We start from the raw sequence: 143702 nt of genomic DNA on the forward strand, positions 1-143702 counted from the left end.
ACGACCGAGCTATCAAGCAATTGATACATAAAAGCATCACCTATTTACACATACTAAAGCCTCTTTTTCAGAAAGTAAGTTGCAACTCAAATTTTATTACAGAAGCAGCAGAAGGGTGAGAAATGGGCAATCTACAACCTCCAAATTGTCCCTCTGCATATTGCGTTCTTTTTACTCATGTCCAGCTATTGTTTTCTTCTGTATCTTGACCAAAATCCACAACATATTAAAAAAGCTTGAGATGCATAACAATAATATCAAACAATTAAGACTCGTTTTCCCTGCAACAATTTGCCAGTCTACTTTCTAAATGCATCAATTGATCATCTAATTTTGTTTGTAAGAACAAATCAACCTTGAAAAAAAGAAGCAGGTGGCTGGAAGCCTGAAACTAGCTAGCTATTTGGGCAAGAAAAGTATTTAGATAGAAGACTGATCTCCACTGCAAGAAGTTTCAAACTGAAGAGATGGGTCATCAATTCATTGGAGAATTTGACATAACACTATTGAAGTTAATTTGTTGGGAGGTCCTGATCAAACCCACCAAACAGATAGCAAAATTTTGGCTCTGGAAAAGTACACCAACAACAGAGAAATGGCAGGGGCAGAAAGCAAATAAAGTACACAAAAAATTGAGCAAGAATCTTGGCAACCACACAAGCACCATGGTTTAACTCCAATTGGGGTTTGAATATCATCATCTGGCTGTTGCAAATTTCCTGGTTGTATGATATTAGAATTTGGTGGTAATGGTTTGTGTCCAAGGGGAAAGGTCCACTCATGTCTATGGGGTATAAAAGGTTAAAAAGACCTTACTTCTACCTGCAGCTCTAAACTACTAAATATTGTTTTCATCCCCTTCTTCACCACTACAATCACAGAGTCTCTATTATTCCACAACCACGTTTAACTCCGTCATGACCATTTCCACCTTAATTCAATGACAAGTAAATAATAAATATAAAAATAAAGACATTCTAATAAGAGCCTAAAATGGTTGACTCTCTTTGAGAAACAGAAATCCAATTCACAAACTTCATCTGCTATTGAAAGTAAAATTTTGAGATGGAGTGGAGCTCCTGTGTTCCAGAAAGATGTCTCCACCTGCTGAAGTGAACCAAAATTAATGTTCTTGTGCATTTTTTTGAATCACCAAACAAACGTTTTACAGGTAAAAATTTGCAAATTGTACAACTTCCCTGTTTTTTTTTTGGAAAATTTCTTTGGGGAAGATCTTTGGTACCACATTATTCATTGTGCACTTGATAGAACGCTTCTGTAGTGCAGGACCACATCACAAATAAAAAAATTTGAATGAGATGGGGCATAAGATTAAAAGCTAAATATAGCAATGCTTCAAACATTTTGAGGAAATAACTTAGGGAAATTGTCTGATGTTTGGACAGCTTGATTTTATTTCAAGTCAATTGGCTCAGGTTGAGTTCCAATCAGTCATAGCCACAATCAGGACAGTAAAGACTCCACAAGAAATCCCAGTACAAATCATTCCGATGCTATTACTTTGGGTTGGTGAAGAAGCCATTGATTGCTGGCATGATTTCAGGTGATTTATTGCGAACAAACTTCCTCAGACTGTGCTCCGCATATTTCTCCCCCTCAGCAAAGTTCTCCAACACTCCTGCTGCTCTGTTTTCCTTGTTCACCCTAGTTTGGTGTAAATAAAAATTAGAGATCCATGATCAGGCCTAGAACATTTCAAACAGAGTAATAATTCACAAGCTCAACATGAAGTAGAATACAGAGTGCTTTCAGACATCCAGAAAGAAACCTTTTTCTAGAAGATCAAGGAAATAACTTGGAATCCGATAAATTCCCATCCGTTATCAGAATAGATAAGAGATATCCTACAGCTCCCGAAAGGTGTTTCATTTCCAAAGTACATCATAAGAAATGAAATTTAGCTAACAACTCTAACGTACGGCAAAGACATCTCATCTTCTTACTACTGTCAAAAGAAGCAAGTAAACAGTATGCTATTGTATGAAAAAGGCTAAAAGGGGAAAAAGTAACTAAGAAGAAGAGTATCTATAAAATTATCAAAGCATGATGCTTTCCATTTCCACAAGTATCCTGACTTCACGTAGAAGTTCAGATGCAGGCTTGCTTCTCAAATACAGACTTCACGTAGAAGTTCAGATACAGGTTTGCTTCTCAAATACAGACTTCACGTGGAAGTTCAGATACAGGTATGCTTCTCAAATACAGGATTGTTTAGGTTATTTATCATCTAGTTTACTTTGGCAAAGGAAAAATAATAACAATAAAATAAAAAATCACTTTTTTCCAAAACAAAACTGAAGTAGTTCATTCAACAAAGTACTACATGGGTGCAAGTTGCCTATCAAATGAAAATGAATATATAACAAAATTCATCATGAATTCAAGAAAATAAGAGAAGTACAGTAAGCATGAAGGTAAAACAGCAAGAAGCATTTGCACCAAGGAACTACAAGCATAATCTACAATGGTAGAACCATGAATCAGTGAATTAAGCTAGAGCACTTTCTAGTGGTACTTTGATGTCCTTCTACTGGTACTTCAACAAACATAATTGAATGCCTTTTTCCATTCTATTATAGAAAACAAAGAAGTTCCCCTTGTGGATTGAATTTGTCCAAATCAAATGCCAAAAGTATAGATTCCAATTTTGCTACCTATAGAAGATTAAACAGAGCAAAAAATTAGTAGAAGAAAAACGCAAATCAACAATGAAACTTCAAGCAAAATGGGTCTTGCACATGTTCTCAAATCCACAGCAAGGAATGCCTAAGCACAAGTTACTGGTACAAGACACTCATCAGAGATGAGATAGAGTTGGAGGGGTAGGAATTGTTGATAAAGAAAACCCATAATCTCAACCACTTAAAAACATTATATGACAGATTGACCAAATTGGCAGAAACAAGAGGTATAAGAGGTCATAGACGAAAGAATAACAAGATCCTATAACAATTCTGCTGAACCTGGTTTGAACACAGAACAGATGAAAAAAAGAAAGTTTTTTTCACATTCAAACTAGTGCTTTGACAGAAATATGGAAAAAATTAACTGCAGTAGAGCTTAAAAGTATAAAGAAGTTCAAACAGGTGGAAAACAAATAAACTATTTACTGTGTCGACAGGGAAAACATCAAACTGAATAAAAAATAATTTCACAATTCAGATAGACGTAATCATCAAAGACACTATCCATGTGATGTTGATTAAGCCAAATTCAGGCAGCTCGAGGCTTCGAATCATCCCAAGAGCAGCAAAAGCATCCATCTTAGGACTCATCACCAAGACATACATATTTAAAATCAACAATAATTCCTGATCTAGAAAAAACAAAAATCTACGACGATAGAAGAACGTACTTGTTTGTTGTACTCAGAACTTAAAACATACATGGATCACACAATCCATTGACATTTTTCACTTCTTTAGTATCTATAGCTCACCGCATAAAAGTAAAAAGACAGAAACGATCAGGTAAGAAGATAATAGCACTCAGAGTACGAACTTGTTACAGTCTCCATTTTCAATGATATTAACGATGAGTTGTCACAAATAGTTCATGAAATAGCCAATAAAAGATTTGACATGCACCCAGATCACAGTACAGAAAGTTTTTAGTTTTAATACACACTGGGGTTCTCCGTATTGCATATTGAATAAGAACAAGCCGGAAGCAAGCCAACTATGTATTGTCATCACTTTTACGTTGGCAACGACGGATCTGAACGATCCGAACCAAAATATTCCAAGTCGTAAGCAAAAAGAAAAACCCTATATATATTTATCAAACAAATATCGACAAAAGAAACTAGAAGTTAACCTGACTTCAGGATTGATGCAGATATTCCGAACCAACTGGAAGCCGCAGATCCCAATTGCTACGCCGACGGCCGCAAACAGTGGAATAACCTAAGCAGGAAAAAGGAACCCTAAATAAACAGATCCTCCGGATATTTTTAGCAATAAAAATCTAAAATTTCAGAAGGATGAAATCTGAAGCAGAGTTACTACCTCAGGCCGGACCCATCGACTAAAGGTAGAAGACGAAGCCATCCACGCTCACAGAGGGTAAGGAAAGAGGAGGGTGCGAGCAGCGAAGCGAGAGGGCAACGGTGAGGGAGGTAGCAGGGAGCAGTCTTTATTGTGAAAGAGGGAAGAGGTGATTGAATGCCCCTAATTTTGGCAAAAATGACGGAATCTCACCAACCTTGTGTCCAATGAGATGTTTTTCAAGTTCTCTGTTTATGAGAAATTCACAATTCCACGCGACTGAAGAGCGATCAAAGACAGGGTAGTAGTATAATAATAAGACTGCATACGGTGGAGATTGAAACTCTCCTTAAATGGAGCAAGGAGAACTCATTCTCCTCGTCTGTAACTCCATGCAGTTCCTATAGATATCTCTCCTTCTCTCTCATTCATCTGAATCTTTGTTATCAAGCTCTCTTTTATTCTTCTTTCCTCTCTCTTAATTCAAAATTATTTCATGGTATTTAATTAGACCGGGTGAATCAATAACCGATTTTTTTTTTTAAATTAACTCACATTATCAATGAGTCAAAAATCTTACGAGTGGAAATGTAATGAATTTTATAATATTTAAATCTTTGTTATAGAATTTATGATTTATTTTAAATCGCAAATCCATTCTCAAGAAATCCAAACAATGAATTCATTCTTCGAATGAGAACTCTTTTCTACCATCAAGTGTAGAAAATGTAGGGCTTCTCTTTGATCTCCCCATATCTTCTAAGAGCCTCAAAACAAGATCATGAAGGTAAAAAAAATGACAGTTTGCATTCATTCAGAAAACAATTTAAAAATGAATGGTGGTAACAAGGTTAGAGGAGATTCCTGCTTCCTTTCGTCGGCAACTGCAACTCTCGCTGGCTTAATTTTCCCCAAAGCTTCGCAGTAAATACGGGGGTGAAACGCGAGTGGTCACAGGGAAGAGTCAGATTCGAGTTAAAATAAAAAGGACCAATTCCTTCCGGCAATTAAAAACACAGAAACAGGGGACGACCGAAGACTCTCCGAGGTCGGCTGCGTTCTGGGGATGGGGAAGCGAGGAGACGGAGGGTTGAGATAATAGGGGGTGTTGGGGCCTGTTCTAAGAGGGGACAAAAGAGAGGAGAGACGCGGAGCGAGGGCGTCAGGACGATGGGCCATAAGGGGGTAAAGAGGATGATGGCGTTGGCGTGCGCGGAGAGGAAGCCGCCAGCGCGCGAGGAGACATTTTCTCCTGTTATCTCGGGCTTCGCGCTTTGCAAGTCAGTCGCCGCGCTGTCTCGTTGGTGAGCGCCCCCTCGCACCCCTGCAACAGGGCGAGGCTGGTGTGGAGAGTGAGAGTCGAGAGCGACCCTGCGCAGACAAATAAATACGACTCTTTAAGATATATATGGATTTTTTTATAACCTAGCGAGCGAGAGGGAGAGATGCCTCCTTTAAAGGGGGGGGGGGGGTAGTCTGGCCTTTAGGCTCAGAGAGAGAAGCTGAGATACCAACGAGGGCAAAGCTTGGAGAGAGAAAGTGTGCGAGAGAAGGCCACGGGAGCACGCTCTCTCTCTCTCTCTCTCTCTCTCTCCCTCTCTCCGTTTTCTTTCCTTTCTTTATACACCAAGGTTTGTTTTGGCTTTTGTCGTTGCCCCCACCCCCCGGCCCCTTCTTATTCTCTCCTCTCATTCATCCTCATTCCCATCTCCAATATCCCATTCCTTTTCAGATGACCAAACCCTCCGACCACCTCCCCCCGCCGCCTCTCCGCCGCTACCGATTAGGTCTCTCTCTTCTCTGACTTCGATCGATCTGCGCATCCTTAGCCCGATTTCGGTCTTTTTTTTTTATATATATATATATCTCAGGTACCTTTTTTCTTCCTTCCTCACTTTATCGATCCGTGCATCTCATCTTGGGGTTACTTGACGCGGTTTCTTTCTACGATGACTTATTTTTCTCTTATTTGATAATTCCGTTGCCGATCTTCTTCTGTTGATTTTTTTTCCTCTCTTTGTTCTTCCGTTTTACGGTTGCGGCTTTGCTCGTTATTTCCGTAAAGTTCCGACTGTCGTTTGGCTGGTTGTCCGATTAGGTTATGAGAACGCCTCTTTACACGATCGTTTTGAATTTTTTTATTTTATTTTATTAATATTTCATTTCTAGGTTTTTTTTTTTTCGATCCGTTTCTTTCCGTGCATGCATGTAATTATGCTTTGGTTATTTTTGGGTTTTTTTTTGGATGAAGTCACGAGTTTCTATTTGCTTGGATGGCGTTTTGGTTGGTGGATGCCGATGATGCCGGTTCTTGGGAGGGTTTGACCACCGTGATTTTGTTCGTCAAGCTATAGTGTCGCATCCCTGAAATTTTATTGAACGCTAGGACTAAAATTTGTAGACTCCTAGTTTCGTTAAAGCTGCAAATTTGAGTTTTTATGTGAAATAGTTAGCTCGTCTCGTGATCCATCTCTCACTTGTGACTTTAGTCATACTCTTGCTTCAGATGTTCTTTTGGTTCTCAACTTGGCTCTGTGTATGTACATTGTTTTAGATTGCAATAACTATTTTCCAGCGGAAGATGTCCTCGATGTTGTGAAGAGTCCACCTTAGTATCTTGTGTTCTGAAGAGAGATGGATGGTTTCAATCTATAAAATCAGCTCAGGGACTTTCAGTTTTATCGGAAAAAAGACTCCTTTCGAAAATTAAATTCACCTTTTCAAAATTGAACTTTTCTCTAGGCTTCTAACAAACTAAGAAGTCATGGGTGACACCTCCTCAGAGAATGCCTTAGAAGTTGCTGCTTTGACAAATTGAATTAGAAATATCGGGTGAAAGGCAAGGAGGTAGTGATTGACGGAACACGTATGGTGTTATAATTTCTTCAAAGAACTCTGAGAAGACTAACAAATTTGGCATCATATTTCATAGTTTTTTTTGTTGTTGTCATTGTCTTTCTGTTGATTATCAATCTGAAACTGTTGTTTTATAACTGGTTGCATCAATGAAAATTCTGAATTGCCATAACCAGGAGAATAGGTGACTTGAGTTATTAACATTTTCGTGACCCATGGCATCTGCTCTGAGGAGCAGTTTGGACTTGGTTCTCCAATTATTAACCAGATTTGGCAAACCATTTTATGTTTGGAGTGCCTGTGGTATTGTATTTGGCTATTAGTTTTAGTTTCACTTGTCTTTCTTTCTATATGAGGTGGCCAACAAACTTCCTTGTTGTGATGAAATCGTTTGTTCAAAAGCCAATTTGTGCCAATTAGCAGGACTCTGCAAGTGGACAATGGACATCCTTCAAAGCTTATTACTCTTTATGCCCTTCTACATTAGGTGACACTACATCTTATACGAGTTAAAAATCTTATAGGATTTTACAAGGCTTCTTTTTGGTAGACCAGAGGGAACCTGTTTGCAACTTTAGACTCCTTTCATGTCTGGTCAGGACAGTATTTTTGGAAGTTTTCAGGAAAATTTCAAAAGGAGCCTCCATTTTTGTTTCCATGCATTTGTGCTATAATGGTGATGTTATTTGAATGCCAGAGTTTTTAATTTATTTCTCTTGGTATTTTTTAAAAGGAGAAAAAATTCTTTATTTGTAGGAGGTTGGAGAAACCACTTAATTTTTTTTTTCTTTAACTATTATGTTTTTGGATAGCTTCAACATCTTTAAAAGAAGTGATGTGGAGATGGCACAGAAGGTATAGAAAGCTTAGGGAGACCATCTCTCTTTGGAAAATAATGTTATGCTGATTACTCGGGAAAATAGAGTATGGATTACTGAATATAAGTAGCTTATCGAGTTTGATGGTTAGCAAAATTGTTTGAGAGCGAAATTGGCTAATAAAAAGTATTTGCTGAAGATAACTTGAGTTCTTATTTTAACTTTTGTGTGTTGTGGTAGATATGTTGATGAACAAAGTTTAGTTTCTACTTCTACATATGGTATAACTAGTGGAATGAACTGTATAGTTTGTGGAGTACCAACAGGAATTTGTAAGTGTTGCTGTATTTGTAGTATTTCGTAAGTCTAGCACTAATTACACTCATTATTATTGTGAGTCTGTCACTTTCACTGACATTAGATATTTTAAAAAAGGAAAATTCAAGAACTTAGAGGATATGACTCGAAAAGCATTACGGTCATGAAGCTTAAGGTGTTTACTTCGTAAAAGTCCTACATGAGAAGGATCGTACATGTTTTATTATGTTGTTTGGGCAAAGTGTGTTTCACTTGAATGCTTCAAATGATATTAATAAAAATCAATATGTTATTGCAGATGATCATAATTGCCGTAGGTATCTTGTCAGCAAAAGTTAAGATTGGACCTTGAGAAATGCTGAACTCACAAGTATCTGGCTTATGTGTTTCCTGAATTTACCAGTAAGTCATGTCCGGTTCTGGTTGAAACATTATTTTTGTGAAAATTTCTTTCCAAATGTTTTAATGTTCTCCCTGCTTTCTCTCGAAAGTGTTTTTATGGTTTCTCTGAAATATAACATTCCTTCATTTTGCAGCAATATTATGCTCACGAGGTTTCTTTTTGTGTTGTAGACACAATCTCAGATCTGTAGCTGAGGTCTTTTTTTTGACATATACTTCCTTTTACACATCTGAAAAAGAAGAAAGCACGCACCAGAAATGCAAAGTCAGAGGAGTACCGTGAAGTCCTTACCCGACACATTTGAGTTTGATCATGGATCTAGCTCTAATAACTCTGGTGTGGATCAATCACATTATTGGAACAATGTGCTTAATCCTGTAGACTCACGGAATTTGCCAGATTTTCTATTGCCCCCCACTGACACAAATGTTGCATACACGAATTCAATTGGTCACAGTAGTGGTAGCTTGCCAAGCTGGAATCTTGGAGGCCCCACCTCTACTGATCAGACAAGACCTCATTCCAGCCATGAAGAAGCCAAAGCAGAGCAATCATGGCCTGATTCATTCACCAGTTGTCCAGGACCCAGTTTGAGTTTAGAAGAAAGAAGATTTGAACCAAGCAATGTTCTTTCTTTGGAAAGTGTCAATATAAACCTTAATAGCAATCAGGTCGCTGGAGGATCATGGTTTTCACAAGGTTCTACTTCTAGTGATTTGCTTCAAAACACGAACCTAAATGCAGGATTTGTTGGAAATGGTGGTCAGGTCATGGAGCCCCATCCTTATAAGCCAGGTGGCTCTGAAGCTGAGCAGATGCTGCACTCCACTGGTGCCCTTGATCCATGTGCATCTGCATCTGGAACTACTGTTGACTACCTTGCAGAAGCTGGAGAAGGTAGGCAAGCTGGTTCCTTGGATGGTCGACGTTTGTCCTGTAAACGTAAGGCCCTTGAGGGTGTTTCTGGGCAGTCTTCTTTAGGTGCAAGCTCAAGTTTCCTCCAAAGAGCTGAGGGTAGTGCATGGCATCCTGTTCCTGCTCGACATAATGCTGGAAGTAGTTTAAGTATATCCAGTGGTCCTGTGGGCCAGAGCTCTAGTGTGAATCCTCATGAAGAATTGCTGAACCAAAGATTGGCCGGTGGTGTGAGGACTCTTGTGACCCCCGATAACCATCCTGCTTTTACTGTAGGTGAAAATTCACAGAGAAATTTTCGTGTGAGAATCAACCCTGGGCAGCAACAAGATTCTACTGCGCCTAATAGTTTGTGGATTACAGGTGGTAATGTCAATCCAAGACGAGCTCCCGTTTGGTCATCTCATCAGACTTCTAGAGTTCCTCCATTTAATCACTGGGTGGAATCAAGAGCTGCAGGGACAGCAGTGCCCAGTACTAGTGCCTCTTCAGCCCCACCTCTTCCTAATTATCCAAGAAGCTTGAACCCTTACTCTGTGCATGGTGCCAGCAGTTCAAGAGTTGGTTCTTCATCAAATTTTCCTGGCATTTCAGGAGAGAGACCAGCAACTCTTAGAGAAGAGGTGAACTCACGAAATATTCCTAGAAGCATCCCAGAGCATCCAATGTTTGTGCCTGTAACTGACGTTAGATCTCTCTCAAATGGGAATATGAATGCTCCTGCAAATGTTGCATCATCATCTCGAGCCAGTTCAAGTGCTGGTGGAATACATCCAGTTTCTGGTGTGACCTGGATAGCTCATCATAGCCCCCCACCACATCATCCACGTAGGCTCTCTGAGATTGTGAGGCGGTCTTTGTTTCCTACTAGTGACTCTGGAGGTCAGAGTGGTTTTCCTCCTGTTGGTCCTCCAGGTCAAACTTCACAGGAGATGTTGATGTCATCAGGGTCCTCTCACCATGGAAGTAATCAGCACTCGTATCTCAGGTCAGCTTTGTGGATGGACAGACAAGGTGATGGTGTACCAGGGGCTCCCCTGTCACTTCGGACTCTTGCAGCTGCCCCTGAAGGAAGAAGTAGACTGGCAACTGAGGTTTGTTCCTAAATACTATTTTATATTTATTACTTTTTAGGTACATACAATTGATACAATTGTTTGAAACCATGAATATGGAATTCGTAACTATTTGTTTTTTCATTTGACTCCCATGGAACCTTGTGTGGGTCCTGGTCAGAACTCTGTACTCAGTCATAGTGACATAACTCTTTTCTTAATTACTGTATCGTGTGGATAAAATAACAAGTGCTATGACATGGAGTAATGAAAAACAACCAGAACGTGTGACTAATACTGTACCAGAGAAAATCAAAAGCATTGGGAAAAACAATAGTGCAATGTCTCTTTATTATTATTCTTTTGTTCCTCGTAGACTTGGTCAAGTGTCAGCTATCAAAGTTTCCTCTCAACTTTTTAACAAGGGTAAATTTTATCGGTTGTTTGTAAAATAGAATGTACTGAGTGTCATTACCAGGCCTTGGGTTTCGAGGCATTTTTGAACTGCATGATGCAGGAATTACATTTTGAAATAATAATTGAAAGTCAGTTTATCAAATTTAAGTTATTGGTTGCTTTTTTCATTTTTGTGCTAGGTGCTTTGAAAAAAATGTGTCTTTTAATTACTTTTTAATTTTAACTGAAATCTTTAATGTTTATGTTGGAGTGTAAAAAGTCCCCCAATCTATATTTGTATGTGCTCCACAGTAAGGTTAGTTTGTCTGAAGTGTGAGTTATATTCTGTAGGAGAAAAGTCCTACATTAGTTTGGGTTTTAACATATCCTAAGCTTATTAGTTGTGAAGGATCTCTCAACTCTTGTTAATCATTTTGGAAGGAATCGGCCCACTTTAACAATGGTAATAGAGTGAACCTAAGCCCGTGTGTGGGTTATTGTGGCCTCTATATGTATTCTCTATGGGCCAAATGTGTTATCATCCACGTTTTGAACTAGGTTCTGTCTAGGCCTGGACATGAGGTGTGTTGGTGGGTAAAAGGTTCCTCTGGCTATTGTTGTATGTGATCTAAGCTCAGGTTAGTTGTCTGAAATTTTTAGGTCTCGGGTTGGTTGTCTGAATGAGAGTTGTTCTGTGTCAGAGAATAATTCTAGATCAGTCTTCATTTACTTGGGAAGAGACTTCGTAACTTTATTTAGTCATTTAGTGAGGAACTAAACCAGCTTTAATAGTCTTTAAGGTCAAATTTGTAAATAGATCTTTGGAATGTGGTAGCTTGTCGATAGGAGCATGGGTATAAGGCTCTCTCTGTTGGATAGAGAGAAGAGTGGGATTTGTCTTCCTTGAGTCAAGAGGATCAGTAGGTTGTTATTTAAACTAGTCATAATATATCTAATAGTTGGTGCATAGCAGGAGACAGGGACATATGTTCTGTGATATGTATGGGAATGACATGATAGAGCAATGAATGCTGCATTTTCTAAACATCCTGAACGAACTTGTTGTTTGTCCATTGATGTGTATTTTGATTTTATTGCTCAGATACGGAATGTGTTGGATCTTGTGCGTCGGGGAGAAAGCATAAGATTTGAGGTAAGTTACTTGTCTCTGTGGACTGTTTTTGTGATCTGAATGAGTATTTGATCTCTTTCATGCTTATAAAGATCTTGGCTCATTTATTGAAGTTCGAAATTGTACTTATGGTTATGAATTCTTCCAGGATGTTGTGATCCTTGACCAGTCTGTATTTTATGGAGTTGCTGACTTGCATGATCGCCACAGGGACATGCGGCTTGATGTAGATAATATGTCTTACGAGGTTGAAAACACCTAATGTGATACTCGTGTTTTTTTTTTTTTTCTTTTTCAAAATGCAATCTTTGTTGTCTTTTCTAAATCTGGTTGGTGTTCATCTTCAGGAATTGCTGGCATTGGAAGAACGTATAGGAAATGTGAACACTGGATTGAGTGAGGAGACTGTTCTGAAATGTCTAAAGCAGCGGATATATGTATTAGTTACAGCGAGAGAGACTCAAGACGTTGAACCTTGCTGTGTTTGTCAAGTAAGTTGAGCTCGATATACCAGACTCTGGATGACTGGCCGTGGATGTATGACACATGTACTGATATATCTGAATCATTTGTGCTGATGGTTTGTTGGACAGGAGGAATACGTTGAAGGGGAGCAGCTCGGCACATTGGAATGTGGGCATGATTTTCACACTGCCTGCATAAAGCAATGGCTAATGCTCAAGAATATCTGCCCCATTTGCAAAACGACTGCATTAGTTACGTGAGAGTATTCGTTCGTATTGAGAAGGCCTTGCCAGTGGAGGGGGTAGGCGGAGAGGAGTTAAATGATGGCCTCAAGTGACTGTTAGAAAGAGAGCTGTGAATAGTCTGAGTCCATATCCGCAGGAGAGACTCATTGACCCATGTTCTTTATTGAACCCAATACCATGGTGAATCATATTAAGTGGGGAATTTATTTTTGTTTTTTTTTTATTATTATTTTTTTAGAATGTTGGCATGTGGAAGGCGAGAGGAGGCGTGAGAGCAATTCCGGTCCGCCCTCATGGTATCCTTACATTTCTGCGCAGAATTCTGTTTGGGCTTGAGGAGTGAGACCCCATTAGCTGGCAGTGGTTCACTTGTGGGCGACATGCTCCGTAGTGATAAATATTTAGTCAAATTATTTTTTCAAGTTCATGTGGTTCCAATTAAGCGCGCGTCAAGATCAGTGCGCAAGTCATTGCCCCCATAATTCGTTCAGTATGGCTAAAGTCAATGATGGAAGCTGCACCTACCTCGATGTCATCTGTTTAGTGGATCACTGATAGAAAACTATCATCTTAAACTGTACCGACTTCGTAAGCATCGTCTTGTTAGGTGATTTTCTAGCGGCTTTTCCTGTGAAGATCATTTTGGCGCAGGTGCGGAGAGAAATTATATCCCAAGAGCGTTGGTGCGTTTCTAGTAGATCATTTTGGGAATTCAGAACACTCGCCTTTTCGGCAACTCCATAAGTGCAAACGTATTTACCATTAACTGCGTGGATTTTTCACTGGGTGTTGAAGGTAGCGTTTGGTTTGGTATGATTCTTTGAAACCGAACAACTCTTTTAATCAGAGTTACTTTTAGTATTTAAAGTGTGTTTGGTTTGCATCGTTTCTGGAAGAACTCAATTCTCCAAAGAGGAAAAACTGATTTGTTGAAATTACAAAATAAAGTTTCTTAAAACAGGATTTTTTTTTTTACAGATAGAAGAAGAAAATGTTTTATAGTAAAAGCTCAGTCAAGATGTTTAAGAATTAAGTTGCCAATCAAAATTAAAAGTTAGAACAAGACAAGGAGTGGAATAGTTGAAGAGTTAAAGATTAATAGTCCTTTTACATACCGCAATATTACTAAATGGTGTACATGCCTGGAGAAAACGGAATGAAACTCTTGATATTTAAGACTTTATTAATAAACTATTAACAGAGATGACGAGCTGGCCAAAGTGCTGTGTGATAGTAGCGTTATAATTAAGTTCTGGGTCTATAAAACCAAAATTATTTGAATGCACGCAATTCAAACCAAAAACACTCAAGATGCACTATAATCCATGTAACGCTTTGATCGAAACAAAGCAACAGTCGAATCAATATGATATGATCCGGTTAGGCTTTTTAAAATGCCTCTAGCCTGTTTTAAATTTTCTTTGACAAACTCCCTCCATAATATAATATTTTAACTAGAATGGACGATCTTACAAAAGCCACAACTAATGACACATTATAATGAAGCTATAAACTCGTTACTGTATTCACGTATCTAATAGGAAAACCCACTCTCAACATCTTGAAAAGGAAAAAAAGAAAGGCTTATCGTAGCAAAAACAGCCAACTGAATGCGATCTAGTGCCGTGGATTCCGTTTACTTTCACCCCTTCTCCCCCCGGCTGTGGAGCTTGATCTTGAAGTCTTCTAAAAAGAAAAACAGAGTTGAGAGTTAAACGAACAGTACATTATTCTTACAACTATCTGAGAGAACCGCCTAAAAGTACATTATTCTTACAATTATTGAAGTGAACTATAACCATACCGGTTTTGATTTCATTGTCTTTCCTCTGATTCTATTCTTTGGAGTTTTCAATTTGTATATACGGACCATCCAATGATGTGTTGAAAATACCTGTGACCATCATAAGCTTAAAAAAATAAATATATTAATGAAATAGAAGAATTTCAACATGGTATTATTATCAACTCATGCACCTCTGCATGAAGGCTTGAATGCAAAAAATGCAGAGAAATACTACCAAGAGGATACGAGTATGAACTTATGCTAGTATGCCTCTGATGACAAACAGTACCCGAGTGATTATCTCCATTGAACATGACTAAACAGTTTCTAACAAAGGCATATATAGGAAGGACTATGCCACGTTTCCAGAAAAGAAGACAGCAAATTTGGAGAATCAATTAACTACCGCCAATTTCTGTTATTAGAAAAACCACAAAAGTATCATTAGTCAAAATTATCTTCTGGACAATACCTCCTCAAAGTAAGTCAGTTTGAAGTATTTCTTCCCAATTTCTGTCCTCCTTACTCTGTCAAAACCCTTTCCATCTGTTTCCACAAATCTTAGGCAAGAGAAAAGAATGACAAATTATCAAGATTCCCTTTTACTATAAAAATAAAAATGCTGAAATCAGCTACCATGAGATACCTGTAATAAGAGAGTTTGTACATGAGACTGTTCAGCATAGTTGGGGTGGCCTCGGAATCAATTCGATATTGACCATCCCTCTAATAGTAATGGTAAAAATGAATAAAAAACATTAGCAACTGATTCCAATCAATATAATGTTCGAGTACAAGTATATAGTTTTGACTTGTGAGTTGTTGGCTGTAATCCATAAAACCAGGTTTACCATAGAAATACATTTGCTTTTGCCGGAAAATTTCATTTAATAATGGTTCATAGGAAATATTAGTGCAGTATAACCAACACAAATTAATTGACAAAATAAACGTAAAAATTCAAAATAAATAATAATAATAACAACCGCAACATCAACAACAACAACCTAGCCTTAGTTTTTTGTTTCTAGTCCTTGAACCCTTGCCGAACCTTCTCCCTCCTTAACCTAGCCTTAGTTTTTTTTTATGTAGATAACCTAGCCTTGATTGACAACTCCTTTAGTAAACACTAGCACTACACCTACGCTAGAACCTAGTGTGTCCACAATCAAATACTTGGAAGCCCACCCAATGTCCCTCTTCATTCCTTAGCTCAATCAAGACCATAAACCCTAATTCTCTCCTCTCGCAGCCAACTTTTCTCAACCATAAACCTAAGTAAAATGTAATCCATTCCCCACATGTAGGGGTGGCACCAAGCCAAACTGACTGGTAAATCGTTCGAGCTTGGCTCAGTTCAATTTTTATTTGAGCTCAGCTCGAGCTCAAACTTGAAATAAGGCTTGTTAAGTATAAAAAATCAAACTTGAGATTTTCCCAACTTGGCTTGTTAGCTTGTGAGCCGACTCATTAACATATTTTTTTTACGAAAATACCCTTTACTTAAATCGCTCTCGCCAATTTCCTCCTTAGTTGGTTGATAATTGCTCTTATTTACCTCAAACCTCAAACCTCAAAGATGAACGATTGTTCAACTCTTTTGAGTCCCTCAACATCTAATGTTATTGTTAGCCAATGGAATAAACATTATTGATGGAGGTATTTTCTCTTTCTTTTAGGTCTATTAAGCTGGTTATTATATATTAGTATGCTTCATTGCAAAGTCTTAGACTCCTCTATGATAACTTGTAGTTCAATGGTACTAAATTCATCACAATATTCTCTTTATTTATTTTTATAATAGTTTTATTTTTGTAGTTTTAAATGTAGGTTGGAGCTCGAGTTCAAACTCGGTTAAAATTTTTGGGCTTGAGCTCGACTCCAATTTTAGGCTCGAGGATGAGCTTGAGCTGGAGTTCGAAGTATTCAAATCAAGTCAAGTTTGAACATATGTAGGTTCAAACTTGGCTCAGCTCGATGCCACCCCATCCACATGCATTACATCCGTTAGGTCCCCAAACCCCTAAGCTAAGTCCTCATGCTTTTACATGAGACCGAGAACAGAATAGAGTAACTGGGACTTGAGTAGTTTACCTTAAGTCCGATCCTAATTGTAATGGGTATTATAAATAGAATGCTTGAGAGAGCCAACGTGAGCTTCTCTCCTCTTCGTCAGTTCTTGTTCTTCCTATTCTTCTAGCAGTGTCGTTCTCAAAATCTAACATAATATTAGAGTGGCTACGTTCCTAACATTGAGAAAGAAAAAGAAAAGAAGATAAAGAGGAAGGAGAACAAGAATCGGAAGAAGAAGAAGAAGAAGAAGAAAAAAAAAAAAAAAAAAAGCAGAAGTTAAGCTTTTATGATCTTTGTATTGTCACTTCCTATTTTTCGTTGTTTTAGATTTCCCATTAGTTGTTTTTATTTCTCCTTTCATTAATTATCTTTTTTTCTGTAGGTTGAGTTTTCATAACATCTACGTCTATTTGCCTGCTGAAATATTTTGCATACAACTCAAACCTAGGATAGATTACCTCTCTTGGGATATAATAATTCGAGTAGTCCAAATTGTTTTAGAAGTTTCACAACTCATAACCTGGTCATTACTTGATTGTCTTCTGTCTCCCACTCCTCAGTCATAGGTTTAGGAGAATCATCTCTAAGATACTTAGCCTTCATCATGGCTTTCAATACATACGGACAGATCTAAGACCAAATCAAGCAATTCTTCCCGTTTTAGTTTCACTTAGGTAACTTGAATAGAGTGAGATTCTTTACTCTCAAAACCTTCAAAAGGATTAGTTGGAGTAATAAGCTCTCAAAAATCAGCCATTCCCACCACCATTTAATAGGACAGAAACCAATTAACAAGAAAGAATGGTGCAAAACAGTGAAAAATCAACTCTCTTTTCCATAAACGCAACCTGTGCAAGTACTACATGGGTCACGCAACCACAAATTTGATCATGTATATACCACAATCCCTAGAAATCCATTCAGTAATCCAGCCACAACATGAACAAGTTTCAGACCTAAAAAACCAACTAATGCTTCAAAAACTTATACTATGCAGCCACAAGTCTGGTCTAGGCCAGAGAAACAGCACTAGGAATCCCTCTAGGGGCATAACAAAGCATACCTACCGCTCACCAGTAAGTCATTAACCAAGTAGTTCCCGCATAAAGAGAAAGGAAAGATCTGCCCTTTTAACTCTGCAGAATAGATCTATAGATCCTCTAAGTAGATGACCATGGCTTTTAAAAAGAGGCTGAAGAATGGTGAAAAGCCTCCCAAGCTTGAACTTTTTTACTCTGATACCATGTAGAATTGTATAAGAAGAAGAAGAAGAAGAAGAAGAAGAAGAAGAAGAAGATGAGAAGAGAAGAGAGAAAGCAAAGCAGCTGCATTAGGACAGCAGCAATCACTTAAATCAAACAAAAAATGGAACAACCAGCCCTTAGTACATATGTCAGCTATACACAGCAATATAGAGCTTAAAAACAAACTAGAAAAGGCCAGACTGATAGACAACTATCCTGTGACACTTCCTGACCAATAGCATGCATGGGTACAAAGGTAAAATGACCAAAAATACCCTTGATTCCCTGATAGTTTATCCATCACATGGGGAAGAGTTCTATTTCTAATTAAAAAATGAAATTGTGAAATTGAATCTCAAGAGAATGCACTATTCTGAGAATCATATATCTAGTGTGGATTTGCATGGCACTAGAAGCACTTATGATGATAAGATTCTTATTTCAAGGAAAATGCAATTCCAAGTAAAAAAGCAGAAATTAACAATCAACAACCAGAATAGCATTAGCTGATATGTAAAAATATCTCTTAGAATGGTCAGATATGCAAAAGTTGGTCTTACAAGGTAATCGGGTTCTCTGATATGAGGAAATACACCCCCACCAATACGAACCATCCAGAGAAACTTGTTGATATCATCACTGGGGTAGCCAACCAGTCCTGAACACCAATAACCACAGATTCATGCAATCAGACAATACTACCAATATCGAAATCACATGAATACTCTAAAAGTGAGAGGAAATCAACCTCCAAAAACTACTAGAACATATTTTACATCTAAAAGAGTTGAAAATTTCCCATGCCGCCTTCTCTGGAGAAGACATAGCTGTTCCAACAGTAGCAATATGTGTATTATTCCATGTATTATTATCCACAATAACAGTACGATTAGCCATAGCGGTTGTTTGATAACCATAATCCCACCAAGATGCAACCTGGAAAAATATCTTTCTTGAGTACCAAGATGAATAAAATTGGATCTCTATTAAAGATATTGCAGAATTTTACTTTGATATTAATAATGAGGAAGAAATTGTATTGTTTCAAGAAGGTAGCTCAGATATTTCAGTTTCTACTCTACTGCCAGCAAAAGCTACAAAAGTATGTAAGTCCTTAGGGTAAACCATATGGTAGATGGTACACTGTCAGTCAGTCATGAGACATGAAGCTAGTTTAAACACTGCCAAAAGGGCTGCTGCTCCAACATAGAAATTTTCGTTCCAGGCATTCACATTGCGGCCAGAACCCAAGCATATAAAAAAATGCAAGGGAGGCATGCTGAAATTGAGAGCAAAGCAACAAAAGGGGAAATTTCACCTTGTCGTCCACCTCAGTATTATGACGCAACCATGCATAAGCTTCTCGAAAATCATCAAAAACACGCAATCCATCATGTGATTGAGATGTCAGAACAATAGACGGTGCTGAATAAGCTTCTGCTGCCGCCCACACACAATGAATCTACAAAGAAGAATGATTTAATAGCACATATGGTAGTGAAAAGGGCCTAAAAAAGGAACTAAACAATTATTATGTCACATGAGCACAATCAAGTACTGTCTTCCAAGCAATCATATAAATTCAACCAAATAAAAAGACCATTCCTAGTCCATTTTATGACAGTTCTCTGTTCTACTAGAATCTTTCTGGCATTGTGCATTTCCATATGCTAAATAGCATTCAAATCAAAAGTACACTCCCAAAACACATACAAGGAGAAATCACATATCGACAAAATGCAGCCTGAAGGATGAATCCACATACTAGTATTTAATTCCAAACAAACACATAAAAGAATACAAACTGATCCTGCACAAACAAACAACAAGATAATGCAAACCCAAACATTGCACATGGTTGAGAAATCAGATAACGAAACTAACCCATTTCATTATTTGACAATTTAAAAATAAAAACAGCTTTCATTTGATATTTTCAATATAAAAGCTTCCTAGTAAATTTATTAAACAACTTAAGTATTCTTTCTTTAATCCACGTATAATAAAAACAGTTTTCATTTGATATTTTCAATATAAAAGTTTCCTACTAAATTTATAAAACAACTTAAGTATTCTTTCTTTAATCCACGTATAACTCAGTGCAGACTTTAATACAAAACTCAGTTCCAGGTCTTCTGGTGTTTCAAGTTTCACCTTAAAAGTAACGAAGGAGACTAGGTATATTTCATGAGAAACACCTACTATAATGCAAACCTTGTACCTCAGTTTTTCAAGTACTTACAAATCCATACCTAAAAATGAAATGTATCTGAAGGGGATTTGTGCAAAGTATGCCTTTTGAGCCATGTTGCATGTATTTTCAATTCACGTTGGATGTTAAGGTGGGCAACACAATGCCAGTACAGTTACATATCAAATTTTTAATATTTTTTAATCATCTGTTTTACCTGGTATGGCACAGATACCATATATATATCGGTGTATTGTATCTGATTTTAAGGCTCCCGATACAATATCTAAATCAATATAGACACGCTTATTTTGAGACTTCAAACAAGCTCAGAGGCAGAAAGAGCACCAGACTGGAAACACCTAAGGTTGGCAGGTTATATATGGATATAAGGATTTGCTCAGTTGCAGACAGCTTCCATATTCATATGTAGTATGAAGATAATAAGCTAGCAGATTCTTTGGTCCACTCAAGGTTGATGTTCACATAACTCAGCCCATCTTCCACAAGTTCAGATTTGCTAATACATATACTAGCCGTTTTACTAGTCCCCTCCAATCATATAGAGAGAATGAACTGGACCTATTTAAATGAGAAATGGATCCCCTTCATTCTCTCCATGTGATCGGAGGGGACCAGCCAAATGCTAGTACTTGTGTACTATCAGATCTGACGTCGTCTTCCACGGAGAGTTTAATCCATAATAAATAATCATAAAGTATAAAGGAAATAAGGAAACAGGTGAATCAGTGTCACTCAATCATAAGGTGGATGTGACTATCCAAGCCAATGAGACTTGTGCTAATGTAATATGTCAGAGAGAAAAAGAAGGTCCAGCGTACCACATAGAAGCTACCCATGATTATTAGCAACAGGATAGCAATGAAAGATGTCTCCAAAGGCAAAACCAAAAGCTTCTTCTTGGTCCTAGTAAGAGGAACCTTTTCAACTTTTTCCTTTTCTTTTTTCCTGCTTTTTTTGGAAGGCCGTTCCTTTGGATTATCCTCAGCCTTTACACTGGTTGACTTCTCAGCTTTTGCTATATCAATTTGAGGCCCAGTGTTCTCCCAAGTTGCATCCCCTGCCTTAAAAAAGCCAAGACCAATACATGAAATGTTAACCATGACACAGGATGACTTCTTCTTTTTTTTTTTTGAAATGAGGATGACCAGTAATAATAATTATTAACCTTTACAGTGACAGTTCATTCTCCATTATTTGGTAACCTAAAACCATTAGAAAAATCAAACTTCTACACTTAAACTTTTCCCCCAGGTTCCCCCCAGGAATTAGATGAATATCAGAAATGATTAGGAATAGCACAAAGGCTTACATCAAGAAGAGGACTACCCAGCAAAGTGGGTAGCTGAAACTTCACAGATCGAGTGAAAACATCAAAGGCTTCAGAAAGAGCAATTCCAGACAAAATGCATGCAGCTGGAGCCAATACAAGCATAAGGCGTACCTGGAATATAAGCAGGGATTATAATGAAAAAAAAAATCATTAAGAGAAACAATTGTAGCAGTGAAAAGAAAAAGAAATAAATCACTTAACGAGTGGCTCACCATAACTCCAGAAAAATAAACTGATGTGACAATGTACAGGACCACAAAGGAGCTTGCATCTGATAGAGGTAAAAAGCATGCCTGCACAATGATGTTTAATAATACTCCTTTTACTCCCCACAATGATGGAAAATTAAATAACAAAAGACAATTCAACAAAAACTGCACAACCATCACAAAAGCATCACAAAGATCAAATCAAGGAGCACAAACAAACAAACAAAGCTTCCACTTACTTATAACAGGACAAATACACAAATAAAACTTCCACTTACTTATAACAGGACATATATCTAAGTTATCATGCGCAGATAAGATTTACGTACCCTACAAATAAAAAACAAATCCAGTCAGATGGGCGATCAGCTATTCCAAGGAGATTCCAGCTTCCTGCACGAAAGTGCAATCCCCCATAGCAATGACATATTTGTTGGAACACTGATTGGTTATTGGATCAAATATGGCTGTAAGCCATATCTGCAGCCAACAGAATTTCAACTGTTCCAGTAGTCTTATTCTTACATGTGGAAGAGAGAGAGAGAGAGAGAGAGACTACTCACAAGGTTAGGGCATTTATGATTTTCCCCTTCTCTCATGATCACATTTTTTTGAACCATCTGAAGTTGAAGCCATATGCTTTCTATCATGGTTGTATTTGTGCCTCCTATAATGCTGACATGACTAGATAGTTTTATTAGGCATACATGATTCTTTTCTTATTATTTAGCTCCGTCTGTTTTTTTAAATGTTCCATCTATTTGTTACATTGTTTTCTGCACTCTTTATTTTTTACATTTGTTATGACAAAATGTGCTTACGCCTTTCCTTTATAAAACCAACATTTTCCCAATTCATCCTAGGTAACAACATCGAGTGTTTCATGGCCAAAAGACTGATACAAGTTACTAATGTGGATTAGCATTGGTGGAATCATCTGAGATCACTCCAGCAAAATCCTATGCACAGTATTGGATCAGTAAATTCCCCATCTTTCAGACCCAAACTAGTCGGTGTTTCACATTCATTAGGGAAATGCGTTGCTTATGTCGATCCAATTAGGAGTAGAATTGCTCCTTGGGACGCTCCTCAGGGAGGCTGGTTTAAATTAAATTTTAATGGCAGCTCCACTGTAATCTTGGTCCAGCAGGAGGTGGGCGAGTATTCTGTGAATCCTTGGGATAGGTTATTCGAGTATTTTTCCACCATTTGGAACCCATGATTCTACTAAAGCTGAGCACCGTGCTTTACTGAGCAGCTTGTAGATTTTAAGGCAATCTTTTTGAGTCTCTGTTGGTCATTGGAGGGGATTCTCAAGTAGTTGTGAGCAGGTACTCTTCCACAATAATTCCTCCTTGGCATGTTTGGAATCTCTATGGTGAAGGTTTAACTCTTTGTGATGGCCTTCAGCTTTCGTGATCTCACATAGTTCAGAGTCGGAATGGTTTGGCAGATTCTTTGGCCTAAATGGGTGCCACTTTGCCAGCATTTGTGCAAAGTGATGCTTACCCTTTTGACCCAGACTGATTTGCTATGATTGTACTTTGATTGTTACTTTTTATTTTTATTTTATATCCTTTAATTTTTTTTCCTTGTGTTTGTACGATGTCCAAGCTGACTTATTGCTGGCTTTCTTGTAATCTTATACTCTTTTTTTTTCTCTCTTTAATGCAATTCTTACTAAAACAAATCCTACAAACCAAAGATTCAACTCTACAATGACATTAGATGGGGATCAGGCAGCTGTCATAAGTTGTATGCCAAGAAAACCTCCAATACCTAGATGATTTGCATGTTGATGAAATTACAGACCTGTGTTGCCACCTTAATGTTCACTGACAGTAAAACCTCAGGGCTGCCTATAATATTTCAGATGGCTTTGCCAAAGAGAGAGTATCGTGTCAATCTTTAAATGTTGGGACTTCCCAATTGTTGAATTTGGCTTGTGGAAAATCCTCTCCCTTGTAGTTTGCATGATGATTCTTTTAAGCAATAAAAGTTCAAGAAAACAACATTTAAAAAAAAAAAAATCCACAAAAATAGCTAGATGATAAGTTGGATTTGGGATCCATGTGATGTGACAACTATTGCTGTCTTTTTTCTATGAATTCAATTATCACACATAATCATCCAGGTTTCCAGACTCCATAAAAAAACAATCTGCACATATGCATGAATAATCATAAGTGGTCTCACAATCATTAACACACACACCACCTACCAGCCCTCATTTAAACCGTCAAACAATGTCCACAGGAGAATTTTTAGCCTAACTTGGAGAGAATTTAAATTAAGAAAATTGGTAGAGGATGGAGGGAGAATTTAAATTTGAGAAAAAGGAATAAATATGCCTAACTTATTCATTAAAAAAAAGCCTAACTTACACAAATTTTGTATCCCCGTGCAAAAAAAATATATATATACATCTAACAGCAAAAAGAAAATAATTTATACATAACCAACACTTTCGAGAACCAAGTACTGACGAATTTATAGCCAGCTAAACATACAGCCCATGCCACCAGTTCAAAAATCATTTTTAACTGTCATAAACGCTAACATATTACATGTCACAGGATTCATCAAACATGTCTGTATCACTCCACAAATAATCATATATGCCATGCATAATTTCTGAAGCATTAAACTTGTCTACCCAGCAGCAGAAATCCCTAAACCAATACAGAAAATACTATTTTTTTGAAAGATAGAATCAGAAATACTTTTATAGCTAGGAGAATATTCGTTAAGTAGTGACATTTATGCTAAACATATAAAAACTTCTACAAATCAAAGGTTGATACTCACAATTATGCCAGCTGGGACCAAGAAAGCCAGCATATTGATGTCCATGAAATATGACGGCCACGTTGGTGGTTGATGCTCACTGACACTTGCAATTATAGGTATATACTTGCTCGCATAAGTTCTATCACAATTGCAAGAACAAGCAGAATGTTTAATTCCATCTAAACTTGGCAAGATATACAAATAAAAAATGTAGAGAAAGAACACAACATAAAAATCAAATCAAATAGACATAGTTTACTTACACTTACAATTAATATCCAAGAAGCTGTGTTTTAACTCATGAAGAGATTAAACCAGTTCTATGGACAATGATGGCATGACATATCTTTTCTATTGAATGGAATTCTAGAAATAGAAAAGGAAGAGAACAAGTCCAATGCCAACAAAGAAGGAATCTATCAATGCAAATATAATGAGAAACACAAGGAGATAACAAGGAAAGGTTGCTGCCCTTGACAAGTAATTGAAAGCTAGCATCTATAATAGAAGTGTTCTGAGCATGGTTAGCAATCCTGAAATATTAAGCCCATGTGGAAAGAAGGTTGCTTATGTCTTGAATTTCCATAGAATTTGAGCCTCTAGCCACCATTTGTCTTTGACGCAACTAATCACCAGAGCCAAGTTGCCATCAATGAGTAAGCCAGAATGTACCTTTGAAGAAACTCAGAAATGAGGATATATAAAATTATTACTGAGAAGGGTCAGGAATCCCTAACAGACCTAATTAGAGTCAATAATATTCTCTTGACCATCCCAAGTTGGTAGTATAGAGCCTAATGGAGCCTTAGATATCTACTCACTCTGGTATCACAGAGTGCAAAACAACATTCAGGTAGGAAACCAACAGGAAAATATTTAAATTCCTTCACATGAGAGACCAGCAATAACCTTCCAAGTTTTTGAGTTACACCATCAGTTATCTCTTTGAAGCTAACCAAAAATATAATATAGTTAATTACCTTTGTTGAAGAGCAGGTATGGGAGAATCTTACATGACTCTCACAGAAAGAAGTCTCACAGAGCAGTAATTAATATGGTAGAATCTTACAGGAGTTTCAGTGGAAAATGTCTCACAGAAGTGTTTCAAGTTAAAGGCATTTTTATTTCAATCTTCTATTTATGTTCAATTGTTTAATTACGTTAAGACTTATCTTTAAGTGTTAGACTTTGTAACTAGGACAAGGGATGGTTTAATGTAATTGGATTCTACTTGTTTCCTCCGTTATAAATAGAGGTTCATTGTAGTCAAATTACATCAAGTCAATGAATTATTTATCTTTTCCAAAAATTCAATATGGCACCAGATAGGGTTCTGTGAGTTAGTCAACCCACAAAGATAAAGTGATCCTTTTCTGATTTATCATCTCTAGTATTTTAGGTTCATATTCTACCTTTTTCATCCTTTCCCCTCCCAATACCTGATAGTTCCTTGGCATTCGCACCTCCAAACTGAAGTTTTCATATTGCAAATTACATATTGAAAGACAATTTTTTTAGTCTACTGTCCAACTACATAAGAATTTTGTCAATTGGTGTTTTCTACAAAGAAAAATCAATATTTAAAACAACGAAGGTCAGATAGCATGAGATGTTCAAGCAGCAACACAAAGCTTTAATAAAGTTTATCAATGAATTATTGCCTTGAAAGTTTTTTTATTTTATAAAATTGATAATATATTAAACAAGAGAAGAAATTAAAGTAAAAGGGAGCCTCCCGATATAACTAGAGAAGGGAGGGAGGTCCTATTGGCCAAACTGTCAACAAAAGAGTTGGCTAAACAGGGAACATGAGACCAAGTACAAGTAAGGTTGGCGGTGAAGTAAGAAACACAGTGATAAATATGCCAATGCCTCCAGGGGGGGTAGCAATTGTAGAGCACCAATGGATGACAACGCTGGAATCACCTTCAACGATGAGGGGGCCTTGAAGATGCTAACGGAAAATAGCCAGCCCACGGTATAAGGTGAGGAGCTCAAAGTAGTAGAATCTGACTCCCCCATTGGACCCGCATAAGAGAGCAAAATGGAACCAAAAGCATCCCGAATAACACCATCAAACCCAGTCAGCCCCAGGTTTCCCCGAGCACTTCTGTCAAAATTTAGCTTAGAAACCCCATGGGGAGAGGGGAGGGGGGGACAAGGAGACATAGGCTTGGGGGCAATGACTACCCGCCATTTGGGCGATGCATCGTCAATTAGATCTTATAGAGGTACCATTGAAGGTCTTGAAGTCTTTCTTCGAGTGGAGCCAAGAAGATGTGTGTCCGACAGTCATCTCAACAACTTCGTCAATGGAGCGAGACTTCAGGTTGAAACACCTGTTGTTCCTCTCCTGCCAAAGCATCCAAGGGACGTGGCCAAGACAGGCAGAGGCCAGCAAACAACCCAGCTTGGGCAGGGGTATATGCAAGAGAAACTAGCAGGTGCCGGATAAGTGCTCAGGCATACAATAGGTAAGGCCAATGCACTACAAAATGCAGGTCCAAAGACTCCAAGAGAAATAACTGTGTAAGAAGAGATGGGTTATGGTCTCATCGGCCTGGGAGAAAAGGGGGCAGAGACTGCAGGGGATTTTGCGTCAAAAGTCATTCAGATTCTATCTTTCCACATGGACCATGAAATAGTAGAGGCTAATCCAGGAAATACATCAAGAAAAGCAAAGGTATATGCTGAACTTAATGAGAAAGTGTGATGTGCAGCAGGTGTGCAAATTCTGACCCTCAACATGGTCAATCATCTCCTCAATAGAGGATAGATACCTTCTTATGTGGCACTCGATCAAAATTTCTCTTCTATGATGCCCTAAATGATGAATTAAAAACAATGTGGATCTTACTTAACACATGCCTAAATAGCATGTTAAAAATATTGTAACCTAACTTGGCAACATCAAAATGTCAACAATTAATCAAACAAGTTTTTTTAATATATTCAATAAATAATCTCAGGAGATAGTAAGTTCTACTACAGGTTAATCTCACGACACAAATTTACAGTAAGTTCAACCAGAGGTAAATCTCAGGAGACAAATTTACAGTCCGTTCTACAACAGATTAACCTCAGGAGACAAATTTATAGTAAGTCTACTATAGGTTCATCTCAGGAGACAAATTTATAGCAAGTTCTAATACAGGTTAATCTCAGGAGACAAATTTACAGTAAGTTCCACTACAGGCTTTCCTGTGATAATACTAGGTAGCCCGTTCAATATGCCCCAAACCTTCATCATAGGCCACACCAGAATCTTACTCTCTATGAGACTCGCATGCTCAGCATACCATGTAGTGGTTTTTGCATCCTTCTCCTAGTGTCTAAATCTCCCCATTCAATAAAGAAAGAAAATAAAAGAAAATAAACAGAGAATTTACAACATGAAAAGAAAACAGAAAAGGCACTTACGGATCAAGAAGACTCAAACTTCAGCCACTCCATCCCTTTGTTGGACTGGAAGCAACTAATGCTACAAGTATTGCTACCACTGCACAACAGACTGCCCTGAGAAGAAATTTATACGACGTATCAACAACAATTCATTCAAAGAATGAAACTGCATGATCTAGGAGCTTAAAAAGCAAGAAGAGCATTGTTACAGCCCTTCAAACTAATTTTACAAGATAACTTAGTAATCAACTCACTATTGAACTTTTTTGGTTTGCAGACACTTTGTTCAACTTTTGACAACCCCTATATTGACATAGTATCAATAGCACTTGATGCAAGTTTACTGAATTGTAAGTTCCAAAATTGCTATGCAGCTTGCGAATTTATTAGTAGGCAAAAGATCTGTTAGGCTTACATGCCAATTGAGAGAACAAGTGTCATAGCTACTTTGAACATTTTTGGAGTAAGAATTCCTCTTATGTAATGGACAAATGTCACCACATGAATAATGATGAAAACCTGCAAGCATAAAAAAACTAAGCTTAGCTAACGAATATTGTAGGAACATGCTGCTAGCAGATTAAGCATAAATAATGTGAGTGAAAAGATAACTAGTGAAAAGTGAGGTCTCAAACACCAAAAATTTAGTTGTCTTGTGAAGAAAGTCAGCAGACAGAAACCTACCAAAAAAGAAGCAAAATGTTCTGATGTCATCACTGCATTAAAGCCCACAACAGGCACCAAAGCAGCCAACAAGGTCTCCAGCACAACCTACATGAAAAAAGTAAAATGTTGTAGAAATCTCCAAGGTAAGCAAATGCTAGGTAGCTAGCCAACACATCAAAAGCTCCAAAGTTAATAACTCACGAAAAAGAAAGACCATTAAACATATCGCATACAAGGTTGGCCCAACTCGATGCCCATGCTGCAGGTTGGGTCCCGTAGGACCAAAATCCACCATGCTTTTGTGTCGATGTCCAAGGTGAACCACTCTATGATGGCTTTCACTCAAGATTAGGTAGCCTTTTACATATTGATGAAGGCTATTACTCCAGCACCAGGTAACCCTTTTCATAGGTAGTATCCTCTAGGATTCGAACACGGTGTCTGTTATGATAACAATTTTAGGTACCTAGCCTATGTGTCAAAAGCTCCAAAGTTGATGGAACAAGGAAAGCTAGAACATTAAACCTATCATATACTAGGCTGGCTTAACCCTGCACCCATCCCCAGGTTGGGCCCGAAGGCCATAACAACAAAGCTTCCAGAAAAGCCTACAATTAAAAGGATGTCTCATAGAAAAGCATGATACACATCTTAAAATTATTAATTCTACAAATTTTTAGGACCAATAACACAAACTTACTAGAGGAGCATACACAATATATAATCGAGATGAGTAATGACCAGTCACAATGCACAAAAGCACATGCATTGGAATCAGATTAATAATAAATGTATAGCCTCCCCATGAGCAAACCTACAGAAGTCCATCCAAAAGGTCTGAATGTTAGTGCTTCTTCTTTTCCATAGACAATAAAAAAAAAAAAAAGGAGAACAAGATAGCACAAAAGGCTTACCATATAAAAGTAGACAAGAGCATTCAAAGAAGCATAAAAGAGGGAGCCTGTGTTTAGAGTCTGCAGTTAAGACAATAAAAGCAAATGTATATACAAATTAAACAATTCAGCATACATGTGGAACATGAATGTCCAAATAAGTAACTGATATTGTTTTCATCCACAAACTGGGATTGTAGTTTACTAGTGGACCAAGCAAGCCAAAAATGAGAAGGACGTTCAGTAATGAAGACTGACCTTTATATATAGGTAAAATGTAAAGATCAAAGCAAAAATTGCCACAGCTTCATTGTCGTAGCTACCAGCGACAGATCGAGATATATAGGATGGAACCTGTAGAAAAAATAATGAGAAACAGGACCTAAAATTGGACCTGGTGCTACATAAGCATGGACATCTCTAGAGAGAAAATAAAAGAAACTACACCTAACCAAAAATAAATACACAGAAAACATGAAAGAATTGTAGCAAAAATTAAAGATAAAATTGAATCAGCACAAGGGGACAGTATACAATTGTAACACAATTTTTAGATAAAGATTATTAAATTAGATAGGGAATAAAAATCCAGTTAATGAGCCCAGTGGAAAGAAATGTTAAAGAGAAACCTGAATAAAATTCTCCACTTCCAAATCAATCCAAAGCATTTACCATTATAAATATTAAATGTGAACACTAGAAAATGAGAATATAACCTACCATTCCCAAAAGTGCTGCTGCAGTCAATCCTGCTCCGACTCCTTTGACTTCCTATAAAAAAAAGTTTTATATAAAGAAGATAACAACATCCAAAATAAGGGTCAGCTACCCCAAAAAAAATTTCAAGAAAAACAAAAATCAACAAAAGACATAAAATGATTGCCCCCTTTGCTCCCAAACCAAACAATCCAGAAAACTGCTCCCACTTACCCCGCTCCTGACCTGGCAGACCCCCTGGCCCAGAAATCAGTTCCGATTCCTACTCCCCTCTTTTCATCCCCAACTCCACAAATCTCAAACCCTCCCCCCCTGGAACAAAACCATGACACCATTTCAATCCCTCCAAACCTGATTCGCCATGGTTTTGACCACTTCCTCTGTGCTGCCTTGGTCTCCTCCAGCACGCCACCAGCTGAAAGTCAGCTCATATCAGAGGTTCTAATGCCACCTGTGCCTGGACTACAGCCCCTGGCATCATATCTCTGCCCGGACGAGTGGATAGTCACCTTCAGCTCAATTGATGACCACTTGATGGCAACTCGGCTTGTAGTCTCTACCCCCATTGCTTCAGTCCATGACTAGAGCCCCTCCTTGCATCACCGTGGCCTCGGTCAGTGGATTCAGATTACAGGCCTTCCACCTGAACTCTGGGAGAGCGGTGTATTCTGTCTCATTGCCAGCCGCTTTGGTACTTTGATCAGATTGGACAGTAGCATGGCTGAACGCTGGCGACTTGATTGAGTCAGGCTCTTCATCAGCCCCAGCCGCGTTCATTCTGGAACGACTTTCTTGTGTCTTGACGCTGATCAGTCCCACCTCTGGCTTGGTATCACATTTGAAGGACTAGTGGGAGATAGTTTATCTCACTGGCACCAGCAGCAACAACACTGTACTTGGTCATCAGGCACCCCCACCCTCCCTGCCACCGCCACACCCCCAGACAGCCTTCTACCCCCCTATGCCTTAGACTACCTACCTCACATTTCCCATCAGCACTTGACCCCCACGGAGGGAGACTCCAAGATTGTCATTGAATGGTGCTCCACCTCATCTTCCCCCCCCCCATGAGGTCATTGGCAGATTTTTCTTGATATTTTGGACATTGTATCCACCATTTCTAGTACTTGATCTCATGTACTTAGATCAGCCAATTCGGCTGCTAATTTGTGCACTAAATTACCCCCCCCCCCCCCCCCCCCTCTTCAATCTCTTGTTGTTAGGGGACGTCTCCCTTTATGTATCTTTTTTTTCTTCGAAATAAAATTATCAACATTTCAAAAAAAAAAAAAAAAAAAAAATTGACCTTAGTAAGAGGATATGTTGCCCAAGCAGCATTGGCTGAGAAAATTGGAGCAGTAAATACACATACAGTTTCCACTGAAAGAGGAATGTTCAGGGGATTTAGTAACCTGGAAGAAGTAAATAGGTTCATCAAAACACAAAGGAAGTATGGGCATGCATGACAAGCATAATCATGGATGGATATTGGCCTGAAACTCAAACATGTACTGTAGAACATGCAAACACACACTCATTTAGCCAAAGCACTTGTAGCTACAACAAATAAGCATGACCATGTGTCCCAAGCAACACAGAATGATAGTTATCAAGATGTAAATTATCTCCATCAATCTAAAATACCTACCACCATATTGAGCCTGCTGTCAATGTCAATCCAGGGTAAACAGTTCCACCAATGACACGACCAAGATGATACCTTGTGGCAAATGAATCACATTCTTTAGTGCATAATGTATAATTTAATATCATAAAAAATAGTTTCTTCTGATATCACAGAGACAAATTTGGTCAGTAATATTACCAAGTACAGTCATCGAACCAATTCCAGAAATCATATATTCCATTTTTTGAAAGAAACTGAAAAAAGAAGAAAGTCAACAGACTAATGGTAAACAAAGAAATAGCTCAGTGCCAGTAAAGATCTCGTAAATGCAGAGCTAGAATAACACCTCTTCTTAAATTTTCACTATATCATACCTTGATCAAAGAACAAACTCATGAATTGTTTGAGATCCTAAGATAAGTTTCAAATTCAAAGAATGAATAGCATTTTGTTTTTCTTGGGCAACTAGAAATAATCTTCATAAAACACACTTTGCAAAGCATGGTTTATTCCATACTGGGTTTTTGTAGCACCAGAAATCAACCGCGAGACTACATCTGTCATTAGTCAACAATGACCAGAAAAGAGTAAACAAGTTACTACAACTTTCTATCTGCAAACTAAGATGCACTATTCTATAACCCCGAAAACTACTTAGCTACATTGATATTGGTTCCTTCACTCAAGCCATAGTCAAACAATGAACGGTTTATGGCTAACACACAGTTTTTAAGTCGTTTAGTCAAACAATGAAAGGTTTATGGCTAACTCACGGTTTTTAAGTCGTCGAAGTCCTTCAACTGTATAAAGATAATCATCTATGCCGTTGACAGAATTAGCTCAAATTAAATGAAGAAACTTTTAGTTAGGAAAAGGAAAGGATCAAAAGATCACAGCCTGCATTGTGAACCGGCTTTGCACAACGTGCGGTTATGATTTTATGAAGTACTTTTTTTTGAGAGAGACAAATGATAAGTGCAACAACGAGGTAAATTTCAGACATCAACTTGTGCAGTCAACTTGAATGGACAGTTTTTCTTTCCAAAGCAAAACAAAGGACAGAAGAAAACAAACCTGAGTAACTCTGTAATTAAAATAAGGATCAAATTCGTGAATAACGCTCTCGTACTTTATGACCTGCGAGAAAATGGCAATATTTATCCGAATTCACAGCATTCAACCAAATGTAAAACAAAATGCCATCACAAAAAAGAAAAGACAAAATGCATAAATACGAAGTTTTCACACATGGACGACTAGTGACTTACAGAAAAGAGTCGGATCGAGAAGGCAAGGAGGCCGATCAGAAGGAGAAAGAAAAGTGCAAAAACATTACCCAAGCATTTCTGAGGGAGACTTTCTTGGTCTCCAGCTGGTCTGCCATTACGGTTAGAAGTGGAGCACTCAGACGAGGACGAGAAGCCAAAGCTAGAGTCTTTGTCTAGATCTTGGAGGCGACTCTCAGAAGACTTGTGTGACCGGTGCCCGTGGTGTTCCACTAGGAGAACGTCGAAGACGACGCCCTGAAGGCCAATTTCGGTCTGAGTCGACAGGATTCGCGACTCGACCAGGTCCTGGTCGAATCTCTGGTCGAATCGCGTTTTTGATTGTAAATTCTTGGGTGCCCGGCTATACCTATCGTATCGGCTGGATTTTGGCCTCAACACACCTGACACCCGAATCAGGTTTTTCTTTCTTGTTTGGCCCATAAAAAATGGAGAGATAAAGATGAAAGAAAAATATAATTATTCTTATTTGGATATATGTAAAAAATAAATAAATAAATAAATAAAAATAGTAATGTTTTAAAATTTTGATGATTATAATTTTCTTTAAAGTTTTTATTTATGTTTTTCTTCTCAAACTAGATTTTAAGATCTTAATATGCCATCACTCGTTACAATCGATACATTGGAACACATAAAATAGAGAAAAAAGAAAATGAGTTTATTTTCTCTTGTTTGAATGTCCATAAAAAAATGAGAGAGAAAATGAAAAAAAAAATATAATTCTTCTTGGATCCAGAAATGCTAATTTGCGAAATTCATTGGTAGAGTGTTTTCCTATATTAGCGAATTACCCATTTTCGCGAGGGAGTCAAGCCTCTACCAAGCAAATTTCTCACTTGGTTTGTAGAGGGCTAACACATGCAGCATTGTGAGAGGTACCTCCCCCTACAAATTTCGTATTTTGGTTTGGAATTGTGAAATTTGCTAGTAAAGTGCTTACACATACAGGTCAATGTAGAGGGCCTCCCCCAACCAATTGCCTATTTCGTTGGGAACTCTACCAAGGATAGTGATTCAACCCAAATAGTTGAGTGCTTAAAAGAGTTAAGATTCTCCTTTCGATTAATTTTCCATGTAGTAATGTTTGAAAGTGTGTTAATCAGGTGTGCACTTTGCACATGAATGAGCTAATTAATTTTTATCATGAGTTTTGGCACTCTGTGCAAGAACTGAACCACAAAGGAACCCGATAGAACAAGATGTTAATGGATTAAATGACAGCCGTAGTGGCCACAAAGGAAAGGTTCAATCCAGTCTAACCCAACAAGCAAGTCTTTTGCAAGGAAATGAAGAAATGAAACTGCAATTCCATGGATTGCCATGGGTTAAATGAAGTAAAACAATCCATGCAAGAATAAACCCACCCCCACCTTCATCTGCTCCTATGTATCTTTTGTCAGGCCCGGGGCAGGAAAGCAGTGTTCCAACGCCTAGGAATGGTACAAAATGGTGGCAGAAAAGAATGTTTGCTAACTGGGACTGAGACTACAAGGACCCATATCAGTTAATCATTCAAGGTTCTTTGCTGACCCGTGGAAGTAGGTACATGTTCATGCAAGTTTCTTTGCCCGACCTGTAGAAGTAGGTAGATCATCCTTCTTAACGCCAGGTGCTTCAGGCTTCTTTGCCCAAGCTGGTGCACGGTCTGGCTCATAGCGATAATCATAAAAGAGCTCCTCCCCAGAATTTATCTTTTCTTTTGCAAATATTCCAACTCTATGGTCACCAGCTACCATAATCACCTGACATCCATTAGGAGTGAAATTTATAACCGTTCCACATGAGTCAATGCCCAAAATGAAAGAAGATCTTGCAAGTTTATTATGGAATTTTCTATTTAGAGAAGAGAAGTGAACCAGAGACCTCAGAACAGTGCCAGTGGTTCAAAACCAAATTTTGAGGCAACAAAATAGGCTTGACCAAGTTGACAAACCGACTGACTGAAATAGTTGCTTCTTTTCCATTTTATTGGCACATGGTAACTAGAGAGAGAGAGAGAGAGAGAGAGAGAGAACCTTGGCATAACAGTTAGGATCAGGTGAATGATTAGCAAACTTCAGCTTGTCACCCTTCCTATAAGCATCAAGGACAAACTGCATGCACATCACTGTCAGAATAATTCTACCATTCTATCAGTTGCACAGACCGCACTAAAGATATAAAAAGTACCTGATCATTTAGATTAAAAAGAAATGATGAATTCTCCCGATCATAAATCTTTCCGCGCTTGTCAGCTTCTCTGTGTGAGATTAATTCACCAGTATATTCTCCCAGGTATTCATGTTTGTTAACACTATTCTGGAGATTCATTGACAATTGCTTAGCAAGTGAAAATAAAGCACAAGTTACCAGTATTAGTAAACTACCTTTAAGAAAGCTCCCCAGCCAGAAACATCTGATTTTCCTAATAAGACCTGCACAGTGTAAATATATAATTAACCCTTGTTGACGTATAAATAATTTTCCTTTTCATTTTATCTCCAAGAGTTACCTCCAAAACGTGGCAAGACTGTTACCCAAGACCTTGAATTAAGAAAAGCCCCCACAATTGACTTAACAGTGTCATTGAGATGGATACATGATGCAGCACTTTCTAATGTAAAAGATGTAGCTGAAGAATATCTAAAGACGAGATCACCCAAAATCTCTCAAGTTTATGAAAGAAGAAGAAAAAGAAAACTCAATTTAAAGATGCTTGAACTTCTTATTTTAGACACAGTTTCAAGAAAATAAAATCCTACATCAGAAAAGCTCTCTAGATTGTCTGTTTGAAGCTTTGATGAAATTAGAAGTTCTATTAGAAAGTAACTTGTTGTTTATATTTTAAGGGAATTATCAATCCGTAATTTGCCATTTTGGCTAAAAGTTTCAATTAGAAAATCTTCTTTTAAAAGTAGTATCCTGTTAAAGGTGGGTCATTGTTTCTAAAATAGAGCAGCCTAAAGACGACAAATCTATATATTAGTACTTTCCTGCTTTGGATTTCCTTTCCAGCAAGTAGATGTAGATTTAGAAAGTTATAATTTGACTTTATTTCTTATTGTGAACAGCATAGGAGTTTACTATTTTGTTGGTTGTATGCCCATAAAAGGACCTCATGTGTATCACAGAAATTACTCTTTTGCTATTGAATGAAGTTCAGGTTTTTGTTCTCTCATGGACAAACTTATCAATAGCATTTTTTTCGTTATTTGCTATTTTTTGAATAGCTGTATAAACCCTACTTTTGTCCTTTAAGTTTTACCGAGTTAAAACATGAATCATATTTGTACTTTTCTCATTTGTTAAAATCAAGGTTACCATACTCTCGAGAAAGCATTCAACTTAGTTATTCCTTAATCTAAACTATCATGCTGCATCAATAAAGTTATACTTTTTTCTTGATGTCATTTTAAGAAGGATCTACAAATTCATCAAATCAAAGGGACTGGACTGCACTCCTAAGTATCAATCTAACCCCATAAACTGCAAGAATATTTAGTTATAAAGCTTTCAAAACATGCTATGCTGCAGGGTAAATACATCTCTCCGTTTCATTACAACCTGACTGGGATTTTGAATGTCCAATACAGTAGCTATTATGAGTTGGTGTTAAATAATAAAAATAATTTTAATCTGTAACTTATCTTACTTGGTGCAATAACCTTTGGCACCATAATTTCCAGGGAGTATCAAAATTAGATGGGAGATTTTTAATATTATTTTCAGAAAGGACTGACATGGCTATAACTAACTTTTTCAAGCCGACTATCTCCCGGATTTCGGTGATTTTACGGGAAAATATAAGCCAGATAAACATACATCAGTTTTTCTCGAAAAAGTATTCTTGTAAGTTTTATATGTGATTAAGCATCATCTTGAAATGTAATCAAACCATTAATCTCCAACCACTGCTCCACATGTTTTCATAGGATATAAAGCTTTAAAACTACTTGCCAAATGATGAAGAGAGGCTACTTCTCAAGGTGTATCTCTTAAGTTTACTAAAGAACATCAAACTCTCTCCAGTCACACTAGTACTTTTTCGACAATATCTCAGTATAAGGTATAAATTGAACAAGTACAAACAAGATAAACTGAAACAGACGTCAGAAAAGAAATTTACCCTCTGTTGTTGTTTAAGAAGAAGCTTCATGTTTCTGCATTCATAGTTATCACCTCTTTGAGAAGGTCCACCTAGAGAACCATCACCACACCTACATGATGAACAAAGTTTTGTATTAAAAGACAAGACCCACTTTCAACGTCTAGTTGGTATAGTAATGGACAGAAATATCATTGGTCATTTGTACTTAGGGATAGTTTGGTAATATGCCATCTCTCATATCTAGGGCACTCATGCTTCTTCTCATATTGTTAGTTTACAGTTTATGTTCTTAGAAATAAGATAAATCTGATTTAATAAACAGACGAGCATTCTGTAGTAGAATTTTTACTTAAGTAAGTCAGATGTGAGAGAGGGGGATTGAGCATTACCCACAACTCTCTTTTAATCTGAGAAAACTCTTCTTCCGTTCCCTCAATCTTCTCAATTCCTCTCTACTTCAAACCATAATCTAAAATTCTTTTTTTTTTAAATGACATAATCTTAAATTCTACATGAGCACAATTGCCATTATACACATCAGGAAAATCTTATAGAGGAGGACTTCCTGTAGATTTGTTCTTTTTGCTCCTTACCAACTTAATCAACATTCATTTAAAAAACGAGGCCTTTTCAATATTTAAAATAAAGCGTGAAAGTTTGAATTATTATGGCAGCATTAATAGATGAAAAAAACGCAGGTCCATTATGTTTTTATTGTTTTCTAAATACAAAAGAAATAAAGAGGGACAGACTAAAAAATAAAATAAAATATATCAAAAAGAACAAAGAAAGAAAAAAATCTAAAACACGTTGATTTTCTTTTGTGTTATTTTTGTCTATAGCCCTTTTGGATCTCTCTGCAGGGAAGTGTCATTTTTCAAAAACAAAGTTCAAAAAATTCTATGAAGTTTTTTTTATCTTTTTATCTTTTTATGTTTCATTTTGGAGTCAAATGACAAAAAGAAACAGAAGAAAACACAATACTAAAGGGATGGGCATGGGATTGGTTTCTCAACCCCTCCATGAAGTAGACTGGGAATGTTTTCCCAACCTAGTGTGGGACAGGGTAATTTTCACTACCATATAGTGAAGGCAGCAGAGATGTATGTGGGCAAGATCGTGTTTTTAAAACACACTCCTCCCCCCCAACCACGTAGCTGCAATCCCAACATACTCCTTAAAAATGTGCTAGACAGAAAAGTCTATGATCTTGATTTCCATTTCTGCAAGTTAACTTACTGGAGATCAGATAACCGCCTATAAAACATTTTTATAATACCTCAAGATTCTGCTAAGGGTAGCACATCTGATATAGGACCCACCCAAAAGGCCCGGCCATTGACAGCAGTCACACAATCCATATTCAAGAAAGACAAAATACCTATTTGTTAAGGTATAATGTCTATTTTGTAATAAAATCACTCTTGCTTTTCAAAAAAAAAGGTATAACATCTATTTGTATGCCACTAGAAAAAAAATCTAATTATACATCCTGGCAAATTTTGTTGAAGAAAATTGATGCTAAGAGCATGAGTGTAATTTTCTTGATTTTTCAGAACGATTATGTGTAAATACCTATTTCATTGATTGTCAATATGCCACTGCACTTGAATGATCATAAGCAAAACATAAATGAATTGGCAATCAGAACCTTACCCAACCCAGCAGTTTCTACACACATCTGGATCACATTCTCTATCAGCAGCAAAGCAGGGGCACTGACGACTTCGACATTGACTCTTAGCACAATGACAGCCTCTGAAACGATTCTTACAACTCTTTGGGCACCTGTTTGGAAGAAACTAAAAAGATTACTAGTTGTCTTATTGAGAACTAACATGCAAGAAGAAAATACACAAATTAGCATGAAAAATTAAAGAATAAATGATTAAAATAGACAATAAAAGACATTAATTAGACGAGTTATAGAAAAACTGTATCACAAAGAACCATCAGATAAAGAGCTTTGGACAAGAAACTCCTTCAATGACCAGAGCACCAGCCTAGGCATTTGCCCATGAGAAATGTGCAATCAAAAAACAACCAATGGATAACACCACCATTTTCTCATCGAAGGATTTTGTCACATCTAGGGCCGGCATGACATTCTCTCCCATCATATGCATTTTTTTTTTGTTCAGCCCTACATGTGCATTAGTAGCATGATGAGCTCTATGACACTGCTAAGGAACAAAGTTAAAAGGCTTACCCACAGTATTTCTCGCAGCAAGTGCCATTTAAGAGACAAGTGCACTGCTTCCCACAAGCAGACTGACAGCCACAAGGTGTATACTGCCGACATGGTTGATCCTTCCTCTCAGTAATTCGTTTCCTAATGGAATGATAGCCAGCAGATTTCCAAGTGTACTTCAACCTACGCACTCTTCCCCTCCTACGTACAAACCTTGATCTTGTGCGTAATTCAGTACCCTGAAATTTATTCCCCAAAGGAGAGTCATTTCTTGACTACCAAGTTAGCTAAATCAGGTAACAAAGTAAGATGTTCAGAAAACTACCAACCATGGTATGAGTACACTCAACCTGAGAACTGCCATCAATATGGGAATTTGCACCATCACCAGTTTGACATGATAATGTACTTTCACTGTAACGCATATATTGTGAAACCTCCAGGCATGTTTTCATACCATTCAATAGGTTTCTAGCAATTAAACAGCTGCTCAGACAGCAAAGTTAGGTTAAGAATTAAAATGCTCCAACTGATATTCAACTACTGGAATTTAAGAGCCGAAACTGTATTTCAATGGGAATTCCAATCTAATTCAGATTTTTTGAGATACTCTGTTGAGAATTTCGTTAGAGATGTCATTAATAAAACATAGGAAAAAATTTAGAAATTGATGCAAATCAAACTTAAAAAGCTGACTAAATGCAAGAAAAAGATAAGCACTAATGCATCTCATAGAATAAATGATTGGCAAAACAATAAAAACATGCAGCAGAAAAGGGAAAAAAAACTTCATATACAATCTAAAAGGTGCAATGCAATTTAAAAGTCATTTTATTTAGTATTAAAATTTCTTAATATTGACATAAACATATGAAATTGATGCTAACCTGAAATACTATGGGTTTTCTCCTTCTCAAGTGTCAAAACTATGTTAGAAACTCAAATTTTCAGATCAGACAATTTTGGTCACAGAATGCCCTGTTCTTAAAGTTCAACATGTTCATTAAGAGCTTCAAAAAGTTAACAACAAACTGTTCGACTGCTTTACATGTACACAGTGGTTGGAATTTGACATAAGAAACTAGTTTTACGAGTAAATATGAATACTGTATCTAAGCAATTGAGATCAAATTCGGAATTTCAAAATCTGTCCTCAGTTAGGTTCCCCTTAAAACTTACCAACTCCTTTACATAGTTGCTTGAAGTACAAAGCAACCCATGATGAAATCTATTTAGTATGATAATGAATCCTGGATACATGCTAACTATTTTATATAATTTCTAGTTAAACAATACTTTCGACAAACTAATCATGTGGCCCTATCTGTATGATAGAAGACTTGCTTAAGAAGAAAAACATGATACCACAATATAAAAAGATGCATTCTGTATTTAACTTTTGTTTACTTATTCAATGTGATGGCTAGCAGGAGAGTGAGTGAGAGAGCGAAGGCAGGAGGGACAAGCGAGAGGGAGAGAGAGACGTAGCGAACAACAGCGATTGGGAAACAAAAGGAAGGAACGAAAGAATGGGCACCAGCCACGACTAAGTGCTCCTTCGGGCAATGGGTCTCCATCTGTGGCCTGCTTGGAGCCATCAGACAATGGAAAACATTGTCAACATCTCAAGAAAAATGGAAAAACTGGAAAATATCACTGCCCAAATGACCAACTCCACTACGACAGAATTTTCATCACCCAGATCAGCATTTGGACCAGAAACAAATTTCTAAAACTTGTTACTGGCAACCCAATTTTTTGGATCAAGATCCTCTTTGAAGAGCTCAGCACTAGATGGAGCCTGACCAACTAGAGCACCACTTCAGGACGACAATACCAAGCCTACACTCCTGCTGGTAACTCGGCCACTCAGTACCGCATCGACTCCACCTGTTGCCTGCTGCCCAACCTGGGCAATGATGATTGTGACTCATTTACGTCACTCCCTCCATCTGACACAGCCTCAACCTTAATTTCAAAATTCAAAAACCTGCTCCAACCACTCCAACTGCCAGCTTGACTGTGCAGCCACCAACACCTACACCTGGTACAAGTGTCCCCCACCCACTCCCCCTCAGCAACACATGAACCAAGAAACCTTTTGCCAAGAGCAAAAAGCAATCCCAGCCCTATTAACCAGTCTGATTCACATCCTAATTGCACAACTGCCAGCATACCTTACACAAACTGCAACAGACTTTTTTCTAGTCAACAAAACAACTTTTGTCGGCTGCCGACCACCCATGAAGATGATTCCCCAACCACCAAACAGCATGGCAAGGACCATTCTAATGTGCCATTCACCTATCACCTCACCAACCACTGGACGGGTCACGAGAGAAGCCTCTCTCAATGCCTGGCATCAACCTCATCCATAACTGACAAGTCAAACCCCCTAAACCCATCAGCCAGTTTCCTTTCACATATAAACACCACATGCAATCCAAAAAAGCATCCCCCTTGCCTTACCAATTCTAGAATGAATGCGCCCCCCCCCCCCCCCCCCCCAACCCCCCCAACCCACCTTCCTCCCCACTACATCAATCTGACAATGAATCCTCCACCCCACAACCAATTGTCTCCCAACTAAGCTTCATCTACCAATCCTCACTATGACTACCCGGACAATTCCTCCCCTCCCCTGCTGGCTACTTACCAAAGAAAGGAAGAGGTCAACCCAGGAGAATCCTCCACAGAAAATCCAGTAAACCATAGCAATACCCTGTCAATCCCACCACTGGTTGGATTTCCGTTCCCCTGTCGGGAAAGAGATTCCATAGACTTGTTGCTGAACTTCAATCAGAGGAACATAAATATGATGAAAATAATAGGTAATAAATGATGGAGCTAGCCAAAATCATGGGAGTTGTGTACAAAGGAAAACTTTCAGGGGTTGACAAAGATGAGGGAATCCCAAAATCCAAGAAAAAATGATCATTACTACTTGGAATGTCGAAGGAATCGGCACCCAAAGTACCCGAACCACATAAGAAATATCCTTTCCACTAGTAACACCTCCATTGTCATCCGCCAAGAGACAAAGGCACAAGTCATGGACCATTCGACCGCGCAAGATCTGAGCAGCTGCCAACCTCAAGCAAACTGTTGTCAGTCAATGCAACTGGCACTCAAGGGGTATCCATATCCTCTGGGATTCCAACTCCATTGACATTGTCAACGCTTGCTTTGGCATCCACTCCATTGGTCTCCATCTCCAGGAAAAATACTCTGGCATTCTTTGGTACCTTGCTGGTGTAAATAGCCCCACACAATACAGAGACCATCCGGGATTCTGGGACAAGCTTCTTGGCCTCTTTCAACTCTGGCAGCACCCTTGGCTACTGGCTAGATACTTTAATATCATTCGCTTTAGCAATGAAAAGTCCCCCCCCCCCCCCAAACAAAAAATCATCCTCAATGAGGGCATTTGCTTACTTCATTGGCAATTGCAAGCTAGAAGAAATCAACCTCATTGGGAAAGCATTCCCCTGGTTAAACGGACAGTAGCGGCATGTCTTTTCCAAGCTTGACAGATTCCTTACAAATGGTGACTAACTTAGGCTCTACGACAACGCTAGTGGGATGGATCTCAAATTATGTTGGATGCAACCACTGGCCAATCCAGCTGGACACAAAATTTGGATGTTGGGGTGCCAAGCCATTTCGATTTGAAAATTATTGGCTACTTGAGAAAGATTTTATTCCTCTTCTCATGGGCTGGTGGAACAACCTCAATCATGAGCAACCCCCAACTAGAACTTCCCTTACAAACTGAATCTCCTAAAAAGTCCAACCTCAAGGTTTGGTCCTCGGTGTTAGGAATTAAACGCTCTAATTCCAAACTATCGAGAACAATAATAATAATTGCGGAAGAAAGGAAAAGCAAGCACGAAAACAAATAACAAGATTTATACAGGTTCGCCTCAAGCTGAGACTACGTCCTATCTTCCGCCACAACAGTAATCCACTATGAAGATAAAATAGTTTACAAGAGAAATCGCACACTTACAGGTGTTTCTCTCTAACCTCTCGGGTTGCAACTCAAGATGTTCTTCGGATTAAGATGATTAAAACCCTAATGGCAACGCCCCTCAATTATAAAGAGAAAATTAGGGCAACAACGATACAAGAGTAAAATTTCGAAACTGCCCTTAATGAAACAACAACTACTAGTCGAGCAGAGAAAGTATCTCTCATGTCCCAAATTGCCAACCTCGACGGTGTTGAGAACTAAGGTTCCTCACTCCCACTGAATTTTCTACTCGCATTTCTCTCTAAACCAAATTTCAATTTTCCCTTAGGACCTATTTGGAACCCACAGAAAAGAAAAGAAAAGAAAAGGGCAGAGAGTTATCGAAACAAGAGAAACTATATTTCTCTTTCATTTTCTCTCACATTTTCCATGGGCACCCAAATAAGATAAAAGAAATCTCTTTTTTTTCTTCTCTTTCTCTTTCTCTTTCTTTTCTTTTCTCTTCACTTTTTGTGTTCCAAACACAGCTTTAGTGACAGATCCAATGGGAACAGCATGCTCACTTCAAGTGGCTAACTAAGGGCAACAAAAATACTAAGTTTTTTCACTCTGTTGCATCAGCCAGTAGAAGGACTAACCGAGTTACTTCTCTATGCATTAACAATGAAGTAACTTCGAATAGAGACTTCATTATTGTTGCTCTCATAAGACTCGTCACAAATTTAGACTCTTCACAGATTTATACTCGGAGGAGTGCACCAACCAGCCCAAGCTACAACATATCCAGCTCTCCAGAATCTCCCCCTGCGTTGCTGGACTATTGGAGCTACCCTTCTCCCCCAAAGAAATTGAAGTTGCTGCCCTTGATTGTGCCCCTGGTCCCACAGCTTCAACGAAAATTTTATAGAAGTTGTTTGTCAATCATCAAGGATGATCTTATCGCCATGATCCACAACTTCCACTAAAACAGTATCACTTATCAGGCCATGGAGACCTCCTACATCGCCCTCATCCCCAGAAAAGCCAGCATGGAGCATCCCCAAGGCTTCAGACCAATCAACCTCATTCCCAACTCCTATAAAATCATTGCTTGGCTTCTTGCCCAAAGATTCAAGTGAATCCTCCCAATGATTGTCCACCAGGGTCAAAGCGCACGTGCGAAAGGACGAAGCATCTTGGATTCATCCATGGGAGCGCACAAAATCCTAGACCACTTCAAATGATCTAGCTTGCCCAAATTTGCCCCCAAGCTTGACCTTGAGAAGGCTTTTGATCGCTTCAATTGGCAACTATTTGATAACATTCTTGAGTGCATGGGATTCAGCATCCATTGGCAGTTTTGGATCATAAGTTGCATCCGTTCAGCTTTCTACTCCCTCCTCAACAAAACTTCTTGTGTTTTCTTCCATGGCTCCCGAGGAACTCGGCAAGGAGATTCCCTCTCCACTTTCTTCTTTAACCTAATAGCTGAATACCTATCATCCATGATATACTCGGTTAACAGAGCAAGATGATTACAACCCATCTCCAACCAAGCTAAACTTGACATTGCATTGCTCCAATTTGCTAATGACACCTTATACTTTGGGGAAGGCACCTTCAAGCAAGTCAGACGAATGAAAACTCTCCTCAGCCTCTTTGAGCTATCTTCGGGTCAAAAGATAAATTGGCAGAAAACCACTCGTATGGGGTACTCCATTGACATTGGTGAGCTCAACTATATGGCTGCCTACCTGGGCTGCTCACTCAGCTCTGCACCTAGCACCTATCTGGGTCTTCCTCTAGTTGATGGCCGGAAAGCATTTGGACTCCCGTGATCGCAAAATTAGAAAAGTGGGTGGCTACATGGAGAGGAAGACAACCGTCTAAAGTTGGCAGGCTCGTGTTGTTGAAGTCCTACCTCGACGGAATTCCGAACTATTTCTTATCCCTCCTCCCATGCTCTGCCTTGATCTACCACCAAATTGAAGTTATGAAGAGGCAATTTCTTTGGAGAGCTAGTGGTGAATTCAAATACCACCTCGTTGGTTGGACTGACATCTGCAAGCCCAAATCCATGAGAAGTCTTGGCATTCAGCTCACAAAGGATATGAATTCTAGCCTCCTCATCGGCAGCGGGTTGAAGACCAAATTTTGAACAGATAGGTGGAGAGGAATTGGCCCCTTGCAGCTTCCTATCACTCATTGTTGAGCATCACTACGCAATGTACGGCAATGTTGCTGAAGTTTGGGGCCCCAATGGACGCAGGAATCTCTACTTCTGTCATGGGCTTGACGATTACGAGGCTCTTGATGCTTGCAACCTCATTGAGGACCTAGGCTCACTCAAAATCTGTGCACGTTCCTGATAGGATGATCTGGATACCAAACACCAATGGTGTGTTCTCGGTCTCCTCAGCACTGGTGTGTTCTCGGTCTCCTCGGCATACACCTATCTCAAAGGGTGGAATGCAGCCCCCAACCTCATTGACGCTGCAATTATTTGGAGACTATTTGCCCCACCAAAAGTCAAATTCTTCCTCTGAATAACGTGCCTCAACAAAATCTTAACGACGAACAACCTTCAAAAGCATGGCAACCTTACCTCCTTGTGCCCTCTACCTGTTTTGCAAAGCCGAAGAGGAATGCGTCCTTTGTCCGTTTTGCAAAACTAAAGGAAAATGCGTCGACCACTTGCTCCACCAGTGCCCATTTGCATGGAAGGTCTGGTCCCATCAACTCAACCGAATTGGTATCCACTTCTGCCTCCCTAAGACCTCACTTATACTTGTCTCAAGGTGTTGAAAGCAAACATCCCAAAGTTGGGTAAAAATCTCCTCTCTTGCTGTCTAGCTCACATTCCTTAGTGCCTTTGGAAAGAAGAAACAATTGTCGCTTCAATTGCAAATTCCGAAGTATGGTGGAGGTCTTAAACACGATTTTTGGCCAAATATCCTCTTCGCTCTACACTAGAAAAGAAACGCTCAGAAACGCTCCCCTCCGCTTCAACTAGCATGTTGTGGCCCAAATGTTCGTTCTAACCCTGTTGGTGTTCCCAAACTCAACTTGGACGGAAGTGCCATTGGCAACCCCGGATTGGTCGATTTTGGTGGAATCATTTGGAATTCATAATGACAACTAATGATTTTATTGTTCTTGGTCTTCTTAATAAATACTTATTCATTGTGATCGTCTATTTGTGTAGAACTTTGCTTCAATGTAAATAGTTCACTTTCTAGTCCCACACATCCATTGTCAAGTTGCCAATCTACTTCACAAAGATAAAACAACAATGCAAAGAAACTAAAAGAACAAACAGAACAATATTTGTAGACTGAAATTGCAGTTGAGAAGAATTACAGATCTTCAGTTCAAGGCTCCGAATCTAATAGTATTCAGAAAGAAAAACCACTGTTAACTTCATCAACTCCACATTCGACTTCATGTGTCGACTTACAAATACCAGAAACAAAGGCATTGATGAAGATAATTCATTTATTTTTGGTGTTTAAAATTAATAATAATTCATTTGTTTCAATAATAACTAAAGAATGTTTCCATGTGTTTTAAAGATCATTGATTGGATTATTACAGGAATAATTCTTTAGTTCACTACAAGTCAAATCCTACTTCTGACACTGTCCAACAACACAGCAAAGACAAGTTAATCTTTGCATTCCAGTCACTATGATTTACAAGTCTCAAATAATGAATACCATATAATGGCAGCAAGAGATCATGCAAATGACGTTGTTTAATATTTATACACACTAAATTCCTTGATGATCCACATGCACGCATTTAAACACCGTCCCTTTCTTCTGTTTGAATTTTGCGGCCATAACACATTAAAGGGGCTGAAAATTTCATACATAACAAGGATTGGGACAAAAAAAAATCAAAGAAGTCTAAAGCATTAATTTTGTACATGAAACACAGATCTATGGTTCTCAGTTGTCCTCAATCCCAGTCAAAGATTTGCACAGGTCTAGACTCTAAGAAATAGGCTAACTAATAGCATTCAGAGCAACAACTTGACATCTACATAAACATCTGTATCTTGGAAGAGTTTAACCAGAAAACAGAAGAGTAAAATCAATGTGAACAAGCTCATAGAAAAACTCCTAACAGATTCATGAGAAACTGACCTGTTCCGTCCAAAAATTTCTATTCCTTTTCCAAGTAGGCCCTTCTCAATAGTTTTCCACTGTGTATCACAAGAGAGTAGTTTGTGTTTACACAAGTTTTCATCAACATATTCGTCTTTTCTTGTGATTCCTTTACAACTAGGAGGAGAAGGATCTTCAGTTACTACATCAACTAGTTCATTCTCTACGCCAACAGAACTAGAACTTTTATCATGATGAACAGCAAAATCCTTCCTTCTAGTTTTTCTAGCAACAGGAGATTTTGGTAGCTTCTTCTGTGAAGACATGATAGCATCTTTGCATGCCTTATGTGAATTAGACCTCAGTTTCATGTCTCTTCGCCAAGCATGGGACCTACTAACAATTGAATCAGAGTCAGAAGCCACCATTTTCTTTTGTCTCTTCCGCATGCAGACAAGAACCCTCTCTGCGTCTCTTTTGTTGTTTTTCTTGTGGAGCCCAAACTTCCCAGCTTTCGAGGGAGATAAGGAGTGGTGTGGTCTTATTTCTGATCCACTGCTTTCAGATACAGCTTTCACATTTGAAACACTACTCTCACTCTGATGAAACTTTGGCTTTCTTCCAAGAGAGGGACCAGCATTCTTTTTTCTAGGAGGTATCCGATCGCCACCGCTACCAGATGCAAGGAATAGCTTATGCTCAGAACAGTCAGCTGCTGGAAAGCTGATCACGGCAGTGTTTTCAGACTTCAAGACCTAACAGAATATTTATCTTGATAATATATGAGGAAATAAACACAAATGATGGAAGTCGTGTAGAAAAATTGAATTTGTCTCAGAACGGTTAGATACAAACCATTCGATAGCATTGAACACCACAAGGCATGCCTTTTTCCTCATCTCCGGAGTTCCATGGAAGTTGTTTCTCTGCCTGAAACAAGCAAACAAATATATTTAAGAAGCATATGCATTAAGATAATGCTCCACTTAAGAGTTATAACTTACTGGAAACACTAGATCCTGAGAACATCCATGTAACCTACAATCAAATACCTGCGGAACAAAAATAGAACAATAAGGTTATTATGGATGAGGAAAAAACTATTCAGTTTCACGTTAATAAAGCCCTTATAATATCTGGAACTAACCAGACATCTTCGACAAAATAGATTGTCGAAAGAATCCAACGCTGCATCCAAATCTTTATCGGCAAATGCATCTTCTGTTGGAGCATCTGCATTCCCCTCTGGCTCACTTTTTTCTCTCTTGAGAAGACTCTCATATCTTGCCTGTATAAGATGTTTGATGTTGATTCATTCCTCTGTAAAGCCAGCACAAAATGAATGGGCAAACGGCCAAACCCAAGTTTACACTAACTTTGCAAGCTGACATGTTAGGGAAAAGTAAAAAGGGAAAAAACTCCTATGTGTTCCTTCCATATATATTACAACTGACAAACCAAAGTGAGCATGACAAGATCAATGGAACATACCTTAACATCACAAGGTTTTCTATCAAAAGATTTTGCAAGTGAATCCAATGCTTCCTCAGATAGTCCTAATTTTTGGAGGGTCATCCTGATATTGCAGAAAATAAAATAATAAACTACAAAATAAAATAAAAAAATATGTTGGTGTATTATAGAAAATGTCTGATATGTAAATTGGTAAATTGGGTGTAAGGGGGATACACATACAAGGTTGAAGTAATTGAGGGTAGAATAGTCTTAGTTGAATCAAGTTTTTTTTTACTGTTGCGGAATTAAAGTAAAAAATATGTAAAAAACAGTCAGAACAAAATTAAAATACAAAAATTAACATAAAAACAAAGAAATCTGTCTTAAAGACAACTAAGACAGAATTCCCACGGTAACCAAAATTGGACATCTTTTAATAAAGGCACTCTGATGACAGCTTATGAAACTACCAATAGCCTTCTCGAAACATGAAGCCAGCACCTTAGTATTATTTTGTAAGCACTACATAGGAGCTAAATAGGTCAAAAATCTGTTGAAGGCGAAGCCCCATCAATTTTTGGGAACAGTGCAATAAAAGCAGAACACTACTTTACAACACTACCCACTATCAAGGAAAATTTCAAACATTTTCATAATATTCTGTCATATAATCCCAGCTCATCTCGTAAAATTCAGCCCCAAATCTATCTGAGCCCAGAGCCTTATCATTGTGCAAAGTTTTGATCACAGAGTAGATTTCCTTTTCAGTGAACCTATCCCCTAGTTTGCCTGCAGCAGTAGCATCTAAGAGAAATAAGAACTAGATTTGAAGCTTGTGGACATATTAATAGCTCTTTGGTGTAAAACTCTTTATAAAACGTCATGAATTCTTCTTCAATCTGCTTTGAGCCAACAATTTGCTGTCCTTCAATCTGAAGTAGCTTCATAAAATTAGTTATCCATGAGAAGAGGGCTATCTTATGAAATAAACAAGTATTTCCATCTCCTTCCTTGAGCCTCTTGTATCATGAACGTTGCTTCTAATATGCATGTTAAGGAATAGTCCCATATAGATTAGTGAGTACAAAGATCTTGAGTTTATTAGTTGGAAAAGAGGTTTCCTAAGTTGGCTAGTCATTTTGGGATGGGCATTGGACCCAACTTAACATTGTATCAGAGCAGGTACTCATATGTGGGCCTACACTTAAACTATCCACTTATAGAGCCACAAAAGAGGGCTTACACCTAAACTATCCACTTGTAGAACCACAAAAGAGGGCCTACACCTAAAATTATCCACTTGTAGAGTCACAAAAGAGGGCCTACACGTGAGGGGGAGTGTTAAAGAATAGTCCCACATGGATTAGTGAGTACAAAGATCTTGAGTTTATTAGTTGGGAAAGAGGTTTCCTAAGTTGGCTAGTCATTTTGGGATGGGCCTTTGACCCAACTTAACAATGCCTAATCTTGAGTAACAACGTTCTCATTTCCCTCCGTCTATCCCCAATATGGAAATCCATTTATAAGCTGCTTTCAACCTTCAAGGTTGCAACCTCCTTCTACCCTGGAAAAGGGAGGACTCTTCTTTTCTGGGCCGATGAGTGGTGCGGTTCCCAACCCCTTTCAGAGGAGTACCTCAAGGCTCTCCAGGATTGCTATGGACTTATCGTGCTCGTTAGCGGAATCATGGAGTAATCAATCTTGGAGTCTTCTCTTCTGTCGGAGCCTGAACGACGATGAAGCTATAGCCTTTTGCTCACTTCTATCCAGCCTCAGTAGTACCACCATTTCGCGAGCAAGTGCAAGATAAATTGACTTGGAAGCCTAGCATCAATGGTATCTTCACAATCGCCTCAGCCTATTCCCACATCAGGGAGGATGACCCCAGTCTGCATGAGCACAAGGCGAATCTCGCCTGGAAATTCTCAACACCTAGCAAGATGAAATTCTTTATTTGGACAGCCATCAGGGAGCAAATCCTCTCTGCAAACAACCTTCACAAGAGAGGCTTTACCACCCCTGATAATACCTACCTTCTCTATAGCATATGTAAGGAATTAGTTCAACACGTTCTACTGTATTGTGGATTTTCATGGAGAATTTTGATGACAATCTTCCAGAAAATTGGCATTCAAGTAGGCCTTCATCAAGATCTATTTGGCTCTTTTGAGATGTTGTTGGGGACTCGTCTGCCTAAAATTGGCAAAGTTCTTCTCTCTGCAGGCCTTGCTCACATCCCATGGTGTCTTTGACTAGAGCGAAATAACCAGAGATTCAATTCCAAGTTCAGCAACCTGGATAGTACGGTCTTTTGAGTTGTGCGTATGATCTCTAGCTGGCTCCACACCAGAAAAGAATTTTCCCTCGGGCCAGTGTTTCCCTTTGATGGAATTAGTGTTTTCTGGCCCATAGGGCAGGCCCTCAGAAGATTCCGATCATAGCAGAGTGGGGGCCTCCCCCTGCATTAACTTGAACTTCGACGGAAGTGCTTTGGATTGCCCCGAACAGGCCGCGGAGGAGGGGAGGCGGATCTTTAGAAATCATAGAGAAGAGATTGTTCTTTCCTATGTTGGGCCAGTTGGTATTGTTGATTCCAGCACTGCAGAGGTGACTGCCCTACATTTTGGATTGAAGATTTTCAAGGAGCGTCTTCAAGGGAAGTCGCTGATTGAGGGGGGCTCTAAAGTTGTCATCAGTTGGTGCTCTAGTTCAGCCTCCCCCCCTTGGTGGCATTGGCCTATTATTTCCTCTACTGCAGATATTGTAACCTCAGTTACTTGTACATGGAATCACATTCCTAGATCAGCCAATTCCTTAGCTGATAGGTTAGCTAAATTTGGAACTTCCCAGCAATCTCTCATTGTTTGGGACAATTCTCCCTCCTTGTAATCTTGCTTTTTTGAACCTTTTAATATAACTCAGCACTAATTCAAAAAAAAAAAAAAAAAAACATTCTCATATTCCTGCTTGAGATCAGCACAAAGGTCAATTTCATGTGAGGATAAAGGATAAATCTCTTCCAGTGTATCTAGAACTACTATTTGCTGCAGCAGATTATCTTGCTTAACTTTGAATGTCGTGAAATTCAATGTAGTCCAAACTTTAATTTTCTGCTTTAAAAGTTTGAGTCTCATGGTAAAACTTTTTATGCATAACCAATACTTAAATGTCTTTCCACCATGCTTCAAGGAATCCATAAAATGATTTACAGGCCATCTCTAACTGAAAGGGTGATGGTCCCAAGATAATTCAGTAAGATCTAGCACAAGAAGAAAATGACAAAAGAAGGGTGTGATAGAGATCTGCAAATCAATGTTGGAAACTTTGATAGATAGTCACCATTAGCTAAGAATTGGTCAAGTTTAAAAAGAATTGGAAGTGATTATCCATTAGACCACGTAAATTGAGTATAATAAAAGTGATTACGGCAAGGCCAGTCTTTAATCAACTCATAAATCACCGCATTGCTGTAATATTATTTGACAGTGGTTGCTTCTCATATTAGAACCTATTGCATTAAAGTCTCCTCCCAAAGCCAAAGCCCATCCTAACTATGAATCATGAATTTAAGTTCATCTCAAAATGACAATATTAGAATGCATCAAACCATAGACCATGCAAAAAGCCAAAAATCTGAATTATCCAATGGATTTATTCTCATAGATTATGAGTAAGAACCTTTTAATAACATCAGAAATTGGCATCAAGCATATATCCCAGGCCAAAAACATACCCGCCTTAGAGCCCACTGATATAATATATCCCAGCCATACTCCATTTGGTAGATCAGCACTGACGAAGATATAAATCAGGAAGTAAGCTCCATCTCTTGCAAGAAAGTAAATATGTAATGGGTTTTTTATTTACCATCTAGTGTCATTCTTTTAGCCAGATTTTCCAATGCCCTAAATTCCAACTAATAACTGTCATAAACCATTATTTCAGTACTTGAAATTCTTTTTCCAGCCTGCAAAACTCGCTCACAATACCATACTCCACAACACCTATCACAGATGCAAAATTTAAAATTTTCCCACATAATATCATCTACATCTAATTGCTGACTATTGGCTTCCAGTCAGTTAGCTTGCATCCCAGCATCACACTATTCAATTTTTGTGCATCGAATGTTAGTGAAACCAACTTCATTGAACCGTTATCTACGGAAGTATGTCCTGGTAATCATAGGACAATCAACTGTATGGTTATTATCCACAGTCACCCCTAAACGTTACTCCTGTTTCATTGGCTGAATTTTTGCCGTGGTAAACAGTGCTGATATCTTGATCTGCTTGAATCATTCTGTCTTCGCCATTTGCATTCAGGATTACAGTGCTATCTTCTGGTTGTCTGACTACTCCTGATTGTCCGGCCCTAGAGAGTAGCCACGAATTTAAAGGTGATGGCTGAAAAAGGTTTGTGGCTTATGTGATGGACCAACCCAATCTGGGAAATGAGGTATAGCCATTTGCGCTTGTGATACAGAGTCTATGTGATTGTTTAAATAGGCACATGTGATGTCTGCTAGACAAGGCCATAATTAAAAAGTTGAAGTGGCTCATAATTGAAGACATTTATCAAATCATGGCACACAGTGACGTAGGGTTCAAGACAGACAAATGTGTGGTCAAAATCATGGAAAAGACACAAGTTGAATGACACAGGCTGAGTCACTTCCCCTACAAACTCACTGGACTGAATCAACTCATTCGTGATTCAGGCGTATTCTACATCTGGCTGTTTGGTTTGCTTCACATTGAAAGAGACTTAGCAAATATGGCTCAATATGTGGACAAGCATGACTTTTTTTGTTTTTGAAATGATGCACACTTAAGATATTAGCCTCCTTATTGGTCATCCAAATTATCCCCAATCCAGCTCAATCATGTCAACTCCCTTCCATGGCTTCACAATCAATAGCTATAACCTCTCCAATTACCCCCACAGTAAGCTGTAGAGAATGTGTATACATAACTCCATAAGTAAGCCCTTCAATTCATATCAGCACCCATTTCAATTCTCGATTGACCCCACTTCTCCCCTAATGACAAAACATTTAGGGCAGCATTCTCCATTTCAGATTTTGATTGCAAAAAAATAAATAGGTAAATGACTTGATAAAACACACAAAAGCTTTTTGTTGAGATTCCATTGTATTTTTGCCTAAGTAAAGAGGCTAATACCGTTTTAGAGTCACACAAATTAGAAAATTCCAAATAATTTCAATCTTTTTTGCACAAAAGAAGGGTCAAGAGATACTCGATATTGGCATTCACTATATGGTTGTTCAGTACTACATACTAGTTTGTTTTGGCTTCTGTTGCTAGCGGAAATTGTTGTCAAGTAATCAGAGGCGTAAGATTGTTTAAGTTAACTACCTTCAGTTTGAAAAATCCTTCAATTTAGAGAGATAAGACACTAATTTCGACCAATCTAACCCCATTGAGTCAACTTCTAGAACAATTAGAAAAGCGACTACGATTTCCTCTCTCATCTCCATGAGTTCCCTAGACATCATCGAATTTTGAAGCAAAAAAACTCATTGTTCCAGCATCTTCATTCGTCCACGAGTGTGAAATGCCTTCAAAACTTGTTTCATTGTGTCTGGCAATAATGGAACAAGTATTCTCAAAAACTTCGTCAAGTTGTAGATTTGAATGAGATTTTAACTATGAAGGAATCTCCCCAACATATTGGCCAATCTAACCCCATTGAGTCAACTTCTAGAACAATTAGACAAGCAATTACAATTTCCTCTCTCGTCTCTATTCCCTAGACGCCATCGAATTTTGAAGCAAAAAACTGATTGTTCCCACATCTTCATTCATCCACGAGTGAGAAAAGCCTTCAAAACTTGTTTGATTGTGTCTGGCAATATTTAAACAAGTATTCTCAAAAAACTTTGTCAATTTGTAGATTGGGATGAGATTTTAACTGTGAAGGAATCTCCCCAACATATTGGCACAATGTAAACCCTACACTCCTTAACAATAGAAAAATTGCAGCACAAATTCATGATTGAGAGAGAAAGGCTAATCTCACATTGCATTACACAATAATCCCTTCAACGATCATCTCCCAATGCTCTGACTCATCCGTCTCTCAAAGCAAATTGACACAAGAAAAGAGGGGGAATTCAACCTCTCTCCATAGGAAGTTGTTGAGTTGAAGTAGAAGTCTAAGCCTTTTTAGGAAAAGTTTCAATTTCATAATCCTAGGAGTAATACAATTATTTAATGAGAACTAAAGAAGGCAAGTAGAGTTCCAAAACCTTCACTCCTTTCTCTTTTCCATATGTCACCTTGTAAACAATCAAGCACATACTCTAACTAGTCTCTTCTTGTTAGGTATCTAACCAATACGCAAAAAGCTCTAGACCTAATAGAAAGCAGAAAATTAGGCCCTTAAACCAATCTCATACAAGACTGGCCCAACCCGACATCAATTCTACAAGTTGGGTCCCACAGGACCATAACACTTCTCTACCTCGTACAAGTACATCTTAATCCCATTCATTGATCAAACTCCCAATTCTCTCTCACGATGAAGAGGATATTAACAATTGGAATCAAAGTAATTCTTCCCACAAGATAATGAAGAGATCTAGTTATCATGCAAGTTCTCCAGTGAATGGAAACACTATTTGAGAGTCAAAAGAGGAGTTTCTACATGGATTTCCAAATTTTGAACATTGTGCACAAGGTTCAATTGTAGGGTCGTAGAATGACAGAACTATTTTAGACGTAAATTGGTGGGTTGGCTGTGAGAGAGATATGGGTAAAATGTACAAGTAATTGAAGGTAGAATAGTCTTGATTGAAGCAAGTTGACATAGGAAAAGATCAAAGAATCCAACCTCTCTCAATAGGAAGTACTCAAGTTGAAGTCATAAGTCTTTGCAGAGAAAAATTACAGATTCATAATCTTAAGTGTAATACAACAACTCAATGAAAACTAGGGGATCAAGTCAGGTATCCAAAACCCAAAGTTATTCTTATTTTTTGTCTCTTCTTGCAAGCACTTAAGCATGAGCTCCAACAAGTCTATTCCCTTCCTCATACGAACACATCCTAAGCCGACTTGTTGATCAGCTTTCTCACTTCTCTCTCAAGTCATTCAAGGTCTTAATGTAATATGCTCAAATTACTGTTATACAACCCATCCAATCATGAGCTAGGTGACTAGGTCCAAATAAATCCAGTTCAACCAGATTTGCCCCTCAGTTGACCTAGAAAGATGTCGTATGATGTCATCTATTTAAAAAAATAAACATAAAAATAAAGAAAGATTAGAGGTAAACTCCTGCAAACTCAATGCTAGAAAAAGGAAGCAGAATCCCACCCCTTCCCCTTCCTTTTCCCAATGAAGGAGAGTCAGGGCCCTCCCCCACTAGCAAAGAGATGAGGGAAGGCAGGGTGGATCTCCCCCTCCTCCTTTGCCTCTTTGTTAAAAACAGAGAGATCGAGTAGCCCCTTCCCTTCCCCCTCTTCTTTTCATTGCAGAAGGGTCTCACAATCCTGCTTCAAACAAAAAAGAGGCATGAAGCCCCATCTATGCAATCAAAGAGAGTGAGGGGATAATGGTTTTATGTAGTTCATTGATTGAACCGCTAAAAACCAACCAAATCCACTGGCTTTTCCCCTCCCCCAAGTTTGTACAGTCACAGGCTTAGACAATGGGGGAAGGTCCAATTGAACCTAGTTCAACCAACTCGTCTGGTTCAGGTTTAATAATATTTGACTTAATGCAACATCAATGAGATAACCAGCCCAAATACCAAGGTAAAAATGTTTCTTTCTAATGCTTCATAACAAAGTATTTTCGAAATGGTTCCTCACTATAAAAAAGGGAAGAAAAAGGAGATAAAATTCTTAACTAATAACAGAGAATAAACAATACTAAAAGCCAAATATCATGCCCTAAAATGCATTGAAGAAAATTACTAAAGATATTCACGTAAGTAGTATAAATGTGCAGGACAACTTCTACACTTTTAACACTAATACCAACCAAAGAATATAATCCTCAGTCTCCCCAAACTCTTTCTTTTCCTCTTCCTCCTCAATTATTTCTTCCTCACTGTCACTGCAAATTAAAGCCTCTCCACTATCATAGTAAATTCTCCTGCGACCAACAACAGACTGATCTTCAGTCATTCTTTGATTCCTGCACCAATTTTTTTACAAACAACATTTTAGCATACCAATTGAGAAGAGAAAGAAAGAATACATCTCACTAAAGTAAAGAGCTGAAAACAAAGATAGGAGTAGAAAGATTTTTATCCATATAAGCCCACATCCACCAACTACACGCAAAATTAATCATCAGGAAAATATCATCGCCTACCATACAGAACCCTTTTTTTAATTCATGCCATAATAAGGTAAAACAGATTTATTAATTTTTTGACAAAAGCTCATATCGATCGCACTATACGCAAGACTAATCATCAAAAATATATCATCGCTTACCACATAGAGACCCCCTTTTTATTCATCCTCCAAATAAAGCAAAACAGAAAACTCTAATAAAGAAAAATTTGATCCATACACTAGTTAATTCATCAAAAGTCACTAGTCAACAACAACTAAATCAGCAAAAAAGGGCAAGGATTGTAACAAGAGGGAAAATAAATCGTGACATCTAAAAGGAAAGAAGAGAAAAGGGGTGCCTCCTTCCTTCTCTTCTGCCTCCTCTCCTCTCGCTGCTCTTGCCAATTTTCACAATGAAAATGGTGAAAACTCCCTCATAGCGTTGTTCAATTAAAAGATCAATGATTCTTGTCCATCACCCAAAAGGTTCACTTGGAATGGAGTCTTCCCACTCCATTATAGATCAACATAGAATAGGGGAATTAGAGCACCATGAGTCTAATAACCATTATGGATTGTCCTTCCCAATTAGGCAGAAAAGCCACCAGCTACCACATAGGAATGAGACGATTGGCTTGTATGAGAATTCCCAGAAGGTCAAAATCCAATGACCTAGTTCATGTAACTTGTTTAAATTCCACCTGATGATGACAATGATGCTATTCGGAGAAGCAACACGACCTTCCAATAGAAGCTTATAGGGTAAATGAACATAAGAGTCAAATTTCTCAAGCCCATGCATTTCGGACTACGAGTGGTTCAACCAAAGTGGTCAATTGCATGGCTACTCTACATCAGAACAACTATGATTAACCTTGTCTACGAAATAAAGCTTCAACGTATTAAGGAACACTAACAAACCAAAGCCGTTAGACAAGTGCTTGGGAATGTACAGTCTAGACAAAGCCTTATTGTCATTGAAATGGACAATCTTGCATTATGTTCTCCTATAGTGGAATGATGAAATCATGAACTGTGAGTTCTCCACCCAGATCTCCTTCTTGCAAACTCTTTCGTCATCACTAAGGAGAACAACATAAAGCTATGTGAAGAACATGCATCTAACTACTACTATAACCTTGATGAAAGACTGTTTCTCCTCATTAGCAACTACAATCTTGATTGCATTTCTGTCTGTTACCATATTTTGGAATTTGTATTAATGTTATTTGTTTAGATATTTACATGTATATATGTTAATAAGTTATATGGGTTAGATTGTAATTAAACCCATGGACAGTTGTAACCTAAAACTAATATTATGTATAAATAGAAAGAGAAGGGAAGAGGAGGAACGCTCTCCTGTTTCTAAGAGTATCATTCTTGGTTGTTCCATCAGCCATCGGTGGTGATCTTTGTTGCACTCTCTATCAACATGTTTGACATGGTATCAGAGCCAGCGTGTTGTTCTTCCACAGTTTTCTTTCCTCTGCTGTGAGGGTGAGTTTTTTTTCCGCCAAGAGTTCTGCCGAGCACGACTTTTTCCGTCAAGATTTTTTTTTCGCCATGGGGAAGAGGACGACAACATCCCGAGTTGATTCGCGTCGTTTCTGGGGACGTTTTCGAATCTTTTGGCACTGTTTCCGGAGAAGAAGGAGAGCGGCTGCTAGGGAAGAGACTCTGTTGTCTTCTGAGTCGTTCGGCGCAACGAGGATGACAGATCCCGACGTCTTTAGCACCGTTTTCTGAGTGGTTGTCTTCCGAGTCGTTCGGCACGACAAGGACGATGGATCCCGACGTCTTTAGCACCATTTTCTGAGTGTTTGGTGCCGTTTCCAGTGAAGAAGGAGCTTCCACAGTTGCCGAGTGTTTTAGCGTCGTTGCCGGGGATGAAGGCGTTTCGGCACTACATAAAAATTTGATTTTCCTAAGTTAGGAAAATCAAATCAAGCGCCGCCTGGTCAACCGGACCGGCCAGGCCAACCCAAACCGACCAGCAAAAAAAAAAAAAAACTCGGGATTGGAGTTCTGAGTTTGGACTCTGAATTGGCATTTTCAGCAAGGTTTGCCCTCAGATTGCTGCATCTCTGCGTGGATTGTTGTATTTCATCATGTCGTCTGACAAGTTAGATGTTTTACCTATTCGGTTCACGGGTAAGGACTACTCTACTGTAAAACAAAGTAAGCTCAACACAGGAACATCTTAACAGCAATCAAGAAAAAAGCCAAAGCTGAACCTTATTTCAATACAAAACTAATTTTGTCCCACCACACGCTCTTAGAAGAGCTTCAATGGCTTCTGGACTTACAGAAGAAGAAACTAAAAAAACAGGACAACGAACAGGGAATAGGTATTACTCTGGATGCCCATTGCTGCTGAAGAATACCTTTATTTATAGGTGATTTGCAGCACTGAATCGAGGAAGACAGCTGGGAGACAGCTGCGGAAATGAGAGATAGGAAGCTTCCTATCTCTTCCGGCGCCGATGGCGGCCTCTGACCGCTGCGACGGTCAGTATAAATTTCGTCTCTGTTTCCCGTTGCTTCCATTAATTCCCTTTCACACTTGAGTCTTTTAATTTTCGTTCATTTTTGGGTCTCCCATTCGTGACTAAGGGTCTATCAACACGTTTGACACTGTCAAGCTCATCAATCCTCATGATTGTACCTTCATATTTGAAGATTTTAGAATTTGCTCACAAGAGAGCCACCCTTTCCTGCATTTTCTGCGTGCCACAACCATTCATCCTTTCTCTTGATCTTCCTCGTCCACCAGCTTGAACTTCCCTTGCCCTCAAGATGTTGCCTTGGATCGACATCACCAATCCTCCCTTCTTCTTCACCCTCAATCTTGCTCCCCATTCGCCCTCTCTCCTCTCACTATCTCACTGTACCTTACAAAAGGGGTTTAATGTACCATGAACCATGGTGTTCCAACCCAAACTAGAGCACTTGAAAACCCGAGTTAGGTTGCCTAAGTTAAGCTAGGGCCTGCACGTCAACTAGCTGCCTCAAGGCAAGTCCAACCCCTCAACCTGGCCGGGTCGACTTGGCAGGTTGGAAGGTTGGAACACCATACAGTGAACCAAAAATTTTATTTTTTTTTTTGGATCAAATGAACCAAAAGTATTATCTAGCATTACCTTTAGCAATGCATTCTTTTCACTATAATTATGTACATTGATTATATAAGTATCAATAGGAATAGAAGATATCCAAAACTAACACAAATGACCAGATACAACTAAGACAAACCTTCATGCGTTGTTAGATTAATGTAAGAACCGATACTCTATTCTACCGGTATGTATTGATCAATATTTCAACATATAGCCCGACATGAGCCCCACTAGGGCTAAGGGGGGGAGGGGAGGGGAGGTTTGTCAACAAACTTTGCACATGAACTTCAAATATGTACTGGAAAACAGTTTCCAGTGTAAGTGCCCCAAAATGAGAAAAATATCAAAAGCAAGAGAATGAGTAACTTGTAATAATATACTTAATTAAAACATAATACCAAATTAGGTAAATCAAACTTGATTACTACACTAATAAGTAATTTATATGTATAATTAAAATATATTAATATAATAATTAATTAATTAGATATTGTATTATTTAATGATTGCAGTTTATTGTACATTAATACAGTAATTACGTGAGCCAATTAATTGTGCACATGATTAATTATAAAAAATAAATAAAGTTAAAAATAAAATAAATGAATATAATAAATTAAGTTATTAATTTATTAATAACATAAGATATACTTTAACATAAAAAGGAATGATTAAACAAAAAGAATTGATCAAATGCTAACTTTAACACACTATATATTTTTACGTATAATTAATTAATAATATTTTTCCGTTAAATTTAAAACCATTGTTTTATTAATTATAAAAATGGGTTAATTAAACCATAATAATTGATCAAATTCTTGATTTAATAATATTTTAATTACCACTATTAAATCACTAATATAATACAGTAATTAAAAATAAATATAATGAATACATAAAAATACTATTGATCAAACGCTTGCAATATCCCTTTTTTTTAAACCAAGTTGACCTGGAGTAACTCGGCTGAACTCGGGCAAGTCCGGTCCGAGACTCGGGCAGAACCAGGCTGGTTTAATTTTTCCAAACTTAGGAAAAATTAAATCGGCACAATGCGTGTTCTTCCTCACGACGTTGTGATGGAGGCGGCCCTAGGGGGGGCGCTGCTGCGACGAAGGTTCTACAACAAAGGCGGCCCTGCTATGGAGACGATGCTACGCCAAAGGTGCTACAACAGAGGGAGAACAAGAGAGAAGAGTGCAGGAGAGATAGAAAAAAAAAAATCTGCCTCACGGGACGACATGTCCCGACGCTTCATCCGGATGATTTCCAAAAAACTACGGAATCCTAAATCTAGAAATTAAACCTTGGGCATCATCTTCGTATTTATCTAGTTCATCAACATGAATCGGGTGTTGGTGCAACACTAACGACGTCAGGAGATGAACTAAGTAATGTGGCTGAATTTCATCTCCTGATACAAGTTGACTAACCCCCCTAGGTGGACAATGGAGTTTACTGTGAGTTTACTGTCACAACCACAAAATTAAATTATCTCAGTTGTTATTTGCTAACAAAATTGTAACAGCTGACAGTTAGTTGATTCTTATCTCTAAACAGTTGTATTCAATCTTACCTAGAAACATTGTTCTTGAACGAAAATGCAATATTCCTGCTTCAACTGGATGCGTACATTCCAAAAACAAATCATATCCGTAAGAGAACCATAATTTGCTATAAAATGTAGTTCAATGAACTTATATTTGATTAATTAATGAACTATGAAGCATAAAAGTCAATGTCTATTGAACTCATTTGCACCATGCTTTTCCATACACCAACTACTAAAGCCTAACAACGGGCTTGGATTTCACCTAGATCTAGGTGCCCCAACTCAACAAAATCTGGAAAGGAACATGACTTCAAAATCTAAAAGGGGCTCAATCCGTTACAACCTACTGAAAATAACAGTTATGAGACCCCAGGAGATCTGGTACACATCCCGCCAATGGCCAGATGTTGGCTTGAAATTGTGGATATTTGTGATTTGGTATGCTTAAAATTAGCAATATTTCTATAAACAACAAAAGATCCTTTTTTTGTCTTAGTTTGCTCACTTTTTTACCATAAAGATTAAATGATGAAACTTTTAAGCATTACTGTCCAAATAAAATGGTTAATCCATATTTGATTCAAATCCCATCAGATCGATTGTTGGACTTCAATACAACAACATCCTAAAGAGGTCTGAACATAACCACGCTGGCAAAATAAATACGACCATGACCCAGTTCTTTGGTATCTAGCCTGTTGTCAAGCCCACTTTATATCCATCAAGTAGATAGAGAGCAGCAACAATAACAAAAGATATACAAAATGAGATAAAATACCAAGTAGTGCATTCATTTTCCCAAGAAAGTTAGCACCGACAGAGTTTTCAATCATTACATATCCCACCTAAACTAAGACCCAACCAAATTCTTGAATAACAAACTAGACAGCAATAAGAACAACCAACAATTAACAAAAGGGCCTAAATACTAAATAACTTTGTTCTTCCCAAATCATTGTGGGTGGGTGATTGAGAATGGCTACCAGTACAAGAACAACCAAACAAAAAACATAAAATACCAAGCACGATTGCTCTTCCCCAATCACCATAGATGGGGTGATTGAGAGCACTTTCAACTACACCCTCTTCTAGGCCAGCAAACTAACTACTTAACCTTCTCACTAGCTCAATCATTAGAAACAATTGGAAGTTCATGGCAGATCATGCCGCCAAACAAAGTATCGAGCCAACTGTGTGGTCTCCACCCAACTCGGGCAAACTCAAACTCAATTTTGATGGTAGCTCCAAGGGTGGGTAACCCTAGCCCGGCCTTTGGAGGCAGTGTGCTCCACAATCACATGGGGAAGATCATCCTTGTACTTTCTGCTTCATTTAGAATTTTGGACTTCAACAAAGAGGAGATTCACCCCTTCTTTGAAAAGACAAGCTTTAACTTGATTCCTTAGCACCCCACTCATTGCTGAGGGTGTATGGGCTAGATCTCTCGCCATTCTCAGCCCCCACAGCTTCTGCACAGACATTTTGATAAGATCCTGAACTTTACATCACATCTTGACGTCACATGGACTCATGTACAGCACAAGGCCATTCACCTCACTAATGTGCTTGCAAAATCAAAGGGCTCTCCAACAACATGTTGTCGTGGAGGCACCATTCCAATATATATGAATTAAGAACTTCTCTTTGTTGTAGTTACGGTGTCTTCTGCATGGTAGCCATTTTATTTTTCTATTTTTATTACTTCTAATTTTATTTCATCGTTACGTTACATCCCTCTTTGGACCCCTCTTGTACTCTCCTTGTATCAAATACATTCTCACCCTTATCAAAAAATATTGATCTCTCCTAATAAGCTCCCAAACAGCCAATACAGATTTAGAGCGATAAAGATTCGCTCATGGGCTCGAAGCCTCCGTGTTGCTGCTGCATTTGGGAAAGATTCTGTCCGATACCGCATTTCTGAGCTTGATCTCCTCGAAGAGCAAAGGTCACTCTCGTCCCCTGAACATCTACTCCGAAATCATTTAAAATTTGATCTTTCAAATCTTCTAAATAATGAAACCACTCACTGGAAACAGGGGGCCAAATTCCGCTGGCTGACTGACAGGGATGGAAATACCAAATTCTTCCATGTCGTTGCCTCAGCCCGTAAGAGAGCTAATCGTATCTCCTCTCTTCACAATGAAGACGAGGAGATCACAGATAGCATCTCCATTGCTAATGTTCTTGTGAAGTTTTTTTCAGATCTTCACACAGAGGAGTCATTCAACCGTTCTATTCTTCATCAGCTCAAGTTTAAGCATATCTCTGCCTCAGAAACTGAATTACTGGAGTGCCCTTTCTCTCTTGAGGAAATTGATGTGGCTGCTCTTGGCCTGCCAAAGGACCGAGTCCCTGGCCTAGACAGGTTCAATGGTGAATTTTATCAAAAATCTTGGGGGACAATCAGGAGTGATGTCCATGTCTTTGTTAGTAACTTCCATCAAGTTGGCATCACCCACAAATCCATCAGGGCTTCCATCATTGCCCTAATCCCAAAAAATACCAACTCAGCCCTCCCCCAAGATTTCAATCCTTTCAGTCTTACCACCAGCGCATACAAAATCTTAAGCCGAATTTTTTCCAATCGCCTAAGATTCATCCTTCCCTGTGTTATTAACCCATGTCAAAGTGCCTTTATCCGCAGCCACAATTTCCTGAACTTAGCAATGGCAGCCCACATATTACTTGACTCTTTCAAAAAATCAAGTCAACCAAGAGTTGTTCTCAAACTTGATTTCAAAAAAGCCTTTGACTGGGTTAACTGGAAGCTGATTGACCACCTTTTTGGTAAAATGGGTTTTGGCACCCGGTGGAGATTCTGGATGAGACATTTCCACTGCATCTTATTTTGTTCTTGTCAAAGGTAGGCCATGTGGGTACTTTAATTGAACTAGGGGAATTAGGCGGGGAGACCTGTTGTCACCTTTCATCTTCACCCTTATTGGCGAACATTTGTCGGCCATAGTTCGACTAGCTAAAAGATCGGGATGGCTCAGCCTCATATCCCCAGATCCTGCTCTGGACATTGCCCTCCTAAAATATGCAGATGACACCATCTTCTTCTGTAAAGGCTCTTTGAAACAAATTCATCACATTAAAGACTTGCTCAATCTATTTGAAATCTCATCCGGTCAGAAAGTCAGTTGGTCAAAGTCATCTATTACTGGTTTTAACATTGAACCCCACCTATTGAACTCCATGGCCATCTACCTTGGATGTAAAATTGAGATGCTCGATGCACTAATTTGGGCCTTCCCCTGACCCCTGGATTACCCTCCAAGTGCTCCGGGCACCCTGTAATTGAGCGCCTGAAGGGTCGCTTGGCTTCATGGAGAGGAAAATTCTTCTCTAAAGTTGGTAAGTTGGTTCTCATAAAATCATGCCTTCATGGAATCTATGGTTACTTTCTGTCTATGTTCCACCTCTATTAGAAACAGAATTGAGCTCATAAAAATAAGATTAGTGTGTAGAAGTTCAAATGGTGAAAAAAATATCACTTGGTAAAATGGGAAGAGGTCTGCAAACCAAAATTCCTAGGCAAACTAGATATCCGAGATATTGCCACTACAAATTCTGCTCTTCTCCTAAAATGGATCTGGAAACTCAATCTTTTCCCTGATCTAATTTGGAGAGCTTTAGTAGCTGCCAAAGTCAACAAACATTTAGTTTGGTGGACTGAGGGGGGAAGACGCTACCATCTGTCCCCAACCTATAAAAAAATAATCTTGCTACTCCCAGACTTCAAGAAAGTTGTTAAGTGCTACATTGGCAATGGAACCTCCACAAAATTTTGGTCCAATTGGTGGACAGGCCAATCCAGCCTCAACATTAGCTATGAGTCTATCTCAATCTTGGCAAGCAAAAATGATGCCTCTATCTCAGATCTTTGGTTTGAAACAGGGGGCTAGAATTTGAACCTAATAAGAGTTCTCTCGGATTCTGAAGCAATTTGGCATTTAATCTCCTTTTGAGCATCTCCCCAGCCAAACCCAGAATTAACCTTGATACATTGATCTGGACACCTTGTACAAAAGGTACTTTCTCAACTGCTTCAGCCTACAATTTCCTCAATAATCCCATTTCAAATCAGTCTAATCACCCCACGGCCTCTGCCTGGAACCTCCATGCCCCGCCTCGCGCAAAAAACATTATCTGGAGCGCTTGCAAAAATAAAATCCTCACCTCAAACTCTTTAATTTGGCAGGGAACCTCCATCCTAGATCCCTATTGTCCTTTTTTGCCAAAATGCCCCAGAAACAGCCAATCACATACTTTTATCTTGCCATTATGCCCATACTATCTAGACCAACCTTTTAAATAAAATCGGGTTCCAGTACTACGCTACACAAAATCTCTCATCCATCCACTATCCTCTCAATCACGGGTACTAGTCTCCCAAAGCTTGGAAAGATGCTTCTCTCATGTTGCATTGGGTATATAATATGGGGATTATAGAAAGAAATAAACAAGAGAAAATTCGAATTTATCTTCCCCCACTAAAATTTTGGTTGATAACATTACGGGCCAAGTAACTATCTGGCTCCTAACCCGAAGAGAATTCAGAAATTTCAGCAGTTCCAATCTTAGAAGAAATTGGCAGTTGGTTGCTAGGTTGTCTCAGCCTTCTCGCCCCCTGATCATAGTTATCTGAGCTCCCCCACCAACGGACCATTGCAAGCTAAATTTCGATGGAAGCGCTCTTGGCTGCCCTAGTCCTACAGGCTATGGAGGATTTATTCACGATGCAAACGGTTATCTTCTCTTCTCCTTCATGGGGCCACTTGGAGTCTCCGACTCCACAACAGCATAACTCTCTAGATTGCTTAACGGAATTAAAGTATTTATTAGCCGGCTCACAGACCCCCTCTACATTGAAGGAGACTCAAAGACTGTCATTGACTGGTGTGCAAAATCAATCAAACCTCCATGGCGTCATTGGGGTATGTATTCAGAAATCTGTAATTTAATTTCTTCTTTAAATTGTAATTGGAAGCACATTCCTCGCTCTGCCAATCATTTGGCCAACATTCAAGCTAAGACGGGTATTTTACTCCAACACCTTGTTGTGGAGGAAGGCCCTCTTAGCTAGGTTTATTTGTACTCTTCACTTTCTTTAATAGTTTATACACCTCATTTCAAAAAAAAAAAAAAATGGGAATGTGCAATAGATAAAATTGATTATCAAAAGTATTTGCCATGTTACCTGTCCAAAAAAATCCAAGTAGTGTAAGGAGGTAGCCTCTGCACTTCTGGAAGCTTGATGGGTCGAACTACATTCTTTCCTCCAAAATTGTTCCCTAAAAGAACTGCTGATGAAGACTGAAGATTATCGTCATGGCAACTATTGTTATCCTTCTTCCCATTGGTTACATTGAGACCTTTTAGCATGTTTATTGCATCTTCTTGCCTCTTTGCCAATAAATCTACTTTCTTGTCTGTAATTCTTCCTACAGAGTCTGCTCTAAGTTTTGTCAGAGTATACATATTGTTTGTGACACCAAGCAGCTTTTCTTTGTTTACTTCCATTTTTTTCTGAAACAAGAAACCAATAGCACCCATAAGTGAGTAGCACAATAAGGTCTGTAGATTTGACCCATAAAATGACACCAGAAACAAAATACAATAGCTAAACCCCAAACCTTTATAAGAATGCACCGTTCAACTGCAACTTGTTTCTTCAGTGAATCAATGACCAACTCCACAGAACCTTGGCTTGCATCCTGCGCTCTAATCATCTGAGAAAAATTAAAAACGGAGAAAGATTCACTAGGAAGATAAAGAAGAAATTTGGTAATTCAATTTGAAAATATAGACATGAGATTAGATAGATACAATAACCAGACAAACAGAAAGTTATTAGAGAATTAGATCTATTTCGTGCAAGTGGTATTCTATGTAAACATGCATAAATGCATCACTATATTTTTCATATAAGGAGAAACTGATAAGTCGTCCTTTTCCATGGAGAAGAAAGGAGCATAGGTTTCATTGTAACCATCTAAATTGATTCCTGTCCAGGTATCCCTCCTCTAAAGGTCTCTCCTATAAGAACAGCAAGTTCTAACATAACAGTAAAAATGCACGACAAATCACAGATTAAAACTAGTGAGCTTGCACATTAAATGGTATTGCAAAAACTGACACCTTAGACCATGAATCAAAACCCAATGCAGCAACATATATCTCGTCTGATACCCAACACCATTACACGATGAGACAAAACCCCAAGCAGCAACAAATATCTCGTCGATGAAACAAATCCAATTCAGCAAAATATATCTCGTCTAATAACCATAAAAACACACTTTGTCAATCCACATTATAGTAAAAACTAAATTTTTCCCTCCCACCACCTTCACTAGCATCAAAGGCACAAACATCAATAATCCCTTTAGCAGATCAAGCCAGAAAATAGAAGAAAATCGATAAATGAGATATATAAATAACACCGAATACAAACAAATCAAGAAGGAAAGAAAACGACAAAAGAATAAGCCTTTTGCAGATAAAGAGCAAAATATAAAATAAAACAAGATACCTCAGCTTCCTCATTGGAGGAGTCTGATCTGCTCGTGGGTGCAACAGGCGCCGCCTTTATTGTCATTGGGACGGAGCAATTCAATGTCTTACTCTCCTACCTCGGCCTACAAAAGATTTGGTGGCAATGCTGAGGCAATTCGAGGAGAGAGAAGAGGCGTTGGGTGTTCGGAAACCCTACGAGTGAAGAGAGGAGCCGTGGCGACACACAATGCCGCCGTCCGCCATCTTGGACCGTGAAACGTAACTAGAGGAACGCGTTGGTGGGAAGCCCTTTTTGAAATCTATGTAGCATTTGTAATTTTCCTTATCCTACTTTATTGTTTTTGTAGCGTACTCCTATCTTTATAATTTTATAAAAGGGTTGGCACACGTCGGCTTTTGCTGCTTTATATTTCACCCCATGGTTTTGGATCCAATAAGGGTTTTCCTTAAACGGACCAACGGGGTTTTATACCCGTAATGCCTTTTAGAAAATATTCTTTTTTAATAATATAACAATATAATTTATAAGTTTCTTAGATATAATTATGAAATAAATAAATATTTTAAAGCATTTTGTACTTGGACAAAATACCCAATGGCTTAAATAAAAATAATTTTATTTTATGGAATTTTTATGGAGTATTGGAATTTTAATCATTTTAAAACAAATTACAATTTTTACATGTTTAAAGATTTTTAATTGACTATTATCTTATAAACGGGCAAATGGTCTTTGTCACCAATTGGGATGCTAAATCAATTATTTTCTTTATCGGTTGAGATGGCAGAGCACACTTTTACGCTATATTTTCCAATAAATATGCTAATATTTGTGATTGGTGATACTTCTCTCAAGTGTTAACCTATATGGTATTCTAGGAAGCGATAGATTCCCGTTTTTATCAATGTTTTCGTGAGTGCCAATTCACATCTTCAACCAGACATCACAATGCCCTCCTCTAAATCTTCAAGCATTTTCCCTCCTCGATTAGTTGATCAATTTTTAATTTTTTAATAAGACTCATTAGTTTTAATACTTGGGTCTTACAAATATAAACCTACGAGGATGGGAAGAATAGGTTTATCAAAGTTAATGGTTAATCTTCAAAATTAGCTATAAAACTATACTAGTCACATGAGCATATATATAATTAAATACATAAACAAGCAATCACTTATACCATAACCCAAACTCAAACTGTTATATCCACTTGTTTACGTTGCAAAGTCAAATTCACTATGTCAACAATTTGATGACACCTACAACAACATACCGAAATGTCTAAATTACAAAACTTACGCTAGGTACAAATACTTAGACGCAAAAGCATTTTCAATAACCAGGGATCAACTTATCGAAGTTCAATTGATTGGTTTACGTTTTGCTAAGATTACTTATTTTAAAAGTTAGCATGAAAGCCTCTAATATATGTAGATATTGTAGTAACTAAATCGAAAAATAGAACACTCGATCCTAGGTGATTCTACCATCACAATAGCAGCTCAATTTGTTCTCAAATGAATGATTTAAAAATATGAACACAGTTGAGATTTGTAAAGTTAACAATTAGAGTTTTAAAACATTGTGGGAAGGGTTCAATTAAAGGTTTAATTTGATAGACTAACAACCAAACTCAACTAAACTTAGTTCATATGACTTCAAAATATGATTAAACAACTTAAGCACAAAAACACTAAGCACAATGAATACAATTTAAAATCAAAAGCACCGAATACTTAACTTTAGAAAACCTCATTTTTTGTTATTTTCTCTTGAATTTGAAAAATCTTAGATCTCTTAAAAGGTTGGGAAAGTTGGAATTTGCTTTTGGTTCTTGAAATAAAATAACCAGCTCTCCCAACCTTCCAAGAGAACATGGTTAAAAGTAGAGTATGGCCACGTTGTCTTGGTTAAGAGAGGTAGGCTAAAGTAGGTAATTGGTTGCTCTTTTTGCATCAATAAAAACCATGATTCTGGTTCTAGGAGTAATAGACTCAATAATAGGAGTGCTAGAGAAGTTGGGTAATGCAAGAACATGATTAATATACATTTAGTCAGTTTTTCAAAAGCTTTTGTAGCATCTGTATTCTATATTAGAGACTAGTTACAAAAGCATAATTTGTTACAACTCTCGTATTTTACCTTGTAAGCTCCAAGAAGCCTCTTAATTGCTTCAAGGTGGATGTATGAGGCCAATTTCTCAATCCTGGAATCTTGTCGTGTTCGACAGACACTCCTTCCTCATAAACCGCTTTGTCCTAAATAGTGAACTTTTGGTGAGGCAAAAATACAATTGGATAACTTGACTTGGAGGTGGTGGTCTTGGAGTACTCAAAATTTCATGCAAGCATCAAAAAAGTTTCCTCCAAAGACTCGGCCCTCTTCAAAACTCTTACTATATATGAGAATATCATCAACAAAGACAAGTAAAATTTTCTTTAAGAAAAGTCGAAATACATCATTCATCAAGCATCGAAAGGAAGTAAAACCTCCAAAATCTATGTTTTTTCTTGACCAACAAAATAGGGGAAGAGTAGGGACCATTGTTTGGCCTTATGATTCTTCTTGCAACATCTCCTTAACTAATCTATCTATTATAATTTTCTACGTGTGAAGATACAAGTAGGGCCTTGTCGTGGTAAGGAGGCGTTAGGTTGGATTGGAATATGGTGGTCATGGAGTCACCTTAAAGGTAAGTCATTAGAAAATATCATGGAAGGTAGTTAACAAATGTTGTAATTGAGGGGGGAGGCTATGTTCACCTTGTGTCTCTATGTGTTTGACTATTTGAGAGAATTGCTTTATCTTATGAAGACGCCATACACAATCTAAAATGACCTACTACTCATTTGACTATCTTTGATAAAGAATTCTATGGTAATTTTCTTAAAGTTTCATATAACTTATCTTAAAGAGTGTAACCATTGCATGGCTAATACCACATCCATTACTTTTATGAAAAGAACAAAAAAGTCAATACGAGTGCGAGATCATTGGATTATGATAGAGACATTCACCACTTTGGATGAATAATAAATATTAGTGTTCGACACATGACCATTTAAATAGCTAGACATTGTATTTGCTACTAGTACTAATGTTTTATTTAATTTTGTCACTTTTTATATAATTCTCCCTTCTTATTTAAGTCCAACCCCACATTATCTTAGTTTGATTTAGCTACTTTTCGCATTTGGTGAATAGGTCCGGTTTGGGTAAGTTGATTCTACTTTTAGCCTATACTCTCAAACCACTACTATTGTAAATCATTATATAAAGAATATATCCAATAATAATCAAGGTGCAACATGGCCCAATTCATCCCCCCCTCCCCTGCCAAAAAAAAAAAAAACAAAAAAATAAAGCTAAGTGAGGGTAAAAAAAAGTTTTAAAGGTAATCGAGGTTTGCTATCGATTTTGGAGTAGCAATTATAGAAGGCATTGATCAAAATTTTTAAAAAATCCTCAATATATGGTGTTGTAGATGTAAAAATCATGTTTTCCTTTGTCGATAGTAGATGTAAGTCGATAAAGTATTTAATTTGAATGAAACTACATCTAAGTCATTTTTATAACATTATTTTTTACCTTTACTAAAGGGCATGAACATTAGATATGGTTAGGTTAAATTCAAACCTAATTATTAATGGGTCACCTCCTTTAACCCATTCCCAATTTGTTTTGTGCTTTCATGGTTCGGTGGAGCTTGGATTCATGGGTCAAGGCTTTTTAAAAGGGGAAAAAGATCAGAGTAATCCATCTAAGATCGAGGACAGGGGTACACGTGCAAATATGCAATTTAGAAGGGCTACGTTGTGAATAATCTCAGTGATAAAGGACAAAATATCGGACTTTATAAGAAGATGTTTGCTTGCGCTGATCACAGATTCACGGCCCTCTGTTTCTTCGGATGTCTGCTAGATTAAGCCCCTCTTCAAGTTGAGACTGATTTCACTTCCCAATACTCATTCTCTCTCTCATTTGCAAAACCCCTTGGTCTTTTCTTTTCCATTGTTGGCTAAATCGCCGTGGCATAGAGGTATAGCTTCCGTTTTCACGATTTTTTTTTCATTAGTTTTCCTTTCGATTTTTTATTTTGGTCATTGTTGGATCTCAATACCTCGTTGATGGTGCGGATATCTTTGATGGAAAATATGATTTCCATCTTTAATTTGATGTGTTTCATGTGGTTTTTGTGCATCATTCGTATCCTGTTTTTTTTTTTTTTTTTTTTCCTTGTTGCATCTTGTAGAGGAGTGAACATTGATGATGAATAGTATGAGGAATTGAGTGTATTTGTTTGACCTTGTTATTTCCTTGGTGTTTTATATCTGTTCCTCCTGGAGTTAAATTTGGAACGTCCATTTGATTATTTAATCTGTTTCAAGTTAACAACTTCATTGTCCGTCCTTTGAATTGAACCGCTACAAAAATTTTCTTCTGAATAATCATGTTTCTTCGGTTTAAGCTGTAAAACGTGTTTTAGTCAGTGTATCGTTTGGTGTGTGACAGGACGGGCGGAGTGTATTTGAAATATTGCAACAATTTGGACAGGTATGCATTGTGCTATTTTTGCATCTGTAAACTTTTTTGTTGCTGACAATCTCTTGGGTTAACCATAACATATAATCAAGGAAAGCCTTAACGTTGTTGGGGCAATGCTCCGATGATGACTACTTATTTTGGTTGCTAGTATTCGTCTTTAATACCCTTTCTCAGTTGTCCACTTGTCATGAGACTCTCTATCTGTTGTAGTTTGCAATTTTATGTCTACCTGCTCGTACCGGAACGGGCAAGTTAGTAAGTATGTCTTCAAACCTACAAAGTAGTGTAATGGAGTTAAAGCTGTATTTTTTTTATCCTTTCCCTAGTAATCTAACCAATACCTGTTTAGTCTCTTGTTATTCCATATCCATAGGCCTGAGTAGATTATAAATTTGTTCGGATTCTGAATTTGGTGACTTGCATCTCTTGTCTGTGCTCTTCTGCCCAATCAATTTATGTATCGTTGAACTTCATGCTCTTGAGGTATGGGCCAAGTCTCTGGCCACAAAATTTATCTCTTAAAATTCAAAACAAACTCTCGTCCCTTGCATATTAACCTGATTCAAGAAGAATAAATTTTAATATTGTAAAGTCTAAGACTTAAGAGCCCTTTGCTTAAAGTTCTCAAAGAGTTATCCAATCCAAATTTTGATTTCTTTAATTTCTACTCAATAGCTTATTATAATTTTTTTGAATGTTACTAATTGTAAATTTCTTGACATTCCTCTATTTTCTCAAGAGGGAGCTATTTCTTTCCTTTTTCCTTAAGATAGAAAAATCACCAATATATAACTTGTGTGCAGCAAAAGATATTTCACTCAAATAATTGTGCAAACACCTAGTGCACTGCCAAAAAGTAAATGGAGAAAATAGAGTAAACTAACAAGTGCAAAACACATTAGTCACAAGACAAGATTTTATGTGTAAGACCTCCATTATTGAGGGAAAAAACCATGGAACAATTCTGGAAGAAAAAATTCCCTATGCAATAGTGAGTTTACAATTTTTATCCTTCTCAAGTTTTGCCTGAAGCTTGAGGATTTAGAAGACAAATAAAGAAGTACCATTAAATTTGAAAAGATAAGAGAAATGCCACAGCTCAAACCCCAAAACCATTCTCAAACAACATATGAAACACCCAAATAATGTCTTTCCAAGAACTTGGAGATCACCAAGTTGCTGATTGGAGCTGTGGTGGATGTAGTGGTACTTCGCATACACAAGAGTACTGTCACCCTTCGTCTCTCTGAAATCTGAAATCTTGAATAAAAGTTCACGTCCTATTCTCTCTCTTTTTCTTTTCCTCTTTATCCCTTTTTCCTTCTATTCCCCATAGAGTTTTTTTTTTGTTCGTTTAGTTTTTATTTTATCTCCTTCTCATGTGAGAGAATGAGAGAGAGAATTGGTATGGCTCACAGTATGGGCTGGACCCCAATTTACTACACACAACACTTTATTTCATACATATGCATTTTTTTCTAAAACATTGTCTTCCTATCAGTCCACGAAGAGGTTTTTTATTGTCCTGGGTGAAAATGCCTCTTGTAAATTAGTTGTTATAGTGGTTGGATTATAAAGACGCAGGGGGAGATTAAGTAATATAATTTATAGAATAATTAAGAGGTGGATTTGTAGTACTATGTGACAGGTGGATGCTGCAAATAAAATCTGACAAGACTGTCAGAAACCATGCTTTTTATTGCAGATTTTTTTATTTTGTATATTTATATTTGTAGTGCATAATGTTGGCAGTTAATAGGTGTCAGTACAGAAGATTAAGCTGAAGGTATTAGAAATGAGAATTTTAATTTGGATGTGTGGTAAAATCAGCAAAGACAAAGCTTAAGCTGATCTAAGGTAAATCTGTTGACTTCATTTTAGTGAACCAATTCAAGAGAATATGAATCTTGTGCAAATTGAGGGCTCAATGTATCCCTATGATAAATATGGATTATACAAGTGGAAAGGTGAGTATGGAGGATTTAATTCTAAATGTGGAAGGGTGTGTATGTGGATTACATCCTCCATACTTATCCTTCCACTTGTATAATCTAGACTAGATTATACAAGTGGAGGGATGAGTAAGGAGGATGTAACTTGTTGAATAAATATGGATTGCTGTTCAGAACATTATGCGATATGTGTGCTGAAACAATGAAAGCAAATATTATGGGATGACCGTTAGATATTGGTCATCTTTATTGCAGAATGTTGGCCATCAATAAGCTGCAATTACATTAGATTAAGGTGGTCAACAAGAGAAAGTTGAGGTGGACATGTGGCAAACGAGTGAAGAAAAATCTTAAATCAGTATTTTGAGAGAAAATTTTTTGGTGGCTCAAATAGATGAGCATCAAAGAGAGAGGCAGTTGAGATAGTTTAGGCACGTTTAAATTTGATTAATAGTGCACAACAAGGAGATTCACATTATTATTGGTTGAATGAGTGGAAAAAGGCTGACGTGACCTCGATGAGAGTAGTAAGGAAAGAGTGAAGAAGAGTAACATAGCGATGGATTTAACAAAGAGTAGAATGGAGGAGAGATTATTTTGCTGCAAATATGGTTGAGATAGGGATTGATTATGTAATTTCTGTAAATTGACTTAATGCTATTGGTTATTTGACCAAATTGATGAGTTTTACTAATCTCTGTTTCCTTGTAAATTAATAAATAAGTAAAAAAAATAATGTTCTCAATAGTTAAGTGGTTCATGTATGGTTTGTGATTTCTCAAATTTTTATAAGAAAGAGATTTTCATTCAGAACTTATCAAGTATTTTTGGAATTTCAAAATTTTGAAATGTGATTTTCACTTTATTCTAGAAGTTGTAGCTTTCGGTACATGACCACATAATAGTCGCTTGTAAGTGTTCAGTAGAATTCTTTTACGGCATGCTAGAAACAACTGGAGTACCTTGTAAGTGTATAACAGCCTTCTTTTACAACGTGGTGGAGAGAGCATCTTCTTTCTGCCAGCCTTGTTTCTATGTCAGATACAAAATGCACATCCTTTCACAACATATTCAAAACAACAAGAGAAACAGCTCTCTTATGTCTCTCTCTCATCCTTCCCTCTTTCTCAAGGCATTGTATTTTCTCATTTGTGACTTTCTTTCCCTAATAGGAGACTACTATGTGAATTGGACTGTCAGCTCAATGGCCACATAGGGTCCGAGGTTCATGTCTTTCCTGGGGTCCTGGGTATGGTTTGCACGTACACATGGTATACATTTGAAAAAAGAGAGTATCTATTGCTATTCCCAATTGAGTCTTTATTCTTTGGTATTTTGAGCACCATGTGCCAAGTGCTCGGAGGTTCTCCTGTTTGCCACCAACTTCTTAGGGAGAGCAACCTAAGTTGCATGCCCTGAAGCTTCCACATATGCTGATTTGTTTCTTTTCATTTTTTGTTTGGATACTGCAATCTCAAACAAATGCACTCTTCATTGCCGAACATAGGATTGACTTCCAAGAATTAAGTTTTCTAAATATGAGTAATGAAAGTCATGTTATTGTCTTCTTTACAGAATCAATTTGCTTTGCTGGTCTTAAAAGTATGATTAAGGGAGTGTTTCTCTGCCCATGGAAAATTTCTTACAGGGTTTTATACGATAGCAAAAGAAATTTATTTTCATTATCTTAAAATTATACCAGTGTCGACTGTACTGCTGATATGCGTTGCGTTTCTGGTGACATGTAAGATTTTGAGGCGGGGCACAGTATCCTATGCAGTTATGTATCGAGGTTTTATCATTATTTTCTTACCTGTTTTATCAGACCTGCACCTTATAGGGCATTGCTGTGCATTATGTATTGGTCTATTGTATCCGGTTTTAGATGGTCCTGATATGATGCCAGAAACCTATATGGTACCCCTGGGTTTTACTACTCTGCTAATCCTAAAATTGATGAAGAATTAGTTGGTTTGTTCTGTTATCTTGAAGTGGAAAATGGTAAAGTTTGTAAATTCAGGAGTAAAGATAATTAGAAAAGTTTGAAATCTTTAAAGCTAAAATTATGGCACACATGTGTTGAAGGAGAAGCAGCTTTAACCCATCTTTGGTGAAAGTGGTGAGGATACTGTGTTTTTTTGTTAACTTGGGTCCAAAGCCCATCCCAAAATGGACTAGCCAACTTAGGAAACCTCTTTCCCAACTAATAAACTCAAGATTTTTGTACTCACTAATCCATGTGGGACTATTCATTAACACTCCCTCTCACGTGTAGACCATATTTTGTGGCTCTACAAGTGGATAATTTAGGAGTAGGCAGTTTAGGTGTGGGCCATTTTTTGTGGCTCTACAAGTGGATAGTTTTAGGTGTAGGCCCTCTTTTGTGGCTCTACAAGTATATAGTTTTTAGGTGCAAACCCACATATGAGTACTTGCTCTGATACCATGTTAAGTTGGGTCTAAGGCCCATCCCAAAATGACTAGCCACCTTAGGAAATCTCTTTCCCAACTAATAAACTCAAGATCTTTGTACTCACTAATCCATGTGGGACTATTTCTTAACATTTTTATTAGTTGAACTCATGTTATCCATCTTTTAGAAAATTGATGGACTGTTTTTTTTTAAACAAAAAATTGATGGACTGTACTGATATGTTGCCTTAAATATGAAAATAAAAACAGAATGCCTATGACTCATGTTTGATTATGTCAAAACATTGATAAAGATATATTATTTTCAGTGAATTTCTTGAGATTTGGGGAGATTTAGGAGACCCACTGACGACATTGCTGACAAGAAAATTGATTCTATCTCCTTAGGGATGATTTTTTTTTTTTTTTGGAAAAGATGTATTAATAAAACAGGAGAAATTACAAAGTTTGGGGGAGCATTTCCCTTACAACCAGCGATTGTAGGGTAGCTCCCTGTCTGGCAAGTACATCTGCTGCCGAATTTGCGGATCTCGGAATGTGGATCCAACAACAAGAAACAATTGAGGTAATATCTAAAATTTCCTTAAAAGTATCCCAGTGTCTCCATGGAGGAGAAGACACGTTCTCACACCATCCAATCACCACTTTTGAGTCCCCTTCAACTTGGAGGGGCCCACTGCATCTATCCGTAGGAATGAAAATTAAGCTTATATTATCAGTCATCATGCTGCCCAACCAAACTAATTGGTGATTGAATAGTTATTGAGGAGCAACAAACATATTGACACATTTTTTTGGTTCTAAGCAAAAGGGAATAGTTTCTCTTGTCCCATTTCTATCGTAGATCTGTGCTACAGTGTGAGAATCGAGCTGAATTAGAGAATTTTTTTGAAGGATAGGCATAAATTTGAATTTAAGTAGGCAGTAGCATAATATGGCAATAATGCTGTTTCTTAGAGTCTTCTTAAAAAAAAGGCTGTTTCTTAGAGTAAATTTCTTTCTTTTTTTGCCACTAAGTGTACCTCATTGGTTCATGTTTTCAAAATTTTGAAATGTGTGTGATGCTATTTTTTCAATTTTAAAAGTGTGGGAGGTTATAATTTTTAAAGAAAAAAAGTGTGGTAGATTTTTTTAGATATTCTTTTTATTTTTATTCAAATATTACATTGAGAGCAATTTAGGAATAGTCAATGGTTGTCTTTGAAATTTCAAAACACTGAATGGGTGACAGTTATAGGCTTCAATACATGACACTATCCGAATGGAAAGATTAGATTCTGTTGAAGCCTATACATGGCTGCTTTTAGATCAGTAAAACCACGAACAGAAACAGTAATATTCACTTTCTCCTCTGTCTTTCTGCAAAACTCAGGACTCTCCTCTCATTTAAAACTAATTCTTCCAATTTTCTGCTGTTTCTTGACTGAGTTTTCAATCTTTAACATTACCTAACAACATAAGGTTTTAGGATTTAAACCGGAGAACGAAAATAGGTGAGGGGAAATATTCCTCATTTTGTTAATGGTCTACAAACTCAAAGCTTTCAAAGCTTCCACAACTGTTACCCATTCAAATAGAAGTCATGAAAGTGTCTTTGATATCTCTGAAATGACAGAAATGTTGCCTGTGTTTCCTGGGTCTATCTACTCTCAACAGGCTAGGATTGAAGGCACTGAATTGATGTGGCCGAGTCCTGTTCTGGTTTGAATTTTCTGGTTGAGTTTTATTTAATCCAAGATCTCATCTAATTCCAAAGCAAGGTGGTAATTGGGAAGAATGACAAACATTTTCTTTTAGGGGGGGGGTTAGTGCACTTTGTAAGTGCTGGGGAAAGTAAGAGGGAAAGTGAAAGTACTTTCCCTAGTGAAAGTTGAAGTGAAAGTGAATCACTTGTTTGTGTTAATGTGTGCAATGGAAAGTGTAGTGTAAAGTACTTGTTTGTGTTAGTGTGCACTATGTAAAGTGCAGTGTAAAATACTTGTTTGTGTTAGTGTGCACAATGGAAAGTGTAGAGAGATTATTTATTAATAAAATATTTTGATATATCTGACTTTTAGAAAATTAAATTAATATTAGTTAATAAATAAAATATATTAAATATAATGATTAAACAAATGCTTACTTTTCTACTATTAAAATTGTAATCAAATTGTAATTTTATAATATCTAAATATGAAATAGTTATATAAAAAGGATATTATAAAATATTTATTAACTTAATATCTATTAGTAATATCAAAATAATATTAATTTATTAACTTAATTTATAGAAAGTAAAATATCCACAACCTTCTTGCTTTTAGTTCACTCTCCATTTCACATATTCGCTCTTCTTCAGGCACTTCTCATAACCCCTGCCTCCCTCGCTTTCTTCTTAGCTTCCTAGCACCAGAGACCAAGAGCTCTCCTTCTCTGGGAGAAGAAGCAAGAACGAGGTAGTTTTTTTTCCCTTTTTTTGAAGAGAGGACCAAAGGAAGAATAACAAGATGCTCACAGTCAAGCCCTTGCAGTTTCCCCTCCTCTCTCGCTTTTCAAAACCCTTCAAAACTCTAATCTCGCATTTCCTCTATCTGCCGCTAAAACCTCTAGAATGAAGTCCTCTCTTCCTGTCATGACGCCACCGACTACCGCCGATACCCAAACACCTTGCTAGACACGGGTCGATATCCTCTTGGAGTCCCTCCCCTTCATCCAGAGGTTTTGAGCGAAGACCATCGTCGTCAAATACGATGGTGCCGCCATGAAGTCAAGAACATTGCCGGGGAAGGTTGCAGAGGAGGGAGTGACATCGCCAAAGGTCGCGAGTGGTTGCAAATTTTTTTTCTTTCTCCAGCTTCCTTTCGACAGCCCTATAGCCCGATGTAATTCAACGAGTGAAAGTGAATTCACACGTCGAATGGTGTGAATTCATTTTCACTCGTTTTATGAGTAAATGGAGTGAAAGTGAATACCCTAGTGAATTCACTTTCACTCGGAACTTATAGAGGGCACTAACGAAATTTTGTGCACTTTACCTAGTGTAAGTGAAATACATTTCACTTACAGAGTGCACTAACAGGGTTTAGGGAGGGGTATCTTTTCACATTAGACCATAATAGGGAAGAAGAATGAGGAGAATTTGTGTTCTAACAAGAATAAAATACCGGAGCTGTTGATTTCAAGGGCCAACACATAAACACAGGAGATCTCAAGAGAAGGAGAGAAGAGAGGAACTCAAGTTCTTGGGAGAGAGGAGAGAAGAAAACATGGGAAAGAGAAGAGGAAAAGAGAGAGATGTAAGGACGAATTTGAACCAAGATGAAGATGTTTGAATGCTCTATGCTATGCCTTGATGCTGTATTTATAGTTGTGGGGAGATGTTTACAACGACTATAATGCCCTTAGGGATACATGTTTCAAGAGGAAAAAAGACAAAAGAGGACATGCACCAACTTGCATAATTACAATTCTATGTCTTCTCTATGGAAGTTCTCCTTTTTTACTAGCCATGTTTGTAACACTCTCCCTCAAGCTGGTGATTGTAACTTTACTTTGCAAATAATCTTGGTCAAGAAACTTGTGTGTTTGAAAAGAAATTTTAATTACCTCGCTTTGATTCATCTTGTTTTTGTTCACATCATGTTTGTAGTGTTCATCTTGTTCTCATATTGTTTTCCCCTAACTTGATTATTGTAGTCACAAAAAAATTATAACACAATACATGGAATTCTTCATTGTAGATTATACTTCTTCTCAAATGATAACAACCCTCATATTTCAATTTGGAAGGAGGCGTGACCACTGCAACACTATACTTCCAATCTCATCCATACTTTTCCTTCTATTCCCCCCCCTCTTCCCAAGCTGGGAGGTAATGGCAATGATCCCAACTTGAAAAAAAGGTTGTAGTAATATCTCCTCTATCAAGGTGTCCTAAGGATAAGTACTCAATCGAATTCAAACTCTCAAAAAGTAAAAAAAATGGGCAATAAAGCAGGAGTCGAAACCAACCTCAAAGGATTTCAAACAAAATATTGATAATAATCACTAAACAGGGGGCCTATCACTAGAAGGACGACGATAAAAAACCCAAAGGGTACCAATAAAAAAAATCTCAATGGACTTAAAAACACCCATATATAAAAAAAAGAGCAACCAAAAAAACGCACCAAGGGGTTGGCCTAAGAGGGTAAACGAGAGTAAAAAATGATGGTAGGAGAAAGATGAGTAAAAGGGGTAATGGGGGATTGAAGAAAGAAAAAATAACTAATACCGTAATAAGAAGGAGACTGTAATGGTAGAACTAAATTAACTTAGCAAATTTGACCAAGTATGACTTTTGGATGGTGACCAAGTTTGATGCAAGAGGGATATAAAAAATAATTCCTCTATGAACATGAAGATTGAGAAAACTTAAAAAAAAATTCCAATAAGAAAGTTTTGAGATGAAACATAATAATGAAAACTTTCCGAACATAGACTTCTCATGTAAGGCAATTACATTTTTACACAATTTGACCAATTTGGAAACAAAATATTCAAGAGATAAATTCTGGAATAAGGGAGATTTAGGATACTAATATTTGGAATTTAGAATGAGGAAACTAAAGTTTCCAATTCAAAAATTTCAGACTTTGTCAAAAAGGAAACTAAACTCATATAGGAAAAACCTTCTCTTAAGGAAACTAATGTGATGTGTGATAAAAAAAAAAGAAAACTTTTAATGAAGGAAATATACTCAAGTTAGTAAAATCTTGAAAAGAGTTTTAAAACAAATAGGAAACTTAATCAACATTAGCAACTCAGAAAGTGAAACAAAAAATTGAGCTTAAATTCGGATTTTTCGCATCCAACACAAACTGTTCAGAAAGTTGAGGCTTTCTATTGTTACCCGAAATTTTTCTGTTGCTTCGGATGTCGATTTCTCTTTGTAGGAAAATCTGTTTCAATCAATTCTTTTTGAGTTGAAAACTAGAGTCAAAGATCTTTTCAACTGTATATAATTTGCTGTATAAAATGTATGGTCAAAGAGGTAAGAAAACCAATAAAAACAGGAATTGGGAAAGAAACTAATAGGAACGAGAATTTTTTTTTTTTTCTTCCCTTTCTTCTCCATCTTCTTCTCCTTTTCCATGTCAGATCATCACCCACTCTGATACTATGTTGATTTCTAGGGCCAACACATGAACACGAGATCTCAAGGGAAGGAGAGAAGAGAGGAACTCTAGCTTTTGGGAGAAAGGAGAGAAGAAACCATAGGAAAGAGAAGAGAAAAAGAGAGAGGTGTAAGGACGAATTTGAGCCAAGAGGAAGAGTCTTAAATGCTCTACCCTATGCCTTGAGGCTGTATTTATAGTTGTGGGAATATGTTTACAATGACTACAATACCCTTAGGGCTACATACTTCAAAAGAAGGCATAAGAGGACATACACTAAATTGCATAATTATAATTTTATACCATTTCTATGGAAGTTGTCCTTATATATTAGTCATGCCACTCTTACATACGTGTGTGTCTTTTAACATATATCTTAAAAAATAATTCTGGAGTATTACAGTTGAAGTCCCTAAGGGCTTGAGAGTCCTCTCTCCTGTTTCCTATTGTGATTCTCTTCTCTAAAGAAATCTTTGCCATAAAAAAAAGGAGCTTAAATAGTGTTTAAATTTTAGGCGAAAAATAAATTCATTGGGTGATTGGAAACTAAGTACATTGGTGCTTTATTTATATTAGAGAAAATATAGAATTAGAGTAAACTTAAACTGCCCATTTGATAATTACACCTAAATATGATTCTTAAAGATAAGTCCTAAAACAATTAAACAACTAATGCATAAATAGAGAACCGATAAAATTACAAGACCTCTTTTGTGAGACTCTTTTCTGTAAGACTACCATATTAATTCTTGATTGTAAGACTCTTTTACCATGAGAATCACATAAGACTTCTTGTTTACTTCTGCAACAAATAGCATTAGCAATTTATCTGTGGTGAAGATGGATGATGTTGATGCATTGTAGGAGATGCTAGATCCGTTTGTCTTAAGAGGTAAAGAAACAATGAATGAGAGGCTGGTCTTGAAATTTACCCTGATTGTTGAACCTTCTTTAGGAAGTACCTGTGCTTCATTCACATGAGATCCTTGGGTGGTGAGGATCCTGCTCAGCAGCAGAAGCCTTTCTCACTGATCTAATTATTTAGAATGACATTGTCTTGAAAAATTGAGGTTGTCTTGCATATAATAAGTTTGCTGTAGTATTATGCATTACTGCTTATTGCATTTGAGAAACATTGCTATTTTACATTTAAATTTTGGTTAATGCTGTTGTAACTGTATTAAAAAAGTGCAGGTTATCTGATCATTACGAGCAAACATGGAGCTCAACACAATTAAAGATGCTTTTGATCGTGTTTCCAAGAAGCAGAGGTTGTCTACTTCCAAGTTGCAAGAAGTGGTTGACCAGGTTGAGCGTGAAATGGAGACTGCCCTGGCAAAAATGCATGCATCTGAGGATTTAGCCTTTGCCCTCGATCAGAAAGCATTTCTTAAAGAACTCAGTAATAAACTGAAAGAGATTGGGCCCATCAATCAGCTGGAAGGATCACAGAAGGAACTTAACATGGCACTAATCAAGTATGCAAAACTCCTTGAGAAATCATTCATTCCAGATATATCGAAAGCTTATCGGAATGTTGAGTTTGATAGCCACATAGTGAACCGAATAATTGCTAGTCATTTCTACCGGCAGGGCCTCTTTGATCTTGGAGATTGTTTTATAAATGAGGCCAATGAACCAGAGGCAACCACATTGAAATTCCCCTTTTTGGAAATGTATCAAATACTTGAAGCCATGCAATCTAGAAATCTTGGACCTGCTCTTACTTGGTCAGCTACCAATAGGGACCACCTCCTGCAGAATGGTTCCAACCTTGAATTGAAACTTCACCGGCTACAGTTTGTAGAAATACTCCAAAAAGGTAGCAGAAGTGATGCACTAAACTATGCCAAGTCTCACTTAGCTCCATTTGCTTTGACCCATATGGCCGAGTTTCAGAAACTCATGTGTGGTCTTTTGTGGGCGGGTCGGCTTGACCAATCACCTTATGCCGAGCTCTTGTCTCCAACACACTGGGAAATGCTCGCAGAGGAAGTGACCCAGCAGTTCTGCAGGCTTTTGGGGCAGTCTTATGAGAGCCCGCTAAGTGTTGCTATAGCTGCAGGGATTCAAGGGTTGCCTACTCTACTTAAGCTAATGAATGTCATGGCAGCAAAGAAGCAGGAATGGCAGGTAATGAAGCAGTTACCAGTGCCAGTTGATTTGGGGAGAGAGTTCCAGTTCCACTCCATATTTGTATGTCCAGTTTCACGAGATCAGGGAAGTGAAGAAAATCCGCCTATGCTAATGCCTTGTGGGCACGTTTTGTGCAAGCAGTCTATTATAAAAATGTCAAAGAGTAGCACTCGCACTTTCAAATGCCCATATTGCCCACTGGAGGCTACCGTGGCTCAGTGTAGGCAGCTCTATTTCTGATAGATCTGTGTTTTGTGAATGAAAAGACAAATCCCAAATGGCCGTCATGTGTAATTGTACAATTCTGTAACATGTGGTGGTGTTGGTTTTAATGTATGTTATGGATCTTTTGTAAATAGATAATTCTTTCGAGCATACATGTGAGAGAAGCTTCAATCCAAAATGAGCTACGATCAGTTTAAACGATTGATTTGTCCGTGCAGACAGGAAATACAAAGAGGGAAAAATATGGAGTTTGGTGAAGGATGGATTTCTGATTGCAGCGGCTCCCGTCGTAGGCAAGTAGGATGTGTAGACTGCTGGCTAAAGTTCTCGCTGATGATGACGACGAACCTGGACATTCCATGAGTAATATGAACCTGACTCAGAGGAAGGCTAATGAAAGGTCCGGCGGAAAACAGTGCTTCCCGAAGTCTGGATGATCAAAAGGCCATAAACAGGTAGGCGAGACCTGTAAATCCGATAGGAATACGATGTGACAGGGAATGGACTTGCTGCTCAACTCATTTTTTCTTCTTGTCCCTCTTAAGGCTTCATCTTGTTGAGGTTAGATATTTCTCACTTTCATCCACTTCGGTGATGTATCTTCTTCTTCTGCCAACATTGTTTAGTGTAATGCAAGAGTTCTCTATACCTCAAAAAACCCATCTACTTCTCCCCTTATGATTGTTGAATCCCTCTCATTAGATGATTTTCTTTTGTTAGCTCAAACTTCCTCTCAGAACCCAATGAAGTAATGATAAATACTATTAATCTCCTTTAATGATTCATCAAACCTCAAAACAACCTTGTTATATGAACGATCAAATTCCATTAAACCTTAAAACAACCTTGTTGTATGATATATCGTCTAATACCTACCTACTCCTGAATCACCCACAACTCACCAATCCACACACATAAGCACCCCAGCCAAAAGGATTAAACAAAAACAAAAACGAGTAAACTAACCTGAGCCAAACAGATCGGCAATTTCTTTGGATTCTCTTACTAGGTTTAGGGATACTTAAGAATAAAAAATGAGCATGAAAACTTGTAACAATTCCCTTGGATTGGACGTGTTCTAATACCAAGGAGAATAAGAAAGAATTAAAGAACAAACAATGGATTCAGGAACCGAGAGAGAGAGAGAGAGAGAGAGTAAAGGTGTTTCTCTCTCACCTTCTTCTTTTAAGGATAATAAAATCCCTAATCCTTTTTTAGTTCAAAAGATTAAAATACCCTTTTAGGGATACCAACTTTTGCATAACCTAAACATGATTCTTGATTAAGCCACGAAACGCATCTGAAGACGCCTTCTTTCCTGGTTTTCTTGAAATATTGATTCCTCAAGACGAGTTCGAAATTAATCTTTGTCGTGTTCAAGAGAAACCTCTGCAGTATAGTTGCTGCACCTAACTCCCCTCGTACTCTTTTTCTCCTGATAAGCGATCCAAAGAAGAAGACGAAGACAGTTTGGCTCCACTGGTTTACAAAACTTCCCAAACAAATCTGATTCTTTTTCTTCCAGAAAATCAAGAAACGTCCAGGAGATGATGAACGTAGACAGAAAGACCTAAAATTAGTCCCAGCCTTGCTCGTATATATTTCCCTCGTTTGTAGTCTAGTAATCAAGCATGTAAAGAGGATTCTGATGTCCATTCAAGAATCAAGAGTGGGTTACAGTGAAGACAAACCACAGCTCTTTTTGTTTTTCACTGTGCAACTTTGTACCTACCTGAAAAGAAAAATCCATGAAGCACAGAATTCCCATAGAATTTGGCAGTGGATATGACGCCCCAGTGGGAAGTGACACGGCATGAATACTCTTTCTCCTTATTGACATCCAAACCTATCAGCATTTTCTATACTCAAATTGGAATATCTGATGTCATGGTTGAAATAATTTCCTAATCTGCTACTGTCTTTCTTGTAATGCTTATCCATTATTAATTATAAACCTAACCATAAGATAATCTTTTTTTTGTTCTAATGGGTATCCTACTTTTCATAGGTGAGGCATCTCCAATTCTCTCAGCTACCAGAGGGAGCAGAAGTGATGTTCTTCACATGCTTTGTTGCTTTGGCGATAACAGACTCTATCGACATTATTGCTTCGTTAATGCCTGGAATCATTCCTCTAAATGAAACCAAAAAGAATCAAATCAGCTTCTTTTCTGTCTTCCTTCCTTTCTTTCATGTTAAACATTCTTTCCATTGTTTGGCTTGTAAATAATGGGATTTCTATATCCAAAACCATCGTACCTAACCAGGTGTGTCCATCCTTCTATGTTCCAGACTCTTTTCTCAGCATGTTCCCTTTCCTTTCACTTGAAAGAAGGTTAAGAAATGGTTAACTTTCCAAAACACATCCTGTCATGTTTGCATCTCCAACGCTTTCACTAACCTCAACTCCATATAACCTCACATGAAGGAAAAGAGAGAAGGATTTTGAGGAAAACATAGTAGAAGAGAATTTTGGTGTTTAATCTCTTACAAGCTGTTTTACCTTAACGCTATGAAGTAATATTATTGATCTTTGTTTGGGGTGAAACATGCAAAATGGCTATCTGATCTGAATGATCGAGACTGCTGAGAAAGCGGTTGATCGTGACCAGACAACTGAGATAACAGTTGCACGTAAATAACTTTTTCAGTTTTCCAGTACCCTCACGCAGTAAAACTAAATCGAACATTCGTTTTCACTGTCCATTGTTTATCTGTCTGTGAAAGAACAGTTTCAACAGGGTACCAAAAAATGTACTCTCTACTGCATGTCAGGATTTGTTTTGGTGCCATCAAAGAGAGCTGTCCTCTGCCATGTGAATTGAATTCTGATGTGAAGAGATGAAAGAGATGTACCAAATTGGAAGCATCTTCAGAGATGGCCGCTTCATGATTGATGCAGTTGATGGTCTGTCGTACAATAATCTAACTGTAACAGGTCCCCTCTCCCCGCAAAATGTCAAAATCTGTAAAGCTCTGAGAGACTACTTTGCATTGCTCAATTACTTTGTGTCCACATTTCAGGGCTCCAGTAATGTCATTTGATGTTATAAAACCTCGCCTTTGGCCCTGATAATGGTGGATTGATGACATTTGGGTTTCACTGATGTCGCCCATTGCTTTCAAACCTGACCTTTGACATCCCTGGAGTTCCAATAATGCGTTCGTTTCAGCCTTTTTTATAAACCCAACTGGCCAACTGGAGTGAGTGACAGAAAGGGTTTCGATGAACGTAGTCGAAATTTTCTCCTGAAAAAGTTTCAGGCTCTTAGCATTTGTTTTGAGGGGACCCCAGCTGTTTTTAGCGTATTTGGAGACTTCGCTTTTCTGGATAAGAAACCCAGAAAGAAGGGGTGAGACGTTGCTTCCAATTCCATTATAATTTGGGTCAGGGAATTCCGTATCTGCACGCACCAGCGACAGCTACTGAACCTTTTATCTTCCAATCACCGTTAATTTTCGTTTAAAGAGAGAACCCCTGAGCAAGGTCCTCTGAATCAATTAATGAAAATGAAAACAGTTTTGTTCTAAGCTGAAAAAACCCCAGAATGCATTTGAAGCTTACAGCACTTGGGGTTCAAATCAGAAGCATTTATTCTTTTAATTGATGAGTCCAGAGTCCATACAGAAAAGCATTAATTCGAAATTCGAAAGATTAAGTACTTGGGGGAAGTATAATTTCATGGCCCGGGCAGAGATTTGGAGCTATCTCTATCCTTGAGTCGTACATCACAGCCTTCTCAACGTGTATAACTCTATCAAGCATTTTAATGGACTTGGCCTTTGATCCAGCGCTCCCTACGCTGAAAATCGTTCCTTCAAACCTCATGGGAAGAAATGCTCACAATGCTTTTCACTAATCGTTTAAAAATGAAAAAAAATTCTTGACTAATCGAATGCTCGCCAGTGTAGATATATTTAATCCATTCCTTGAACCTAATCATTCCCTCTCTGTAGTCTTTTTCAAAGCTATAGAATCTAAACTTGGTTGGATTCATTAGACTGTAAAGTTGAGGGAAAGATGGGAGAGAAGAAAAGGCAAAAACACAGCCATCACCACCCTTCTGCTCCATGCATTTACAACATCTCAATCAAAAGAAGAAGGCGTAAAAGTAAAATGACAAAAACAATATCTTACACATACCAACCATTAATGGAGTTGTTACCCTTTTTCTTCTTGTTATCCTAGAGCACTTTCATGAAAAAATATTTCAAATTAATGGGGACGAAGACATCAAATTCAAAGCCCCGATCGGTAGTTCTCTTTCTCAACTTTTGTTTTTTTCCTTCTTTTCCTCCCCTCTCGTCTCTGTTTCTGGGAAGCATTGAATGCTATGCCCACGGCCGAAGGTTCGAATCAGAATCACCCTTTGTGCAGATCTCTCGTTCGCTCTCTTCCCGCTGGTTAAAATCTGGCATTTTCGAACCCATGCAAATCGCTGACTCGATTCATCGATTTTCTCATTATGGCTACCTTGGCCAGCTGCTCCGCCGCCCGCCAGGCAGACGTCGGCGTCAGGGGCTCCCCATTGTCGTCTAACAATGGATGGTCGCTTCTTCGTCGTTGGCTGTACTGTTGCCGCTGCTGCCGGCGTGTTTGTAACTCCGCCATTTCGGCTTCCAAGCCGCGGAGATTGGAGTCGGCTGATATCGAGCTGGACTGCAGAAGTAACGAACGAGCAGATGCAAGGAGCTGGTGGGCCCCGGAGAGGTCATTGTGATCCGTCATCCTCCTAGCCTCCGCGATGGCCCGGGTCGTGACGAAGAAGTTCCTCAGCCGTTCGATTTTCGGGTCAGAGGATCTGACGGCGTGAGGTCGAGGTACCAGGAGAGCCTGCTCCTTGCAATGCACCACCTCCTGCGACGTTGGTTCCCTGTATGAGAATCCGACGGACATCACGTGGTGGGCCCCGATGGCAGCTGCTGGGACCCGCAGCTCCAGTAACAGCTCCCTCTCCTCTTCTGCGTACAAATCTCCCAGCCGAATCGACGACGACCCCAGTAACGTCGGCCGCCCCATGCACGAATACGCGCCAGCGATCTCGCCGGAGGAAAACCCCACGTGGAGGCGTAGGTCCTGGACCACCACGCTCAGGAGACCTCCGATGCATTTCGCGAACGCGTCGTGGCTGTGGGCGCCCGAGCTCGCACCGAACCCGAACGAGTGGACCGGTATCTCCAAATGAGAGAAGCGGGTCGACTGAGCGGATGAGGACGACGGGCGGCGACGGGAGGCAGAATCATGGGGCGCGCTGCGTTCGTCCTGGCCGTCGGAGAGCAGCATTATGCTTGCAACCGGGTTGCGCTCGCGGCGATCCTCTAGAACCTTCGTAGCCTTCCTCAGGGCCTCCCCCACGCACGTGCCATTCCCGCAAGCCAGACGGTCCACGATACGACGCGCTGCGCGCTGCCCGTGCGGCGTCATGCGCCGGAGTGGCAGCAACCGCTTCGCGCTGCCGGAGAAGGCCACGATCGAGAGTCGATCGGCGGGGCCGAGAGAAGCGACGACCAATCTCATTGCACGCTTGAGCATGTACAGCTTCGCCCCGGTCATGCTCCCGCTAATGTCCAGTACGGTCACCAGGTCGACTGGCGCACGGCGGTTCGGGTCGGCACCATTGCGAGCCGGTGAAGGCGCTGGGGCTTTCACTCGCAGTGCCACCGCGTAGCTCTCGTGGGAGCGACCAACAGACACGACGGCGGCCTCAGGTAGTAACCTCGCTTCCACGACACGGGCTGAGTCTTCGACGTCGACGGCTTCGGATTTCGTGGAGGATGGGTTTGTGAAGAATCCCTGAAATTCCCCGATCTCTTTTTCCTCCCCGTCGTCCTCATCGGCTTCCGGGATTGGATTGAATCGGGGAGAGATGAGCGGCTCATCGTCGTCGTAGAGACGAGATTCGGAAGGCGTCTTCGGCTTTTCAGGCTTCTCATCCTCGACGGCTTCGTTGTGGGTTTCCGGCTGCTGTTTGTGAATGGCAAGTAACGGCACTTCGCGCCAGGTGGAATTGCAGACGGGGCAGACGAGGCAACCCTGCTTTCTAACGTGGGCAGCGATGCACGGAAAGTGGAACGCGTGAGAGCATTCTGCTGAGAAGATTGCAGTGCCCTGCCCCGTCTTCACACTCTGCAAGCAAATCCCACAGCTGCTCTGCAAAAGAAATAAAAGCAACAAAAAAGAGACGACATCCCAAGTCAAATTTCTGCATCATTTATCGAATCCAACCCGCACGAACACTAGCCTATGCTCCAGTGCGTACGACGTGAAAAGAGAGAAAAAGGAAGAACTGAAAAAAGAAGATGACAGAATTCCTTATTTCGCATTTCAAAAATAAATCTATAATTCGAAAATTTGCAGACCTTGCAGAGACGAAGGCGAGGACTTCTGAAAAGAGCAAATCGAGAAGGGGATTTGGGAGATGATGGGCTGGAGCCCTGAAAAAGAGGTGGGCTTTTGCTTGTCGGGATAGTCTTGCATAGAAGCTGTGGGCTGTCCTGAACGGTCGGGGAAGTGACGGAGATCGGCCACCGGAGCCTGGGGCTGGCCATGGACTGCGATTGCAGCCGCGGCGTCGAAGGATTGCTGAAGAAGCTCAATTTCGCGCAGCTCCTCGGACTAGGACTAGGACTCGGATTCTGCTGCTTTTCCGGTTCTGGGTCTCGAGGAATCGACGTACAGAACGCCCTCCGCCAGCCAGTACCCATTTTACTGCCTCTCAATCCAAAATCAGAAACTCGACGCTCGGATCAAAGACGGAAACGAATCAACGCTCTCTCTTCTTTTACCACCCCACACTCTCACTCTGTGTCTATGGGTTTTAGAGAAGAGCAACCAGCGGATTGGATTTTGTTGCTTTGCGAGAGTAACAGAAGACAAAAGGATAGAATGGATTTTTGGGATTTTTCACAAAGGAAGAGACAAGAAGAGATTAGATGAAGAATCACTTTCTCTCTCCGACCCTTTTTCCCTCTTTTGTTGTTCTTCTCTTTTCCTCTTTCCTCTGTTTTTTCCTCCGCTAACTATTGAAAGCCCCAAAAAGATCTCTGCAACCTAAAAAGGCCTGCCAAAATATTTAAAAGATCCTCTTCCATTCTCTCTCTCTCTCTCTCTCTCTCTCTCTCTTTCCTCCCGAGTCACTATTTATTTATTGTTTCGCCTTTAAAACCTTCCCCTTCCCTATCGAGAACCTGGATCTCGATCATCTATCAAGCGATACGGAAAGAGAGAGAGAAAGCGTCAAGGACAAGCCGGTGACGGTTTGCTAGCTTATCACGTATTCAGGTCAACGGTCTCCCACGTTATGGCACCGACCAATCGCTTCTCGCTCTCTCTCCTTCATCCATCCAACGGTGAGATACGTCCATTCTGGGCCCACTCATGGGTGTATCTCGCGATCTGCGTCGGGTACTACTCGGTACTCTCGTCCTCTGGGCCGCGTCTGTTGCAAGGAACCTGTGGCTGAGATTTCCGCAAACGACCCCATCGACGGCGGAAGTACCGATAAATCGGAGCCGTTGAATTGCTGCGAGAGAAGTGGGACCCATAGTACCTTCCAGAAGAGCTTCACGGAGGAGCGCAGTGATTTGACTGTGAGAACAGTGTGCACAGTCAATTATTCTGGCAACTCACGTGGCTACCTACACCGTCTAACGGCTTTAGCGCCTGCTGACGTACCGGTACCATCCATTCCTCGGTAGCCGAGTCCGTCGGAACGGCGTCCGCCCGGCCTCCTGAACTGTTGTCGTTAAATTATTAGCACTAATAATTCGTTAATCATGTTGTTTTCGAAATAGAGGGCCCACGTCTTCTGGTAGGCGCTGCTGTCGCTTCATTTTCTATCATCCAAGGAAACGGCTACCTTCGATCTTCGGCCGTTCATCTTAAGTGGGGACAGTTTTAGAGCTGGACCCACGACGATTTTGATCAACTGCAGGATTTTCTTTGGAGCCACGTCAGGGGTCCCGTCCTCAAATCATTGATCTCGAGTTCTCTCACGAGTCTTACCCAATTGATTAGATTCAAGCACATGCCCTTCAATTATGGAAGGTGGAGACTGGATTGGTGTTTTCTTCTGTAGAATAGCTGTGGAGACGAGGTGTCTTCAAGATCCCAAGGATGAAAAGGAAAAAACACAACAGGTCTGAGTCCTGATCATGGGAGCTTAAAATTCTGCCTGGTTAATGGCTGCACCAATTAAAATATGGGGTTTCGCCGTTTTCACACCAGAAGCTCCATTACTAAATCTGTGTAAGATGGGGCAGCTTGCAGCAGAAACGGTAGGTTAAGATGGGGTATCGTTCATGTTTGGCTCGACTTTCAAGTTTTAGCACGTCTCTTATTACACTAGATTTTCAACTTTCGATAAATGTATTTCCAAACAAAAGAAAAAAAAAGTTTTCTGGATTATATATAGATATATTTAAAAATCTATTTTTTTTAAATCTATCATTTAAGATATTATTCATACCTTCTAGAAAATTTATTTGAAAGTAGAGAGGGAGCAAGTGTGGCATTGAGCTGAGCCAAACCCGAACCTACCTATATTCAAGTTAAGTTTGATTTAAATATTTTGAACTCGAGCCTAGCTTCGAACCTAAAATTGTTATTGAGCTCGAGCCTAATAATTTTAACTGAGTTCGAGCTAAGCTCGAGCTTCAACATTTATTTAAAATTTTTCAAAAAATACATGTCTCGAGTTCGAGTTCCAACATACATTTTAAACTTTTCAAAAAATATATGTTAAATAAATTGTATATAAAATTATGCATACATTTTACATAAAACCGGGTATACATTTTACATAAAATTGGGCATGACCTCTACTTAAAATTCGGCATAAGGGTAGCATTGAATTGAGCTAAGCCTATGTTCGAGCCGAGTTTGATTTAAATATTTCGAACTCGAGCTCGAGCCGACCCTAGTCTCGAGCCTAAAATTGTGATTGAGCTCGAGCCTAATAATTTTAACCGAGTTCAAGCTTAACCTGCATTTAATACTCTACATAAAATATATGTCAAATAAATTATATATAAAATTATGCATACATTTTATAAAAAGAATGATAGGGGAGGTTCGGGATTGAATCTCGATAATGGATTAGACTACACCAATATTAATCTTTTTTATCCCATATGTTGTTTACCGTATTTTATAATATTTAAATTTGGCCATAAATTTACTATAGCCTCCTTGGTGCCCCTGGTTGAAAATTTATATTCTAGGAAAAAATAGAAATGTTTTTCCTAGGATACATATTTTAAAAAAACCTTTAAATAAAATTCTATTACTATTAGTGACTTACTAGAAAATTACAATAAATATTTTAAAATTTTCTTAGAAAAGTTAAATGGACCTCTTATTGCCTATTCTAGGAAAATAAGTAAAAATTAATAATCAATCTAATATATTACTATACTTATCGATAAATTTTTAATTAAATAAAATTTCAAACACAAAATTGCTATGAAAATTGCCTCATGCTAAAAGTATTACAACATCAACTGTCAAATACTTATTCCAAATTTTTCTATACGGTTTTCTTGCCCACCTTGGCAGGAAAATCTTACTTAGAAAATTATATGATTTTTAATAAGAATTTCCAATTAGAAAAATGTTTCAAAAAAACATGAGGCACTAATAGTCCCTAGAATTTTTTTCGCTTGTTTATGCACATGCGAAATTGCTTGCGGGGGGGGGATTATTTCTCTCTTTCAACTTAGGTCCTCTAGTTTCCACTGAGGACGACGTAGAGGGAAAAGCTCTAGTAGCGCCGACGAGGAACTTTCGTCGGGGATGACGATTGCGACGGAAACAAAGGTGAAGGCAGACGAGGGAGAAAAAATCGGAGAAAGAAATCGAGTAGCGGTGAAGGCAGCCACAACAACTGACGGGAGGGGCTCGATGGTGATGAGGGGAGGAAGAATTCCCCTCCCCTCTCCTGCTCGGTGCTCCTGGTCCTGACTCTCGAGCCCATTAAAGAGCCAGCTCGCGAGCTTTCGAACCGAACCATGGTTTGGTCGAGTTCGGCTCGTTAACTCAAACAAGCCATATCTGGATCTCGAACTCGTCGAGTTCCAGATAAATTGAATTGAACGGAACCATAACTGATCCAAACTCGAGCCGCTCATAAATCGACTCGGTTCGATGCGGCCGCCTTGAAGGCTCCTTCTCTTTAGAAATAACTACATTTGATGCAGATGGAGCTTCGTCTGAAGTAGGGGTGGCTTCGAACCGAGCCAACTCAAGTTCGGCTCGGTGCCGGCTCGGTTCGATTCGTTATATCTCGATCTCGAGATCAGAAATTGGCTCGTTTAGATTAACGAGTCGAGCTTGAGCAGAACCATGTTCGGCTCGCCGGCTCGCAAGCCGACTCGTTAATTTAACAAGTGGCGATTCAGGAATCGGAGGGATTTGGAAAATTTTCGGGAAAGAGAGTCTCGTCTCTTCGATTCCGTCTTGCCGCTTGCGAAACCCATACTTCTCTGCCATTTCCATGCCATTTTAGCAAGATTTTCTCGCAGAAATCGCTGGCTGTCGACAGGTATTAATGAGAAATGGGGGATTTTGGTCTTCAAATTCCTCATTCTCCCTCTCCCTCTTCGATTCCTCAATTTCTGTCAAAGACTTCGGTTTTTTCGTCTACGATTTCTTCATCGGAAGTTCTATTTTGTCGATGAACGAAAGCGACGATCCGATAGGAGGTAAGATTTTTATTTAATGTTTTATTTTTTTGAGTCACCGATCTAACCCTACAAAATCTCTAACTCTTGCTTCGTTTCAGCAATGCTCCTTCATTCTTGGAAAGGTTTTGGAGATATCCCTGAACGACGAACACTCTATGTTTCTATAAGTGTTGATTTTTTTTTCATTTTTATCTTCTGTACGTTTTCTTCCTCTACGATTTCGGTGTTGATATTTTTTTCATTTTTATCTTCTGTACGTTTTCTTCCTCTATGATTTCGGTGTTGATTTTTTTTTTTCATTTTTATATTCTGTACGTTTTCTTCCTCTGCGATTTCGGTGTAGATTTTTTTTTTCATTTTTGTCTTTTGTACGTTTTCTTCCTCTGTGATTTCGGTGTAGATTTTTTTTTTCATTTTTGTCTTCTATACGTTTTCTTCCTCTGCGATTTCGGTGTAGATTTTTTTTTTTCATTTTTGTCTTCTGTACGTTTTCTTCCTCTGCGATTTCGATATTGATTCGAGCGAAACTCAACAATGATCTTTCGATCAATATTTGAATGATTTGATTCTGATGTTGCTCGTATTTCGAAACTCAAAGGAATACACATGATATGAAAATTTTCCAGTCGAACTCTTCCTATTCCTAAATATAATATTCGATTTCGATGAACCCGGTCTTACCATAATTATAGATATTACAATGAGGAGCAACCAACCCCTATTTTTTTATTTGTTTTTCCCTCTTGACTGTTCAAAGAGGAAGTATTGGTATTTCCCCATTATATTTTGGTCTAATACCACTGTCACTGTGGCCCATAGAACAACCATAATAATTTAATTGTTGTTCACCAAAACAAAACCCTTTTTTATGCATATGGAACTCAACCCAATTCTGTTATGTCAGACTAGTAACAAGTCTAGTAAGCATGTATTCATCATACATATTAGAACAAAAAATTTCATAATACAATACAAAATTTTTATTTTTAGACCCAATATTTCGTTGAATTGATACGTTAGATACAGACGAATGTAAATTATCTCTCCTTTTTGCAATCGATTTTTATCCTTCCTCTTCGATTTCTTCATCTAAAGTTCTTCCTCGCTGACAAGAAGAAAGCGACGGTTCGACAGGAGTAAGATTTTTATTTAATGTTCTATTTTTTTTCGTCACCGACCTAACCCTACAAAATCTCTAACTCTCGCTTCGTTTCAGCAGTGCTCCTTCATTCTTGGAAAGACTTTTGGAGATATCCCCGAACAGCGAACACTCTTTCTGTTTCTATAAGTGTTGATTTATTTTTTCATTTTTATCATTAATTTCTTGGTATTGAGGTTGAATTTCATCAGAATATTAGAAGAGAATGTTGGTGTTCTTATTTCCTTCTCTTATAAAATTTTAAATTTATATATAAAAAAAGGATCGGTATATTGGACTGGAAACTGTTGGGTGCAGGGATATAGGCTCAAAGAGACCCCGCTGCATTGAAAGACAAGGGTCGTTCCTGATTGTCACAATGCCACGTACCTTCCTCTAAGACTAGACAAGTTTGATAAAATAAGATTAGGCCTAATAATAGACTCCTTAAAAATAGGGAGAGAGAGAGAGAGTCATTGAAAAATAAATCATCCAGATATAACAGAATAATGACTACCTCATATATTTTTTTAGAGATATAAGAAAGTTAAATGTTAGGGGTATTTGGGTAATTTTATAAGAATGTTAAAGGTGAGAGGTACTTGGGTAATTTTATTTTAGGATATTGTATTCTGAAGTTGTAGTTAATGTAGAAACCTCTCGAAGGAGGTACATACAAGTTCTAGTGTGGCCATAAATAGTGACTAAACTCCACCAGAGTCACTACCCTCTGTCATAGAAGTGGGCCCAGATGAAATTACCATAAATGAGGATGAAGGTGACTCTACCCATACTTCAAAAAGACAAAAAAAAGTCTCATGTGTGGTTGGAATTCAAAGAAGTATTATTTAATGGTACAAAAAAGGCTCAGTGTGTTCATTGTAAAATCAATTTGGGTGTTATTAGTAGTGGAGTGACCACACATATGAGTTGACATTTGAAACGTTGCCCTAGTAGAAAAGTAGCAATGACAAAACAAAAAAGCTTAAACTTTCAGCCAGTAGGAGTGGGGTCTAATGTTGATCAGAGTCCATCTGGACTTCCTTTATGGATATTGGAGGAAAATACGATCAAGCTAAAATGAGAGTACTAATTGCTCATTGGATTCTCATGCATGACCATCAATTCATGATAGTAGAAGAGGAGGGATTTAATTTTGTAATGAAGATGGTAAATAGGAATTATGAGAAAATATCCCGTAAGACCATTATGGAGTGTTTGGAGGTGTATGAGGTAGAGAAACAAAAATTAAAATTTTTGTTAAAAGAGATTAACAATATTAGACTTACCATGGATCTATGGAAGTCCCAAAATCAAAATATTGAATACATGGTTATTACTGGGCATTTTATTGACAGTAATTGGAAGCAACAAAAAAAAGGAGTCTAGAGTTTTGTGCATGTTCCTCCTCCTCGTCGCGGCGTTGATATAGTAGATGCTATTTACAAGTGTTTGAAAGTGTAGGAGATCGAAAATAAAGTTTTTAGTATTTCAGTTGATAATGCTGCATATAATGATGTTTGTATGAGAGTTTGGAATGAAGATTTTTCAAGGAAAAAAATTTGGTTTATGATGGACAGTTGTTTCATGTGCGTTGTTGTGCTTATATTTTGAACTTATTAGTCCAAGATGGTCTTGCTCAGATTAATGATATCATTGATAATGTGCGTGAGAGTGTCAAATTCATAAATTTGTCTGAGGCTAGACTTCTCATTTTTTCTGAAATTATACAATAACTAGAACTTGGTGAAAAGAGGTTGGCTATTGATTGTCCAACTCATTGGAACTCCACTTATGATGTGTTGTCTTCTGCATTAAAATTCAAAGATGCATTAAAATTTCGGGTATTATCTAAGATGGCAACAGACATCCTTGTAATTCCCATATCCACAGTAGCTTCAGAGTCTACATTTAGTGCTGGTGGTAGAGTAATAGACTCATATCGTTCTTCCTTGGCACCAAATACTTGATTTGTGGTAGTGATTGGGTTTGGGCACTTCACGGTGTAAAGAAAAAACAAAAGGTGAATTTATTTGATTAATTATTTATTATGATATTTTTTAGTTTTATTTATTAAAATTTTGTTTTATGATTACAACTTTAGAAGAAGAGTGTCGAGATAATGCTACCAGCTACATGATTTTCATGTTTTTCTCATGATGGTAATTTAAATATTTTTAACGACATTAAGTAACTAGTAGTGGAAGAATATTTTTTTATCTAACAATAACTAATTTTATTTTTTTTGTTTTTGTCATAGGTGGAGATTTTGCTCATGCAACGACGTATATTATTTTCTAGCATGAAGAGAAACAACTATAGTTTGTAAATTTATAATGGATTTATAGTTTTTGTTTTGGTGATTGTAAATTGATAGTGATATTTCATTTAATTTTGTTGTGTTTGATTATTGTATGGAGTTTATTCATAATGTTATGCAGTGTATGAAGTGTTTAGACTATTTTATGGAGCGTATGGAGTGTATAAACAATTTTATGGAGTGTTTATAGAATGTATCGATAATTTTATATAGTGTTTATGAAGTGTTTATGCAAGTATTATGTATATAGATTATGCCTAATTTTAAGTAGAGGTCATGCCCAATCTTATATATGTATTATATATATAGGATATGCCCAATTTTATGTAGAGATCATGCCCAATTTTATGTAAAATTTATGCATAATTTTATATACAACTTATTTGATATGTATTTTTTGAAAAATTTTAAATGTATGTTGAAGCTTGAGCTCAGCTTGAAGCTCAACTCCAAATATTTAAATAAAACTCGACTCGAACATAGGCAGGTTCGAGCTCGGCTCAGCTCGGCTTGGCTTGTGCCACCCTTGATCTCAAGATAAGGGGGAATGAGAGAGCACTAGTCCTTCCCCATTTTTTCTTGTGGGACAATAGAGGGGCATTCGTCGACGGGTGTTTGCTGCCAGAATCTGCCACGTTGGCGGTGAAGGAAGGAGGCTAGGGTGGGTGGTAGATGGTGATTACAGGAAATGGGGAAGAAGAAAAGGGAAAGAGGAGAACGGGGAGAGGGAAGGAGTGCCGGGCTTCTAGTGGTATGGAGAGGGGTATTTGTCGACGAGATTTGTTGGGTCGGCGGTGAAGGAAAGAAGAAAAGGGAAAAAGGAAAACTAGGAGAGGGAAGAAAGAACGATGAGCCTGCTTTCTGGCCTCTCCTAATCGGAAGCAAAAATATGATCAGCATTGACCCAAAGAAGCCAAAATCAGAAGATGTGCACCTCTTCTGTCGACGAACAAGTAGAAATTCTTGAAATTTGTGATGGTATCCCAGTAACTGAGTTACAGTGTTCCTAGCCCTGATCATGAGCCCGTCGTCTTCCATTCAGCATCCAAAGGAACCTTTTCTGTTTTTATATGGGGATTTTCAAAATTCAATGGAACAGTGTGCGGCAATCAATCAGGATTCATGATTCCGGATCCCAATGGTAAACACTGATTCTCTTCCTGATTAACCGAGTATATGTTATATGATTGAATACATTTCGAGATAAACCTTAAATTTTTTTCTAAGGATTACATAGCCTTGTTAAGGATTTTGTTATGTATTAGAATAATATTATGATTAAGCTTTAATGTTGGTTGATAGAAAGAACACACCATTAATTGCCCATCATCTGGTAAACAAGAGCAGAAGCATACAAGGGGGTCCTCACCAACATTTCTTGACAAATACTAATCAAACTCAAGCCTAGTATCAACACTTTTACAGAATTTTCCCTACGCTTCAGAACACACCACAATTAGGTCAAATTCTTTCTAAGATTCACCTGTCTTTTTAATTCGGAATAACAACCACATAATATTGAACTTTGAGAAATACATAAAACTATTTAAACAAATGATATGCATTTCTGCCCAGGTCATATTCTTACTACATGGAATCATTTTCAAATCCGGACTTCCGAACTTTTCATCTCTCATCCAGCAACTATGATAAAGATGGGGCAGTCATCAGTTTGAGATAAGCTAGTTCCTGTTTCTGTTTTTCTCCATTGCCCTCGGAGCTGAAAGTACATAGCCAAAGTACAGTAGGGTGTTAGATGAATCCTCTCCCCCTCTGCAGAATTCTTGGCCACTAAGAATCTGTTTCGAACCCTAGAAATGAAAAGAAATTGAGAATTTGACCATAATTATTCCCAAAAATAATTAGTGAAAATGAGATACCGATCAAATTCTCTTTTTCACTAACTCTTTTTGGGGAATAATATTGGTCAATTCTCATTTCCTTTTCTTTTATTTTCTTTTCCATGGGATTGATTCCAAACAAACCCTTAAGGAATAAAAAATCTAATTAGAGAACAAACACACCTAGCCCAATGGCATCGGACCCTTTCATAATACGCAACCTTTTGCATGAATCAATGAACATCCTGCAAGAGATTCAAAACAAGGTTTGAAAAAAATATAGAGAGAAAGAAAAGACACAAGTATCTAGAAGTTGCTTTGGCAATGAATCTTGACAAAATCAACATAACAGGTAAAATCTTGAGAAGACTAATCAGATCATAGATAATTGCCATCATTAATTTTACAAGGGATGACAATATTCAACCTAAAAGAAAATAATATAAGCAATTAGATTTCATCTGCTTCATTAATAGAAGTTGTTGCATCTACCACTCTCAGGGAGAAAAAGATTATCAATACTAGCACACATCTTTGATTCTCTATAGGCAAAACAAAAGAAAATGAAAATGGTTGAAAAGGCCAAGCGCTTACTCCCAAGGTACATCGCCCACAAGCATCCAATCACTGTCCTTGTCCTCATAGGTAAGCACATATTCTGACCCGTGTAACAGATCCCTCAGCTTGCTCTCACTCAGCTTGTCCTTACCAGGAACTCCATGAGATCCATACTGACCTGAAACCATACGAACAGAGTACTGGATGTATACCAAAAGATTCAAATAGCGCGTTCAAAAACGTCCTGAGCATCTAAGACCAGTATGAGAATCAAGTCTAAGTCAGCTCACCTATAGTAAAACAACTGAACATTTTCTCTAGAGCAGAAGACAGCTCCATATAAGAAGAATAGGTTTTAACGTCCACCTTCCTCAAGTAAGGAGCCCCATCCATACTGACCTTCACAAAAAGTGCACCTGAACCAGGTTTTCCATCCAATTCTTCACTGTTCTTGGAACTAGTGGCCAACGTGTTTTTCCTGAATGATCTTATTGGAGGCCAACCAACAACCTGGGCCCTATCATGATACATTATTATGGTTAATCCAGCAGAAAATATCAACTACCATTTAAATTGAAAGAACAAAAAAAACAAATTCAAAAAAGACTATACTCACTTGGCTGCAGGTGCACTTCCAGTATTATTTGGAGAGCTCATTTTCTCACGTGATACTTTTGCTGAGTCTTTGAGAACAGAAGGGGGACCTGCAACTTGGTCTTTGACGGAAGAAGTTTTTAAACCAGAGTTTACTGGTGGCCTGGATGAAAGAATAGTATTTACCCCATGGTTTGCAGAAAAATTCCCCTGCATCACGAATTCAGAGCCCTACTTAGACCTAGCAATTTGAAACACTCAGCTGCCATCATTCAAATGCGAGAGGTTTTACCTCTGGAAATCCATCCATTGCATCAGAGAACCCTCTTTTGTTCCCAGAGACAACTGTCTTTTGAAGTGGAGCTAGAGGAAATAAGGGCTTCTCATCAAGTTTGGCCGTGCCCAACGGACACAGCTCTGGATCCCTGGGAGGAGACTGGGACCCAGGAAGACCAAGCCTGAGTTCAGTTGCCTTCAGATTCAGAGAGGTTTCCTTTTTCTCAGATGGGATTGAGAACACAGAGCGTTCTACAGATGAGCACTCAGATATACCCATATAGTTTCTTTCTCTCAATTCTGGGTTATTCTGACAGGTGCTGTCAGTGGAGGCGGAAGAAGCCACCAATGAGACATTGCTCCTTCCTTCATCCGAAATTGTAGACGTAGGAGACATGAGATTGAATATTTGCCAAAACTTGTTCTGACCTGACTAAAGCCAAAAAGAAAGGAACCATGAAAATATTGTACATAACCTAGACAACTCTCAAACCTCATACTCCTCCACTAGAAGGAAATATAGAAAACTTGGTACTCAAACAGATCAAAGGAGATAAAGAACTACAAAATAATGACATGGAAACCAAAAACACAAATTACATCCTTTCATATGTAAAAAAGCCAAAGAAACATCATTAAACTGATTAAGAAAAGACACCCCAAGAGCTCCAGTGAAGAAGCTGAAGAAAGTATACTAATGTTTAAGGAATCTTGTGGTCTTTAGAAGGACAGTCTAGAAAATATTTCAGGAGAAACCAAGGCATTCTGTGGTTTGAAATGAAGAGCATGCACAATTAAGGTCCACAATGATGAGTTAACAAATTCCTGACGATTTTATAGATTAGAATATAAAGAAGTAACTTTGCTTATCAATATCAAATTCTAGGGCCTCAATCCACGATCTTGCTTAATCACACAAGTGAGGAAAGAAGAAAAGATAAGATAGAAGAAAGGTAGGAAGAAAGAGGAACGAAGCGAGAAGAGAGAAGTGATGAATCAAGAGAGCCTACTTGGAACATGCATTATGAAAAAGACCAGCTGCTACGACTTTAGTGAATATATCTACCAATTGGTTCTTGGAAGCTATGTAATGGATGTTCTTGAAGCTTTTCTCGACATGCCAGCCACGAAATCCACAAGAATATTTTGTGCCGGTGATTGAGTAGAAGACTGTCTCTGCTTTGGACGTTGCTGATTTACAGATCTTATTTTTGGAAGTCTCCTCCATTACGGGAAACTCCTCTAACTCATCTTCATCGCCAACTCTATTTTTTTTGGAAACTAATTTGCTACTGCATTTGTTAGCTGTTTCCAAGTTTCCGTCGGCTGCACCCAAGCTGGTCTGTCATCTCTGCCGTGAATGACAGTCTTGTTGGTGTTTCCGGAGAAAACAATCTACTATGAGCCTCTGCTGAGCTTTGTTTCTAGTTTCTGGTTTTGCTCGCTTGTAGAAAAAACAGGTGTTGTTATTACCCGTCGCTATTGTTCCTCTATTCGGCTGCGGGGAAGAAGTTTCTGCCGAGAGTCCACCGCTCTTCAAGGAAGAAGGCACTGTTGCCGTTGCCGAAGAAGTTGGGAAGAAGACTTACTGTTGATTTTCCGCGTTATCTTCGGAAATTATCACTGGTTCATCGCCGTGGCCGCGACAATACGTCTCAGCTCTCTCTGGTTTTCCACTCTGTTCGGAACCGGAGAAGATGACTCTGTTGTGAGACTGCTGACTCGTGTTTTTGTTCATTTGATTATTTACTCCATCGAGAATATTGTTTCCGGCGAGTCCTTTCCAACGTCAGTGAGGGGGAGAAGAAGAAGTTCATCTCCCGAGTTGTTCAACGCCGTGGGGGAGAAGGAGACGTTTCCCGATTTTGTTGCTGCCGATGATATCGGGAAATTCTCCTATCATTCAGGAACTTATTGATGATTCCAGACTTGCATATTTATCTTCAGATCACTGCATTCCGTTTGTTAGAATCTGAAAAATAAAAAATTTTGAACAGCCACTGTGTTCGGTGCCGAGAAGTGGAAGGCGAAGCCATTGTTCATACATATTTCCTAAGTAAGGAAAAAATTAATTTGGCGCCTGTTCAGCGCCTTACGCAACCCAGACCGGGTGAGAAAACCCAGCAACCCGAGGGCTGTTACTGGTTCTGTTCCTGACCAAGTCAACTCGGACCGAGTCAACCCGATCCGAGTCAAGTCAGTGAGTCAACTCAGCCATGGCCACTTATGTTTTCTGCCTCGGCATACGTGTCTGGACCAAAGCTTATACATATTTCTGCCACGACTTGAATGTATTGATCTATTATTTGACTCGGCGTGACTCAAATTTTTTTTTCTTTAGCTGGATTATTACTTTGAAAAATTGACAGATTATTCCTTGGTCAGCATATTATTTCGTATACATACTTGCATTGGATTATTTCATGGGTCAATTTTACAAGGATTATTTTGGTTCATGTTATATGGGCCTAAGCCCATTACAACTGCTGCTATTGTGTCTCTTTTGATGAGACATTATTATTGTGTCCTGTGGAGGGACACGGTGGTGGACACTTCAGAGCAATACCGATAGACACATTAACTATAGAAGACGGAGTGTGCCCTACATCCAACATTAGGACTGGAGTCTGGAGCAATGTCTTACCGGCTAGGAGTATTTTTACTCTCACTTATATTATGCTAGCAGGGCCTCATGGAAGGACGCAACAACGTGAGGGGGAGTGTTGGAAGATGAAGGCATATTGGAAGATGTGCCATTTTATACAAAGATTTTATACATCATTTGCAGAACAAGCTGGGAGTTCATGTTGTTCTCTCACCCCCAGCTTGAGGGGGAATGTTGGAAGATAGGGCCCAAGCCCACACGACCAAGGAAGGCTCACATATTCAAGTGTATTAGAAGATGGGCCCAAACCCACAAGACCAAGGAAGACCCATGTATCTAAGAGATATAGAAGACTAGCTCAAGGGCCATAGATCAAGGAGAAGGCCCATAGATCTACATACAAGATGGCAAGATGGTAAATAAAGAATCATCTCTTAGAGATGGCATTGATGTAATTAAGTTAACGTTCCAGGGATAAAACCCTAAACCATAAACCCTAAATTTAGGGGTATTATTGTAATAAAGTAGTTTCATAAATCTATAAATAGAGCATCAGAGGGAGGGTTAGGAATCAAGTCCATAACCTCTTCTCCTCTAATTTTCTCCCAATGGTGTCTCTCTCATTTTTCTCCATGATCTAAATTCATGGAATCCTGAAAATCAACATAGGAGTGTTGAAAAGTAAATCTAGTGGGTAAAATTGTACATTTTCTTTAGCTTTTGTCATTATCTTTTATTCTCCTACATAGAGGGGCAATCTTGTAATTCATTCCTAATGAAAGTTATAAATAAGAAGCTAGGAGAAGAAGGATCCAATGAGTTAAGCCTAAATAGCTCTCTCCTTCTTCCCGTCTTTCTTGCCTTCGACCAAGCACTCTTATCATGCCTTTCTACTTGGGTCTTCTCCATCTTCTCTTCCTTTATTCTTCGTACATCAAACCAAAGGTTACACATCTATTAGTGCATGAAGCCCTAGAATCTAACAAGATATATGATTGTTGTCCCAACCATTCTAGTTAGTTTTAATCCGAAGAGTAGTTAAAAATCATTGACCCAATCAAATACTTTGCAGATTCTTTAATAGCTTCTTAGAAAAATAACTGCAAAAATATTTTACACATTTCCACTTAGAAACTTCCATATTTGACAAAAAGATACAATAACATCCCAAAGCAGATGCACAACAATGAAAGATACGTAACTCAAGGTCTATTTGTCCAAATCCAATTAAGTATTCATATGCCACTCATATCTTGTTTGGCTAGACAATTCTCTAGATAGGTTACCAAACAAAGAAAATATAACAAGTGATAAATAAGAAGAACGAAAAATATAAAAGCTAAGAGAAAGCACACTTTGCTCAAAACAACTAAATCTAACACATCCAAAGTCCAAAGTAGTGACTGACAGAAAAATACTGATTATCATTTTGGCTATATGGTAGAACTCTAAAGACTGGAAAGCAGCTCTTTCTAAAACCACATTTCAGGTGTCAACTTTAGAAAACCATGCAATAGGGCATATCTTGAATTTCTGTGAACAGAACTAGAATAAACTCCCCATATGAAACAAGAAAGAAACAATCAACTTTAGAATTCAGAAAGCATACAAGCAAGTATCGACAGTGAAACTCTGACTAAATATGCTTAAGGTTCCAGCATTTCTCAGGAACGTCAGACAATCTGAATGGGCATATAACATTTTAAATAACTATTTCAAGTGACAAAATAGCCATTATTTGACTACTATACTAAAATGAACAAATAGTGCTTGAAGGAACAAAATGATAAAATCCATACTGCTGATCGTGGCATCAATGACTGGCCTTATTGGCAAAAGGACAAAGGTAAAAAGAAGCCCCTTGCCTTTATATTGTTACAAGTTAGTGCTAGGATAAAAAGTAATCATACTCAGACAACAACCAAAACAGCATAAATGATGAATTAAAGTTTTGGTTGAATCTCTAAAATTAAATCTACACAGGAGAATGGATGCCTAATGACTGATCTGCAGTCAACAGATAAGAGCTGGATGTCACCAATTACATCTTAGTAGATAAAACAAACACATTAAAGAAAGCTGAGACGTTCAGTTGGAGCTAAAATGAGGCTTTTAAACAGTATTTAAGAAATGCTCAAAAAGAAGAAAAAAAAGCACAAAAACATAAACTGTAGGGGTATCAATATAATCAGGCGTGATAAACTCCCAGAGTACCATGAAACTCAAAAACAAATGTAACAGACACAGTAGAGACAACCCATAGATTACAGATAATTATCTCACTATCAGACACGCAGGAGTACCCAGTGGCATTGCCAATGAAAGAAAACAGAACAACCACATACTCAAAAACTGCGGTGGTTAAGGTTTTCAGTAACATATCAACCACAATAAACCATAAAACAGGAAATTTTAAAGAAACCAGAAGATTAAGAGGCGAAACCACGGATACACCAAAGAAAAGAAGAGATCCATGTCGGGGACGAAAAACAGCATAGAAGTCGAACAAAGAGTTTTCAGGGATAATCACGATAGATAATCTCGAGAGCTTCTTTAAAAAAATAAGTGATTAGGAAAAAGACGACTAGAAACAAAAAGCAAAGAGCCTAAGAGATAAAAATGAAGAGGACTCTTGTATTACCAACTTCAAATAAACTCCTGAACAAGGCAAGCTTCAAATAAACAACAAAAGTAAGGTCGATCCCTGAAATTTAATTAGCGAGTCGCAGTCCGGAGGCATCTTCGCAGCATCTCCACCATAAAAGAAATGGAAAAGAAAGAAACAACAAAGGAAAAGCTCAATTACCCCAAACAGGAAAAAAACCACAAAGAAAGAAAATAATTAGTGAGTAGCACACATAGAGAAAAAGGGAAACATTTAACATGTGTCTCCACTGTCGCCTAGTAGAAATAAAATCAGAAAAAAACAGTAAATAATGCTGCAGATAATAGTGAGAGACACGCAGAGCAGGACGTGGAAATACTAGTATCATTTCGCATTTCATCGATAATAACATGAAAAAAAAAAAAAAAACTCTAAAAGCCATACATAACTAAGAAACGAAAGGAGAATCACATAACAAAAACGATCCACTTGACACACCATTTTAACAACATTAGTCTCGAACCAACTAAGAAACTATAAAAATCTAAGCAATCACTGGAAGCACTCGAACTAACCACAATATTTTTTGCAGAAAACGTCGTACTTAAACGCCACTTTGGTTGGAGAGACGAAGAGAGAGAGAAGGAGCTAAGGGCCTTCCATTTTCACAGGCGATTAACTGTCACAGCAACAACTAGAAGAACAGCAGCCTGAGCCTTCTCAAAATCCCCAAGGCGAGAGAGAAAGAGACAATGAAAGAGACGACTGATAATAAATAAAATTTCTAGCTGAAATTCAGATGGAAGCATTTTATACCTCGCCGATCAACTCGAGGCGCCCAAGCGGACGAAGAGGATTGCACGATCGGTAATTCGCTGGCCGTCGATAGATCGACCTGCCGGAATATTATCTTCATTACCAGGAAGGTTTTTTAGAAAGGAGAAGGAAAAATATTTTGACAAAACTACCCTTACGTGTCTTCACGCGATATTTTTCCGAGAATTTTAATCACCCATTAAAATTAAAAAAAACGAGCCTCGACTGAAAGCCGGGAGCAATATCAACCGTCGATCACATGAATCAGCATCTATTGTGTATTTATCCCAAAATATAAATCTCGAGAGATGATTCCGCAAGGAAATGAGAAGTCGAGGACAGAATTGGTATTATAAAAATCGTAGCCCCTTCAATTATTAAACCACTCTGTTCTTTAATCATTAATCGACAGATTCCTCCTCTCTCTTTTGATCGTCTCAGTGTCAATTACACAAATACCACTAATTACTTCTTAAAATTATTTTTTTACCCCTGTTCTCTGCTGCCTTGCCGAGATCCCTTTCCGGGTTTGCGCAGACACTGGTAGACGGCACGGAACGGATGAGTGGCTCGTTTCCCAAAATTAGATTTTTGAGGAGGGTAAAATGGGAAAGGGGTGGGTGGGTCGTGACTTTAAGGGCACGTTCAGACTCGGGGCTTCAAGTTGGGGGACAGAGGAAAACACGGGAGGCAACTCAGGGGGGACAAGAAAGCGGCAAAATAGACCCCCGTGCTGCCTCCGAACCCGAGCACCTAACTCTCCATCGACCAAATCATCATTACTTCTTCTAGAATAATACTCATAATCCACATCGTTCATACCATGCCACGTATCCATGATCCAATCCTTGGCCGCATGATCTTCCACGTCAATAAACGTCACATCGCGTGGCTGCTGACGCTACTCTGCCTCCTTGCGTGAGAAGGTGGATTTCTGATAGGTCGGTATTACCCTCCGAGCCTCAGAATTCGACCAAGCAGAGGTGGAAATATCGAGGGGTAATTTGGTCTGACTTCATGATGTTCGCCCCTCGAACCACTTCAGTATTTGGTGATGACGGTTTTTACGAAATTTTTTACCGTGCGGTAAAAAAGGAGGTGAGCACGAGAGCACGAGGAGATTTTGTGAGTGTGGGGCCAGGGGATCGGAATGAAAGCGAAAGGTGAAGAAGGCAACGGGTGGACAGGGCGCTTTATCTTAAGGAGAGGGCTCATCCAATATAAAAAATTGATTGGTGCCGAATATTGGGACACTATCTCAGCTATTTGATTATGATTAACGATTATTTTAGCTGTATGATGAACGGTTATTGCAATTGTCCGATCATAATCGAACGACTGAAATAACTGTTTCGCATATTTTATACCAAGTGGTTTTTCGTATTGGATTAATATAGATAAAGAGTAAAGATTATAATATAACGTTACTATCCTAATATTATGTATTTTAGTTATAAATTATTATAGAAAAATACAAACAAGATTAAAATAAACAACCGTAGGATAAAGTTGAAAAGTCAAACATACTATACTTGGAAGTAGGTGGATGTTTACCATTAAACATGAGGGTAATAATTTTGTAGAAAGATACAAGGCTTGTCTTTTGGCTAAGAGCTACACTCAAACTTATGAAGTAAATTATGGAGAAAGTTTCTCGCCAGTTGCCTAATTGAACTCAACAAGTATTTTGATACTTGTAGCTATGGATAAAGATTTGACATTACAACAATATCATATGAAAATTTCATTTTTATATGAGGTCTATATAAAGTAACATCCGAAGTTAGTTGGTCAAGGGGAGTATAAGATAATGTGCAAGTTACCCAAGCTAATCTGTGTTTGGTTAGATAAATCAAGTATTATTCTCTCAATGTAAGTACATATGGATCTTCCTAGTGAAACAAGGTTCTTAAGAGCTAAACTAGCAAACACACCCCTTAAAGATGAATTTAATTATGTTTGATGAGAATTTTCTAGTATTGAAAGATACAACTCAATATAGATGCTTAGTTAGGAAGTTGATCTATGCATTTGTAACTCGTCCAGGCGTATTAAATGCAGTGGGTTTGTTAATTAGATGAGTCTTTTAGAAAAAATCATATGGATGTAAGACACAAATCATTTGTTATCTTAAAGGGGGACCATGTAACAGATAATTATGTAGATGCCATGGTCACACAAGTGCATAGATATTATGATGCAGATTATGTTAGATTTAAGATTAACTAGAGATCTATAATTGGGTTTTGTACATTTGTAAGAGGTAACTTGGTAAAGAGGAAAAGTAAAAAATAAAATGTGGTAGCTAAGGGTAGATTCGAATTGAGCCGGCTCGCAAGTGGCTCGAGCTCGGCATGCTCGGTATCCTTGGATCTTGAGCCGAGTTCGAGATCCAAGATTGGCTCGTTTAAATTAACGAGCCCAGCACCACTGAATCCAGGTTCGGCTCGACAGCCGGCTCGTTAACGGGCTACGTCGAGACCCGGAGAGGGGGAGTGGGAGCGAGGGGGTGAAAAAATATTCCTCTCCTCGTCACCATTGACCCCTCCCATCCGCTGTTGTTATCGTCGACAACTGCTCGTCGGTCGTCCCTTCGATTTCTTCCTCCCCTCACCTTTGCCTTTATTTCCGTCACCGCTGCCTCCATCACAATTGTCTTCCCCAACGACAGGTCCTCGCCGGCGCTGTAACCCCTTTCCCTCCGCGTTGTCTCGGCAAAAAACCAGAACTAGCAGAGATACCTAAGTTTAGGGGACAACTAATTCCCCTCCTCCCCCCTGTGCGAAGATGATATCGCACTTGCAAGATCATAAAGTGAAAAAATAAAAAACTTTTTCCTTAAAATTCTCCTTCCTCATTGCTCTTGAAGAAATTGAAAATACATTTTAGCAGAAATAAGTTTCTAGGGACTATTAGTGTCTATTGTTTTTATAAACATTTTTCTAATTGAAAATTCTTATTAAAAAATTATATAATTTTCTAAGTAGGATTTTACTGCCAAGATGGACTAGAAAACCATATAGAAATTTTTTGAATAAGTATTTGACAATTGATGTTGCAATACTTTTAGCATGAGACAATTTTCATTACAATTTTTTGTTTGACATTTTATTTGATTAAAAATTTATCGATAAGTATAGTAATATATTAGATTGATTATTAATTTTTATTTATTTCCCTAGAAGAGGCAATAAGAGGTCCATTTAACTTCTTAAGAAAATTTTAAAATATTTTTTGTAATTTTCTAATAAGTAACTAATAGTAATATGATTTTATTTAAAGGTTTTTTTTGAAAATATGTATCATAGGAAAAACATTTCTAGTTTTACCTAGAATATAAATTTTTAACCAGGGGCACTAAGGAAGCTATAGTAAATTTATGGCCAGATTAAAAAATTACAAAACAAGCTAGACAACATTTGGAGTAAAAAAGATTAATATTGGTGCCTTTTATTCCATTATTGAAATTCAATCCTAAACCTCCTTTACCATTCTTTTTTTAAAATGTATGCATAATTATATATATAATTTATTTGACATATATTTTATATAGAATATTAAATATAGGTTAAGCTCTAACTTAGCTAGAGCTCGAGATCAAACTCAGTTAAAATTATTAGGCTCGAGTTCGATTACAATTTTAGGTTCGAGGCTAGGATTGTCTCAAGCTCGAGTTCAAAATATTTAAATGAAACTCAGCTTGAACAATGTTTGGACTCAGCTGGATTCGATGCCACCCTTATGCCCATTTTTAAGTAGAGGTCATTCCCAATTTTATGTAAAATGTATGCATAATTATATATATAATTTATTTGACATGTATTTTTTGAAAAGTTTTAAATATATATTGGAGCACGAACTCGAGACATGTATTTTTTAAAAAGTTTTAAATAAATGTTGAAGCTCGAGCTCGACTCGAACTCAATTAAAATTATTAGGCTCGAGCTTGATAACAATTTTAGGCACGAACCTAGGCTCGGCTCGAGCTCGAGTTCGAAATATTTAAATCAAACGCGGCTCGAACATAGGCAGGTTTGGGCTCGTCTCATCTCAATACCACCCCTAGTGGTGGCACAATCCTATACAAAGGCAGGATATAGAGTTATGATTCATACAATTTCTTAGCTTATTTGGGTACATTCATGACAAAGTAAAATCAAGGGACTGACGGAACAGTCCAAACATCCACAAGATAGAGCATAGCTCTCTGGTTTCACAGCAAAACGAAGCACACGAAGAATCAATCCAAAATGTTTCCGTTAGGGATTTTCCCCCTTTCATTAAGTATTTAACCTTTAGGTTTTCCTATTACAAAATGGCCCATTGGCCCAAGACAATACCCCCCCCCCCCCCCCCATTAAGCCTAATCAAATAACCCTATGTACATATCCCAAATTATACAACAATTATGAACATAAATTATATTTAATATACATTTTAACATATCGTAACATCCCCCCTCAAATTGATGGTGGTGAGTCAACCAGCAACAATTTGCCAACTAAAAAATTATGTCGGGATTGAGACAATGCTTTGGTGAAGACATCGACTACTTGAAGATTCGAAGAAATGTACGGAAGAGATATTACCCGGCGCTCCAAAGTGTCGCGGATGGAGTGATAGTCAACCTCAATATGCTTGGTACGCTCATGAAAAACCGGATTGGCTGCAATATTTATAGCATTTGTATTATCTGCATGAAGCGGTGTAGATGAGGGCTGAGGAAACTGGAGCTCATCAAGAAGACCACAGAGCCAAATAACATCCGAACACGCAGTAGACATAGCACGACACTCGACCTCGATAGATGACTTGGACACTCGATCTTGTTTCTTACATTTCCAAGAAATCAGTGCATCGCCTAAAAACATATACCAGCCTGTAGTAGAGTGACGGGTATCGAGGCACCCTGCCCAATCAGCATCACTGTAGGCAACCAGATGTAGCACGGAGCCAGTAGGAAAGAATAAACCACGAGTAGGGGAGCCACACAGATAGCGGATGATGCGTTGAACTGCCGCAAGATGAAGGTGTCGAGGAGATGCCATAAACTGACTGACCTTATGAACAACATAGGAAATGTCCGGGCGAGTTGTAGTCAAGTAGATGAGACTCCCGACTAGTCGTCGATAGATAGTCGGATCATCAAGGAGAGTCCCTTCATCTTTCCGATATTTGACATTGACCTCCATAGGGGTAGCCACCGAAGATGTGTCCTCCAACCCAACGAGTGTGATAAGATCTTGAATATACTTATGTTGGTTTAAGAAAATACCTTTGAGTGTGTGATGGATCTCTAGCCCTAAGAAGTAGGTGAGGCATCCAAGATCCTTCATATGAAAAGTGGCATGCAACACCTTCTGAAGCTTGGTAATCAATCCAGAGTCAGTGCCAGTAATGATGATGTCATCCACATAAGCCAAGAGAATGACCATGCCCGCAACAGACTTATGATAAAAGAGAGAGGAATCATACTGACTCTGGGTAAACCGGTGGAGGATAAGTGTGTTGCGGAATTTCTCAAACCAAGCCCATACAAAGGACGTCGTAGCTTGCAGACATGATCAGGAAAGGATGTAGACATACCTAAGGGAAGCTTCATATGGATGTCTTCCTGCAGATCACCGTGGAGAAAGACATTCTTCACATCCATCTGATGCAATGGCTAAGATAGTACGGACTGTGGTCATCTTGGAAACTGGGGCAAAAGTTTCCTCATACTCAATCCCATATTCCTGCCCGTTCCCCAGGGCCACAAGGCGGGCTTTGTACCGATCCAACGATCCATCGGAACGCAGCTTGACAGAGAAGACCCACTTACTTCCAAGAGGCCGAATAGTAGGAGGGCAAGCCACATTGTCCCAGGTGTGATTCTCCTCTAGCGCTTGTAGTTCAGTTTGGATGGCCTTTTGCCAACACTAATGTGCTATAGCCTGTTTATATCCAGAAGGAATGGAAATAGAAGACAAAGTAGCTACTAGAGATACAGGGGAGGGAAAACCTTACCGGTCAGGAGGGTGAGAACTATGTGTGGATCTGCGAAGATGGAGGGGAGCAGGAGAAGAGGGAGGATCAGGAGCAAACACTAGGTCAGAAGGAGGAGAGGGTAGCGAAGCAATGGGTTGAGGCTCATCAAAGCTCGGCAAACTAGACAAAGAGGTAGACGGAAGTGTAACTTGAGAGGGAAAGAAATATTAGTTTTCAAAGAAGACCACATTCCGAGAAACACGGACTCGACGCGCCTGAGGATCATAGCAAACATAGCCCTTTTGAGAACCAACATACCCAAGAAATGCACACAGAGCGGATTGAGTTGTAAGTTGATGTCGTTCATGATCAGGTAAATGCACAAAACAAACATAACCGAACGTCCGAAGATCTGTGTAGGATGGAGAATAACCGAATAATTTAACAAAGGGAGAGACATGATGCAAGACAGGCGAGGGCAGGCAGTTAATTAAATGGATGGAGGTAGAGAGAGCTTCACACCAAAACCTAGGAGGAACGGATGATTCAATGAGAAGGGTGACCATATCAAGAAGGTGACGATTTTTGCGCTCAACAACACCATTTTGTTGGGGTGTCGAGGGACAAGAACGTTGAGAGATAATGCCTTTGCTTTGAAGAAATTCTTGGAATTCTGCCGACATGTACTCGCCTCCAGAGTCAGAGCGGAGTACTTTAAGGTGAGCGGAGAACTGGGTTTCAATGAGTGCAAGAAACCTCTTAAAAACGACAAAAACATCAGACTTAGCTCGTAGAAAGTAGACCCAAGTAAATCGACTAAAGTCATCAATAAATGTGACAAAGTACTTAATTTGTGCATGCGAGATAATGGGAGCAATTCCCCAAACATCACTATGAATAAGGTCAAAGCAGTGAGAGGCATGCGAGGCATGATGTAAAAATGATAGAGTTTTACTTTTGCCAAGTTTACATGATGAACAGTCAAAAGACGTGTCACGAGACCTACACTCTTGATTGCCTAATAAACCTGATTTAAATAATGTACGAAGTACAGTCGAGTTTGGGTGGCCTAGACGTCTATGCCACAACTTAGGGCCAGATCCAACAACATTACAAGCAAAAGAAATTACAGGAGAACGTGGAATAACAGTGGATAGAAAGACTTTAAGTGGAAATAGCCTGCCCACTTTAGGCCCCTTCGCGATCACCTTCCCCGACGTTTGATCCTGCACAACACAGCCAAAGTGAGAAAACTGAATATTATAGTTTTTATCAACCAATTAACCAACAGACAAAAGGTTTGTCAACAGGTCAGGAGACACAAAGACATCAACTAAAGATGGAGAGAGATCACCAACAACGCTGATAGGCAGAGTGCTACCATCAACAGTGTTGATGTGCAGATTGCCATCATACTTTCTGACATTCGAAAGAGATATCACATTGTTGGTCATGTGGTTAGAGGCACCAGAATCAAAATACCATGGTTGAGTAAAAATGTTTTGTTTACCTGAGATACCAAAAGTAGAAAAGGCAGAAATGATCATCTGTTGTACCATTTAAGGAGTGAGAGTGGTGGAACTGGCAGGTGCTGGTGGAACAGGAATGATAGGGACCGAAACGACAGACGACAATGTGGCAGAACTAGATGTACCGATGGATGCATGATAAGCTGTAGACTTCCTCCGTGGAGGTCGTGTAGGGCAAACGGTAATGTGATGACCCGACTTCTTACAGTAGCTACAGAACAGAACCGACTTCTTGGGGCAGTCCCAAACAAAGTGACCATAAGCCTTGCAGTGGAAGCACTGAACAGAACTGGTGTCCCGACCGTGAGGCCTTCCTTGAGCTACATAAGCTACAGGAGCTGAGAGATCAGCCTGAACGCGAGGTTCCATGCTAGCCTAAGTAGTAAGGCGCTGCTCCTCCCGGAGAAGTTCACTCAAACAGGCATTTAGGGACGACACTGGATGACGATTCATCAGATGTAATTGAGCAATCTCAAACTCGGGACGAAGCTTCATCAAGAATTGATCCCGTTTACTGGTGTCATGTACAGCTTGCACAACAGAGAGAGCAGCAGCAGGGACATCATCGTAAACAATGTCAGTGTAGTCAGCCCATAGATTTTGGAAGCCCGAGAAATATTCTTCAATCGAACGACTGCCTTGGGTGAAATTTGCAAGTTGATATTCAACTTGAAATCGACGGGCCGTGCCGGTTTGACGATAAACCTTGTGGAGGTAATTCCACATATCGGCGGCAGTTTTTGTAAGGCCTCAGATTTGGGACTAGGTGAGGCTCAAGAGAACCAAGTATCCAAGTCATGACTCTAGCATCCATGATGATCCATTTTGACAATGCGTCAGCATCGCCAGGTACCGGATCACTCCCATCAATATGACCCCATAAACCTCTCCCCTGAACAAATAACCGGAACTAAAATACCCAAGTACCGTAGTTCTTGCCCGTGAACCGAATAGGAGCGAAATCGGACTTGTCTGCTGACATGATAAAATCGAATCTAGCAAAATTCCTGATGCACCTCCGCAAGATAAGAAATTCTAAATATACCCCAACTTTTTGGAAATTGCAAATAGACCCCTACACTTATAGAAATTCAAGATTTGCCCCCACATTAACAGAAATTCGAATTAGACCCCCCAAACTGTTAGAAATTTGAAAAACACCCTCGCACCTTCAAAAATTCCAGAATGGCCCCCAAACTTTTAGAAATTGCAAATTGGCCCCCAAAAGTTCTCAAATTGTAAAACAACCATATGCCAAGTAATCAATCGAATCGAACATGCGGGAGAAAAAAAAATCGTACCTTCATTCCCCCTTCTGGCGAGAACCCCCTTCCTGTTGTAACTTCTCCGACAACGAAACCACCAATGGAGCTTTTCCGACGACGGAACCACAACTTTTTCGAGCTCGGAGAATACTTTCTGACAACCCCTTTCGTTTCCCCTTCCGGCGAGAACCCTCTACCATTCGTTTCCCCTTTTGGCAAGAACCCCCTTCCTGGAAACGGAACCCCCGACAAGTGTTTCCAACAATGCCCAAAATCAATGCCAAAAGCGAAGAAAAAAAACTCGTTGGACAACACAGGTCGTTGAACAAAAATGCGTTGGACGATTACTCTTCAGAGCTCTGATACTATGACAAAGTAAAATCAAGGGACTGATGGAACAGTCCAAACATCCACAAGAGAGAGCGTAGCTCTCTGGTTTCACGGCGAAACGAAGCACACGAAGAATCAATCCAAAATGTTTCTGTTGGGGATTTTCCCCTTTCATGGCCCATGGGCCCAAGACAATACCCCCCATTAAGCCTAATCAAATAACCCTATGTACATATCCCAAATTATACAATAATTATGAACGTAAATTTTATAACATATCGTAACAATTCACTCTTATATGAGTTAGGTGTGATTGTTTCATTACCTATGACGATGAAATGAGATAACCAAGCCTCTATCTTCTTTAAAAATAATTTATTGTTTCATAAAAGAACCAAACACATTGAAACTTCATTAAGATTAGGTAATAAGTGGGAAGATAACTACTCCACATTATGCAATGAAGATCACCTTTCTTGTAGGGAGCTCGATTTACTGAGCTATGTACCAAGCCAGGGTTATTTGTTGTATATTTCACAACTCGAAGAAGAGCATTAAATGATTGATGGGTCAAATTTATGTTAGATGCCTTAATTTACACTTAGTTTCTCTTAAAAATAATAAAATTACTATACAAAAAAGTTCTTCATGTGGAAGCTAACTTAAGAATGTCAATATCCATAGACTTTTACATAGGCCCTATTAGTGCCCCTGGTTGAAAATTTATATCTTAAAAAAAACTAGAGATATTTCTCCTAGGAAACTTATTTCCAAAAAACCATAAGATAAAATCCTATTAATGCTTTACTAGGAAATTACATGAAATTGTTTTAAAATTTATAAATAAAAGTAAATGGATCTATTAGTGTATTTTCTAGGAAAAAATGAAAATTAATAATCAATTTCATACATTACCATACTTATTCGATAATTTTTCAATAAAATAAATTATCGAATACAAAATTACCATAAAAATTGACTTGGGCTAAAAGTATTACCATATTAATTATCAAATATTTATTTAAAAAAATTTCATATGGTTTTCTGACCCTAGTAAAAAATTTTATTTAAAAAAATATTTCTAGGAAATATGAGACATGGTCACTGAAAATATATTTCTACTTAAAAAACCTGAAAATAGTCTAAAAAAGAAAAAAGTTGATCAGCCAATGATTTCTCCGCATGCCTCAGTGCTTCACTCGAATGTGGGAAGAATTACCTCTCAAACAACAAGGGTCCCACAATTTACAACACCGTCGGTTTTATATTTCTATCATATCCTGTCCGTTCCCCCGCCTGGAATCTTTGATCCAGGATTTGTGATCGAAGCAGCTTCCGCGGTCGCCTGTGGCCCACCTCGTTTGATCTGCCGCTTGATAAGGTGGGCCCCGTAGAAACAGAAATAATGAAGCGTACTCGAGTTGACGGGCCTTATTTATGTCCTCCCCAATTTAAATCTGATCTTGTATCTTTATCAAAGTTTCGGAGATCGACGCCTTTGATCATAGTGGTGGGCCCGCGTACTTTTTTAAGCAGATCTATTACCTTCGAGATGCGTGTCAACTGGAGGGCGGACACGAGCGTTGCACATGGATGGTGCATCTGATGGATGGATGGATGGATGGATGGATCCATGACATCATGATAGATGTGAGAACAGCAGGTATTGAGTATAGGGTAAATAGTTTATTTTAATTATGTTAAAATAATTACATCAGTCATTAGTGTTAAATAATAATAAATTTTTAAAAAAATATCCATTTCAATTTTTTTAGCAAATAATTTATTTTAATTATTAAAATCGGAAACCAAAAAGAAAAAATAAGAAAAGTAAAAGAAAAAGGGGAAGAATATAATTGACATGGCTTTAACTCACGTGCATGTTGACATGTTGTTATGTTTGGCGGTCAACGGTGACATGGTAAATTGATTGTCCAATATGATCGGTTAAAGTTGGGTATTTTTAATTAATTTTATAAAATTAGTATTTTATTAATTATTTTTTAAAAATTAATTACTTTTTAAAAATTCTTAATAAAAATTTAATCAATTTACTTGAGTCATTAGTGCTATGTAAGAAAAATCATCCATGTTCTTCTTCTTCTTTTGAAATGGAAAAATTGGTTTCAAATTGAAGTTATGGAGAGAAGGTCTTGTTGTATATTGATGAAATGGGTTCTAACCATCTGGGTTGTGTTTGTTGTTGATGGAACTGAACCAATCATGGTTAGCAAATAGCAGGTTAAAGGGCTATTACCACCAAATCAAATTCAGATGGAGCTGGATATCTGAACATCTCTGGAGAGATGCTTTGGTTTGGAATCCAGTAGAAATGGAATCATTTAAAATCCATCTTTCACTTGTTCACATGCACATGGTCATAGTTTAGCAAAACAGAGCTACCTGTGAAGACAACTTCAAACTATGTTGATTCCATCCTTTTTTTTTTTGTATTTTTTAATGATTGTTACTCACTGTTATCACTGCTTTTGGAACAGGGATTGATCTCCATTGTGCCATTCCATTGGGTTTTTATCTCTCAGCACTCAATTTAGGAGAGACTGAAGGAGCTCTCTTACCTTGAGGAAGAGGTTTCATGAACATGTCTCACTCCTGTACCTGAAAGGTTCTTCATAAGAAGCCATATTTTTGTAGCTTAGGTGGAACATCATCACTGTTTTGGCTGCAAATGTAGAGGATTTACAGCTGTTGGGCAAAAGAGGTTATCACCTTTCAGGGTAGTGAATAGAATTCTACCTGTCTGGAGCTGGTCCCAAGAAGAAGACCATTAAGAGAGGAATGTTAGACGGTTCCAGTAAATGACCCATTATTGAGACGCCGGAGTGGTTTAAGAGGAGTTTAGACGTTCTCTTCTATTATCCCTTTCTTCTACCTCAGAAAAAAGAAAAGAAAAGAAGAGAAAACACAGGCAGAGAAAATGGACAAGATGAGCAGAGGTGGGCAGGAGGGAACTGGACCACTCAAACTAGGATAAGACTAAGCAATCAATACGTATATACCTTGCCGTATAGTCTGGCACAGAAATACTCAGACCCAACAAATACTTGATTGATTTCCATTAAACAATCTTTAACTCCTAACCTAAACCACTTGATCTTCTTCGCTTCTCTGAACCTAACATCAGGAAGCTACAACAGTGGTCACAGTAATGATAAAATTGCTTAACTCTGATCGATGTTGTTTATGGGAAAGAACAATTTTATGCTCGCTTTTGAAGACGACTGTAACTACTTGCATAAGACGACCTAGTGGACTGCTCTGTTCTTGCAATAGCAGTTAACAACTACTCGTTCATACGTAGACAATCCCTTTAAAGTTCACGACCTAGTGGGTCGTGATCTTCCTTTTTATGATTTTTTTAGCTTAGTTAAAGATGATGGCTGCGTTCTTAAATAATCTGCACCAACATAAAAAATTTCCAACAGCGCAGCACTATGTTCTGCTTACGAATTCCTTTTTTTTAGTCTTAGAAAGTTGTGTTAATGATGATAGACAGCATATAATGTTGTATAAAAATGGAAGAAAATAATTGGAGATGACATTGATAGGGGCGATGAAGATAGACTTGGTAAAGAAGGTATTAAAGGGTCTACAGTGGCGAAGAAAGAGTTACGATAAGAGGGAAGATGGGTGTCCTGGATAGGTAGGAGGTGAGAAAGAGATCTTCGCTGTCAGTCTTTCTGATGGAAAGTATTTATAAGTCATATGAGGTCATCTTCCTTTTTTGAGAAAAACCGTTTACGTAAAATCCTAGTCTGATTTTGAGACCAAATCCAATCGAGCGAAAAACGGGAATAGTCGATAACTGAATCCATAATGCAAGCGCAATCGATGGTTCCCTCGAACAGTTGCAGTGGATTCTCCCCAATCGATGGTAATGTAAAATATTCCGGATGGGTCAAGATCTTTTCAGGAAGAAGACAGTTCCCGGGAAGATCAAAATTCATAGCGCCTTCGTCAAACGCTGACTGTCGTTCTGATACTTGCAGCATAATCTTAAGTATCGATCGCGGTCGGATTGAGATAGATGTCTCCTCCGTCCACCGCTAATGAGAGAGAAGGAGATGGGACATTTTACCGCCAGCTGAAGTGTACTCCCAAATAAGGGAATTTTCAGTGTTTTGATATTTTTGTTCACACGCCTGCGCCTCCATCTCCGGCGGACCCCGCCGCCCACGTTCTCCCTTGTACGGTCGACAAGACAGAGGAACAAGGTAGAAGAATCCCACTTTACACGTCCCGACTTTTGCTCCACACCCGAGTCTCGACCTTGATAAATTCTGCTCTCCCCTGCAAAGTAGAACACTGTGTGTGTGAGAGAGAGAGATAGAGAAAGACAGGAAATCCAGTCTCTTCTCTTCCACTTGATTCTTTCTTGTAATTGTATGAGGAAGAGTAGCAGGGGGAGTTGCAGAGAAGAGAAGAAGAGCTGGAGAGGAAGAGAAGGAAAAGAAGGATATGGACGCACAAGCTCTGACTGGGGGATCGGGACACCATGGGGACGCATCTCGTCCAGTGATCGGTTTTCCTCTCGGCACTGCTTTTTTGCTCATCGTGATTTTCTGCTTGAGCGGCATCTTCTCTTGCTGTTACCACTGGGATAAACTCCGCTCCCTCCGTCGAGCTTTCTCTCGTGACGCAGAGTCCCATTCCGGTTTCTTGGATCCTCCTGCCAAACCCGCTCCTCTTCCCATGGTATTTGTTCTTCCGAATCTCTCAAAACGGAAAGCAGGATTGCTCATTCTCATTTTTTTTAATTATATATATGGATCGTATAGCTAAAGCTAAACCGATGAGTCTTTTTGTCTCTTTTTTCTATAGCTTTCTTGATTCTTTTTTCTTATTTCAAATCTGGCTAAGAATAAACTATAAACTATTCTGTTTTCCCCTTCATCTTGGTTTCTATCTCCTCTTTGATTTTTTAATTCAGATGTTCTTAGAGTATCTGCGCGTTGGATTATTTGAAAAATGGTTTCTGACTCTGCTCTTAGCTCTTGTCCTCTCACGCCACCTCTTTGCAGTCTGCACTATGCCGTTCTGCAGTCACCGAATTTTTTGATTTTGTTTTCTGAGCGGTTTTTAGTTGATAAGGGCAGCTTCGTCTACCAATCCTCTTCGTGTTTACCCTCTCTAAACTTTTCTCAAGTGACAGAGATAATCTTCGTTTACATGTTCCTAAGCAGGACGAAAAGCCCAGCCTCCCGGTCCTAATGCCCGGCGACAGAATTCCCAAGTACATTGCTTGGCCCTGTCCCTGCGAGCCATCACCGTTAGCACCGTCCACAGACAAGATCATCACAGTTGAAATACAGTCGCCGCCGATGCAACCACCACCACCACGCCTCTCCTAATCTGCTCGCTGCAAATTTAGCTTTCACGCAGAAGAAACCGAGTTTCAAAAAAAATTCACGTGTATCATTTACGGAAGAATTTGAAGCGTTGCCGTGACCATTATTGTAGCTTTGTAAATCAAGTAGCTTTTGTTGAACTTTGATAATGGAAATTGGGATGTTATCATCATGTAAAGAGCATCATCTTCTTCTTCAGATTAGAGAGTTCTGTTTCTTCCCTGGTATTATATCCCGATCGTTTGCAACGGACCGGGACCGACGGCCGACGGCCGACGGCCAGGTTCTTTATCCGGATCATCATGTGAAAGCAAGTGGGCCCTATCGGCATACAGAACTTTTCGTTTCAGCTTCATTTACTAAAAAAAGCCCAACCGTACATTGAAGCGCCCACTGGGCAGCCCAGCGAGTTGCCCGAACTCCGTAGTCGATACTGCAAAGAGTGACTTTTCTTGCAATGGGCCCACAGTTCCCATCAACGAGATCACATGTCGGGCAGCCGAGCAAATGGGCCCAACATGGAGGCGGCAGTAGGGCACTCACCAGAGAGTAAAAGTACGGATGATAAGTGCGGGAGAAGTGGACCCACCAGCCACCCACTCTTGAACAACCCAAGAGGCGGGAAAGGGTTAGTGGGTTCTGACCAGATCTATTTCATCCTTTCCACTCGTGTCGTTCCCTGTGTTTTTTCTGGTAAAGACGACACGGAAGAAGAAAAGCTGCTAGTTTTTTCTTGATTTTCTGTTTCTGTTGCGTAGAGAAGAATCAAGTACATTTGTCTCCCAGGAATCAAAAGTGAGCATAAGATTCAATATGTTCTTTTCACTGTAGTCTAGGCTCTTTTTAAGCAACGCTTGAGCTTTACAGGTATCGTCTTCTTTATGACACTAGCTTTCTGATAAGTTTTTAAGATATGATCTGCTGTAATTGTAAATTGATCTCCTATTTTTTTAATATGGCCGAATTCTGAATAAAATCATTAGAAACTGTTAAAGCTAAGGCTAAAACAGCTTTTTATTATTTATGTTAAAATTATTATTGAAAATAAAAAAGACACTTCTTCATGAGTGGGATTGACATTTTCTTGAACAAATGTTAGGAAGTCTTCCCTCCGAGTTGGTCCAAAATGAAGTGCACTTGAATTATTCCCTCATTACTCACTTCATTAGATTAGGCTATTAGTGTTGTAATTCAATTAGGCAAAAATTATCCCCCTCCCACAAGGAAAAAAATCCCTCATTTTCCCTTCTACTCCCTCTCCCGACGAATTTTTCCGCCCCCTCTTTTTGCCTTCGCTCTCTTCTTCCTCTCGTCTTCGCTCACTTGTTTCCTCTCATCTTCGCACTCCCTTCTCATCGTCTTCACATCTCCTCTCCACTCTCCCTTCTTCTCGTCTATGCATCTCCTCTCCCTGTCTTTCTCGACCTCCCTCTTCCTTTTCCCTCTCTCTTTTCCCTCTCGGCCTCCCTCTCTTCTCACTCTTGACCTCCCTTCTCGCTCCCGCTCTTCTCTTTCCTTCCCCCCTCCCCTTCAATTTAATCTATTTTGGTTTTGATTTTTTATATTTAAACATCAATTTCTTCAATTGGGTTTCGATTACCCTATTTGGCGGTGGTTTTCCCCAAATTTCAGAAGGTAAGCCGAAACCCTAATTTTTTTCCAACTGATTTAGTGTTGGATTTGATTTAATTTTAATTTTTGTATGTAATTTGTACTGATTGTGGCCTAATTGTGGGATTTAGGGTTAGGGTTTATAGGATTTAGGGTTCAATTTCGTCTTGATAGGGTTTAATTTCAGGATTAGAGTTAGGGTTTGGGGCTCGTAGAGTTTTTAAGGTCTAGGGTTTAGTCTTTAGATATGGAATTATGGTTTAGGGTTTTTAAAAAAAAATTAGGGTTCTCGATTTTTTGGGTGATAGGGTTTTAATGGTTTAAAGTTTATTTTAATTTTTTAGTTTACTCGATTAGGGTTATGGACTTTTATGGGTCTTAAGGTCTAGGGTTTGGGGCTCTACTGTCAAACACCTAGCCAATACAACCCAAAATACCGGTCTGTTAAGTGCGGAAAACTAAGTACCTAACCCATCAGGGGTGGACGGAACCACCTAGCTCTGACACCCAACGTTCCCGTTCCCTATCGCTTCACTCGGGATTTGAACACGGAACGTGGTGTCCAGCTCTGATACTCTGTTAAACGCCTAGCCAATACAACCAAAAAGATCGGTCTGCGGAAAGCCAAATACCTAACTCATCAGTGGTTGATGGAACCACTTATCTTTGACATCTACCAGGGGTGTTTGGTGAATTTGGACTTGATGAGTGTGTTTTTGCATTATTCTAGTCATCTGCAATGGAATTAGTTTGATTAATTTTGAAATGTTTGAGAATGTTGTTGAATATTTTTGAAGTGGTATGGGATGATCTTGCCATGTGGTGAGGAGATTTGGGTGTTATAAATAGCTACCACATGGTATTTATTTATTTATTTTTGTGTTTACATATGTCCCTAGTTACTAAAACGGGTAATGGTTGTTTGATAAAAAAATTTGTCAATGAGGTTTTTATTTAATTTTTTTTTGGGTTCTCGGTTTTTGGGGTGATAGGGTTTAGGGTTTGGGACTTTTAGGGTTTTTAAGGTCTATGATTTTGCCTTCAGGTCGGGAATTAGAGTTTAGGGTTTTGGGGTTTGGAGTGTTTAGTCCAGTTCAAACAAGGCTGAGTCACCTACACAGGCGTTCATTAGCCAAAGAAACCCGACCCCTATCACTGATGTTGTACGGTTCGTAGTGACTGTAAAGTCATATGGGGCTCTACCAGGGGTATTCGGTGAATTTGGACTTGATAAGTGTGTTTTTGCATTGTTCTAGTCATCTGTAATGGAATTAGTTTGATTAATTTTGAAATATTTTAGAATGTTGTTGAATATTTTTTAAGTGCTATGGAATGATCTTGCTATGTGGTGAGGAGATTTGGGTGTTATAAATATCCACCACATGGTATTTTGTTTTTTGATGTTTGTGTTTTTGTGTGTCACTAGTTACTACGATTGGTAATGGTTGTCTGATAAATTTTTTTCCATGAGGACTATCTCGGATTTAGATTATAAATGGTCGGAAGAAGACAACAAACTCCTCGATCATATGACATTTGGACCTTCGAGGATGACAGTAAAATGCTCGATTTCTTGGTTGAGCAGGTTAATATGGGGAACAGGATGCCCAATGGGGTTTGAAAGCATGAGGTGTATTTGGACTGTGTCAATAGGTTCAATGAACACGCAGCTAATAAAAAAACTGTTGAGCAGCTCAAGAATCGAATAAGATCATAAAAGAAAACTTACCAAACAGTAACGAGTTGTCTCAACTCTAGTGGGTTGGGCTGGGATGCAACCACACACCGAGTTACTGTATGTTATTCTATATGGCAAGACTACATCAAGGTCAGTAAATTATGATGTATTGTAAAACATTTTGTATATTTTCCGCATTACTAGAACTTTATTCCAAGTCGTCTAAATGATGTTTTATTTTTGTAAGAGCATAAAGATGCTAAAAAGTATAGACAACAAGGCCGCACAATTTCGAGATGCCATAGCGACTAGCATGTGGAGTGATTATTGATGGTTGTATCTTATTGCTTGTGAACATGTATGTTGTCATTTGTATGTACTAAATTAGTAAGTTGATGATTTTAAATGCACGAACTCATTGTTATTTTCCTAGGCATAAATGTTTGCTTTTATGCTGTAAATTGTGGACAATTACGAGTAACTCGGTTCATTTTCAAGCATTTTTTAAGTTTTAATTATAAATATATATGTTATTAATAATTTATCCTAGTTTATTAATAAAATAATTTATATATTTATTTATTATATTCATTAATGTTATTACTATATTAAATTATAAAATATTGTTAAATATATTATTTTGGGTTAATTATTTCATTTTTATAATTATTTAAACTAATCATTTTTTATTTTATAAAATATATTATTAATTATGTAAAAAATTCATATTGTGTTATTAATAAAATAATTGTTTTAATGTTTTCAGTTCAATTAAATAATTAATTGGTTAATTATATTCGTTTTTGTTAATTTTTAATTTTTTTAAATTTTTATAATTTATTCTAGTCACACGTAATTAATATATTAATTTATAATAAATTGTAATCATTAATTGGTTTAATTATCCCATTGCTATAATTAATTAAACTAATGGTTTTACATTGTGTGTCAATATATTATTAATTAATAAATCATAAAAATATATATTATGTTATTGATAAATTAATATATTTATTTATTACTGTATTAAATTAATGAGTTTTAATGTTAAAATATATCTTACGTTATTAAAAAATAATTTATTTATTCATTTTTAATAATTTATTCTTGTCACTTGTAATTATTGTATTAATTTATAATAAACTGTAGTAATCAATTAATATAATATAGTTTTATATTAATTAGGATATTATTATATTCTAATACTACACGTTAAATTACTTATAAATGTAGTAACCATGCTTATTTTGGTTAATTATCTATTTAAGTATATTTTAAAAAATTACTCATTCTCTTGTTTATATCATACTTTTCATTTGAGGACACTAACACTGGAATTTATTTTCTAGTGCACTTAAACTTGTCTATACTAATACCCAAAGATAAGTTGAAGTTGAATCAATTCATTTAAGATGAATTGAATTCTTTACTTCATTTCAAGTTCATTGTGGACTAACTCCTCCTTAATAAAAAAGACATAATTTCTTATGTAAATTAAAATTTCTTTTTTCCTCAATAGTTTTTTTTAACCCTTCAGATATATTAACAGGTGCATCTAGATCAATCCACCAAATAAAAGGTCAGGAACTAATTGCAAATCTCTTTCTTTGATTCTCGTAGACTTGTAAAATCCCAATAATTTTTCTTAAATGTGCCCAAATTTACTAGAGACGAAACACACACATTTGCTTATTACCTTATTGTGCTTAAAATTTTGAAAGTGACACTTCACTTCTTCTGAAAAAAGCCCCTTTTTAAAGCTTTATCACACATTGCTAGCAAAGATTGAGAAATCATTTAGCATCACTTGAGAAAGTATTACACAATATTTTGCTTTTCTCCTGTTCTTTCACAAAACTATTATTGATTGAGAATAAACTAAAATTTACAAATAATCTAAATAACAATGAATAAAAAACCTGCTTTCAGTTCCCTTCATTCCATTTACAAATGATATTAATCCAATACTGCATAACTTTGCATAGCTTTCTGTTGAAATCCTTGTGGAGGAAAAGACTCTACCTCCCTGACATTAGATTCGCTCGAGCTTGATTTTCATAAAAGGAGCCTACATCCCAATCCTCTGTTGTGGAAGACAATGTCATTAATGCAACAACAATGGATCTCATGCTTGGCCTCAGTTGGGGGTTTTCTTGCGTGCAAGCCCTTGCAAGCTGAGCCATCTGCACCAAAAAATAAGTTGCTATTATAATGATCAAAATAACATTACTGAGCACTTTCAGCAAGCTGTCCATTCACCTTGTGAACTGAGTCAAGAGGGTATGTATCACCAAGTCTAGGGTCCACTACTTGTCGAAGATCTGTACGTGGGTCTGGCTGGTTGAGAACATCTTCAAACTACAGCACCAGGTGAGATAAAGTAAATTGCTTTGAAATGATGCATATGAATAGTTGTTATTGTTCACATCATGGGGATAAATTGAGGAAGAGTAACTAACCAGACCAACGAGTCCCTTCGATTCGGAGGTTAACCCATCTGTTTTTACAACAGCTTCCTTAGCAGAAATAAGTTCATAAAGCACAACGCCAAAAGCATAGACATCTACTTTGGGAGAAACATCACCATATCGAGCATATCTGCAAGGAAAAGCAGGAGGAAATATCCAGTCCATTAACTTTATCATGACATAAGCCAAATATTTTTCAACATTATGAAGCCAGCTTTCTCACTCTGGAGGCATATATCCAAATGTTCCAACAAGACGTGTTGGCAATGATGTACTTCCAACTTCTGTCAATTTTGTTAACCCAAAGTCTGCTACCTAAAAGAAAACATTGCACGTGAAAGTGAGAAGAAATACAGAGATACAAACCCAGAGAGAGCGAGAGAGGGAGAGGGAGAGAGAACCTTTCCATGGAAATTCTTGTCTATCAAAATGTTTGCTGATTTGATATCACGATGAATATAAACTGGAACTGTATGCTCATGAATATATTCCAGACCCCTGGCTGAATCAAGAGCAATTCGCACACGGGCATCCCATGACAATGGATCCCTCCCTAGAAGCAAAAGCTTTTTAGATACTAGAAGAAAACATATTACATTTTTAACCATAGGTCCTTACCAGAGCCACGCAAATGTTGGCTTAAGTTCCCATTCTCAATGAACTCATAGACCAGGAATAATGAACCTTCGGTGCAATATCCTATCAGACGCACCTAGATTTCCACAATTAACTATTAAACACAATAATAAAAGTTGAAAACAATCAAGAGGATCTTTAACATGTGAAAATTATCATCAGAAATATACCATGTATGCAAGAAGAGAACTGAAAGTTGAGAATTGAACAGTAGTCATTCGTAAAAAGTTCTACAAATGGACGCTCTACTGAAAAGAACAAAACACATAAAAAATGATACCCAACGACTAAATGTCACTTTAGATGTAACAAACAAAACAGAACTTGGTGATCATTATCAGTACCAGATTTTAGCCCTTGGCTGAAGATCAGTCGGGCGGGCTTCGGTTAAACATTATATTAGTAAATCATGAATTAGGAGAGGACAAGATGGAGACAAATTGCAGATGGGCCAATCTTTCAACCAGGGTCTTCTTGTGACCAGACCAAAATGCCAATACATACCTTCAGCTCCCAGACCTTGTTCACACAGAGAAGAAACTGGGAACTATTCCTGCCACAAACAAGGTTTCTAATCCTAGGAGTTTGCAGGTATGAGAGAGTCCCCTGTCTCTCCGAGTTTCTACTACAAAGTAGTCTGCTATTCAATCATGGAATCAATTCTGATCAAGCAAGCAGGAGGAGGCTTTCATCTCTCAGCCTGCTCCATGCTGTATACCCTAAGGATCATGAGCTTGTCGAATGCTAGAATACAAGAGATCTGCCCGGTCCCAGCCCTCTATTATAGATTGTTGATCTGCAGCCACGCCCTATAGATGACCGAGTCACTCTGATACTACTCCTTACCTCACCCCGAGTATAGAGCCATCTTTGAACGCGACTACACGTCTTTACTCATAGTAGGTTATAATGTAGGTCTGGGTATAGCAGGACTTGAACCTGTGGCTATTAGGTTAAAAGCCCACAAAGAGGACAGACAACTGGCTGCTGCATGGTAAGCCCGCCCTGCCTATATATAAGGAGTTCAGAAGAAAAGTTCTTACGAAACTTTAAGAACAATCAGAAACAGAAAATTAATGAATCTTTTCCTGTAGAATTTGTAGGTACTAGGAAGAAAGATAAAGACTGAAACCTGAACTCCCTTTGGACCTACCGCTCTGATACCATTATAAAATCTGTGCAAAGGATTTCATAAAAAAAATCTGTACAAAGGATGTCTTGAAGAAGAAAAAGAAAAAGATTGAAGAAGAAATGAAGAAAAGATAGGAGAGAAAAAGATGCGAGAGCCAGCGCCTTGTTGGGAGACAAAAAACGTCCCTAAACCTATTTAATTAAGCAAGTTAAGTTAGAAGTACATGAATTGACCATGTTTCCCTTCTAGAACTACTTCACATAAAAAACTAACTAAAGCAAATAACTGAAATAAAACACAACTAATAACATCCTACCACTGCACCAGTACTAAACAACTAGGAGGGGGCACATCTACACATAGAAAGACAATAACACACCTGAAGTGTAACAGATGGTGTCATGGATATCAGTCTCTCACTTTTCAGTTAAAGGAGGTGTCCAATTAAGGAACTGAAGCTTCTTTCTGGATCTAAGAAATATCTTAATAGAACCAGCCTGCACCACATTTTTTACATACAACTTGACACTTGTAATCTAAGGGGTTGAATTGTCTATCTCATTAACTTTACCAAACTTAAATTGAAGGAGTGATAACTTCTCAAAAATCAACCATTTTGCAATCAACATTTATACCAAACTCCCAATCACAACAGGAATTCAATAATTCCAGCCCACATCAGCGAAAAAAGACATGCCAAACTTCCTAAAACATTTAAGCCACAATCAATAGTACCCTGCACAAATTTCTATTCTTCCATGTAGCAAAAACTGAAAATCCAGCAAAAAGCACTCAGATATGTAAAATTAGCATAAAAAGGATCCAAAAAAGTCAGCACGGGACAGTTTGGTAGTAGAAGAAGGCAGCACAACAATAACCAACCCAGCTTGGGGCACAATTAACTCATAGACAAGTCATTAAGCACGGAAACCATCAGCCCTAAGGGCTACAGCATAAGAGCAAAAAGAGGAAGAAGATTTACAGTGACACAGACCAAAATGTTGAATTTTTACCCTAATCTGGTTGCTTGCAGATTGAAGGAAAAGAAGAGGAAGTAGAAGTTGTTCAGATCTTAACAGGAATGATCATTCAAGGCTCATGTAGAAGAAGAAAGTCAATAAAGGTTGAAGTACTGGGGGAAAGAACAGCAATTCCAGCAAGTTTATCTATTGTGTCCATTGAGAGTATAGCGGCATTTGGTTGTGTGTTTAGAAGCTCTGATGGTGTAGTGGTCCTATCCTTCCCTGGGCCCTCGGAGCATTTGGACTCCTCTTCATCAGAATCAGTGCAATTCTTCATGGACTAAGACTTTACGACCAGCATTTCTGCTCCTCTGGAAGTCGAAGAAGACTCCAAAGCAGTGATCAGTTGGTGTTTGTATCCCTGCAAGCCTCTGTGGCATCATCTTCAGACTATCTTGAGATATGTAATCTGGCTTCCAATGTTGGTTGTAAATGTTCTCATGTAAACAGATGTGCAAATGGTTCACTGCCCCCCACCCACCCCCTCCATGTAGCTTTGCTGCTTGGCCTTTCAGCTCTTAATGAAATCATTTATTTCAACAACAACAAAAAAAAGTTCAACGACTAATCTATAAAAAATCAATCAGCTTAAGTTGTTTACAAGAGTACATGACCCTCATTTGAAGCCTATCTGTCACGTGACTAAACTAACCTCCACATAAATAAGCTCTCTAAACACAAGACACAATTACATGAATACCCTTGAACCTTATTTAACACCTCGTGACAAGCTCAAAACTCTTCACAAGCATCAATGGCTAATGAAATGCTTTATGATACTTTCTGGATTACTCTTCAGAACACTTTGGAGGTTCCAAACCAGTATATTTCTGAACTCTAGGACATCCTGAACCAGATGATGATAGCACTGAGTGTCAAACTTATAATAAAGAGGGATGCATGCAAACATATGGGAGGCTGAGTGGCAGAAGAGTGATTTTGAGGGAAGAATGGCAGCACCTGTAATTTTAGCTGGTGCATGGTGTTCATCTAGAAGGGGAGAGTAGGATGATTTTGAGAGAGAGCAGGAGTTGCTGGGGGAGTAGGATTAGTAAGCTAGATAGGAGTTTTCTAGAAAGAGAAAATTAGTGGTTATGTTGGGCTACAAGTTTCCTAGAAGGAAGGTAAATTAAGAATCCCTTTTTCATTCTAATTGTATCAAGAAGGGCTTACTGAGCGTATAAATAGTGAAGCCCGTTAAGGGGAGAAGCATCTCGCCTCCAACCCTTATTTTGTGTGTTTATTTTTCTCTTTTCTCTTCCCACACAAGAAACCCTAGCCTTTTCTCGACTCCAACTCTGCCTAACTCTCCAAAACCCTGTCTCACTCGAGTTCAGGACCCAACCTCACTCTCTTTTGAATTTGTTCCTAACAGATTAAGGTATTATGAGTAAAATTTTGGCTTTAGTAAAAGTTTCCAATACCACTAACTACTTCCAAAATTTTGCATGTGAAATTGAAAAAGCAAAATTTGCATGTAAACTTAATAATGACAAAAAGGTTCTAGGAACTCAAAAAATTTGTCACTCAAGAAAAAGGTAAACAAAATAAAGATGACAAAGATGATAATAACTAACCAGATTCAAGTGATGTACGTGTGTTAGAACCTTCAGTTCTGCCAGAAACTCTTTTGATGCTTGCATATCCATCTTCTTGATTGCAGCTTTCTAGATGGTCAGAAAGGTCATTTCAGATAAAATTTCAGTATACATAAAGAGAGGGAAAGGAGGCTGGACTCAACTTTCCAGTGTCCAATATCTTCTTCCTTAGGAAAGTCACACAATTTACAAGACTGTCAAACACTTTAATTTGTTTTTAGCAGAATGTCATACACATTATTACATTAACAAAAATGCAATTACCTCTATTTTATTAGTAAAAATGATAAAAATAAGAAAATATTTAATTAAAATTAATCATGAGTGTATGAGATAGGAAATAAATGTAAAATAAAAGAAAAATAAGTTTTAAATCATTCAACTCACACTTAATGGATCCATTATACGAAATTATTTAAAATAAACATTGATCACAAATGTATGAGATAGGAAATAAATGTAGAATAAAAGAAATTAAGTTCTAATTGCTGGTATGATAAACAAATAGTGCAAAAACACACATAAAAGCACAAAAGCCAACCATAACCAAGGAGAGCTACATGTCAATGTTCCCAAATAACTAAATTTAACATAATGAAGCCAAAATTAAGAAAGACAAGAAGGTACAAGTAGAAAGAATTATCCCCATGAAGGAAAAACAAACCTCTCCCCTTAGCTCTGCATAATAAACAGCCCCAAAGCCACCTTCACCAATCTTATTTGCCAGACTGAAATCATCTGTTGCCCTGGCAAGCTCCTCGTGGGAGAACTCCACAGATTTATCTACAGTAATACCGGTCAGTCCAGGAGAACTTCCACCAACAAGAGCCGCTGACTCAGACGTGTCCAGAGGAATTACTGAATCTAGAAACAAGAGCCAATAGAGTGATTAAATGTTCATTCATATGCAGAAGTAACAAACTCATCAGGTCTTAGTCAAGCAAGTCCGGTGTCTCTTTAGGACGAGGAGATTTTTGTTATTTGTTGACATGTTACATATCATAGATATAAACATCTCAAACATAGTTCCATTAAAAATCATGTTAGAAAAGCTTTGAAATCAGACGAGATTTTCTTATAGCCAGATAGCCAGCACATGATAAAAACAATAAGACCAATAACTATTTTCAAAAATTCTAACATTGCAGTATTTTTAAATTCTAGACACTACTTTTTTTTTTTTTTTTTTTTGAAGCTTCTAACATCAGTGTACTTTTAAATTCATCTCACTACTTAAATAGGATTAGAATAAGCCCATGTAGATTCGGGATTAGAAAGATTTTGTGTTTTGTACTTGTGAAGAAACTTTTTAATTTTGTTAATCATTTTGAGAAGGACCTAAACCCAACTTTAACATAGTATCGAGCAAATACTCATATGTGAGTCTCAACTCAAAATGGTTTACATGTATGAGCTATAAAGAGGGCACACGCATGAAAGGGAGTGTTAGAATGGCCCAACAGAGATTCAGGATTAGAAAGATTTGTTGAATAATGTAAAAGTTATTTGGTCTTTTCACTTATGAGTACTTGTAGGAAATTGCTACCCTTGGTCTTAGAAGATTTTCTGTAACATCAGACACTTATATTTTGTTTCACATGATAGAGGCAGTTTCATATAATAAGTGCTAGAGGGCTTTTAGGGAAGTTGTAAAACTATCACTTAATACAAGAAAGGGATTCGGGGGTCAAACTTGACCTCTAACCACTCCAGCCTATTGGATCACTTGACAGTCGAGCTTTTCCTTCTTTCTCTCTTCTATTTTTTCCTTTAACCCAAACTTTTACACAGTATCAAAGTAGAACAGTCGCATCTGGTAGATATATTGCACTCTATATCAGCATTTCAAGCTGCAAGTGCCTGGACAAGAGAAATAATTAATTTTTTTTATTCAGACCGAACCTCCAAGTTAGTGTTTTCTTCTCTCTTTGTGCCTTAACCAGTTGGTTAATAACCTTTAATCTGTTTAAGTCAGTTGTGATGTCTTTGCTTTGGGTGTTTGTTTCGTTGTCTTGTTGGCTTTTAGCCATTTTGTGGGAGGCTTTCTTTTTTGTAGCCTCTTCTCTCTTTTTAATCTTTTTCTTTCTCCTTTAATGAAAATGCATTCTTCTAAAAAAAGTTAGGGCTTCATGATCCAGTATTTGTCTGCACATATCTTACAAGCCTTCAAAAGTTCTCTGTTTTGGTGAAATATTGGTATTCTATCATTCTCCAAGTGAGTGAAGATGGTATTCTGGAGTTCTTTGCTGCCTATGGTTGTACGTTAGCGCTCTTTTATCACAGGTCCATGATTGAGTTGATTTCAGGTAATATACATGTTTGCACGGACCTGGTAATTGTGAATTTGATAAATTTGTTGGTTCTTTATTCTGATCAGGCCTATTACCGACCGGGTGTGATGTATATGTGCTGTACATGCCCAGAATTGCAATTTTTTTATAGATGGTTTATGGTGAATAAAGTGTGACAGATTAGTAGTAGTTTTCTGGTTCATCTGGCATTTTGTGAGTGGGTACTGGGTTCTTTTTTTGCACTCCTCTTGCCTTCCATTGATTGTGTGTATTTGCTTGAGAAGTGTGTGTTTTAAGCTTCAAAGGTGGTTTCTTCCAGTAGGAGCAAGATTGATTTGTCATAAATCAACTAAGGCAAAGAGGACAAGGACCTAACCAAAGTCCATGTTACTAACAAGAAACTGGATGGTTAGAATTATCTGCTTTGTTCTAGAGCAATGAAGAAGTATTTGGAACGTAGGGAGAAAGACCAACTCATATTTGAAGATCCTCCATCTTTCCCGAAGGGTTGGAAAAAGGATAATGCAATGGCTATGACCCAGTAGGTCAATAACATGGAAAACCTATATCAGTAGTCCTGTTATGTACTGTGAAACTGAAGTCTGTGTTTTCCCATTAAAAGACCAGTCTAGAGTCTATGACTTGTATGCCTACTCTCTTACTTACAAAAGAGAGGAGAAGGGCATCATTAAGCATTTCGGTGAGATGAGGGAAATCCCTTCACTACAGATGAGGACAAGTTGAGAAAGCAAAAGGAAGACATCAATATGGCTAAGTTTCTTCACTATTTTAGGGCCAAAATATCCTAGATATTGTCTAGTACTGATTTTGCCCTCTCCCAGAGGCTTATGCCAAAGTTCAGAGAGCAGAGAATGCGTCACTCAGTGGAGATTGGTAAGGTGTGTCTATAGAAGAAAGCCATATATGGACTCGAACAAAACCTGCAAGGCTAGTTTGAATTTTTTAACAAAGTAGCAAAGTAGTGATCTACTTTAGGTTTTTGACAAGTCATTGCGATAATTCTACTTTGTTCTGGATATTCCATTTGACAGTGCAAGTTGATGACATTGTCTTATCAAGTAGTGGTTTGTAGGGAATTGGAGAGGTAAAAGAAACACTTAGAAAACACTTTCAGACCAAGGATCTCGGCCATTTGAAGTATTGTCAAGGGATTGAGATAGCTAAAGGTTGTTCTAGAGTGCTAATGTCAGAATGTACATCATTGACTTGCTTCAAGAGACTACGTTGCTTGGAGCTAAACCTATGAGACATCAAGGGAGAGCAATAACAATTTTCATGATGATCAGAATCCAGTGATGAATGACAAGACTCAATATAGAAGACTGTTATGATCCTGGTTCTAGGCTCAGATGTGAGGGCTTATCATGGGGCTACATGTCCTAATGGTCGGTTTGGATACGAGGAAAGCGGTGGTGGTTTAAGGTAGATTTGAAGGTTTGAATTCTAGACTAGAATTAGAGTTTAGGAAGTTTACGGTTAAATGGTTAGCTTAGAAAGATAGAACTAGGGAAAAAAGAGTATAGTTTTGTAGTTTGAGTTGGGAATCTAAGGTATAGGTTATGTTGGGTTTTGAGAGGCGGAAGGCTGAAAAAGTTAGGCATTTTTTATCAGGACTCAGAGTAGGTACTTGACTCGGAAAATAACTATTCTTTTGGGTCTTTGGACTCAAATTGGAAGGATGAAGACTATGGTTAGATAGATGGATGAGTTACGAAGACAATGGTATGGTTTTGGGGGAAATCTGAGTGGAAGTCTGAGAACTAAGCATTTTCAGATTAGTGCTCAGGCAATACTAGGTTAGAATCAAGGGTTTCACTTAATAAGTATATAATCAATTTGAGAGAAGTTTGTCAAGTTTCATGCAAAAGATAGTTTCCTAATTTAGAATTAACTCATGGACACTAAGGTAGAAAGACCAAGACTCTATTTATGGATTTTTCATGATAAGATGGACATTAAACTATTAAGTACACTTAATGAATAACTTGTGCAAGAAACTCACTTTGAGAGACACTTCATTAACGTGTAACTCTCAACATGAGCATGACTCACTCAAGTAAACAATAAGGTACTTAACTAGGATACTAGATAGTATGTCTAAACTAAGTTTGAAGGGAACTATGATTAATTAGTGAAGATATGTCTCACTTAGTCAGAAAAACTTGGGAAATGTTTACTCGCTAAAGCTGCATTGTATCTAAATAATATAACCAAAGATACTCTACAAAACTAAAGCTAAAATAAATACAAAGAGATAGAAAACTGAATTAGCTTACGTTTGCCAAGGGCAGAGCCTCCTCAGTGAAGAAAGGCAACCTTCCTTGATCAAGGGCTAGCCGCCAAAGCAACCTTTAAATCGTCAGTGAAGACACCTTGGGGTTGGCTCACGCAAATAAAGAGGTTTGTATTGATTGAAAATGATACAAAGCTTTTAGAGCTCCTTATTAATAGATGGGAGAGGAGCAATTTCTACAAATCTTCCTATATGGGATTAATGTTAGGCATAGGATTGCTTAGGAGGCAAGCAAGCTTTTCTTAGATATTCTCTAGATCCCTCTAGATCTCCTGACTGAGTTGGTGACCTTCTAGAGCTTTCTCCGAACAATTCTACCCCTGTGCAAAATTGGCACTACCTTTAAGTATCTTCCTAGACAATTTTGCCCGTGGCCAAGCTATTCTTCCTCCTCTAGAAACTTCTTTGATTCTTTTGCCCCTTCAGTGCTAGCACCACTTATCCAAGTCCCTACTTATCTAAGTCCCAAACTGACTGTTTTCCCTTCCTTGGTGCTACTTGTTTCCTCCTCCTCGTTAGACTTCTGTCAACTCCTTTATTATTTTACTACCTACCCATGATGGTCACATAGCCTAACCCATGATATACACTGGGGTTCATAGCAAAGATTCATTGAAAAATTTATCTATGCCACACTGTTGAGACTAGATATTTCTTATGCAGTGCTGATTTATGGAAAATCCCTGAATAATACATCATGAAGCTTATCTATAGAATTTTGAAATAGTTAAAGGCCTTTCCCAAGCAAAGGCCTATGGTACAAGTCACATGGTTATGTTAAGTCAAAGGTTTCTTTAATGTAGACTTTGCTCTATCCAAACTGGATAGAAGATCCACAAGCAGTTGTTTGTACCTTCATTAAAGGAAATTTAGTTACACGTAACAACAAGAAACAAAAGACTGCACCTAGATCTAGTCTTAAGGTATAATACAAATTGATGGTGTGCACAACTTGTGAATTAATGTAAGTAAAATCATTAAGGGTTGGGTTGTATATGTTGAGAAGGAACCCATGGTGATGTGATGTGTCAATCAAACTTTTATTACTAGTAACCCAATCTTTCATGAAAAAACTAAGCACATTAAAGGGGATTATCACTTATTAGAGATGTCATCGTGAGTGGAAAAATTGCAACTCCAGATGTTTGTTTACAAACCATCTAGGTGATTTTTTTATTAAAACACTTGGGAAAAGAGAGTTTGCTTTATTTACAATAAGCTGGGGTTGTTAGACATTTATGCTCCAGCTTAAGGGGGAGTATTAAATAATGTAAAAAGGAATTTGGTCTTTTTACTTATGGGTATTCATTGGAAATTGCCACCCTTAGTCTTAAAAGATTTTATATAACATTAGGCACTTTGTTTATGTATTTACCATTAAATGGGGCTGTTTCATGTAATATACTGTAGAGGGTAATGTTGGGAACTTTTTAAAACTATCGCTCAATACAAAAGGGGAATCGGCATTCTAACTTGACCTCTAATCACTCCAACTTCTTGCATCAGTTATCTTGCTCTCTCACAGTTTTCCCTACTTTTTCTCTTCTATTTTCTCCTTAAACTCAATTTCTAAAAGATCTTGTACTTATTTCTTGGGAAAAGACCTCTTAACTTTGGCTACTCATTTTGGGATGGACTTGAGCCAAAGTTTAACATATAATTTGCATAGTATTTGATATTCAGAACTCTTCAACAGATAAAGCAAGAATAAAACAACAGCCAAAGAAAAGCAAAAGTTATAAATCCGAAGGGCAAATAAGAGCAAGAAACATAAAATCCACCCTAACAGTATATGGTTCTGGCATGTGATATCAAGCCAAATTGAAGAAGGAAAGGACACTTTACCTAACAACAAGCCTTCCAATAACCCATACTAGGAACCTCCAAAGTAAATTAATCTTCCATGGAAATGACCTTTACCTTCAGTGCATAACTAAATATTTGCTGTAAATATAACTTTTTCTTTCACTTCTTTTTTTGAGATGTTTCAATAAGTTGCTTACAATAGACAAATGTAAGGTGACTTACATGTTCATATGTACAAGACATACAGACAAGAGATTAATATCAGAAAAAATAAAAGCTAAATACAAGATCCAAAAGTATTTTCATCACCCGAGAGTTCTATCATTTTTAATAAATATCTCAAAGACGTAGTAATCTAAACAAAGAGTTTTGAAGTGTTAACAGTTGTCAATAGCATAAAAATTTACAAGAACATGCCCCAAGCGCTTAAATATCCCTTCAAAAGTGAGATGTATTAGACAGAAGAGACAGAGAGCCAGAGAGAGAGTGAGCAAGATGTAGAAGGGTTCCTCAGGGGTGATAATGAGGATAAGGCAAGTCAAAGGGAAGTGAATTCCCAACAACAAGATGCTGCCAAGAAGCTCCACTTTGAGCCAAGCAGTCAGCCATGTCATTAGCATACCTTGGTGACTGCATCCATACGTGAGGAGCAAATACCCTCAATCTCATCATAGAATTTTTGCAAAACACTGGGGAGATGATGTTCTAGTTGTCCAATTAATGACGCCCACAGAGTCACCATTAGCAATCAAGAAGGCAATAAAGGCGGTCTCAAAGAGTTCTCACTCGCTTTAATGGAATTAGCTACATCATTGGGCTAGAAGGATCCTCCTCAATCATAGAAAACTTGAACTCCAGGAAGGAGTTGCCCTAAGAACTGCAATTAAAGTTTGACTTTGACCATCCCTTTAAGAATGGAGTCCAGCATGGACCTCATCCATCCAGAAATCCAAGGGAAGTGGCTACCGCTCTACATTTGTCTCTAATCACAGAACTAGGGATACACATGAAAACTGGGAATTTGCTGGACAGGAAAAGTTTTTTTTGAGAAAAAAGTGTGAAAACAAGCCTGTGTTAATTAAAAGACATTCTAAAAAAATTAAATGTGTGTCGGATGAAAGATTTTGGCCATTCTGCGGTCGAAGCTTTCACAATAAAAAGCTAATCTCGCCCACCGTGGGTGCTGGACAGGAAAAGTAAAACCAAACAAAACTAAAAAACAATTGTAAAAGGCTTTTGTGAAACTGTAACAAGTAAGAAACTTGAACCTGATACTTCTAGCAGTTTATGAGCATTTCTCTCAAGACTCATACTAATTATAAGGCATTTGATGTAAACAAGCAACTAACAAACAAGAGAGAGAGAGAGAGAGAGAAGCAGCTACATGTGCACAGGAATGATTACCGTGCCTATGTTGTTGGACTGAATTGTTTTCAGCTTGTGATGGAAATAACGGTGCACGCTTCACCTTACTCTTTTTAAACACCTTAAGATATAAGAAAATCACCAAAAAGAGTAAAACAACTGCCCCTGCAACCGAAACTGCAGCTATAGCTCCTTGTGAAAGTCCTGCTTAAATGCCAATATGAGAGCTACGAAGCATCATAAATTTAACGAAATTCAAATAGGTTGTCCCATTTTTACATGTCAATAAATGAGAAGTAACAACTGACGGACCTGTTCTGCAAAAGAAATAAGTTCAACTTGTTGTTAGACAACTGACAGACCTTTGCACAACAAAAAGACAGGATATAAACCAGAAACGCTAACAAAAAATTGAAGTTTACCTTGATTTTAGAGGCTTGTAGCTTCCATTTAAATCTGCAAACAACAAGAGGAAAAGGCCAAACCAACGAAGCTTCAGTTTTCTGTGAATGGAGCTGAATAACTCATGAACAATTCCCATAAGATTATTACTACACACAACAACTTAAGTATCAGGCAATACACCAAACGAGCCAAAGGCATGGGTTTGCTCTAAGTTGACTTTTAAGACAGGACTCGGCATGTTTTTTTTTTTTTGTGTGTGTTAAAAAAAAAACGTCACTTTTGATATAGCCCCCCTTAGATGCATTAATAAATACAGGCATCACAAAACATGCAGGATGATAAGAGGCCCCCAACCAAGAGAACTTTTTTTCCATTCTAGAATGTGCATAGGTCTCCACCCCTTCCTCTCCCAGCAGAAACAGAGAGGCAGGATGTGCAGGGAGAGACCAACTCAACTCTCCCTCTCTCCTTGTTCAGTAAGAACTAAGAAGGGAAATCACCTTTCCTCCCACTTAAAAGACAAGAGGTTGGTGTTCTGCCCTTTATTTTCCAAATATGATATTTTCCTCCCACCTTTAAATACGCATTAACCATGTGTAAGGGTAATGTACCTTATTTTAAGGCATTATACCTATACTCAAAGTCACTAGATTTTTATGTTCATTAAAAAAAAATTGTAACATCGGAACTACATTAGCTTACATTCTTAAATAGTAGGACATATTAAGGAATACAGTTGTTAAGATGCCATGTTCAGAAATTTAGTATCTAATAAGGCTGTTTTTGGAAATTATCTCAAACGAAAGATAAGGAATCAACTTGATCTCTCAACCTAAAATAGAGTTGAATCCATCAATTTCATAGAGAAAAACAATTTAACCACAAAAAAAATTTAAAACAAAAAGAATTCTCAAATTTTTTGCAAGCATTTGTGTGTGCCATGCACTCATTAAAGACGGCGTGAGAGAAAAAAGAGAGTGGAAGATAAAAGATTTTCATTGTATATGCTCCATAAGAGCTTCTCACATATTCTTCTAAAAAGAAGAACACCATATAAAAGACATCACTGAGAAATTGTAGGACAGTCATATTCATGACTATTCGAACTTTGAATCACAAATACCCTTTCCAAATCATTCTTCCACTATTAAATGCAACTCATGATAAAATTAGATGGGCTAACGTGTTTAGAGTTTAATTTTCTATTGGCAACGTCTGTTTTATTTCAGAAAAAAAACTTTGATTTTTCGGTGGTTGCTTTTATGACTAATATCGTGCTTCCAGAACCTCATGCCGGCCATCTTTGAAAAATAAAAAAACTTCAATATTATTAATCCTCAACTATTGAAATCAAAGATTAATTTAAAAAATTTACCTTTCGCAGGAACAAAGACCAACCCTGTCCAGCTGCTGAAATTCACATCTCGATTATATCTCTCCACTAATCTCGTGTCTGTGAACTCCAATTCTGCAGCAACAGAAGACAAATTCTCCCCAGGCCTCATTGGATACGTCACAAACAACCCATACTCACTGGACACGGAGGCATCGCCGCAAGAGCAATTAACAGTGACGTTAACCACCGCATTTAAAGGAATATTGATCGGATTGTAGTTGTTGACCCGCTGGAGCCAATCAGCAGTAGTGAGATTGGAATAGACTTCGGAGGCGATCTTATTATAAGTATCACCAGACTTAGTATTGTAACGGAAAGTATAGCCCAAGAAATCTCCATTGATGCACTCGCATGACGGAAAGGGGACATTTATTCGGATATCTGAAGGTAAACTATCTTTGTTGGGGAGCTTTTTGGTATTGTAGGAATAGATTACATCGCTGGAGGTGAAGAAGAGTCCTGCGATGGTGTCCAAGCTCTGGCCTTGAACGACATAGAAAGAAGCAAGGGCCAGGTCGCAGCCTCTGCTACATTTAGATTCTGCTGCCCCCAAGAAAGAAACCAGAAGGACTAGCAGGGGGAGCCAGTGTCTGCTTCCTCTGGTTGATGCTTTCATGGTCTGCAAATAAAGATTCTAACTCTAAAACTCTAAAACTGTGGGGAACAGAAGACGAAGCAATCCGAGAGGGGGAGCACGGGGAGGGAGAAGAAAAGGGTTGACCATCTCGACTATATGTAATGATACTTGATGGGGTTTTGCAATCAAATTTGCGTTCGCAGTCGTCATCGTCGTCGTCGTCGTCGTCGTCGTTCGTAACTGCGAGGTAGAAAGAAGGAATTGACCGTAGAAGTAAATAGCGTCTCTGAACTGGTCAGTGATCACCTTTAGCTACCGGATATTGTATTGCCCCAAAATTACGACAAACCCGTGGCTCAGAATTACTACTCCTAGTTGTCGGACTCGGGAATCGGATCTGAATCCGGGTCCCGAAATTCCAAGTTAGATCGGGTGAGTTCGGACCGGAATTTGTGAATTTGGTGGCTAGATAACTTGAGTTAAGGAAGACTCACCCATTATCTCATGTGTGATTTACAGTGATTAGCCAATACAACCAACAGACCGATTTGTTAGGTGCGGAAAACTACCGCCTATAAAAGTGGACGGAACTACTCTGATACCCACCCCGCCCATTCTTGACCGCCTCTCACGGGATTCAAACGCGGGACGTGGCGGGCCTAACTCTGATACTATGACAGCGGCTAACCAATTTACCCAAAAAAATGATCTTTGAAATGCAGAAAACTACCGCCTACAAAAGTGGACGAAACCACTCTGACATGATTGTTCCATCTTAGTGGTTCACTTAACCAGAAAATACTTACCTCTCAAACTTCTATCCCTCGAGATTTCCATAAAACATATAACATTAAAAAAATCACTACCACTAACACTAAGGAAAATGAGCTTCTAGTAGTGATTTTTTTAATGGTGAAATTATATT

The 143702-nt window shown here is 38.3% G+C and overlaps 8 protein-coding genes and 1 pseudogene across 14 annotated transcripts; 3 read left to right on the forward strand and 6 right to left on the reverse strand.

The window, feature by feature from the left end:
* Window positions 1-1301: 1301 nt before the first annotated feature.
* On the reverse strand, window positions 1302-4352 carry LOC137951561 (uncharacterized). The gene is made up of 3 exons (XM_068798301.1): window positions 4029-4352; window positions 3838-3926; window positions 1302-1665 (listed from the first exon to the last, which is right to left on the reverse strand). The coding sequence occupies exons 1-3, from the start codon at window positions 4068-4070 to the stop codon at window positions 1518-1520; spliced, it is 279 nt and encodes a 92-aa protein (XP_068654402.1). The 5' UTR covers window positions 4071-4352; the 3' UTR covers window positions 1302-1517.
* Window positions 4353-5480: 1128 nt separating this feature from the next.
* LOC137951537 (probable E3 ubiquitin-protein ligase HIP1) lies at window positions 5481-13035 on the forward strand. Of its 3 annotated transcripts, none has more exons than XM_068798256.1 (7): window positions 5481-5878; window positions 8298-8401; window positions 8573-10411; window positions 11871-11921; window positions 12049-12147; window positions 12248-12391; window positions 12494-13035. In XM_068798256.1, exons 3-7 carry the CDS (start codon window positions 8660-8662, stop codon window positions 12623-12625), a joined length of 2178 nt encoding a protein of 725 aa, XP_068654357.1. In that variant the 5' UTR covers window positions 5481-5878; window positions 8298-8401; window positions 8573-8659; the 3' UTR covers window positions 12626-13035. The 3 variants fall into 3 exon arrangements, with proteins under 3 accessions (XP_068654357.1, XP_068654359.1, XP_068654360.1); XM_068798258.1 differs by having other exon boundaries at window positions 5481-5794; XM_068798259.1 differs by lacking the exon at window positions 5481-5878 and adding an exon at window positions 5919-7350.
* A 908-nt stretch (window positions 13036-13943) lies between these two features.
* LOC137951698 (dolichyl-diphosphooligosaccharide--protein glycosyltransferase subunit STT3A-like) lies at window positions 13944-32996 on the reverse strand (annotated as a pseudogene).
* A 1109-nt stretch (window positions 32997-34105) lies between these two features.
* Window positions 34106-68417, reverse strand: LOC137951418 (histone-lysine N-methyltransferase CLF). 4 transcript variants are annotated; one of them, XM_068798064.1, is made up of 17 exons: window positions 68172-68417; window positions 67273-67353; window positions 66837-67165; window positions 56655-56810; window positions 48682-48766; window positions 48338-48478; window positions 48195-48242; window positions 48046-48120; window positions 47230-47945; window positions 39459-39615; window positions 39148-39368; window positions 38595-38726; window positions 36957-37047; window positions 35218-35265; window positions 35021-35149; window positions 34867-34944; window positions 34106-34593 (listed from the first exon to the last, which is right to left on the reverse strand). In XM_068798064.1, exons 1-17 carry the CDS (start codon window positions 68235-68237, stop codon window positions 34402-34404), a joined length of 2745 nt encoding a protein of 914 aa, XP_068654165.1. In that variant the 5' UTR covers window positions 68238-68417; the 3' UTR covers window positions 34106-34401. The 4 variants fall into 4 exon arrangements, with proteins under 4 accessions (XP_068654165.1, XP_068654166.1, XP_068654164.1 ...); XM_068798065.1 differs by having other exon boundaries at window positions 39480-39615; window positions 67273-67368; XM_068798063.1 differs by having other exon boundaries at window positions 67273-67368.
* A 3636-nt stretch (window positions 68418-72053) lies between these two features.
* On the forward strand, window positions 72054-85184 carry LOC137951863 (protein RMD5 homolog). Its single transcript, XM_068798817.1, has 3 exons — window positions 72054-72195; window positions 72669-72710; window positions 83416-85184. The coding sequence occupies exon 3, from the start codon at window positions 83440-83442 to the stop codon at window positions 84595-84597; it is 1158 nt and encodes a 385-aa protein (XP_068654918.1). The 5' UTR covers window positions 72054-72195; window positions 72669-72710; window positions 83416-83439; the 3' UTR covers window positions 84598-85184.
* Window positions 85185-88504: 3320 nt separating this feature from the next.
* On the reverse strand, window positions 88505-91627 carry LOC137951964 (E3 ubiquitin-protein ligase WAV3-like). Its single transcript, XM_068798967.1, has 2 exons — window positions 90943-91627; window positions 88505-90733 (listed from the first exon to the last, which is right to left on the reverse strand). The coding sequence occupies exons 1-2, from the start codon at window positions 91285-91287 to the stop codon at window positions 88988-88990; spliced, it is 2091 nt and encodes a 696-aa protein (XP_068655068.1). The 5' UTR covers window positions 91288-91627; the 3' UTR covers window positions 88505-88987.
* Window positions 91628-100033: 8406 nt separating this feature from the next.
* Window positions 100034-107161, reverse strand: LOC137952326 (auxin-responsive protein IAA9-like). Its single transcript, XM_068799461.1, has 7 exons — window positions 106866-107161; window positions 102009-102421; window positions 101739-101926; window positions 101413-101639; window positions 101159-101300; window positions 100748-100809; window positions 100034-100443 (listed from the first exon to the last, which is right to left on the reverse strand). Exons 1-7 carry the CDS (start codon window positions 106975-106977, stop codon window positions 100406-100408), a joined length of 1182 nt encoding a protein of 393 aa, XP_068655562.1. The 5' UTR covers window positions 106978-107161; the 3' UTR covers window positions 100034-100405.
* A 14247-nt stretch (window positions 107162-121408) lies between these two features.
* LOC137952356 (uncharacterized protein At5g65660-like) lies at window positions 121409-122639 on the forward strand. Its single transcript, XM_068799497.1, has 2 exons — window positions 121409-121825; window positions 122311-122639. Exons 1-2 carry the CDS (start codon window positions 121589-121591, stop codon window positions 122479-122481), a joined length of 408 nt encoding a protein of 135 aa, XP_068655598.1. The 5' UTR covers window positions 121409-121588; the 3' UTR covers window positions 122482-122639.
* A 4935-nt stretch (window positions 122640-127574) lies between these two features.
* LOC137951638 (chitin elicitor receptor kinase 1-like) lies at window positions 127575-143001 on the reverse strand. 2 transcript variants are annotated; one of them, XM_068798441.1, is made up of 11 exons: window positions 142180-143001; window positions 140822-140855; window positions 140439-140603; window positions 133288-133487; window positions 132603-132692; window positions 128854-128947; window positions 128637-128788; window positions 128459-128550; window positions 128227-128365; window positions 128027-128125; window positions 127575-127950 (listed from the first exon to the last, which is right to left on the reverse strand). In XM_068798441.1, exons 5-11 carry the CDS (start codon window positions 132672-132674, stop codon window positions 127786-127788), a joined length of 813 nt encoding a protein of 270 aa, XP_068654542.1. In that variant the 5' UTR covers window positions 132675-132692; window positions 133288-133487; window positions 140439-140603; window positions 140822-140855; window positions 142180-143001; the 3' UTR covers window positions 127575-127785. The 2 variants fall into 2 exon arrangements, 1 of the variants encoding a protein (XP_068654542.1); XR_011112146.1 differs by lacking the exons at window positions 127575-127950; window positions 128027-128125; window positions 128227-128365; ... (3 more) ...; window positions 132603-132692; window positions 133288-133487 and adding an exon at window positions 137212-137267.
* Window positions 143002-143702: the final 701 nt, after the last annotated feature.

Source organism: Aristolochia californica, unplaced genomic scaffold (assembly GCF_029961685.1).
Source record: "Aristolochia californica isolate CCGP_79_NKW_82.1479 unplaced genomic scaffold, dmAriCali1.0.hap1 SCAF_15, whole genome shotgun sequence".
Classification (NCBI taxonomy): domain Eukaryota; kingdom Viridiplantae; phylum Streptophyta; class Magnoliopsida; order Piperales; family Aristolochiaceae; genus Aristolochia; species Aristolochia californica.

Bases quoted from the DNA above. Each gene is read 5' to 3' on its own strand.
- LOC137951638 (XM_068798441.1), bottom strand. From the start codon at position 132,674: ATGGATATGCAAGCATCAAAAGAGTTTCTGGCAGAACTGAAGGTTCTA. The intron at 128,551-128,636 runs GTTCTCTCTCCC...GTTTTCTTTTAG, and splicing joins ACAAGAATTTCCATGGAAAG to GTAGCAGACTTTGGGTTAAC. The intron at 127,951-128,026 runs GTGAATGGACAG...TTTTTGGTGCAG, and splicing joins CTCTTGACTCAGTTCACAAG to ATGGCTCAGCTTGCAAGGGC.
- LOC137951964 (XM_068798967.1), bottom strand. From the start codon at position 91,287: ATGGGTACTGGCTGGCGGAGGGCGTTCTGTACGTCGATTCCTCGAGAC. The intron at 90,734-90,942 runs GTCTGCAAATTT...TTTCTTTTGCAG, and splicing joins CTCGCCTTCGTCTCTGCAAG to AGCAGCTGTGGGATTTGCTT.
- LOC137952326 (XM_068799461.1), bottom strand. From the start codon at position 106,977: ATGTTACTGAAAACCTTAACCACCGCAGTTTTTGAGTATGTGGTTGTT. The intron at 102,422-106,865 runs GTAATCTATGGG...GGCTTTAGTCAG, and splicing joins TGATAGTGAGATAATTATCT to GTCAGAACAAGTTTTGGCAA. The intron at 100,444-100,747 runs GTGTGTTTGTTC...ATGTACTTTCAG, and splicing joins GTCCGATGCCATTGGGCTAG to CTCCGAGGGCAATGGAGAAA.
- LOC137952356 (XM_068799497.1), top strand. From the start codon at position 121,589: ATGGACGCACAAGCTCTGACTGGGGGATCGGGACACCATGGGGACGCA. The intron at 121,826-122,310 runs GTATTTGTTCTT...CATGTTCCTAAG, and splicing joins AACCCGCTCCTCTTCCCATG to CAGGACGAAAAGCCCAGCCT.
- LOC137951418 (XM_068798063.1), bottom strand. From the start codon at position 68,237: ATGACAATAAAGGCGGCGCCTGTTGCACCCACGAGCAGATCAGACTCC. The intron at 67,369-68,171 runs GTATCTTGTTTT...AATTTTTCTCAG, and splicing joins CCTCCAATGAGGAAGCTGAG to ATGATTAGAGCGCAGGATGC. The intron at 39,369-39,458 runs GTTGGTAGTTTT...AATAAATTTCAG, and splicing joins TTGAGTGTACTCATACCATG to GGTACTGAATTACGCACAAG.
- LOC137951863 (XM_068798817.1), top strand. From the start codon at position 83,440: ATGGAGCTCAACACAATTAAAGATGCTTTTGATCGTGTTTCCAAGAAG.
- LOC137951561 (XM_068798301.1), bottom strand. From the start codon at position 4,070: ATGGCTTCGTCTTCTACCTTTAGTCGATGGGTCCGGCCTGAG. The intron at 3,927-4,028 runs GTAGTAACTCTG...TTTCCTGCTTAG, and splicing joins GTCGATGGGTCCGGCCTGAG to GTTATTCCACTGTTTGCGGC. The intron at 1,666-3,837 runs GTTAACTTCTAG...ACACCAAACTAG, and splicing joins TGCATCAATCCTGAAGTCAG to GGTGAACAAGGAAAACAGAG.
- LOC137951537 (XM_068798256.1), top strand. From the start codon at position 8,660: ATGCAAAGTCAGAGGAGTACCGTGAAGTCCTTACCCGACACATTTGAG. The intron at 10,412-11,870 runs GTTTGTTCCTAA...TTTATTGCTCAG, and splicing joins GAAGTAGACTGGCAACTGAG to ATACGGAATGTGTTGGATCT. The intron at 12,148-12,247 runs GTTGAAAACACC...GTTCATCTTCAG, and splicing joins TAGATAATATGTCTTACGAG to GAATTGCTGGCATTGGAAGA.